The 142,826-nt window shown below is 43.0% G+C and overlaps 11 protein-coding genes across 24 annotated transcripts in view; 5 read left to right on the top strand and 6 right to left on the bottom strand.

Moving 5' to 3' along the window:
• Window positions 1–11,158, bottom strand: part of LOC121598505 (CTTNBP2 N-terminal-like protein) — a 28,402-nt gene extending 17,244 nt beyond the window's left edge. For 2 of the 5 annotated variants that reach the window (XR_006005579.1, XM_041925453.1), the window contains exons 1-8: window positions 10,959–11,158; window positions 9,406–9,965; window positions 7,466–8,304; window positions 6,621–6,832; window positions 5,699–5,803; window positions 5,217–5,419; window positions 2,459–3,197; window positions 1–2,323 (exon numbers count right to left, since the gene is read on the bottom strand). The exon at window positions 1–2,323 is cut by the window's left edge. Coding sequence is in view for 4 of the 5 variants with exons in the window: in XM_041925453.1 (XP_041781387.1) it covers window positions 2,118–2,323; window positions 2,459–3,197; window positions 5,217–5,419; window positions 5,699–5,803; window positions 6,621–6,832; window positions 7,466–8,304; window positions 9,406–9,531 (2,430 nt within the window). In the remaining variant the exon portion in view is untranslated. Of the gene's footprint in view, window positions 2,324–2,458; window positions 3,198–5,216; window positions 5,420–5,698; window positions 5,804–6,620; window positions 6,833–7,465; window positions 8,305–8,399; window positions 8,545–9,405; window positions 9,966–10,958 lie in introns of those variants that run through there. The other 3 variants (XM_041925457.1, XM_041925456.1, XM_041925454.1) reach the window with 3 other exon arrangements.
• A 154-nt stretch (window positions 11,159–11,312) lies between these two features.
• On the top strand, window positions 11,313–12,005 carry LOC121598518 (EKC/KEOPS complex subunit LAGE3). The gene is made up of 3 exons (XM_041925487.1): window positions 11,313–11,418; window positions 11,498–11,682; window positions 11,747–12,005. The coding sequence occupies exons 2-3, from the start codon at window positions 11,603–11,605 to the stop codon at window positions 12,003–12,005; spliced, it is 339 nt and encodes a 112-aa protein (XP_041781421.1). The 5' UTR covers window positions 11,313–11,418; window positions 11,498–11,602.
• Window positions 12,006–12,015: 10 nt separating this feature from the next.
• LOC121598516 lies at window positions 12,016–12,667 on the top strand. Its single transcript, XM_041925483.1, has one exon. The coding sequence runs from the start codon at window positions 12,016–12,018 to the stop codon at window positions 12,607–12,609; it is 594 nt and encodes a 197-aa protein (XP_041781417.1). The 3' UTR covers window positions 12,610–12,667.
• Window positions 12,668–12,677: 10 nt separating this feature from the next.
• Window positions 12,678–15,000, bottom strand: LOC121598506 (nucleolar GTP-binding protein 2). Its single transcript, XM_041925458.1, has one exon. It carries the CDS (start codon window positions 14,828–14,830, stop codon window positions 12,752–12,754), a length of 2,079 nt encoding a protein of 692 aa, XP_041781392.1. The 5' UTR covers window positions 14,831–15,000; the 3' UTR covers window positions 12,678–12,751.
• Window positions 15,001–16,116: 1,116 nt separating this feature from the next.
• LOC121599902 (graves disease carrier protein homolog) lies at window positions 16,117–28,222 on the top strand. Of its 9 annotated transcripts, none has more exons than XM_041928037.1 (7): window positions 16,117–16,270; window positions 17,620–17,809; window positions 20,525–20,751; window positions 20,833–21,027; window positions 22,256–22,412; window positions 22,512–22,654; window positions 27,083–28,222. In XM_041928037.1, the coding sequence occupies exons 2-7, from the start codon at window positions 17,737–17,739 to the stop codon at window positions 27,257–27,259; spliced, it is 972 nt and encodes a 323-aa protein (XP_041783971.1). In that variant the 5' UTR covers window positions 16,117–16,270; window positions 17,620–17,736; the 3' UTR covers window positions 27,260–28,222. The 9 variants fall into 9 exon arrangements, with proteins under 9 accessions (XP_041783971.1, XP_041783972.1, XP_041783968.1 ...); XM_041928038.1 differs by having other exon boundaries at window positions 17,615–17,809; XM_041928034.1 differs by having other exon boundaries at window positions 16,117–16,448.
• A 2,848-nt stretch (window positions 28,223–31,070) lies between these two features.
• LOC121599901 lies at window positions 31,071–56,648 on the bottom strand. The gene is made up of 7 exons (XM_041928029.1): window positions 55,581–56,648; window positions 46,029–47,824; window positions 45,580–45,924; window positions 36,762–36,950; window positions 33,932–34,587; window positions 31,555–31,792; window positions 31,071–31,468 (listed from the first exon to the last, which is right to left on the bottom strand). The coding sequence occupies exons 2-7, from the start codon at window positions 47,744–47,746 to the stop codon at window positions 31,408–31,410; spliced, it is 3,207 nt and encodes a 1,068-aa protein (XP_041783963.1). The 5' UTR covers window positions 47,747–47,824; window positions 55,581–56,648; the 3' UTR covers window positions 31,071–31,407.
• A 3,974-nt stretch (window positions 56,649–60,622) lies between these two features.
• Window positions 60,623–62,856, top strand: LOC121599904 (ryncolin-1-like). The gene is made up of 6 exons (XM_041928040.1): window positions 60,623–60,844; window positions 60,919–60,972; window positions 61,045–61,106; window positions 61,200–61,238; window positions 61,297–61,819; window positions 61,898–62,856. Exons 1-6 carry the CDS (start codon window positions 60,720–60,722, stop codon window positions 62,019–62,021), a joined length of 927 nt encoding a protein of 308 aa, XP_041783974.1. The 5' UTR covers window positions 60,623–60,719; the 3' UTR covers window positions 62,022–62,856.
• Window positions 62,857–64,497: 1,641 nt separating this feature from the next.
• On the bottom strand, window positions 64,498–141,272 carry LOC121599900 (ras-related protein Rap1). Of its 2 annotated transcripts, none has more exons than XM_041928028.1 (8): window positions 141,191–141,272; window positions 138,533–138,798; window positions 108,232–108,285; window positions 75,820–76,001; window positions 71,400–71,622; window positions 67,681–67,878; window positions 65,243–65,335; window positions 64,498–65,171 (listed from the first exon to the last, which is right to left on the bottom strand). In XM_041928028.1, exons 4-8 carry the CDS (start codon window positions 75,906–75,908, stop codon window positions 64,938–64,940), a joined length of 837 nt encoding a protein of 278 aa, XP_041783962.1. In that variant the 5' UTR covers window positions 75,909–76,001; window positions 108,232–108,285; window positions 138,533–138,798; window positions 141,191–141,272; the 3' UTR covers window positions 64,498–64,937. The 2 variants fall into 2 exon arrangements, with proteins under 2 accessions (XP_041783962.1, XP_041783961.1); XM_041928027.1 differs by having other exon boundaries at window positions 141,149–141,245.
• On the top strand, window positions 83,458–88,182 carry LOC121599019. The gene is made up of 6 exons (XM_041926489.1): window positions 83,458–84,836; window positions 85,179–85,633; window positions 85,838–85,850; window positions 86,045–86,141; window positions 86,218–87,416; window positions 87,487–88,182. The coding sequence occupies exons 1-6, from the start codon at window positions 83,580–83,582 to the stop codon at window positions 87,901–87,903; spliced, it is 3,438 nt and encodes a 1,145-aa protein (XP_041782423.1). The 5' UTR covers window positions 83,458–83,579; the 3' UTR covers window positions 87,904–88,182.
• Window positions 88,595–90,532, bottom strand: LOC121599899 (alkaline phosphatase-like). Its single transcript, XM_041928026.1, has 4 exons — window positions 90,444–90,532; window positions 90,300–90,341; window positions 89,049–90,226; window positions 88,595–88,978 (listed from the first exon to the last, which is right to left on the bottom strand). The coding sequence occupies exons 1-4, from the start codon at window positions 90,514–90,516 to the stop codon at window positions 88,634–88,636; spliced, it is 1,638 nt and encodes a 545-aa protein (XP_041783960.1). The 5' UTR covers window positions 90,517–90,532; the 3' UTR covers window positions 88,595–88,633.
• LOC121599898 (alkaline phosphatase-like) lies at window positions 91,112–92,958 on the bottom strand. The gene is made up of 3 exons (XM_041928025.1): window positions 92,787–92,958; window positions 91,524–92,698; window positions 91,112–91,447 (listed from the first exon to the last, which is right to left on the bottom strand). The coding sequence occupies exons 1-3, from the start codon at window positions 92,941–92,943 to the stop codon at window positions 91,112–91,114; spliced, it is 1,668 nt and encodes a 555-aa protein (XP_041783959.1). The 5' UTR covers window positions 92,944–92,958.
• Window positions 141,273–142,826: the final 1,554 nt, after the last annotated feature.

Here is a 142,826-nt window from a genome sequence, read left to right as displayed (position 1 = left end):
ACAATAGAGCTTTTACAAGTATGGTGCGGAAACATTGGTTTACAATTTTCCACACGGCAAGACTAAATGTCACCTAGTAATAGGGACGATTGTACCAAGACGTCACAACTAACTGTGGCAATTTATCCAACTTCCGACAGCGTCTCACGCTGCAGCTATCAAAAAGGACACTACCTTCAAGAGGAGAGTCCCAGAGTCCCAGTACATGTACTACTGCATAGTGCTCTTGTGGCGACGTCTCTTTTGTTAGCTCTGTCCACGGTGATGATACGAAATCCGTCTACAACTACATGTCAAACAGTAGCAAGACATCACAACTAACTGTGGCGTCATGCGTAAAGTTCTCGATGAAACAGTCGTCGAAATATCACAAGGTTTAGAAAGATTTATGGTGTGACAAAATGACCCCTTGAAATAGAAACGATTATAACAAGACGTCACAATTAACTGTAGCGCCATGCATAAAGTCCTATTTAATGCTATAGTAGCTTTAATCCTATTCAAGAATATGGAAGATAAGTACTAGAAGGCTTGGAAATATGCATTCTGCCAGGTTTATAAACTTAATCAGATAGTTGAAAAGAATACAGAGCCTTCGGACAGGATTTTCTACACGATTCACCGCATTTTCATCTGGAATCTGGCTGATATAACAAAGTGCAGTAGAGTATAGCACTCAGTGTTTAACATCTTCCGTGTTTACATCAATCTCAATCCTCATATTTATATTACGCATATTCATAGTTAAACAGTTCATAACCTATGCTCGTTAAGAAAGTTAGAAATTATGAATTATGATTATTAATTATGAAAGTTGTCTATGTGATTCAGCGCAATGTAAATCTCACTTCCAACAAAGCTTTCGTCCCATCGATATTTCAATTTCGTGCGGCAGCGGTAGCCCAAAAAGAAGATAACTCCAGGAAGAGACCTGATGCCATTCTAGGGGATATAACTGCACAGCGGAGAAATCGGTAGCCTTACTCAGTGGTGAAAAGCATCGTGCGCGTGGTGTGTGCTATCCTCAAACGCAACAAATACCAGCAAATACGCATACTTGCAAATCAACAAAGCCGCAAAAATCATCCGTCTACTGGTACAGCTAAAGAGAGTGCACCACCACTTTCTAGCATGCCGTCGTCTGCACCCAGCAGTTCCAGCGGATCAGATAAGTAAGATATAGACTTCTAAGTCATCTGGAAAAATTTGAATCATGCTCCAACACTTTCTGGAAGATTGCAAACGTCTGCAGGACGAAACCATATACCAGTTTCCCCCTTTTTAGATAATGGACAAAACGGGTTGCACACCCGTGCAATCATTATTCAGTATTACTGTGCAACCACAGTAATAACTGTGAAATTGATACGATACGATGATACGAAGCAAACCGGTTGTAGCACCCGAATGATAAGTAAGTAAATAGTAGTAGCTCGTAACAATCAATACTCAACTAGGTCAACGCATTTTAACTGGTCGATTAGAGTGAATGTAGGTAAAACAGTACACATAGTAGTACTGTGTTCTTGGTTAGGAATCTTATATACTTATTTATAACTTTGAGTTGTGTTTTGTTTGATTATTGGTCAAATGCACCAGCGAGTGTGTAAAATCAAAATAACCGTGTGATGTAATAACAATTAAAAATAATATAATCAATAAATAAGAATAGCCACACACAATACAGGTATGCTACTATGGGCAAAGATAAAAACGAAGTGATGCTACTAATAAAATCCTTTTTTGTTATAAAACAAAAATATTGTCAAAATAGATGTGCTACCGATAAAAACGCACGGTACTGGTAGAAGGTACAGTGTAAGGGACTAACGTTACAAATCAAAAGCACCACTTTTAAAAGGCAAATAGAATAAAAATCACATCACCAACATTCGCTAGATGCATGGGTTTGTGGGTTAGTAGTATGTGTGATGTGGCCGCGTACAAGACGTGCGCTTGCACGTTACTCCTTAACAATAGCTAGAGCGACATCCTACGTACCAGCGCGTGTGTATGTATATGGCACGATACAATATCTTTACCGTTGCTGTGTCCCAAGGCTGCGCGGATCAATGTAGTCGTTGAACAGGACGGCCACACCACCCCGATTGGCCGTTTTACACTATCCCACCCTCGCAACCGAGGTTGGTGGTGGTCAATACTTCGGATGGCCCACCGGTGGCGGCTGATGGTACGGATGGGGCAGATGCGGCTGCCGTCGCAAAACCTTGCTGCTGTTGGGTAGCGCCGCCACCGGTTGCTGTGGCGGGGGCGGCTGTGGCCGCTGCTGGAGCGTTGGTGGAGGCCCCACCGGTACCGGCAACTGTAGGTGGGGAGGGGGAGGAAAAAGCGAACAAGCATTAGTGATTGGTGTGCTTTCCTTGCCTCCCCTGCGCGAGACGAGGCAGCAGCTGCTACTGCCGAAGTCTCGTGCTGGTGTGCAAAACTCCGAACGAACCATGAGCAAGATGGGAAACGTGATGCGGATGATGCGTGTAGAGCGGCGGTACGGGATGAGTATGATGTTGCTGTTGCTGCTGCAGTAAGGCGTTTGGCGCACTGGCGGCATTATTACTATTATTGGTGCTGCTGGGAGGGGTGGTGGTGGTGTTGGTAGTGTTTATGTTCATGGCGGTAGTGATAGCTGTGCCAGTGGTGGTGTTGTGGGATGGTGGACATGGCTGTTGCGCACTAGTGTTGCTGTTAATAATGCTGCCGCTGCTGCTTGCTACACTGTTACTACTACTGGTGGCGGACGAGCTGTTGCTGCTGCTGCTGCTGCTGCTGTTACAGGCGGTGCTGCTACTGAGTGCGTTACTGCCGCCGATACTACTGCTGACGGGACTAACAGGGGTAGTGGTGCTGCTGTTGATCGAACCGGTGCTACTACCACTGCTGCTGCTGCTACTGCTGCTGCTGCCGCCACTATTGCTGAGAAAGGGTATGCGGGAAGAGACGGCACCCGCTGCCACGGCAGCGACAGCCGACACGCCGGACAGCTTCGGCGGTATCTGCGGCTTGTTGGGCGGGATCGGTGGCGGTACGCCGCGCCCCCCGACCGGCAGTATTATTGTCTTCTTGATGGTTGCCGTCGAGCCGGACATTGGACTTCCTGCCGCTGCTGTTGCTGCTGATCCGCCGCCGCCGCCGATCGCCGTTGTGGCCGCCTTACGCACGCCCGCCGCACTCGCCGCCATCTGTTGCCGGAGCCGGGGATGGTTCCATGGATGGGCAGAAGAGTTGGGTTCGAACGTTATAAAGGTGGATGTGCAGAAAACAAGTTCGTTGGTGAAATTTTTACTTTTTTTTTCAATTCCGTTTTGGTTTTGTTTCTTTTCGTGTGTTAAAAAAGGGAGGGTGGATGGTGTAAGTGTGTTGCTGTTTGCTTGAAATTACATTCGGCAGGGTTAGTCGGTCGCATTACACATCGCCTGTGTGTCGTTTGCTGCCCGTTACAGCGGGAACAGTTTGGTACCCATGTAAAAACAATCCTCCCTAATGTTAGTTAAATGGCTATTGCTTTTCATTGGAACATAAAACAATAAACGCTACTCCAAAAACAAACACCTACAGTGCGGTACAACGCGCCAAACTAAACATGTACAATAAGATGGGGGAAGCCCAACATAACTATAAAATTCTAGTGTAAGATCAAAATCAACTAAAGCAACGTGTTCCCTTTTTTATCGTAATTTATATCGTCACTTCTAATTAACACACATCATCCAATATTTATTACTCTATTACGCGCATAGTAGGCACGACATTCCTTTCTTTAGTCTTTCTATGTACACTTTCCCCGTTGGTTAATTTTTTGTTGTGAAAACATTTAACTTATTTTAGAAGAACATTTGTACACTGTACAAACAGCACAAAATGGCGAAGGAAATTGTTTTTTTACAGTAAAATTAAATACAACCTGTAGCATATCATTTATTAAACATTTTGTGTTGAAAAAAACTAACATTGAAACTCAAATTGCAAACAATAACAAATTCCCCCGTTCAATTCACTGCAGCGATTAGTATTGGCCGCGCGCAAAGCAGGTAAAAGCATTATTTGCATTTGGAACGCATTTGTTGCAGCAAACAGCAATTTTCAATCCGCGTATTGTTTTTTTTTTTTTTTTTTTTGACACAATTAACAGTTAACGATTGATTTTGCATTGGAGTGGAGTTGAATTTTGTTTAATATATAGGAAGGAAAACAAAATGAGAAAAATAAAATTAGCTAATTAGAAAAGGGGTTAAACGCCTGTTTTTGTGCGTTTCGCTATCGGTAATAATGATCGTATACTTAGCAGCTAGATGAGGAGAGAAACTAAATCAGTGGTGTATACAAAATTAAAAACTGTACTGTTCAAACTCAAAGTGAGTAGAAAGGAGGTGTCGTCATACAGAACATTTAGCGATCAAGGTTTTATAAACACAAAACCAGGATCGACGGCAGTTGTCAAATGCGACAAATGTTCCTGGTATACGGGTATGATAAATAAATTGTTTTCGTTTTACAAATATTTGTATAGCTCTAAAAACTTGTATTTTGCATCTACACTTTATAAATCGGTATTTTCAACGTGATATTGCGGCTACTGTCTGTATACAAATACTAAGAAGACACCTCCTCTATATTCCACCTTGGTTCAAACTATGAAAAAATGGCGTATGAAAAAAGATAGTTAAATTATAAAACAAAAACCTATCAGCAATTAAAACCTGTGATTCTTCTTTAAAATGCTATTAGTAATTCAATTAGCCAACGAAACGGAATAATAAGACTAGTGTCTTTGAAGCCAATGTGAAAACCAAAACACAACAAACTAAGTTTGATCAAACAAAGCATAAACAAGAAGCGGCGGGCGCAAAGCAAAAAGAGGGAAAATACCTATTGATTGCATCAACTCGGCAGACATGCGTTTGGCAAAACGGAATCACCCAACAAATCATTTTCCCCTCCTTTATTTCCGCGATGCAATGATGAAAAACAATGAAAACCCAAAACCAAACCAGAAAACAAGAAAGGAAACAAACACACAAAAACAAAACAAAACAAAACAGGAAAAAAAAACTCATATCTAATACAGGCACAAATAGTACGGTGAGAACATGATTGATTGTTTTGATCGGGGAATAAGGGTTACATATACACTGTGTGGCGGTATGAAAACGCAGCGTCGTGCGTGCGAGCTACTTCGCGCAGGCTGTACGATGACTTACCTTTCCGGCCGGTGTGTTGGCGTAGGTGTCCGGTGACGCGCCGGCTGGTACGGGAGGCGTGGTGCCAATTGCTCCTGCCGCTACACCGGCTCCAGCTGCCGGAGCAGCTGCACCGACCAAGGGGGGCGAGGTGACGGAAAGTTGCGAAATGGCCGTCTGTCGGATTAGTTGCCCCGGTGAGACCGAGCGAGCGATTCCGGTTGCTAAAAGGAAAGCGAATGCAAAAAAAAGATGTCAGTAATGTTGTTGTCGTCAGCACACCGCATGCGTCACAATTCGCAAAACTAAGTTAAACAAGCTAAAACATTTGGCAACACATATAAGCAACAAACACACACAAGCAAATTTAAAAATAAATAGATATTAATTCAGAAAATACAGTCTCCGGAAATGAGCCACAAAAACAAAACAATGAGCTTCGTCATTTAAAAATACACACACAAACAAACAGACAAACATTGGCAGTAGGTAAAACACTTTACTTGGTGCGGTAACAGGAACGCTCGATACGGTTGCGGTCGGCTGGACAACTTTCGTCGCCATGCTACTAATCATTTGCCCCGGTATACCTATCGATCCTGAAGTGACTGTGAAAGAGCATAGAACAGGACCGGATAGTGATTTTTTTTAAACTACAATATTTCCAAGAACACTTGAAACGATTCGAAGAATATGAGCAACAGTATCGCATTTTGTTATATCTAAAAATCCAAAACGGGAAATGCTTCCTGATCAAATATCAAGGATATTTAAGAATTAGTGGTGAGAACTCGGAATCGGACCTACCCGAATACGATCCCTTTTTTGGAACCGAAATCGGAACCGAATTCGGAACCGAATCCGGAACAGATTCCGTATTTGACTCCAGATCGGAAATCGATTCAGGAATCGAAATTGGCTCCGGAATCTGAATCGAAATCGGAATCAGAATTGACCCCAGAATTCAAATTAGCTCCGCAATCTTTCGGAAGCGAAATGAGTACATTTGGATTCTATGCGACTATCTACACATTGTAACAGTGGAGCCAAACACCTATTCTTATGGAGATGCCGAAACCAACTTTGATTTCGAATCCAATTCTAATTTCGGAGCCAATTCCGACTCAGGAAACGATTCTGATTCCGAAAATGATTTCGATTCCGGAACCTATTCCGATTCCGGAACCGATTCCGATTCCGGAACCGATTCCGATTCCAGAGCCAATTCCGGAACCGATTCCGATTCCGGAACCGATTTCGATTCCAGAGCCAATTCCGATTCCGGAGCCAATACCGATTCCGGAAACTGAATCTGGACCTACTCTTCGGAATCGATTCCAGAAAACTTCGAAGCTATCCGTAATCGATTCCGACGAATACTTCATTTTTCCCATCACTATCTCCCCCTATCTTTAAGAAACTTACCAGCCGCTCCCAGCGAGGATGGACTTCCCGCAGCACCGACGGAGGGTACGCCACCAGGTCCAGCGCCACCGATCGATGGCCGGGACGGTACGAGCCCGCCCGGTTTGGTGGGTAGCTGCGGCGCTACAAGCGGATGCCGTATACCGGTTTGCTTGCGGAGCAATTCAATTTCCGCCTTTAGCTGCTGTATTTCTACCTCTTGTTCCTTTACCCTGCGAGAAGAGAAGAGCGGTGAAGCACGTTATAGAATTGAAAATGGAACTACAATACAATAATACAATTGTTAACCTATTTCATGACAGAGCGTTTGTTGGAAGCGTTTCAAGCCCTCGATAAGAGGTGTGCACGTGCCAACAGTGCGGAAGCCCCTCCAAGCCATCATCTCCAGGAAGGTCAGTAGAATCTCTTTTATCTCTACACAAACTCTTATCACAGACACACACGTTCCGCATGTTCCTGATAAGCATGCAGGGAACTGAACATTATCACCAGCGATGCAGCAAAGTTATTAAAGTAAATTTACGAAAGAACAACCACCACCGCACAACAGCACTGTATCGAAGGAACTGCGGAAATGCCAATGACAGCTACACGCGGGAAACGGAGAGGCGTCCCTTGCTAAATGACAAGCTGCACCCTGGCGCCCTCTTGTATGCAACGATCAGAACACGCACACCCGATCATGGACAAACGTTCTTGACAGCTTCCACACTGGGTTCTATCTGTGTTCGCAAAACATGATGCCCAATGTGCGCACAATGTGTGTTCACGCCGCTCGCCGCAACATAGGAACATAAACCCTTCCCCAGGGGAAAAAAACAAAAAAGAAACCTTTGCTCACATACCGTTTCTCCTCCTTGGCCAGGCTTTGGTGCAGCAGCTTCCGCTCCAGCTCGAACTGCTGCGCCTGCTTCTCCAGCTCCGCCTCCATCCGGAGCGACTTTTTGCTCTCCTCCTCCAGCCCCTCCGCGATCGTGTCGACCCGCTGCTTCTCCTCGGACAGTATTTGCGCCAGGTCTTCGCTCCGCTTCCGCTCCTCGATGTACTTGATGATGATCTTCTTGCGCTCCGCCAGCAGCAGCAGCACGATCTGCTTCTGCCGGTTCTTCTCCGCCTCGAACTGCTCCTGCACCTTCTTCAGCTCGACCTCCAGCACCTTGTGCTGGTCCTTCTCGTGGTCCAGCTCCTGCTTGAGGCGCGACCGCTCGATCTCCAGCCCGTACGTAATGTCGTCGCCCTGGGCGGTCGTGTGCTCGTGCTTGCGCCGCTCGTCGTACAGCTCCTGCACGACGCGCTTGTGCCGCTCCTCCGCGTCCTTCAGCGCCTCGATCATCTTGGCCTGCGCCTGGCGCTGCTGCATCACGAGTGCGGCGAGCGAATCCATCTGCTCGCGCACCCCCGTCCGCTGGTCGCTCATCAGCCGCATCTCGTGCTCGGAATGGGCCGCCTGAAATGAGGACTGGCGGCTCGCGATGTTGCCGCTTGCCGCGAGCTGGTCGCGGAACAGGGCCGCGTGCGGATCGTTCAGGTTCGGCGGCTTGCTGTACCGCGGCGCCGTCAGCAGCTGTTTGATCTTTTCCGTCTTGAGCACGGCAATCACGACGTCGCGTGCCTGCAGCTCGCCCTCGAGATAGCTGAGCAGCTTCAGCAGGTCCGCTTTGCTAAAGTCCATCTTGGGGTTGCGCTAAAAAACAAAAACAAATGAAAACCAACGGGAAAAATAGAATAAGTAAAGCAGACGGACGATATTGGAGAACAAAAGTAAAGAGAGGTCGTCACCTGGACGTTTCGTTAGTTTGCAGAATGTCTTGATTTTTCTGTTGGAAAATCATCGTCATCTGTTCCTGGCAGTCTTCTCTCCAATAAAATCCAATAAGACGGATATTTTGAGCGTTTCATGAGACAAAAAAAACTCCACCGGTAACTGGAAAAGCCACCAAAAAGGGCAACCGGTCAATCACACCATCGTGTCGGTCGGCAAACATCCGTCCGTCGATTCCACCCTCTACCCCATGCGCCTGCACTTCGTCTTCGGCAAGCAACACGGGCACATATCGCATGTCATTCTTGTTCTAGCACCGCTCGCACGCCATCACCTTCCTTCCCTTTCGGGGCAAGGGGAATGATGATGATGATGATTTTCGCTCAGCATGTCTGTGGTGCCTTCTCTCCCACCCCATACTCCGGGCGTGTAAGTGCGTGTGTGTGTGTGTGTGTGTGTGTGTGTGTGTGTGTGTGTGTGTGTGTGTGTGTGTGTGTGTGTGTGTGCAGGACGAGGACAGTTGCACGCTCGCTGGGCACACTTTGGCAAACTTCAACCATTTCTCCGTGTGCACCTAGCCTCTCTTTCTAGCGCGCGTACCACACCACGCACTCTTGGATGATGGTGTGGAGCGAGACGCAAAGGCGATGGGGCGCAAATATTGATTTTTTCCAGTACAGGCTGTTTTCCCCGAGCGACGACACTATTCGTGCAAGGGGACCGCGGAGAGTCCGCGTAAGTCGCGGTTTTCAAACGAAATACATCACATGTACATTTGTGTTGTTTTGGGGCACGACATTAATTATATAATACGATGAACTCTACCAGTATGATCCACAAATTATAAAAATTTGGAAAAACGCACATCTTTGAATCTTTTCTTACGTGCTTCTTGCATGCGTCGCATGGACCACATGTGTTACAGCAAGAAGTTAAAGCGATTCATCCAAATTTCAATCTTTCCGCTGCCCTGAGGAAGTGCTACCCCGTCTCCCTTTTACTCAACCACCCCTCTCCACTCACCTTCAGCGTATCGCTCGTCTGCTTGATGGCGGCCAGGTCGGCCTCGGTGAACTTGACCGAACCCTTCGGTTTGTCCGGTGCGGCCGACTCGCCGTCGCCGCTCGAGCTGGTGCCCACCTCCGCCATCGTTTGCCGACAGAGCCGTACCCGGGTGCCCAGTGTGCCGCCGTGCGCTGTACGGATGGAGACTGTGTGGAGTGCCACACAGCCACCGCCCGGTTTTACCGTGTGACGAAAAGAAAAAACCGAGGGAATAGCCCTACCGTCGCCCCGGGAGCAGCAGTGCCACCCACCCACCAAGCACTCCGGGAGATTCTAGTTGCGGACGGTTAAGGCTTGGGCGTGTGTGTATGGTTACTTTGATCCCGGCAGACTTGAGAGGCGTGTGTTGGGTAATGCCCGTGTGCTCTTCTCGCCAGCAATCGATCGGCGGTTCGTAGCTTCACTTTTCTGTATTTATCCTGGCAGATGGTTTTGCGGTGAATTGCTCCTCACGCGAACAGACACTGTGATGCCAGGGATCAACTACACTTTCGCGTGAGTGTCACGACACGATGACTCTATTAGTGGGATGAAGCAAAAAAAAAAAAGCTACCCTTCAGCAACTCCCTGTCCAGAGCAGCAGCTGTCCCGTGTGCCAAACCCGTGTGTGATGTGTTTGAGCAGTGTGTTTTCTTCCTCCTCCAAGAATACTGTCTAACACCGACACTAACACACACAAACACACACCCAGAGGGAGATTTTACACGTTGTGTTTTTCACACTTCTCGCACGCTCTTCGTTCTTTTTCTATCGCTCGCTCGCTCGCACGCTTCTTTTTTCTCCTTTCTCTGTGTGTGAAGGTCGCGAAGACTGACGAATGATGATGGTGATGATGGCGATGATCCGATTACCGCACACAACACCCAATATCAGCCATGAACTCTTGGCCTGCACCCCGCCTTCCTCCGCTTGCTTTCTTCTTTTCAGTGCGCGTCCAGGAACAGACACACACAATGGGCATCAGTGTGTGCGTGTGTGTGTGTGTGGTTGTGTGCGTGTGTAAGCTGCCCTGTAGATAAATGCACCAAGAACGAGGTGTAAGCAGAAGGTGCAATCATCGGTGCAGGTAGGAGAATAGACACAACACACACACACACTTCGACTCTACCCGCAAGGGAAGGATGCTGTCATTCTTCCCCCGTTGATGATGTTGATGACGATGCTCAGTTGCTGAACACACACACACAAGGAAGGAGCGATGATGCACTATGGACTATGGATTAGAGCGCATAGAACGCAACAAAGAGCCAGCTACTGCTTCTTCTTCCCTCACTTCTCTCTTCGGCTTTCGATTGCTTTCTTTGCCGTGATAAAACTTGTCTAAACATCGCGTCGTACTGTACGACTTGCACACACATACACACAGCAGACAGCGGGGGCAGGGGTGATTCTTGGGCGCATCACCATCACCATCATCATCATCATCATCACACCGAGATGGTGACGTTCTTCTCTTGTTGTTCCAGCTTCACTCCGCACAACTATTTCGATCGATGTTGCTTAACAATTACTTTTAAAATTCCTTCACACGGCTGATTCACCACTTCAATGGGATACGCCGGGAAACACACAAACAAACACACACAGCGGGCCCTTTCCCGAGGAAAAAGCTGCCGATTTTACTCCGCTTCCACGACCAACCCACAAGCGTTTGCAGAACAGACACAGGCGAGAGCCCGCAGCAAGCTGCACGACGATGTTGAGTGATGAAACACAGTGGGCGAACCCGCAAGGTCATGTGCGATGACATTTTATGGAGAAAATATTTGGTTTTAATTTTAATCTGTTTTATGTTAATTTTAATAATTTTGATGTTTATTCATTTCGTACAAAAATATGCATTTTTTCTGTCATACCTTTTACAATCTTTGAAATAACGGATGTAAACATCTGGAGTTCTGCGCACGCGGACATGAAGCACGATACAAGCACAGTGTGCAAGATATACTTTGGATAAACAATAGTTGCGAGGTAAAATACACACTAAAAACCCCTCAAAAGCACACTTAAATCACGTGAAATGAAAAAAATAATAATTCCATTCAAATAGCTTCACAAACAAACTTCAAATTCCGGCCACCATTCAGCAAATGGGCGGATTCTTCCTTTGGCTGATGTGTGCTTGACAGAATGTAAACAAACTGCACCCCGGTTCATGTGTGGTTATCAAGATCACGACTTCGAAGCGAAAAAGTCCCCCCCTCGAAACATGTGTGCTGCTGCAAATATTGAAGTGTAAGGAATTCTTTTACCAATATTCTTCCATAATCACTCACCACCCTATGGTAACCGATTTCAGCTCCATCAAGATTCCCTTTCCCACGAAGCGCGAGGCGGAAATAGCGTACGATGTGCTGCGGGTAGACAGCGAGCCGAAGCGTAGTTTCGTCCACAAAACGATCACACTGGAGGAGAACCATCTGCTGCTGCGGCTGGGCGGCGAGCAGGCGAAAAACGTGCGCGTCGGCGTCACCTCCTTCTGCGAGCTGCTGCTCCTGTGCTGCGAAACGCTCGACCAGTTCGGTCCGCCGAAGTCGGACCGGTACGAACATTACTAGATACCGGACCATGCCGGAACACACGCCCGCACCGACGCCGGGCCGGGCGATCTACGGCTTCGCGCTCTATCTGCTCTTCCAGACGCTCTTCCTGCTGTACGTGCTGTGGGCGTTCGTGCCGACCGTCTGGTTCGACCGGCTCGGGCTGACCTACCTGCCGGACAAATACTTTGCGCTCTTCGTGCCGATCCTTGCCCTGGTCGCCGTGACGCTGTTTGCGTTTCTCGTCTACCCTTCGCTCGGGCTCGCCATGATGCCGGACGTGGACGAGCGGACGACTGTGGCGGACGGCAACAGTATCGTGCGCTGCGAGTTCCGCTTTCCGGACGGGTTGTGCTGCCAGCAGCGGGTGGAAACACCGCTCGACCGGGGGTGGAACGTGAGGCGGCACTGCGCGAAACACAGCACGCGGCAGGGAGCGGTGGAAACGCAGCGCACGATGCGTGTGGCCAACTTTTGCGACTGCCCGTACGAGGGCCAGTGTTTGCTGCGGAAAGATCCCGAGTATTTGCCGACGCTGCGAAGCAAAGATCCGATACCGGCGGTTAGTGACCTCAGCCTGTCCCAGGTCAGTCGAACGTTGTACCATCGAAGAGGAAGATGAGGAAGAGCAATAGAAGCGCGTTTTTTCTTCTGAATTTATATAAAATGTAAAATATGTGTGTACATGTGTTCACTTTAAACTAAACTTTTATTATCAATCGCGCGGGTTGAGTTTGGGAAGAACATTAACAGTAAGAACCACCTCAATCGTCCATCTTTGCCTTCTTGTTCCGGTTGCGGTTCTTGACGTTGTGTGTTTCGTAGAAGTTGCTGCCAATCTTTTTCCGCTTGCCGGCACGCTCGATCGCCCGCTTCTGCTTGGAGGTAAGCTTGGCCGCCTTCTTGCCGCTCGTTTCCGGCTGCTCCTCAGTCTGCTGCTTGGCTGGCGCGACATCTTCCGCCGGTTTCTGTTTCTTCTTCGTAAGCTCGCCCTTCTCCTTGGCGCTGCGATGCACCACCCTGCCCTGCTGCTCGTCGTACTCATCCTCCGAGTAGAAATCGCTAATGCCGGACGAATCTTCATCCTCCTCGCCGGCCTCCTTCGCCGCCTTCTTCCGGTTCGCTCGCTTCGCCTTCGCCTCCGCCTTCTTCTCCTCCTTCAGCTTCTCCAGCAGCTCCAGATCGATCTTGTCGATTTCGCGCACGTCCTCGCTTTCAAACTCCAGGTTGACCTTGATCTTGCGGAAGTCCTGTATCTGGAACAGCTCGCGGCCCTTCTTGACCGTGTCCGGGATGGTCGGCGTTGCCGTCACGCCCGAGTACGTGCTCTTCTGGTCCTCGTCCGGCTGAAGTGTTCGGTTCAGCGCGTCCGCCTCCTCGTCGACAACGGCTTCCTGCTGCTGCTGCTGCTCGTGGAACGATTTCGGCACCTCGAACCCTTCCGGTGCCACGTAGAACGGGAGCCGGCCGCGCTGCCAATCGTTCAGTATCATCTTCGCCACCGTCTGCACGTCCGGCTCGCCCTTCTTCAGCAGTTTGCCCGTCTTGCGCGCAATCTGCTCGAGGAAATCGATATGGTCCGTCCACTCGGTCACGCCGTACGTCTTCACCACGTACTCCTTGCGGATGCGCTTCAGCACCTCCTCGATGTAGTCCTCCGGGTTGTTGACCAGCTCGACCCGCACCACCGCCTTCAGCACCTTCTCCGTGTCGGTTTCCGCGGTCGGGTAGACGACGCCCGGGCAGTCGATCAGGAAGATGCGCTTCATCAGCGTGATGTACTGCCACACCTTCGTTTCGCCCGCGATCGGTGCCACCTTGCACACCTTCTTGCTGCGCAGCGCGTTGATGACGGACGACTTGCCCACGTTCGGGTAGCCGATGAAGCCGACGCTGATCTGCTTCTTGTCCACGTGCAGCTTGCCGATCTGGCGCAGCAGATTGATCAGCGCACCCTTGCCGAACGGGTGCGTGAGCGAGGCGTGGAACGCGATCGTCGGGTACTCCTTGCTCAGTATCGCGACCCAGCGCTGCGTCACCCAGATCGGCACCAGGTCGACCTTGTTCAGCACGAAGAACAGATGCTTGTGCGGTTTCTCCTTGCGCAGGAACGTCTCGATGTACTTCGAGCGCGTGCCCATCGGGTCGCGCGCATCCAGCACCTGCAGCAGCACGTCCGCCGAGTCCACCACCTTGTGCAGCTCGTTCCAGATGCGCTTGCTGCCGCCGGCGGCGAAAATGTACTCCCGCACCGCATCCTTCACCCCGCCGTCGTCCCGCTCGATGTCGTGATCCTTCGACTCGTCGTACTGCTCCGCCGACTCTTCCGCCGTGCGCGTCAGGTCCTCCAGATCGCGCACCTTCAGCGTCGGCCGCTTGCGCAGCTTCTTCTTGCCGAACGTCGTGTCGTAGCTTTCCGTGTCGAGCAGATGCACCCGCTGGTAGCGGGCCGACTCGTTCAGCAGCGTGATCGGCAGGTTGGTCGGCTTCATGATCACCTTGTACGGGTCCTTCACCGCCTTGCCCATCTCTTCCTGGAACTTCTGCAGCGACTTTTGCGAGATGACGCGCGAGTTGGCGAACCACTTGGGGGACGGTTCGACGCGCGCCACCGTACCGCTGCTGACCCACCCCTGGAACGGGGCGGGCGTCACGATCTTACCCCGGCGGTCCCGCTTCGCCTTAAAGTTCCGGTACATCTGCAGCCGCTTGATGGTGGCCTTCGTACGCGGCTTGGCCACCCCCTTCAGGCCCTCGGTGGACCGGTCCGGGTTCATCGAGTGGGTCGACTTGTTCATCGACATCTTCCGGGGCGGCCCCGGCCGGGAGCTCACTTTCGGCATGTTGGCTCACAGTTTTTCGGGGCGGTGTGAAAAACTGAGGAGAGGGAAAACCACTACGGTGCCGAAAAAACCGCAACGAGAAGTTGGCAATTTACACGACGCAAATAAAAACAGACACCGCAACACGCGGCTCGTCGTACAAATACGATGACGGATCGGCTCGGCTTGACAGACGGCACGTTTTGTAATTGTTTGACGTTTCAGCATGGCATACAGTAGTTGCCAAACCAAGAGCGTTACGGAGAATCAAATTTATACAAAACAGAGCTATTATTGTATTTTTTTCTTTTAAAACCATTAAAAATTTACCGTTGATACAGCGCGACATTCCGATAGGAATCGATCGATATTTGAGTTTGTAGGTGTCAGATTAGTTATGGGCGGGTTGATTCGAACCTACCTGGTCGAAGCCATCCAAACGTGACCCGGAGCGCTCTTGGATAGTAATTTTGGTTCCAGTAGATTTAGTAAGTTTGCCGAACCATATGCGACTCCGAACCGTGTGCGACTCCGAACCGTGAGTCCAATAGGTTCAGTAGATTCTGTGGGTTTAGATGAGGGTTTAGAGGTTTGGTGGGTGCATACGAATTCGGTAAGTGCAGGTAGGTAGATAGCGAAAGTGATGAATCTTCTTCTTCTTCTTCTTCTTCTTCTTCTTCTTCTTCTTCTTCTTCTTCTTCTTCTTCTTCTTCTTCTTCTTCTTCTTCTTCTTCTTATTCTTCTTATGATTCTTATTCTTCTTCTTCTTCTTCTTATGATTCTTATTCTTCTTCTTCTTCTTCTTCTTCTTGGCTTTCAGTGATAAAAAAACGATGAACTGAACCTACTGAACCTATTGAACTTGTATGATCCTATTGAACTTGTATGAGCCTAATGAACCTATTCAACTGCTATGAACCTATCGAACTCGTATAAACCAATTGAACTCGTTGCTCCCACGGGTCGAAATTGCATATGCTTTATATGAACCTACTAAACTCGTTGCACACATGAGCCGGAATCGATTCTGGCCTATCTGCACCCGAGTCCATCGAACCATTAGTGGATTCAGATGACCCATCACTATGTTAGATAGTCCACCAGATCTCCCCCAGAAAATGCTTGTATAAAAATTTACCATGAGATACGTTCAGTACCGGTTCTACGAATAACATTTTAGAGACTTTTCTCATCAGCACCAACTCCGACCTTGGTTCCAAAACTAGTCCAAATATCATCCAAAATTACACCACCTTCTGCAACTTTTTTGGGCGGAGCTGTACCGCGAACCTGACAGTGACCAGCTGTCATTCCACAGCGGCCGTTGTTTACATTCGACTCCCACCGCTTGCGCCCGCAGAAAAAAAGACCTGTTTACGACCGGAACGTGGACGGTCCAATCCCAATCGGCCACTATTTGTTGCCAGCAGCTCGCCGAGGAGTGACACGCGCCCGGTTGCGGTCAGTTGTGCGATCCGATCCGACCCCCTTCGTAGTGCGTGTGACGCGGCCTACCTACATTGGAATTCGAACCAATCGACCCCCCGCCGTCGCCGTCGCCGCCGCCTTTCTACCATCCACTGCAGCCCGGCTTCAGTGGCACACCAGGGGAATCGTCGAAAGCGGGCCGCCGTCGTGTGTGCGTCAAGGTGAAAGAATCCAGCCACACACAGCGATCGGGATCAAGGTTTGGGGAGAGAGGGTTTGTGTGTGTGTCCGTGTGGTGCGCGGTTTAAACAAACTTTCTCCTCTCTGTGTGAAAATCTCTCGTGGGCGCGCTAGTGTGTGTGTTTGTATGAATAATCTGTTTTGGTGCAACATTCAGTGAGTTTCATTGATCATTTATTTTTCATCACCCACCCCCTTTTTGTTTCGGTGGGGATGACATTTCTTGTTCACCCCCTTTTTTTCGCTGGGAAAGACGCTTAGTTCACCAAAAATTCCGAAAAACCGGCTCCGGCGGGTGTGCTTTTGCGTATTTTTGCGACGTGTCCGCGCGCTCCCGACCGGACGGCCGGGTCATTTTGGTGACGCAGATGCGCCGGGGGGTTACGGCAGACTGCCCGCGTGCGTGATAAGTGGTGCGTCGTCGTGGTATTGTTTCCCTCCCCCAGTGGTGTAATCACGACGATGGTGGTGTAGCCGCCGGGGTTCAATGTACAACCTCCGCACCATCTCCACCTCGCAGCAGCAGCAGCACCACGAGTTCTGCTACAATTCGATTGATCGATCGATCGTGTGCGCGTTTGTCCTGATTTGTGTGCCAGTTTGCCAGTTTCCCGCTTTGCCCTGCTTCGGCAATTTGCTCATCATTTGACCGTTATTTGTTTCAGCGATTCGTTCGTACAGTTAGGAACCTGCGGGCGTGTGAATGTGTGTATGTGCATTGATAAGAGAAAGTATCCGATGAAGAAGCGCATTCGGTGTGCTTCTTTCTTTTTCGTTTCGTGCAAAACGGTAGAAAAAACATTCCGTGGCCTACTGGTGCCGTGGGGCTACGCATAAATACGCGCTACCTCAATTTGTTGTTTCCCCTTTTTCACCCCTGTTTCGTGTGTTTGTGTGTGTGTGCGAGTAGAATTGTGTGCGATATCGTGGCTTATGTTTTGTTCCGGTGCAGTTCCGCTAAGCCTTCTCCCCCCACTCCCCTCCCCGATATCTGCACACGACACCGACACGGTGTTAGCAAACAATCATAAACAGTGTGGCGTGTTGTTTGTGTGCATCTATGTGTGTGTGAAGATGCATTAATGTGTGTGTTTTCAATGTGTTTGCTTATGTGTGTGTTTTTCTCCCCCTTCTTAGCGCAGTTTCCAGCCGAGAAAAAGTGTGCCTTTTGTGGGGAGTGGAAAATTGAAAAGTGATTTTTATAGGAAAAAGTGAAAAAAAAAACACACACACAGCTTTCAGCATCAACTACCACCACCATGGCCTCAGTAACAGCGACCGAGCAGTCCAGGAAGAATGTTGAGTTTATCTTCAAAAATCTTCTAGCTGGAGGTAAGTAAGAGTTTTTAAGCTTTCAGTGTTTTTTGTCTTGTTTTTTTTTATATTATTTCCTATTTTTGCTTTTAAATAAAAGCCGTTTCCTTTATACAACACTCTTAAATGGACTTATTTATCATTTAAATATGTTTAAGCATTTTTTTGTTTCATCAATTGTATAATTTTTGACCTATTCTAGTTTAACAGTTTAACTACAGTAATTTTTTTATCTATTCCTTTTTATTATATTCCTTTTTTTGTATTTTTCTAATGACAATTTGATTAATTTTGTACGCCAGTTTTTTAAGACAATAATAAAAATATTGTTTCATAAATAAGTTTCAAAGTAATCATAAGAAATCAGAAAGCAGATTTATAAATGATAATCAATATCAGATTGCTAAAATTTAAGTTACATTCATGAAAAACAAACATCGAATTTAATAAGTTGTTCTGTCGTAGTAAAACTTAACGAAATAAAACGAATCAAACAAGTGTTAAAGTTTTGGTAATATTTCCACACAAGAGGAAATGTAAACATAACAAAATTACAGCTCGAAATGCATGCAATCGTTTTAGAAATTGATTTTGTCAGTTGTTCAACAACATTCATTGAATGCTTGTGAACAATTTAATCGCTTTTGGGTAATTTCCTTATACTGCATCCTAGTCCGAGGAGATTTTTGTGTTTTATAGGCCTAAAAGGATATTAGTCTTTTTTTGTTTAATTATTTTTGATTTTGACATTCGGTACAGTTATATAATATATTTCAAAGCAAATTAACACAACAACATTTCTTTCAATATTTTTTTTAAACAAATAATATTTCAATCTCGGACATCAATTGGAACAAATTAAAAAATGCTGTTTCAAATTTATGAGAAAAGAACATTCAACGCTTAAGATTTTATGCAACGTTTTCATTGCAAAAATTGCTCCTTATTTTACCGGTACTAAAAACGGTAATACAATGTAGTTTCGGGTCTTAAACTTAATTTAATATTTCTTTTTTATTAGTCTTTTTAGTCTTTTTTAAGTATTTTGATATTTGTTTTTATTTGTTTGTTGTTTTATTTGTTTTTATTTACTACCTCTGATAAAAGTAATAATATGTTAATTTAGTATATATGTTTTCTTCTATCATTATTTTATGAAAATTTAAAACTTTGGACCGTAGCAAACAGATGATAAACGGAGATTGAAGAATAATAAAAGAAAAATACAACCTAAAAAATGGTTTATGACAACCATATTTATCAAATACAGGGTTTTCCAGGTCTCGAAAGTATGTATAGGCCGGCAGGACCGCGTAGGACGTTACGCCAAATAGAAGAAGAAGAAGAAGAAATAGAAGAAGGGTTTTCAAGGGTTTTTCATAGTTGTGGGACACTTCCTTGACTCTTTCTTCGGTAAAATGAACTTAATGTAATGGGAAGTGTCACAGCTATGGGAACTCCTGGAATACCCTGTAATGAAAACTATTACAACTATCTATCGCAGATGAAAAAAAAAATAGAATTAAAAATTGGATACAAGAATCACTTTGAAAAATTGACTTCCATTTAACCATTATCTAATGTACCAGTAAATGATTTGTCCATAAAATGGCTTTAAATCGTAAATTCTTTTAATATGAAATTGGAAAACGCACAAAAGTTTAATAGTAATTTTGTTTGACCTCGTCGGTGCGATTTTTGGGGTGTAGCTGCAGCAAAGCGCTTAAGCCTGCCTGCAACAACGCGCCAGCAGGTAATAATAACGCCAAAGGAAGGAAGGGAGGGGAAGAGTAGGGCCGTCATATTTACAGTCGTTTCTTTCCCGATGCGTGTGTGTGTGTGTGTGTTTCCCTACTACTAAACCACCATTGCCAAACAATACAGCCAACTTTGATTTCATCTTTTCACACATCTTCCTCCAGCGTGACCTTACTTTGTACACGAATCTTTGGTTTTTTTTTCGTGGCTATTTTGTTCCCTTTCTTTCCTCTTCCCTTTCCTTCACACGAAGGAACGTTTGTACTGTTGCATGCATTTACAACCTTGTCACTTTCCATTTCGACGTTTTAATTTGTCGTTTTGTCGGCACTTGGCTGTGACTGCTGCTGTTTACTCATCTGTGTTTTATTGGCTGTAAACGGGTTTTTCTTGACCAAATCGCTGCGTGTACTTTGCACGCTGTAATTGTTCGGCCGTGCCGCGGAGTGTGTGCCCTGGTCTTGGTCAGTCTGCTTAAGCGTGCGATGCTGTGGATTTCACTGCTCAATTGTAGCTCAATTTTTAAATGCATTTAAAAACGATTGCATGAGATTTATGAGATGAATGAGATTCATTTATTTCATTACTTCTTCTTCTTCTTTGGCTCAACAACCGATGCCGGTCAAGGCCTGCCAACACACTTGTGGGGTTGGCTTTCAGTGACTTATTGATTTCCCCCCATAGCAGGATAGTCAGTCCTACATATGGCGGCACGGTCTATTTGGGGCTTGAACCCATGACGGGCATGTTGTTAAGTCGTACGAGTTGACGACTGTACCATGAGACCGGCTTATTTCATTACTACACCATTGGAATTTATCAAACCTTAAAGGTGTAAAATGGCTTTGTTTTGTTTAGCTATATGTCACACAACATGATTAGCATTCCGTAGCATCTTCCACCAGCGAAACCAGACAGTCTTTTAAAGTCTAATCATGCAATCATGTCCCCCGCCCTGCTTCTCGCCCTTTTCAGGTGTGGCCGGCATGTGCTCGAAGACGGCCGTCGCGCCACTCGATCGCATCAAGATCCTGCTGCAGGCCCACTCGATCCACTACAAGCATCTCGGCGTGTTTAGCGGGCTGAAGCACATCGTCAAGAAGGAGTCGTTCTTCGCCCTGTACAAGGGCAACGGGGCCCAGATGGTACGGATATTTCCGTACGCCGCCACCCAGTTCACCGCATTCGAGGTGTACAAAAAGGTGAGTCGATGAAACACCGGGGATGAACGCACCCATTTCATTTGTTGTAATTGCATATTACACTTCCCTTATTGCAAACAGTATCTGGGCAAAGCGTTAGGCACGAACCTGCCGATCAAGCACGCGGACAAATTTATTGCCGGTGCGGCCGCAGGCGTGACGGCAGTCACCTTGACGTATCCACTGGACACGATAAGAGCGCGGCTTGCCTTCCAGGTTACCGGCGAGCATCGGTACAACGGTATTGTGCATACAGCCGTGAGCATCTTCCGGACGGTAAGTATGATATAATGCACTCACAGAAGTCATTTAAAAATCGAATATTAGACGAATATTTAATAATTTTTTTTAAGTTTAGAAATCTTGAAAAGCTATGTGTAAAGCTATTTCACAGCTAGAAAATTTAAAAACATGATAGAAAAAAGGCAAACATATAATAAATCCTTTTTGAATGTTATGACTGAACTCTAAAAATAATATAAATAAGTCAAAATTAAACATTGAATTTGATAGTAACAAGGAGATACAATAATAGCATTAAATAGCAGAATGAAAAAGTTACAATCGAAATGAAAAATGAAATTTGAAAAAGAATGAGAAAATGATAAAAAATCAATCAAAAGTAATATTTAACATACATTTAATATATCTCAGGTGTTCCCTGAGATGCGCGATACCTTCTACAGGGGTTTTCAGGGGTTCGCATACTTGTGGGATAGTTTTATGATTCTTTTTTTACACCAAATCAACTTTTCTGAAAGGAATTATACTTTATGGCACCCTTTTTATACAAATCCAAAAGGGAATTCTAAGGAGCTTATCTAAACAGGGTATCATCGAATCCAATTCCCTTTACATAAAGTTCATTTTCCATAAGAAAGAGTCACAGCTATGAGAACCCCTGAAAACCCCTGTATATGCGGATTCGGAGATACGCGGTTTTAGATAAGCTATTTAAAAAAATATTAATAATAGAAAAATGAGGAAAAATAAAATAAATCCCTTTAGAATGTTATAAATGAACTACAAAAAAAGCATCAATGAGATCAAATTTAACATTAAATTTGACAAAAAAAAGAAATACAATAATAGCATTGAGTACAAAATAACAATTGGAATGAAAAATGAAAAACGAATAATAATTCTTACTAAAAAGAATAGGAAAATGATAAAAATATTCATTAAAAGGTAAAAATACAGTTAAATATAATGTAAAACATAAAGTAACTGACACATGAACATTAAATTAAATAGGAAAAAAGAAATTTAAAATGAAAAGAAGAAAAAAACTATAATTGCAAACAAACAAACCCTCGAAAAACAAAAGAATAATTAACAAGATAAACATTGATTCAGCCTCACAATTGCATATAGAGCGCTTGAACTAGATGATGAGTCAAAATACTAAACAAAAATGATTAATTATCAATTCATATTTATTATAAATGATTAATGTGTGATTATGTTTCAAATGTTTGCTTTTTCAACATTTCCCCAAACCCAGGAAGGTGGACTGCGCGCCCTTTACCGTGGTTTCGTGCCGACACTGATGGGCATGGTACCGTACGCTGGCTTTTCGTTCTACTGCTTCGAGATGCTCAAGTTTGTCTGCATGAAGTACGCACCGGGCATTACGTGTAAAAAGTGCGACAGAAACACAGGTAAGCGGGTGGCAGGCTTATTGATAAATAAATGGATGATAACAACACAAATAACGCTTTTGTATCGCATTGTTTGCTAAACTCTCGCTGTCTCTCCAGGCGGGCTAGTACTTTGCGTGCCGGCAAAGTTACTGTGCGGTGGATTTGCCGGTGCGGTCGCACAATCGTTCTCCTACCCGCTGGACGTCACCCGAAGGCGGATGCAGCTGGCAATGATGAACCCGGAAACGGCTAAATTTGGGTAAGAAATCTCGCACTGCGATCCTGTACGCGTAGATAGCAATAATGCGGCAGTTGACAACGAGCGATATCTTCTGCATGCCATCGCCTTCCATCGCTTACCATTGCTTCATTCATGTTGCACACTGTTAGCTAATCGGTGTGTGGTGGTGGTACATCGGTACATCGGTGTCGAAGTGTTGACCTCCAAAGGGACCAGCTTTGGTGGATGATGGGTCGTCCAGGGTGTGCGATAGCGTCGAACAATTGTTCCTTTCCGTTGTGGCAGCGTGAATAGAGGGAGAGTGAGAGAGAGAGATAGAGAGAGAGAGAGAGAGAGAGAGAGAGAGAGAGAGAGAGAGAGAGAGAGCGCGCTCGCCGTGTCGCATATTTGCATATTTGCAATTGCATAACAAATGATGCTTGCCGTTGACCACACATCTCCCCAAGAAGAGGATCTTCCTCTTCAAGGAAAGTTGCTTGGAGGTTTTTGTATCGCTTATCGATTATCGTTGACTTCTAAAGGGGGAATCGAGACCGAAAATGTATAACGCTTCACACTTCGGGTGTTGCGAGGTGAGCCGGTATCGTGAAACGGGTTTTGTTTCTCGTTTTGCGGTGACACGTGCGATGACACACACGCACACATATTGCTGGCGGACACAACTTTCTCACCAAACATGCCAACAAGTGCCACGCGGTCTCAGGCAAAAGGGAAGCGCTGTCGTTTGAGAATAGAGCGGCGGGTGTGATAGGAGCAGGCTGCTGGCTCCGTTGTGTCCAACCTCCTGTACCGGTTCCCAGTCGTGTGAGCATTCATTTGAGACAGTGCTGTCAAACTCCAAAGGGCTGTGAGCATTAAATTTTCTTTTGCAATCAGTTCTGTTCATTTGTTTATAAATCGGATGTCTTGTTGAAATTAATTATCGGCAGAATCGGTCCTAAAACTGTAGATGAACATATAATAATGATTTATTTAAATTTAAATTTTATTTAAATTTTTACACATTCATTATTATTAACTTTAAAAAGCATCAAATTATTGCTGAACGCCGCCGACATCCCTGACCTATTTTAGTTCACCTGCTGACACGCAGCAAAGATCCCCTCGGATCGGCCGTGTTGTGGACGATGCGGATGTGTCACCCATCGTGACATTCATTCGAAAGGCATTCGGGGAGCGTAATACGAAGGCAGCTTTAGGCAGACGATTACGCAATGCCAATTTTAAAAGACAGATTTTACGAATTCCACAAAGAGGAGCATTCCCCCCTTGCATTCACGGCACGGTGCCTTGTGCCGCAGCAGCCCAGGTGTGTACGAAATAGTAGAGCTCTTTCCCTTCCCGAGCCCAAAACTGCGGCTGCTAATGGGTGTTTGGAGCTTTTGCAAACGATCGATTTCGGTGCCGAGGTGTACACACGGCTAAAACAGTCTGCCCGTCCGGATGTGTAGATATCATTATTTCTCCATTTACGACTCTTTACCCTTCCAAAAGCCGTCGATCGGCGGCTCAACTTTTCGATCGTTTTAGCCGCTCCGTTGATAACTTGTTTGGGGTTTTTTGTTTTTATTTTATTTTTTATTTTTGGCGCAAAACGTTCACAAGACGGAAGGAATTTCCTGGCCTGGCTTTATTTGCTGCCGGTTGCTTTAAGTTGAAGAATGAAGGGTAGAGGCAGACGAAGGAATGAGTACAGCCAAACAGGTTGGATGGTGTATTATCTTTCCTTCTTACTTCACACCGCGGTGGAGTGTGCAGGTGGTTGATATATATATTTTTTTGTACATAAACGATGCTGATGAAGTAACTTTTACAGAAAAGGTGAGGGTTAAACGAACGTTAGCACTTTTTAGTGGCAATTAACTTGATTTTTATGATCGTTCTGAGCTTTACTAATTCACGATCGTTTCGTATAATTAAAAGAAGCGTGTTAATTGGTTGATGCTATCGATTAGTTTGTTGCTGATAGCGTAGGCAGCTTATTCTATTTTTATTGAAAAAAACTTCTTACGCATGCCTTTTAAATCATGCCCAACATTTCGAATTAGCACGCGGGCGACTTGTTGACTTGGAATTGTATTTTCCCAGGCTTAATTTACGCAAACCTGCACGTCATGCCACAACCGCTGGATAGCGGGAGGAACAAAACTGTCTTGCAAGGTGTAGAACGAGACTAATGACGCAATTCGCTTCGGGTGATTTTCCTTTGCGCTGCTCGTCGCATCATCCATCACGCAGCAAAACATCCCTGCGCGGAAGGTTCATCCAACAACATCAGCCACAGCTTTTCATCAGCACTACCTGTTTCTTAATCGTTGTACAATAATTAAAGCTTGGGCCCAATGGGCCAGCACAAAAAAAAAAAAAAAAGCAAAACGCTCATTAGTGTTCGGTGTCCATCATCCTCCCTTACAAAGCGAAAAGTGCTGCTTATGCAATGGTCATTGTGAGGTTTTTTTTTTCTTTTGGATTTCATTTTTTTTTTTTGCTCCGCGTTTCGTCACAATACACAATTCACTTTCGATCTACTTACTAATTCTACTTTATCTATTTTTCCTTACTCTCGCTACCGATGACACGCTCTGGTGATGGACACGATTACTTCTTCGTACGATTCTGTTTCTGTTGCGCTTCTTCATCTCACACTGACACTTATTTGGTCGATTGTACAATAACGGCATGATGCTGTATCGATGGAAAAAATGCGACACCAAACAAAAAAACCTCCTCCTGTCCGTCGTTTAACAACGTCGACTGCACCAACTGTGGCTGTGCAACGTTAATTACCGCACGCGCGCATTCGGTACTACTTTCTCCCGCGGCATTCCACCCGCGATATGCGATGGCTGCTGCCGTTTGTTACCTCGATTTATGGGGTCTGGTTTTTTTTTTTGGATCGTCGTCCTCTGTATAACTTTTCCTCGTGAGCGATAAAACCCCGCACCTGGCTTATCGTTTGTTAATGGGGGTTATTTCTAATTGAATTACATTACGCCCTCCGCCCGCCCGGTGTTCGGTTCGGTGCGCGGTGGTTAACTCTGCCTAATAACTCAATTGTGCCGCCCTCCTCTCCGTTTCTCACCGCGTTCTGACTTGTGGGTGCAACTGTGGATCGATTAACAAACCGATCGTCCAAACCAATGCGTCTACTAACAACGCGTCGACACAAACGCTCTGCGGTACGGCAACATAACACAGGAGGTGGGTATATACCTGCGTGCTGCAACCGTTTTCTCATTCTCTGCACGCTTTGCATGTGTTTGTCTTCCGCGTTTGTCCGTTTCCGTCTTTGTTGTGTGCTGTCTGCGTGATCATGCGATCATGTTCCCAACAGTTGACGCAGATTGGTTCTTAAGCTGTAGATACGGCTAGTGAAGTGATGGACGTCGCATTATTAAGTAATATTTTGTTTGTAAAAACGTGTTTATATGTAGTATTTTTGCATGAGCTGTAGAAACGATAAAAATATTGATTCGTTTTACATCAAATTCGGCCTTGTAGCTTAATGCTACACAAAAAGAATTTTAATTCATAATATCAAACAAAACCTGTAGTCTTGTTACCAAATGTTCAAGGACTTTTAGACCTTTTTCCCATCCTGTGTTTAGCTTATTTCGTGTATGTGTGTGTGATTTTCAATTGATCTTATGATTGTTCTGTGCTTTACATTCATTTGTTCCGTGTTCAATTTTCACTTTCAATCGATTGATCATGTGAAAATGATTAGAAGCTTGCTTAATTTAAAATATAAACCAATTTATTTCTTATCTAAACTTATAACGTCTCTTCCTTAAACACATTGATAACAATATTAAATAAAATACCTAATACCGAAAGATCATCTGCCTAGCAGGGGGGGTTCGGCCTGCGGTCCGCCTATCTGTGCCAGATCAAAGGTAATGCGGTTGAACTTTATAGGGCAGTAAAACCGGCTTGATAAAGCTCTGGTGGTCATTCCCATTGAGGTCATTCGTCTTGTGGCATTCGATCGACCCCAAATGATGAGAGGGCGATGCTGATGATGTAAAACGATTCAATGAAATGCAAACGCTTTTCAGTGATAGCTTCCATAAATTAGGCGCGCGAAGTAAATTAAGACTAATGCTAATGCCCATCATTTCATAACATAGTGGGACGTCGTGAGAGTCCCGATGCATTTGTATGAAAATTAATCGTTTAAGCGGTTGAAGCTAAAGTTAGTTTTATTTTAAAACAAATTATATGAATCATTAATTTTTGAATTGAATTAAAATCATAGTTTTAGATATTGTATTTAGCTCTTTACGAGATCGTAACACTAATGTTTATTAATGGATATGTAGTGCATTTAGTGAACCGTTTAGTTTGTGATTTATGTGTGTCTTAAGCATCACAAAAATGCTGACCAATTTTTAATATTTTCCTTCCTTCTTCCCCCCTTTTCCCCTTCACCCTCTTTTTCACCTTTAGCATGGGCATGTGGAAAACGCTATCGATTATCTACAACGAAAACGGCATCATGCGGGGCCTTTACCGGGGGATGTCGATCAACTATCTGCGCGCCATACCGATGGTGGCCGTGTCCTTCTCGACCTACGAGGTGTTAAAGCAGGCGCTTAAGCTCGACACGGGCATGAAGATATAATGACAAGCCGGTAGAGGAAGCTTCATAGCGTCGTTTGCTAGTAAGTGCGCGTTACGAGGGCGGGGTCGATTTTTGTTATGCTTAGTTAATCTGTTTATTTTGAGTTTAGTCTATTTTATGTTTCTTTTGACAATTTTCATTACTTTTGACACCATAACAACACATCTTCCCTCTCTCTCTATATACATGTAGCTAATTTTTCGTTCATTTCATGTGTAAGAAGGTATCTATCTTGTTTTGTTTTGTAGAAGTAGAAGCTAAAATCGTGACAAGGTGGAAACGGCGCGATCGTACACTGCTTCACTAAGCTATCCAGGAGTACAGGGGTTCCTTAAGAGATATTTATTTCTATAGCTTTTACAACTGCACAGAGCTACCATTGTCCTGTAAAAAAACAAAAGCAGAAATGGTCTTAGAAGTTAAACTTTCTATCACCAAGTTTTTATTTCATTTTGTTGTCAGGGTTTGTAGGGGAGAAAAACATGCATCACACCTATGACGTTTGTGCTTTTAGTACAACAAATGACATGAACAGTCACCGTGACACAGAATCAATGTGGAAGTATTAATGTTTAAGCAAGGTTTCCGTACTTAAGCTTAAGTAAGGAGAGGCAAAGGCAAGCGTTTCTTGAACCATTATTCGCAACAAAAAAAGGAAAAGAAATAACAGTGTTTTAAGGATAGCGTTGATTGTCGTGACTATGAGGTGGGAAAGGAAAAAGGACCTGCACACACAATTCTGTTGCTTTACGCATTAGGTGAAATAATGATTGTCAAATTAGTAGAGTATACTTAGCGGCTAATGATGTGGCTAAAGAAGCGAGCGATGGTAAAAAAAGGGAAAACGGGGCGGTTTTTTTTTAAAGCGCTAAACAGCGGCCGCCATCTTCCCTACTCTTATGACTGCGGACAAACGGAACACACGAAACGTAAATAAAGATGATGACATATTTTGTTACAATACTATATAAATGGTAACGTTCGGCCATTACAGATGGACAGGTCCATTGCGGAAAGAAAAACGAAAATAATATTGTACAACGCGCGCGTACAATGCTGTAAATAACTGGTTGCATTTGTTCTTTATTGGTTGCACTATCTTTTTGTAGTTTGTTATTACACAATATACGGGGCGGTACAGCTTTTTTAAATAGTTGGGAAGGAAATGGTGGGGGCCCGGGGTTGCTTTCCTATAAGTCTGCATCTTGCATTTGAAGGCGCTGTGTCTGTAATGGTGAGTTTGACAATTTTGCTTTCGCACACGTAAATATATCTTATGTTTGTTTTTTGTTCTGTATTTTCTGTACTTTTCTCTTACGCATTGCTGCTGTATTTCTACCAAACCAGGCGATTAGGGAACGATGCTAGTAGTAGCGCTGCTGTAACACGGCCATTTTTATATGTTTGTATCTCTTTTTGCCCCGGTTTTGGGGGAAGTAACACATTCAACAATCATACTACACAATACCGTTTCAGTGCGTTTAAGATGGTTTCTTTTTAAAACGGGTTTTCACCCACCCATTATCCCCCCCACATTATCTCGAAACTCTGCAGTACGCGAGGACAGCAGCGTACGTGTGTGTGTTGTTTTGTAGTTTGCATTGATTTTTTATATTGTTCCGTTCCGATTTTTGTCCAACAAAAGCATTGTTACCAGGGGGTTTCTTCTCTCCTGTCTAAGTTATTTAGAATATGTAAAGGATTTTCCTTCCATGACACCTTTATTCCTTTATTAGACTAGTTTTCCTTTATTTTAGAACAACAGTTGAACAGAGCTGACTAGAGAGCGCCTTTTGGTTGTCGCTTATCGGCCCCCTATGGCATGGATTGCACACGAATGGTTTATATATAGTTTGCACAGGTGTTATTGTATAAAGTTTTTGTGTATCTTTGTAACTTTATTCTCATTTTAAAAAATAATGAAATAGTCGTTAAAATTTTAATTCCATTTTTGTAAAAAAAACAATACTCATCAAATCGCCATTCTTTTCTCGTCAAATATTCGTACAAATTATTTCTATCGCTTGTGGTTGGAATATAAGCAGAAAAACCCTTTAATAAGCGTCATTCTGGTCAAATAAGCGTCAAATACTGGTTGCGTTAAAAAAACATAATGCTAAATTAATCTTCAAATCTTCGATAACTGAAAACTCTGTATTTTGCAAGTCACTTTCGAATGTAAACGTTGTTTTTCAACACCGTGCAAGAAATTATTCCACATCACTCTGATATTTCATTTCCATAAGAATAAAGGGGTTTTCCAATTCAGTTTCGAATGTAAACGTTGTTATTCACTGCATCCAAAATGTTTTTCAACAGCTGTCAAATGGTTTATTTGTTTCAAAATGAAATTTCAGTTTCAACACATAACAAAGAGCTGTCAAACTCAATCCAGCTTGAGACGTGTTGTAAATCATGCTGTAGATTTTAAAAATTATGATGATGGAAATGAATTGTCAGATCGATGTGAAACAACATTTTGCATGTGGTGAATAACAATATTTACATTCGAAACTGACTTGAAAACCTTGTAATACAGGGTTTTCCAATTCACATTCAAATGTGGACATCATTATTCACCGCCTGAAAAATGTTTTTCAACAGCTGTCACATATTGTACTGACATCACTATAAAATTTCAGTTCTTACACATGATTTTCAACACATCACAAAGAACTGTCAAACTCAATCCAGCTTGAGACGTGTTGAAAATCATGTGGAATAACTGAAACTTTATTGTGATGCCAATACAACATTTGAAAGCTGTTGAAAAACTTCTTGAAGGTGGTAAATAATGAAGTTCACATTCGAAAGTGGAACTTGGAAAACCTTGTAATTTATATTTCCTTCAGCATGATTACCAACATTTCATGAGTATATTTCTATCGTTTTTTCACCGGGATTTGAAGCCTGACTTCATCACCCGTTGACCGTTGAAGTGTTGAAAATCATGCTGAAGAATTTCAAAAAATATTATTATAGAATTGAAATATCAGAGTGATGTGGAATAATATATTGCACGTGGTGAAAAATAATGTTTTCGAATTCGAAAATGACTTGGAAAACCCTGTAACATAGTAACATGTACACTGATGCACATCTATATATCCTTTATATGAGTGATAAGCAGCAGTAGCTTGGGCTAGCCCTGCTCGTTCTAAACCCCTTTGTAAATATTCAAACACTCTCAAAACTCTCCTCCCAACCAACCAACTGGGTGATTAGAACTGACCCTGACCTCTGATCGAAACCGATTCGATTTTTACCCTTCTTTCCTTATGTCTACTTATGCGCTCCCCCGGTTCCGGTTTCAACATTATTGCGCCCAACATACATGAAACGTACACCTAAAAACGGGAATCAACAACAATGCTCTTGGTTGGTGGAGGAGGCTTCGCAGAGACAGTCGGCACGCGCACTCGTGTGCTCGTGTGCGGGGTTGAGTGGGATAAAAGGGCTTACTGCAAACATCGATATCAAAAATAGGACACGGCTGTTGTACGGTTCTAATCGAAAACACAGTGCAAACGACAGAGTATCCGTCCATGACCAGTGGTGTTTCTAGCAGACGTTTTCTAGTACGTTCAACAAGGTGACTAGAGTGTTTTTGTTTCTGTTTTCCACTTTGGAGGATTACGTTTGAAGGAATTACACACAAAATGTAATACACACTACACTACAACAATTATTTGTGTTTTTCTTTCGCATCGGTTTTGCGGAAATACAGTCGGTTCTAGAGGCGTTTCAATTCTTCTGCAACGTGGTTGCTCTTGCTGTTTGTGATCGGTGTGCTTATGTTAGTTGAGTTTCGTTTTCTCATCTCACCGTTTCATTTGTCTTCCTTATCAAGCTCTCCCTTAACAGCAATCCTTTCTGAAGCACATTTTCCTCCATTACGCTCGCCATTACACTGATTCGTCTCCATCGATCCGCCGTCCGCGTGTGTAATAATCAATCACTCGTTTTCCCTGTATCACAACGGGCTAAGCTTTACCTTTGCTCCGTTTGCCCACTGCACTGGCGCTGTTTGATTCATCTTTGCTCAATTTCATCCAGTTGAAGCTTCATCTCCGTGCTTTCTGCCAATCGTAGCTAGCTTTCCTTGACCTTGCGGATCGCTCATCGCTGAACCTGCCGGCGACCGTTTTTTATGAGTTCCATGCCATGACGACCTTCTTGAACGGCACGAAGACACCGTGCAGTGGTTCGCTGTGTTTGTTGGCGCGGGGAGAGAAGAGAGCACAAAATTTAAATTGGTTTCCATTGCCCCACACCACCCCACCGGGTACACATACCAGTCGAAGAATCGCTTCCCATCGATGGTACCGTCGCAGTCGCCCAAATTGTTCGGCAACTGCAGCCCGACGAAGGTAGTGTCCTCGGCAGCTTCCGTGCCGGCCACCGGTCCAATGTACCGCACCCGGCCAACGATGACGCGCCCGTTCGGCGAGATGACCTTTGCCAGGTGGCCCGGCTTAAGACATTTGGGGGTTTTTGGCAAAAATGGCAGCGCCTGCTTGGAGGGAATGTAGTCTGGAACGGAGAGACAAAGAGAGAGAGAGAGAGAGAATCGTTTAGGACACAGTGTGGTAGAGTGTAGCAGTTAAAGGAGTGAAAGTGAAGCAACGATAAGGATGATAAATGATATTTGGGCAGAGGATCATTGCGAGCTTCTAAGGTGTGCTGCTGGATGTTTAATGGCTTCGGCACAGCTTCGCTTTTATTAACTTGAAAGCTTTTCCACAGCGGAGAAAGGAGGTGTCGTGCAATCCTTTATTCATATTAACAACCGTTTGTGTAACCCTTGTGTCTCATGAGAAATGCTCCTTCATTCTCGCACCACTTACCGGTACGAAAGGCTCGCAGTTATTAGCTCATTTAATGGTTTGGTGGATCCTTTACCTGCTGGTCTGTTGGCTTGCCATACTTGCGATACTTTTTGCTTTTGTTTTGACGACAGAATGACCGTGACCCAACTCCAGGAAGCCAGGTCCGTTTCGATGAAACTCGAATGAAACGTTTTAGCATCTATTAGGGATAACTGTTTGTTTTGTCTGGCAAAACCAAATTTCCTGTGCATTTTATAGTTTCCGGTACTCCCATTACGGTCTAGTGCAAGGGAATAAATCTGCCTGACACGGGAGACAATTTCAACGTAATTTACATGTAACGCGAAGAGAACATTTCCATCGAAGGTACTAAGTTTCAGTTATATGAGATAGTAAGCTACATCTAGAAAATGAAATTTAAAAATTATTCCGTAAAAATGCTACCATTCAATGCTGAATTTGAATTTGTTTTTTTTTAATATAACTCCAATCAATACGTGCAGTGCCATAAGGTCCTTGGAGTGATAGCAACACCACGATCTGATTAATAAATTGTTGAAGATGACTTGGAGATAACTGAAACGCTAATTAATTAACACAATTTTCTATTTTTTTACCGCAATTTTAGGCATGTAGGTACTGAGAAATGAACAAGTTTTGTAAAGATTTTTAATTGTATTGCTGTGAAAACCTTGCATTCATTTAAGCAATACGGCAAAGCCCTGAATAAAAAAAAACCTTGCATCCTTCTAAATAACTGCTAAAAACAGCTTAACATTACAGAAAAAGAAAGGTTGCTTTGCAGCCGGCTCGATCATCTATTCTCTATGGGTTGCCAAAGATTGAAGATCTTGAAATACTTGAGGGAGAAATTTTAGAAGAAAAAATGCTTTCATTTTCTGATATATAATTGCTAAAACTACGGCTGTTCAAGGTGCTAATAAAGCTAGAACAGTCTTTCCACAAGCTACGCGAATTCGTGATACGCATTTTTAAATCGATAAAAATACATAAATGTCCCAATATTCTACACGAATCGTCGTAACATCAAGGAAACAAAGCAAAGCCTGTTCCAGAATATGTTTTGTGGAATAGCAATTGTGATTCCTATTCAAAAAAAATATTGGTGAAACTAGGCCTGGCTTTCGCTAGGCTTCGATGGATGACATATCCATTAAGTTATCCAGATTTTTAATATCCATATCCAATGACAAATTAGATTGAAGCCAAAGAGCAGATCACAACGGCATAAAATACCTGATTCCTATTGGAGAAAGTGAACGAAGCATTACTGTTTGAGTAGAATGGTCCATGCTGTATGTCTGAACAAATGAGACACCCTGATCTGTAAACGAAGTGCTTATTATAGAGATTATTCCAATAATTCGCAAAAAAATTTGGTGAAACTAGGCTTGGCTTTCGCTAGGCTTCGATGGATGACATATCCATTAAGTTATCCAGATTTTTAATATCCATATCCAATGACAAATTAGATTGAAGCCAAAGAGCAGATCACAACGGCATAAAATACCTGATTCCTATTGGAGAAAGTGAACGAAGCATTACTGTTTGAGTAGAATGGTCCATGCTGTATGTTTGAACAAATGAGACCCCCTGATCTGTAAACGAAGTGCTTATTATAGAGATTATGATTCCCAATGACAAAAACTTTCCGAGCGAATGTACTGCAATTCATATCATAAATATTAAAGACGATCTCATTACCGAACACAAACCCTCCCAATACACATCCACTTGACATGCACAGCAACTTGCTTTATGCACAAGTAAGCTATAATTGCTAGCCCTTATCACTATTGCTTCGCTCGTTCGTTCAACTTACCTCTCTGAATGTCATTCTCCGAGCAGCGGCGGTGCTTGGCCGTGGGATGATGCACCGACGGATGGGCACCGGCGTGCCCACCACCACCACCAACATGTCCGTGGAAGGTCACGTGCGGCACCAGACCAGCGGTGGCCGGCGGTGGCACACCGACGTCAAGCTGTCCAAGCGAATCCTCCATCCCGAGCATGTTGCCTCCCTCGAGCGAGCGGCGCAGAAACTCTTCCGCCTCCTCGAGCAAGCTGTCGGTGGAGCCGCCCGAATCGCCATGGATGCGGTAGAGCGAGGGGCCACCGTACCGCCGCGGACAGTTGCAATCGTGCCGCAGGTCGGGCAGCGAACCGCGAATCTTGTGCACCGGCTGCTCCTGGAAGGTGACGCGCGGCGTGTAGTGCATGCTTTCCGACGGTCTGAGCGCCGTGTTCTGGTGCGTCTGCCGGCAGATGGCACAGCGCATCGAGGGCACGCTGCGCGAACGGTGGTGCTTGCTGAGCGTGGAGTAGCGCGACCCGGCCGAGTAGCTTTTCGACGAGTCGAACGAATCGCCCCGGTTCGTCCAGAGCGCGTCCGTTTGGGTGGTTTGCGTGGCGATGCTGCTCTCGTTGACCGTCCACTGGGAAACGCCGGGCGAGGTCATGCTAAAGCTCGGCGGGATGCTACCATTGGTTCATTGGTGTGGGTTTGTTTCGCGGGGATGTCACGTGGAGGGAGCCGTGGAAAACAGAATAGAAGAAAAATCTCACATTACTAATTAGCTAGCAGCCGTGGGATTATAGAACGGAAGGGCCGACTGTCCGTGGGATGGTACACCCGGGACAACAATAAATCATGCCCGGAACTCTGGACGGGGGAGGTGGTCCGAGAATGAAAATAAGGTGAGGTCGGTTGGAATGAGTTTCTCTACTATCACACGCTGCAAAGTTTGTTCTGGTTTGGGCGTCGCGTGGAAAGCGAGCTGTATAAAGTACACGCTTCGCATAGCTAATTAATGTTCGTTGCGCAAAGTTCAAACTGGACGCATGAACGACGATTGCCGAAGAGTTCAAAGGAGTGAAAGGACGAGTTGACGAAAACATCAGAGCCAATGTAACTGCACACGTGACTTAGCTTTTCAAGACTTCGGAAATATCGTTTTTTGTAGATCTCTTTTTTCGCAGTCATTTAGTGGCCATTTAAATGTATTACTACTGGCTAGGTATGGAAATATCGATCGGGTAGATATTTGTGTCTGATATTTGATAGCAATACAGTATAAAAGCGAAAATGATACTATTAACATATTATGGATCAAAAATAACCAATAAAAATATCACAAAACTCAAACATGCAATAATATGTATAAAAACTAAAAAAAATGACCTTATTGCTAGAGTAAAGAAAAATGATCATCTTAAATAATTCGATTAGTTCCGAGCGTTTCCAGTAGATGGTGCTATCTTAGTAACCAACAGATGAAAAGATAGTAACGGGTTACTAAGATATTTTTTTGTATTAAACAATTAAACACTTAAACAATTACCAAAACAACAAAAACGACATGAAATGCCTCAATTGGAAAACTGGACAAATCAAGCTTCAGTTCAATGAAGTTTTTTTTCGGTTTTCCGATTGAGGCACTGTATACATCTTCACGACAATACTCAACAAAATAGTAAATAAGACAAAAGGGCATCAAAGTGATAGATACATCTTATTTGTTTCTTACACTTAAGAAAGGTTTTCTGTTTCAAAACAAGCCTGAGTTTTACAGAGAAATATTCAAATAAAGTGACAATATTTTGCTAAGGTTAGTAAGCTATCAACTTATTATTAGGGGCCTTTTAGACGGTATCAACGCAATCAGCAATGCAATCAGTAACGCCGAATTGCAACCCCTAAATTTATGTAATTATGATAACGCTTCTCCGATTTGTGTTCAATCAATAGCAATGCAACCGATCAGAACGCACTGCTAATTTAACAATTAAAAAGAGTGTTTTTGTGTGTTTGTATGAGTTTTGTGTGGCTATCGATTGGATAGGAGAAGCGTTATCAAAATTACATAAATTTAGGGGTTACAATTCGGCGTTACGGTGCTATCGTCTAAAGTCTAAAGCTTTTTACGATTGTAAAGCAATTTATACTAAAATGCCAATAAATGAAAAAAAACACAAAAAATTCATTCTTCAAAATTTAAGTTTAACTTAAATTTTATCACAACCTTTCTTAAAACATTTTGCAATCAATTGTCGATGATAATTATGATATTAATAAAAATGTACAAATTATGACAAAATTTTCGTAGACACATTCAAACGCTGTGAATTACAGAAGCAGATAATAAAATGATAATCATCGAAAAAAAAACAGAAAAGCTTGACGATGACTTTTGACTGACTTTCAGACGATTTCGTTCACCCAGACACCAACCAGAAAGATAAAAAAAACAAATGAACAAAGAGAATAAAAGCCAGATTTATCGAATATGCTATTAAAAGCTCAACTGCATCATAACACAACGCCAGACGATGCAAAAAAAATAATAAAACAAAACAACATTCTGCGCCTTAAAATGCGACTGGTGCGGCTCCATTACCAGCGCGTGTCTAGCCAGCCAGCCAGGAGACAGTTTTTTTTTGTTTTCATGGTGCGTATTCCATCTCGGCTCGACTAGCGCAACCGCTCAACAAGATGCTTCGGTCACTGCTCTGTGTACGCTGCGAAGACGGGGTGGCTTGTTTTTGTCGTCGCCAGTACGGGGCCAGGGTTTGACCAACGGCTTTACTACACTCTATGAGATTAACCAACAAAGCAGAGGAGGGAACTCCTCTTGCTGTGCGCTTTTCCGTACCCTTTGGTGGCTTCCGGTGTTCTTAGCAGGTTTCCCTTGCAGTAGTTGGGCGACCGGTTCGGGTCGCCGTTCTCGTCCTGCTGATGCTGGCAGAGGTGATCGGCCGAACGGGACAGCTCCGGGACCATGCTGGTAAAGTTAATATCGCTCAGCAGCACCCGGCGGGCTTCCTGCGTCTTATCCGACGGTCTGGTACCAAGGGTAGACGACGCCAATTTCCACGAGCATCGGGCGTGCGTGCAGCGGGAAGGTGGGAAAAAACGAACGAAAGATCAAAAGATACATCACGATTACCTTCTTGCTGCTCGTCTCGTGACGCTGAAATGGTTCGGCAGGGGCTTTCTGATGATTAATTCAACCGAGGAAAGGGATTAAAGCTTTCGTTGAATTTTAATTTCATTGTTTGTGTTTATTTGTAAGAGTGTAATTAGGAAAATGGAGGTATGTTTTTGTGGTAGAGCTATGTGTTGAGTATTGAATTTCGTTTGTGTTGTGTAAATTGTGCCTGGTATGCTAATCTCGATTTATCTAGAGTGAATATTATGCTCAAAATTGCTGTTAAATAAAATAAAACCTTTTAATTTTCAATACATCTAGGCAAACTCACAATTGCATACATCTAGGCGCGACAGTTTGAACGATATTCACGAAAATGTTAATTTCTTGATTCATACGGCAAACTTTTTTTTTTCAAAAATAGGTTTAAATAGTGGAAAAAATTTTACTTTTTGATGATACAGAAAAATTGTAATCCCTAAAAAGCTTGCTGAAAAATGAACCATTAAAACCCTGTCCCATGAACCGTACCGGGGCCCATCAGAACGTAACGCAAGGCGTAGAGGAAGCTGCTGCGCCATTTGTAACGTGTACACACCCGACGTGTCTGTGGGCCCGCGTTAGAGGATGGAACGTGTGGTTTAGACTGATTATGTGGCTTTTGTTTGTCAGCCCCGTCAGCGTGTTTGCTGGGAAGGATAGTTTCCCTACGTACGTTAACTTCATCCTTCCGCACGACGCTTTCGGCGTTAGCGTGTGCTGGTGTGACTTTGTGTGTGCCAACGGGCGACACTTTAATTGGCAGGAAGCTACTAACTGGCGTGAAAAGAAACATCACCCTTAAAAGAAAAAAAAAACCTCGTAAACATAAGAGCAAACACACACGTTTATTGTATTTACCACGAACGAGATAAAGACATTATGCGGCCACCCAGGGTGAAATCCAGGGTGGTGGAGGTTTTGATAGAGTTTTCTACCGCACATTTGCTGTTCGCCAGTGTCCTTGGAAGAGAGCGTAAGAAGGCGCTAGGAGCGTTTCACAGCAAACAATTAAGATTTTAAAGTCAAATGCAAGATAGTGAACGGTGCCAGCCAGGACGTTTCGTACACGCTCGCTTGTCGGGCTGCAAAGCGGGAGCGGATATTTTCGACATCCCGGGGTGGAAGATGGTGTTTGCGAAATGTGCTAAAGTCACGCCAAGTCGTCGAGCCTTCCCCCTCCCTAACAGTAGCAAAAAGCCCATTCGACCGAAGACGCTCGGACCAGTCAACAGCCAACGCAGCAGGAATGCCGACAGTATGAGCAACATACTCATACACTCGTTGTTCGCTTGCACGAAAGCCACCAACGGGCGCGGGGCGAACCAAGCACCATTGCATGGAATGACAATTGAAAAGTGCTGATGTCGGTGATAATCCTTTCACAGGAATAGAACGCTAAAAGTGCTCGGAAAGTGTGGTTGTTCCGTCAGCTTCCCGTTGTTTGGCTGGCAGGGCATTGTGGTGGGACTGGCGGGAGCAAAACATGCCATAACAAGAGCAGAAGGACCTGTTAGCCACTTTGGTAGAGGCTGTAAATTCATGTGTGGAAGCGTCTGGGCTGGCTGTGTCGCTCCTTACGTTATGAAGCAGGAAACGGCATATTTACGGAGAAATGAGCCATACAAACAGATGTTGCGAAGATTTTAGAATAAAATTATCGATAAAAATAATGTATTGTATGGCTGTGGCATCGAATGATGTAAATATATTTCTAAGAATGTTAATCTCATTTCTAAAAGGTTTTGTACGTTTATATTGCATTATGGAGCTTTTTCCGTCCAGTCTGGGTTGGATTGTGAGAACTATGCTGAGCGCCTAAAGGTATGCATTATCACGAATTTTTGGTTTTATAATTTTGGTCTTGCATATGATTGATTATTTTATGCGTTATAAAATCATGTTTTTCTCTCTTTAAAAGAATAAGACTCTTTTAAAATAAAACAGAAACATCTCCAGAAGCTCAGTAAACCAAGTGCAACGAAAGTGTGCATTTGAGGTAAACATTCTTTTTAAGCCTTTAACTCCTTCCCAGTGTTGTCTGTGCAGTGCTCGTGCAAGGGGAACGGGTTTTCATAGTTTTGCCTGAGCAATGCGCAAAGCAGTGGACCGGCTGTTCCAATAGAATTCTTTTAGAAATATCTCGTTTGCTCTACATCCTTCGCTTTGCACGCTTCAATGTATTTGCCTGTAATGCGTATGTATGGGTTATCTGTGTATGTTCAATATAAAGGCTAAACAACCGTTATTTTCAACAATTTGTAACAGTTTTGCTAATTTCAAATAAATTTGAAGATATAGTCCCATACTTCAAAATTCCACCATCATTAAAAAATATTTCTTAAGTTGTTTAAATTGATTCGATTTAAATTGACCAATTAGAAATTCTCAATACATCAGATTCTTTATAGTTTATTTCTATGAGTTGAAATTAAGTGTGATCTAAAAAACCATCTCTTTTTTTTGGTTTTGTGTTTTGTTTATCGAGCGCCCAAATCTATGCAATGATGTTAGAGTTGTACTTTGTCGTACCAAAACCTACAATTTTCGTCATGTACAATTGCTCCCTGGCGTTTCCATCGACGCCTAAAGATATGCAAGTTAGAAATTGTTGCATCAATTTTGCCTTAGAGCTACTTAAAAATGAATAAAAATATTTATAATATTCCGATCCACTTGATTCTAATGATGCACTTACTTTGTATTGGCATTAAATTAAGATCTTAAGCTGAGTATTTTCATATCAAACCGTTTCATGATAGAACGGTACAATTTCAACGAAGAAAACCGTTGCAATATGCTTTAGAAAAAAGGGTTTAATCTTTCTTATAAAGCGACCGTATAATCCATCCTTCTGGTGTGTATGTTTAATTCATTTCGGATGCTTCGCATAATGCTACCCGACACGACATCCTCAAGCCATGGCATAGCGATTAAAAAAAACTACATTTAAAGCCAAAATGCTACCAAAAACGTTCTGTGAACCACTTTGGCTTACATGATGATGTCTTTCCAGTCCGTTTTTCTTTAAATCAAGCTTTCTCGCTTCCCGATACAATTTTCTGTCACCGCATTCGGCGAACCGAAAACCAACTGTACAGTTTTTCCCCCACAATGTAAACGCATCAAATAAACCACTTTCGTATTCGGATCGCGTCACCTCGCTCTGCACGCTAGCAAAACAACTATTTTCTCGCGCAAACAAAGCTGCCGGCGATTCAACTGCAAAATGCTGGCCGACAGACAGCAAAGGGGCGCTCGGTACGCTTTGTGTGGATTGTGTGGCGGACGTAATAAATAAAATTTGGCACACAGTGTTACCACTATCCCCTTTGTCCATCCGACTGCCGGGCGGACTGGAAGGCATACAATGAGGTCCTTGCTTTTTCCATCAAACAAACAGCATCCCCCCGGCCAGTCATCAACCGGTTGAATGGTTTGCCGGGGGTTTGTCCCCCCAAAAGGCATTCAGCTACAGTCACCATGACCTTGTGGCCTTGTGGGGAAGGTGAACGTTAAATGTGTGTGTGTGTCAGTCGACTGTAGTCGTGGGATTTTCTTGTCATTTTGAAGGGGATTTTAATCAGCCACGGTCTCACGGTCGGCGATCTGTCAAGTGGTAGGAAGGAACTTTTCACATGAATCAAACATACGGATTTGAGTTGGACAAGGAACACATGGCTCACTGGAAAATGATTATTGGGAAGCAGTGGGCTTCGTCTTAATCGTTTACCCACACTGTTTGTTGTTCTATCCTTTGAACCAAACTCAATTATCCCCCCCAAAAAAAAAGAAGAACCCCATTCCACTAATCCTAGTGGGTTTTTGTTTGTTCCTCAGAAAACTAAGTGGTTCCAGGGATGTTGGAGCTACAAAACGTTCTCTAAAACCCACGCATGAAACAACTCTTTTTGATACTTCTCTTGAAGTTGGTATCGGAAACCGTTTGCACACACAGCACAGCAAACAAAAACCATTGCGGCATGGCAACATTTGCGAGTAGCAAATTATATTACATGGAAGGGCAAATAGGACATTGAAATTTTATCCTAGGTACGAAAAATGCTCGTTATCCGTTCGATTACCCAACTTGATTGGAGTGTCGTATTAAAAACGTGAACCGTACTTAACATTATCAAACCTTTCTGACCTTCCGCAGCTTTTGGTGCGCTGCACCAGGAGCAACAGGTTGCGGCATGGCGTTGGGTCAAGTTGATTTCCATGTTTATCGATCAAAGTTTTATTATTTTTGAACAAGGAAATGAAACTATCTTCGGCAACAATTTTGATATTATAAATGGAATACCTTAGGGGAAATGATTTATACAATTAAATATTAAAATCAACTATACTTAATGAAATTCATGCCAAAATCTACAAACCAACCTTGTTATAATAAAGTTCATACTTAAACTAATTGTTAACGTTATCAACTGCTAAAGCATGAAGAACTCATTCAATCTATCCAGCTTGAAGAATAAATACACAAAAAAGAAACCCAAAACCTCCGAACAGAGCTGAACATCGAGAGTCTCTATTATCCGATTACTGCTTATCCTGTTTTGAGGTGGGTTCTAATCGAATTGCCGAAGAAAATGATAATTAGTAACGGTAGAGCAGATTGGAAGCTACCAAGAAATGATTGGGTAGGACGGTCTATTAAATAAAAAACCTTAATGCAGTTAGTCGTACGGCTCAATGTTGGCTGTGGCTGATGGATTGAAAACTTTTTTATTAAATTAAAATAATTCGGTAAGCATCATTTGTTGGCAATTAAAAATAGAATATATTTTTTGAAACAAAAACTACCTTCGCTTTATATTAGCAATAAAATATCGTCCATAAAATTGGAAACGTTGGAACGATTTATCCACACGCCTGCAAAATAGATGAGCTTTTCTGTGCCAGCATTCTTGCATGCGAAACCCCACCCCTCCCCCCCCTCCCCCCCACCAGCACGTATCACATTTTCTTTTCGCAGCGATATTTACACACTACAAATCCTGCCGCACCGTGATGAAAATGTATCCTTTTCTTCGAATCATATCAATTTTCATGAACAACTTGCACGCTCCATAGCGCTCCATCCAAATCTTCGAAAATTGCTAACCGTGAGCTCAGCAGAACCGGTAAGTGGAAGAAGGGAGAGGAGAAAGTGGAAAATATGTTGTTCCGAAACCTAGCAATTCCAATATCTCAATCCTTGCAATTTCGTTTGATGAAGAAATTCAACAACGGGGAGCAAAAACAAAAAAACCTTCGTTTCTACGGAGACACGAGCAAAAGTGCTACAGTGTATAGTCGGGTTTTGTAGCGGCGTTCGACATCATTTAAATATATTATCCGCTCGTACGTGCGTTTCTACTCCTTTTGTCTTTTTTATAGGGAATAAAAAACAGTTTCCTGATCTCTATTATTTGTCACTGTTTTGCGCCAACGATCGTGCACGACGGCTAGATGTGGATAACGTTGGCCAGCGATCAATACTCCCCGACAGCGTGCATCGTGGGCAGCGCAGATAAAGCGATATCAATTTCCTGTCAGAGCTGAAAAGTTTGCTTTCCCCCTCTTGCTTCCACACCATGAGAGACAGTACAAACAAAGTTGCATGCAAACAAAGTTGGAAGAAGGAAGGAACATGAATCCAATTTCTAGAACGGCGGTGAGCTTTCTTCGATCTTGAAAGTGAGCTGCAATTAAAGCATGGTAAGTATCCTGACGTAAGTATCCTTCTGCGAAGTATCAACAGATTACTCTGTTGTCGTTTAGTGTCGTCAAAATGGATTGATATATTTGAATTCTTCCACGCTCAATGGGGCGTATCTTTTCGCCTATTAGAAATCTGGCAGTCAGTGTGTAGTTTTTCTTATAGTGTAGGTGTACCAATTGTGGCTACAGCACCAATTATGGCTACAACAAACACTATTTTTGCTCTAAAACTCTCTATTTACTTTCTAAAACCTCGGAAGAATTTTTCATTTCAATTATGAACATTTTAACACATTTGTGCTTCATCAGTTTCGTACTGCTCACTTCCGTTCATTAAATATCACCCTTTTAAATTGTGTTGCTAAGATTGTTGGTATCTCTTACCATTTTGCTAAGAGCAGCCCTGTAGGATATTAGCGATTTTCAAGCACCTAACCATAATTTTATCTTTAAACCATCATGTTGGTGCAAAATATTAGATATTGAAGTACACATCAAATTCTACCAAAATTTCATCGAAAATATACATTTTTCTCTCTGTCCATAGTTGGTACAACTAACCTTCGGTGTATCGCACAACTACCCATGGTATCGTAGTACACCTTGGATGCTTTGTTGACAATTGTCGTTTTAGTCGTAGCGCGTAGTTTACAAGTGAACAACTCGGGTTTCTCGTTGTTACTTTCGCAATATAAAGAGTTATTTTGTGTTTTAAGCATCATTTATTTGTAAAGTGTTCGAATCAGTAATTAGTGGAATGTAATCGAATCAGTTTCACCAAAATAATGCAATCTTGAATGACTTTCACACGAAGAAGTGAAATCTGAAGCCGCTCGTGTCGCTTTATTGCCAAATGCGCTCTTGTTCTTCCCTGATCAATAGTGCTAGTCTTGACCGGAAGTATCTTGGTATCTTAGAAGATAGTTGAACTATGGCTACGATTCTTCATTTAAACAAATTCAAACATACCACCTATTCTTGTATTTGTGATTGATTTGTGCTATTCTTCGTAACGCGCTGAAACGATAGCTGGCGTCGGTATAGCTTCCAGGTGATATAAAGTGTGTCCAAGCACGGTGTCATCAGAAAGATGTAAGAATGTAAAATGTGTGAAGGATTATCCCCATCAATTGTGCGATTAATTGAGCGTGGATATCAATATGGATAGGAATCAATAAAAACGGATACTTGAAAATGTTAATTTTACATATCTAATGGTGGTTGCATACTCATATTGCCCGCAGTGAACTTACTAATACTTGATTTAAGTTAAAACAATGTCACAAAGTAATGTTTGGTGTAAATATCCACGAGTTTTAGCATACACCCACAATTGGTACAGTTATGGCGAATTGTTAGGAACACTATAGCCATAATTAGTACATTGAGATGCGCTTTTGAATTGAATTTGTCGAGTATTTTGGAAAATAAAGAGTGATAATAAAAAAATACCCTCGTGTTCCACACAGTGTAGACTACAAGAAACATAAAGACTTTTGTCCTTTTTATCAGTATTTATTTTTACAAGGGTAAAATCAGTATATTGATGACATATCATAGCTATAATTGGTAAATTTACCCTAGATACAAATAAAGTGTCATTCATATATTACGTAACGCTCACTTACTGGGGAAGAGTTCCTTCGAGCATTCCGATTTGTTACAAGTGGGAGGAGGAGAGTGCACATCTTTGCTGAGTAACTCTCAGAAAGATATTTGAAATCCCCATTATAGTAATAAAATACATTCAAATTTTCTGGTAGTAGGAACTCTTGGATGATAGTATAATTATCAGTACAATATTAATTGAATGATAACGAAGGCCACATGATTCCTTTGCCTAACCATACATTTGCTAAACAAATTGAACTAAACTTTAATCATAAAAAGACTGGAGATTTGTATAGAAATCATTAAATATGGTAAACCAGTTCTTCAAACCTACCATAAAACAATATTTTAAGTTTTTGCTGACGCACTACAAAATAACATCTACCATCAAAGCATCGCCAGGCGTAGATGTTCATGTTTCTTGTAAAACCCACCATCCTTCCACAATCGATCGATTTCGAGCAGCATCTCCCAACGCATCGCCTGCACGTGGCAGCTTACGTAAGTCGCCCTGAAAGCAGGGATGGATTGGTTTTTCCGATGCACACTCGGGCGAGATAGGCAAGCGAAAAAGCGACAGCGAAAAAAACAGCCTTCTCCCAGCCCTTTTGCTCCGTTCGTTAATAAGCAGCAGGCAATTTCCGCTTCCCACGCTTCCCCGCCAAGACCGCAGCGAAGGCGGAGGTCACAGCGGCTGTCGCCCACCCTTGCAAAACCCACCCGTGCCACTACGGCTATGGAACGATTCGATACGGACGAAATAATACGTATCGATAAGTCAGCATCAACGTGAATATCCCCTCCAGACGACCAGGGAGATGGTAAATGGTTTTGACGGTAATGACAGGCACGAAGCCACAGCCCAGGCAGGCGTCTGCCTAATGACGGTAAAAGCTTGAAGAACCATGGCCTACTACTAATTTACAAGACGCTACGGGTTTGGGCGCCTGTGAGATAGGCAATCGTTGCTACATACGGCGGAATGGTATCAAATAGCAATATTTCCAATAGAGTTTTATGCTTATGGGAATGTGTTCGGGTGTTTGTTAGTTGTTTGTGTCGAGTTGTTCTGTGTGTTTTTTTCCAATTCCCACTGCCGACTCGCTCGCACAGTGGGGAAAAAGGCTTCAAATCTAATAAGCAATGCAGCTCAAACCGCTCTCTCGCATGGTGTTTTGCTTACCTGAGTGGGAATTTACCTTTCCCACCGGGTGGCGGTGGTACGAACTTCGAGGGCAGTGTGTACAGCCCCGGCACGTACTCCGCCCCGGTCAGATGCGTCTCAGAGCGCCACTGCTGGGCCAGGGCGGAGATGTCGGTCTGTGCCGCCCGGGAACGCTTTACCTCGTCCCCGGTCGCTCCCCGGACGCCACTTTCGGCCGCTATCACGGTGCGCAGCGTTTTCCCCGGCGGCAGATACTGGTGCGGTGAGTAGGTGCGCGGCGAGCGGGAAAACTTCACCGCCAGCGGGCTCCGATTGGTGCCGCCAGCTCCCGCCGCCATACGGCTGCCCGGGTGAATGATGGGTCTTGGGCACAAAGAAACGGGCAAAGCAAAAGGGACAAACTTAATTTCAGCTCAAAAAGGGATTAATCAGCATCGCGCATCCCCGGCGATGGGGCGCGGTCTTACCGGTAGGCGGGAGGGTTGGGGCAGGTATTGCGCCGTCCCATCTCCAAAATGTTCTCCTCGGTGATGCCACACTTGGAGATGTCCGTCTCGATCAGCACGTTGTAGTTGGTCCAGCGGCGCCCGAGTGCACCGGCCGCCGCCAGCGGATTCGTGCCGGCCACATCGAAACTGTCGCCCTGCTTGCCCTCCTCGTCGCCCTGGCTGCGGGCGGTACGAGCCACCCCGCACGCGACTAGGGAATTCCCGGACGCTCCGTACTCCACGCTCGACTCCTTCTCCAGGCTGGATGACTTTGTGCTAAAGTCGAGGCTTTTCTTCATGTTGTCCAGGCTCAGCGAGTCCTGGCTCTCGAGGCTCTTGCCCTTCTCCAGCTCGTACCCGTCCGCCACCTCGCTGTCACTGCGCTCCAGCGAGCTCAGCTTTTCCTGATCCGACGCCAAATTGGTGAAGCTCACCAGCACGGGCGTGCCGGACTGGCCGGTCTCGTGCCACGGTTCGTAGTCCGATATCGACACCAGATCCTCCTGCGTAATGTCCTTCGCATTGTCGTCGGACGAAAAGATCAGCTCGATGTCGTCCACCTCTTCCTGCGTTTCCGACTCGCTCTTCTTCATCCGCCGGCGGGGATCGCCGGACAGGGTGTAGCTGCCGGTAATCGGTCCCGTGCCGTGCAGTTCACCCTCCGCCTGGCTGGGCGCATCCTCCGCAAACACTGAGTTGTCTCCCTCCGAGATGGAAGCGTTCGATTGCCGATCCGTGTCGACGTGCAGGTTCTCCGACGAGACCTGCTTTATGCTGATCGCCTCCGAGCTCTTGCTCACGCTCAGCTTCTCCTCGTTCACCACACTGACGCGCAAGCTCTCCACACCGTCCGACTTGAGGACTTGCTCGCGTACCGTCACCTCATCGTCCACTCCACGCTCCTCCGGTTCGCCAATCGTTTTCTCCTCTTCGTCTTCCTCCTCCACTGGTGCAGATTCTGGTGCTGCTGGGTCCTCTGGAGTCTGTGGCTCTTCCCTCGGACATTCGGAACTCTCCGCCTCAGAGCTGCTCCCGTCCATATTGATGTTGGAAGATACCTTAATCTTTACGTCAATCCGCGATGCCATCGCGGAGTGTGGGCCAACCCCTGGATGTGAAACTATCTGTATGTCGGGCACTACGGACACTTTCTGATGTGCCGAACTGGTACCATCTTTAATAGGCGTCTTTTTCGTCCTAACGGAGTCTTCTACTTCCGCCTTGCTCTCCTCCCTACCCACCGTCACCGGACTGGAGTCTTCGTGCTCCGGCGGTTGAGGTTTTACTTTTCGTTTCTTTAGCTTTTTGCACTTTTTATCCTCCAACGTACTCGGTACGTCTTCGCATGATTCACGCGCCGGCAGATGCCTGGCCTGGTAGCCCGATGTGGACGGTGTGACTTCGGTGCTTCCGCTCGTTTGCTGCTTCCGTGGGCCGTCCGCAACCTCGGCACCCTTGAACCCACCGGCACTGACGGTTCTGCCCTGCTCTACCGTTTCCCGTACGCTTATCTGCTGCCGCAGCTGATCCACTTCGCGGCGTGATTCCTCGAGCGCGGTACGCAGCGAGACGACCGTTTCGTGCAGCGCCCGTACCGTGTCGAACGGACGGACGTAGGACTGTAGCTCCGACGAGCTGGAATCACTGTACGGGCAGTACGCGACCCGGCCATACTGTTGGCGGCCGGTACGCTCCATCTGGGCGCTCGGGTGTCGCTCGCAGGGGGCAGGTAAGTCGCTGCAATGATTTATTCATGACGGCCGCACTGATGAATGCTGTGGTGGGAGGGGGTGAAGAAAAAAGAGAAACGTAAAAGGCGCATTAATGAGAGTGGCATAATGGATGTTAAAGATCTGCTAGGCTCTTCCAGTGTCACTTGCGAAAGGTAGTGAAATGTACACTCCAGAGGATGAGGCAGTATTAGTCGGATAATTGAAAAATAAACGATGAACGATAAGAAGTAGATAAACTGACCAAATTGGCTGCAGCTTGAGAATCTATTTATGCATGGCAATAGGAAGATGATTTCCATTATCATCAGCTCAAACTGAGGAATTTATGTTTTACAATCTTCTTACGATACACGGCCTTGGAGGTTAGTTAGGACTACATTAAGCGTTCTGTTTGCAGTTACAACAAAGTATCTGTTAGATATTCTGAAAATATAAGAAAGAGCATTGTGTCCTGTACTCAACTTGTTTCAAAAGTCATTGCGGCAAGCTACAATTCCAAGAGTTGCATGTCGTCATGACGTACTTACATAAAAATGTTCCAAAATAGACAGATACCAAAATTCAGATCTGATCTTTGATGCAATGCATTAAGAAATGGCTCTTTATGACACACTTCTGTCTTCGTGTAAGATCTGTATATCCGTAATACAGTATGAATTCACGCTGAAGCGTAATATTGCGATAGATGTTGTAAAATTTATGTTTGATTGAAATTGATGTATAGGTATATCATACAGATGGATTTGAAAGCATCGTGTGATTCTGTTAGTTACCCAATGCTCTTAGCCGTTGACATACAGGTTGATACTAAAGTGGAAGTTATAAAGTGGATAGAATTATTTCATTATAACCGCAAATTGGTGAAATCCCAGCCCTAAGTCTGCTTATGTATGCTGACTAAATTAAAATCTTTATCGCGGGAAACAGTGTCGATGACTCCCATAAAATGTAAGAGTCATACAATGCCTTTAGTATTTGGTGTGCACCTTAGTTCTTGATGCTTAATACAACCTCAATTATAAAAAGAGTTTTGTAACTTAAAGATCTGCCACTGACAATTAATAGCTGGCACGAAGAAATGAAATTCGAAACTTACATGACCCTGACACCAAACTTGACACATTATCTTGCATTTCCTGACCTCTACAAACCTGTGATAGATAATCAATAGTTAATCGAAGGCTAGGCTTCATAATGGGAAATTCCAAACAACTTTGTGATCCAATGTTCCTTTAACCTATTAAGATAATGCAATTTTGTGACTTTGACTTCTCATTCAGTTGTTTGGAGGAAAACACTGGTGTCAGTGTAGAGAGTCTTCTTCTTCTTCTTTGGCACAACAACCGCTGTCGGTCAAGGCCTGCCAAGTACCCACTAGTGAAGTGAGCTTGGTTTTTAGTGACATATTGTTACCATAGTAGGATAGTCAGTCCTACGTATGGGGGCACTGTCTATTCGGGACTTGAACCCATGACGGGCATTTTGTTACGTCGTACGAGTTGACGACTATACCACCAGACCGGCAACAGTGTAGAGAGTAGGTTCATCAAATAGTCTGACAATCTGCAGTGGTTTAGTCATGCTCATTATTTAAATTCCTGAATCATCTGTAGTATTCTTCTAGTTGTAGCACCTGTACAGTATATGAATACAGGAACCCTCTCTTATTTGACACCTGTCTAATTCGAAAAACCTCTCTTATTTGAACATTTTCCATAGTCCCTTCATTTCCAGTACATGTTTGTCCCTCTAATTTGGAAAACCTCTGAAATCTGTATCCCTCTTATTTGTGTATGGTGTTGCCATGGTTATTGAAAGATGTATGCTCAAATTAGCGATTCTGTTCGCAGTTTCCTATAGCAACAGAACTAAATGTTCTATCTCTTTCTTGTTTGAATCGACCTTTCATTTGCTTTCAACCTCTGTAATTTGAAAACCCCTCTTATTCGACAGTCCCATCGCCTCTCAAATAAGTTAGAGTTGACTTTGTTGAATTCCTTTAAACGCTTCCTTTGATCGCTTAAATAGTTTTCCATCCAAGATGTTGAACTATTGCCTAAATCTGCAGAAGGTTTAGTTCGATATGGTTTAATATCACTTTGTGGCCGTAATTTTTCTAAAAATGATATTAAAACGGCTGTTGGAATTGTAAAATATTTACCACAATAGAAATTAGATTGTGTGGAGTCCCAAATGTTAAATAAATGACAATACAACAAATGATAAATAATATAGATTGTGAAATCTTCCCACTTGCGATGAACTAATCATCGCTGTAGCAACGTAACGAGCAAAAGCGAAGATCATTAGCCACCACCGTCTGCGAACGATAATTTATGGCGTCTGTTATAAAGGCTCCCATGTCCATGTGCGAAAAACATGCAATGGTTCAGCCATTCATTCAATGTTTGTTCTACTGCGCAAGACTCGCACATTCCGGTTTCTCCTTCGCAAACGATACACCACATCGCTTAGCGACAAAATTGGTTTAAAAGCTCTACCCTGCACAATCCTGTAATGCGCGCTGTTCGATACAAAAGCGTCAAAGCGGCGATACAAGGTGCTCAGCAGGATTTTTGTTTGTACATATTCCTACGGATTCTCTAGCAGAGACCACCGACATTACCATTTCGATTCGTCTATCCTGTCGGCTGCCGTGTAACTCCGTCACTATAGATACCGAAAAGAGAATTGCAAAGTTCAGTGCTTTGTGTGTAAGGTTTTATTTAAAATAACCTTTTTTCACACGGCCAGTAACGCTTCGTCCAATTAGTTTCGTTTTCAATGCAATTGCCCGGCACACGTCGTTAGCGGTGGCAGGTGGTAAGTTCAGCACGAAAGGGATTCACCATTTCCACATTCAAACCAATGACCGTTCCACGTTTCTCGCCGTGGAAAAGACTCATTTAAATAATGGGTAAAGTTTCACCGGGTTTCGATTGCTGCGTGGTCGTATTGAAAGTGTGCAAGTTTTGTGTGCAATAATTATTGGCGGGTAAAGGTCGCGGGGTCGCTACATTTTATGCACAGTTGTGAAGGTCCCACAATATACACAACCAACGATGTGATATGATGGTTTTACACCGAGCTTGATTCCGGGGTTGGGAACTTTTAATCATCCATCTAATAACATTGCTGCTTCCTGTGGGCTTACCGTTTAGCAAGCTGGCATTTCCCCCCCGGGTGGTTTTTTTTCTCCATACGCCCCACTTGATTTGAACGGAACGCAAAACTTTCGAGGTTCCACACGAGCATCCTTCGCTATAATTGCTTCTCATGGTGGAGTCCTTAACCCAATAAAACTAGCGTACTTTGTGGGCAAGGATTTTTCACAATAAATGATCCATCCATGTGTATGTTTAGTAGTAGTAGTAGTAGTAGTAGTAGTAGTGAACGTGATTTTATGCTACTTTTTACACTGGAGACACTGAAGAATACAGTAAAGTAACGTTATAATGCACAGGTTTACGAAGATGAGAGAATCCGTCACGTGTTGTGCTTTATGCGAAGTGCGGCAGATCTATGCGCATGGCTTGGGTTTTGTTACGGATATTTATGAGGACAGTTTGCTCGCGTGTTAATGCCCGGTAGCATTGACTTTCAACGAAGCAAATCGATAAAAGCTTTGCAGTACATTAATAGCACGAGAAAAAAAACAAACCTTGGAATACGTTAAGGTGTCTCCTATAACCCTGTAATTCTTAAACTTGTTTTGACACTTTTGTAAATACATACGAATATCTTAAACAGAAGTTGCGTTCATCAGCAATCCGGCGCCATGTGTGATGATCCGCGTCGGATTATATACAACATGAAAACAAAGTTTCTCCATTTGCAGAGTGAACCATACGGGCCATAGCGCACGGATTTGTTTTCTTTCAACAGACTGAGAATCCTACGCTGGGCAATGTTCCAACTTTGGATTTCGCGGTATGAATGTGGTTGGACAGAAAGGCTACAAAAAAAAACGCACAGCAAAACCAACCCGAACCGTGCACCGATATGAATGAACGAGCTCATATATCTATTCTGCACTGGAGCTGTTTGCCCCATCGACAACTTTGCCGGGGAACGTAAGGCTTTTTTTTTTGCTGTATTTTGTTGCTCCAACCGCCCTCTTGTAGAAGCGTTCCACTTTTGTTTGGCAGAAGACCGACTGGCAACGCACACAAGTCGTTGTGTGCCTCAATTAAAACGACCACATTTCGTGGAAACGCAATACATTCCAGGGAAATGATAATTTAGCCACGTTGTCAAGTATGCCCCGTTGCAAACTGATTTTCTTACATAATTACTAGGCGAAAGACTTCGTAAGGTTGCGGTCGAGAGGGCTCTTGATTTGATGCACAGCAGTACTATCTGGCTGGGGCAACGACAACTCGGCTCATTATGTATGTCTCCGGATGAGTGGGAAAAGCTCACTTTACAACTCATACCAAGAAATGCTTAGAAATGTTAGGTTAGAATTTAAACATTTTTAATGGAAATAGAAAGCTGAATTCATACTCCCTCCACGGTATGAGGTTTCAGTATGTTCCTGTGCAGCATCCCATCGATCGAAAATTTACTCGTTTAGGCAGAAAATATTGATTGATGATTGTGTTCATGAGAACCTTCAGCCCATTTGTAGATTCATTATTCCAAGAATTGCCATTGAATACAACCATTTCTGTTAACTGGTAGATCAATATAAATGTCATAATGTATTTTAAGAAATATCATTAGTGGAATCATTGTGGAAATCAGTGGAAATATCGTTAGAAATATCATTACCTTATAACTAAAGCTCTGAAAAGTATGCTGATAACATTTTACATCAAATTTGTGCAACCGATTTAATTGAATCAACTGACATGGAACCCATTAGCACAGAACGGTTCAAACCTGTCGAATCTATCCCGAAAACTGCCATCAAACGAAAGTCAAACAGCAGTCGGCAACATCTTCTTCATATGCTTAAACAAAAGATGGTGCTGAAAGGGATGAATAAGTTATCGTGCTACCATCAAACTGTGCTGCTGCAGCGCTTCAGACCCTTTTTCACATGCATACATACTCTCAGCGACACACACGCAAACTGTGCACGTCGTTCATTAAATATTTGGCTAGTTTGGTAAGTGCTTTATGTGCAGTTCCCACGAGTCGGTTCCTGCTGCTAAATAGGTATACCAGAAGTCAGAAGTCTCATTAATTTATTACTGTTTTACTTATAAGAAAAAAAAACTGTAAGATGCTATTAGTTGAAAAATAAGTATAGTTTTCTTACTGTAGAAACTGTAACTAAACGAATAGTACATATTTTTTTTATTCCGTAGATACGATTAGACCCATAATTGCAAAAAACTTTAGTAAATTAATTACATTTACATTTAAACGTTGGAACAACTTCCTAGCGCTGAGTAGTCTGAAGTAGACCCCACTAAAACTAAAATATTAATTGACGATCTATCTCTGAAACCAAATTGGAATTACCTCCAACTTGAAGCGAGTCCTTATAACTTTGTGGAAATAGTGTGAATGAGCCGTGGCATATTTACTGGCCAAAACTAAATGATAAGGTAGTGCTTAGAGAGACAAATTTACCGACGATTCACATGAGTAGGCGATCGTTTTAGTTTAACCTTTCCTGTGGCTATGAAATTGTAATTCCATGATTTGTTATTGATTTTTTTTTTTAATTTAATTTAATTCAAGTTTATTTGTGCCGAATTTTGATAGAAAGCTTGGCTATCGTTTCGAAACACCTTTATTGTAGGTATTTTTTTAAGACTTTTCTTTACATTTTTGTTGATTATGTTTGGGCAATCCGTGTTGTTGAAATACATACGAAACGTGTACAACTTTTTTCCGACACTACATGATTGCCATAAATCGACAAAAAGTTATTTGAAACTCTCATTAGTGGGATACAAAGACGATTCTATTAAAAAAATGTAGCAAAAATATAGTTGCTTGTTGCATCATGAAAAAATAATGTTAATTTCACCATTCAAGGAGAACAAAATTCCTTGTAAGTACAACTCCCTGAATTTACCATTTTTATAAATAAACAGATTTGACGAATGCTGATTTGCGTAAAGAAAGATTTGTAATGCAAATGTGTAATGTAGATTTGAATGGTGAACTGCGCAGCCAGGTAAACCTCTGAGAAAGATTCTAAATGTGTCAATCAAAACATAAGAAGCTTCTTCAAACAGCAACCAAAAAAAACTCATGATTAATTCAAATCCAATCGTCGTTGCGGAGGGTGGGCGATAAAAATGGATAAGAGCAAAAAAATCTTACAAATGAAGTTTGTCTGTAAAATACCCTCGCATTTGAAAGAAATGCTCGTTGCTTGAATCAATAATCCAGAAAATTGCGTGTAACCTTGACACTACGCCCAGAGCTCTCAGTATCACTCACCCACACGCACACATGCTCCAAACAACCACAAATTAAAAGCTTCCCCATATTCGCACACCGAGCGAGCGCTTATCACCCATTTCCTCTTTGACCACAATGCAGCCGGGATGCAATTCCTTCGACCAAAGATCAATAAGGCAACGTTGCACCGTTTCATCGTTCAACGATGTGGCAAAGGTCAGCCACGGGGCACTGGTGCAAAGACAGCACTGGGCTTAAGATATAATTCCCCGCAGACTGTCGACGCTTCTCGACACACGCTGTATGAGTATATGTGTGTGTCGACCAACTGCGTATACGTTTCGCTTCAAAGTCATAGACGGATGGAACAGAACGAAAATAGTAACAAAGCATTGGTGAGGTGGAACACCGTGAAGGAAACGGCTCCACGACAAGCACTTTGGATGATGGGGCCAGCAGGTACGGTCGTGGTGGCACGGTCGCTTTCAATCAAGCTATAAATAACGACCTCTCACGGTGGGGTGGGGAGAAAGTGCAACATAGGGCTACTAACACACCGGATGCGGAACGTGCCCGTCCGTGGCCGTTCCACTTACGACGAGTGTAGAATAAGCTTGTTCCGTCCAGTGAAAACCCCCTGTTAATGGCAGTGAAAATTCAATGAGCATAGTGTGTTATCGCAACTATCAGCATTGATTAATCATTGCGACGTGTCAAACGATTATGGGTTTGTGATTTCTGCTGCCGAGAGCCGATCGAAATAAATATTAGTTTTCAATTAAAACCTTGTGAATTCATTCAGCGCAGAAAATGTGAAGATTTAAAATTAGCTGTATTTTATTTAGAGATCATACTTAATTTATTCTTTACTAAAGTGCCAATTTGGCTTTAGGTGTGTATTAATCAGCATATATTTTAATTGATTTTGAAAGGAATTTTAAACTTTTTTTTAAATTGTTTTCGCTGCTATGCCGAGTTTCGTTTCAAACGTCATCAAAAAGATAACTTCACAGAGCTGATCAAACATCAACTAACGGGCAAAAATAAAGTATTAAGCTGTGAACCACTTTCAGTTTTGCAAATTTTCAAGTAAAAAAATGTCATTTGAAATGATTTGAACATGATATAGAATAATGTTTCTTTTTATGGTCAAATTGGTAAAAAATCAACAAATCTTAATCAATGCATGCTGTTACAATTTCATCGACAAACAACGACGTGGACCCATGTTTACTGTCGTGTTGGTACAACGCATTCAACACGACATCAAATTGCTTCGTTTGCATTTCCAACCCCGTCGGGTCGGGAAAGCTTTCCGCATGTTCCGGTGGGCAGATGACCCGGACCTGGACAACAACAATCAATCATAATAATGGGTTTGACCTTACTTTCTCCTTCCCCCTTCTCCCCCACCCACCCACGCATCACTTACATTGCGTTGCATAAACTCCCGTTGCTGCCAGGCGCACTGATGTTCGTTGAATCCTGCTACGCTGATGCACTCTCGGTAGAACGAAAAGCGCAACCATGCACTGGCGATGTCGTTGCCCAGGAACTACTCTCTTGCAAGCGCGAATGGAACTTGTGGTGCAATGATAGATGAAGCTCGCCTTCTCGGTCAGCACAACACAGCCACAACGATTCGAGCAATGTTCATTTTGCGATGCAAACGAACTGCTGGCGAACTAATAATTTTGGCAGCTTCAGCCGTCTAGTTCGCTGCGTTTGCGCCTGTTCAGCAATGTGCATGTCCATCGCCAGCTGGCGTGGGGGGCGTGTGACATCTCAGTACAGGCGAGTCATCTCCCGACGCACAGACAAACGCGAACACTAAGCTGGCTGTCTTTCTACGAGCTAATTATTGCTCCAAAGGGCGAGCATACCACCTGTAGTTCCAGTAGCTTGGAGCTTTGCTTTACATTCAATCACAAGCACACTTTCTCACTCACTCTCACACTCTCACATGTGCCCTCTTTCTCTCTCTGCATGTCTTCTCAATCCATAAACAGCTCGTGGATTAACAGCTAATTGAATTAATTGTCCCAGGGGACGAAAGCGATCGCGAAAATGGTGGAATGGTCATTACGGTAGATAATGAACTGCGCTCTATTCTACGTCTGCGGCACCAACACGACCATAAAGAGCATCTCACGGGAATTCGTTATTCGGAATGCACTTTGCTCAAATTTCAGCCCACCAAAACCACATACCCACACAACCACATGCAAACATCTACACGACTTGGAAGAGGAATTTAATCTTTCACCGGACACATTACAGCGCAATACACCTTTTTCATTCACGGTTGAATTAATATCCCCTCCTGTACCTTATCCAGGGCTGGGATGGGGAAGAATAGTACACTTGCACAGTGTGCAGGAAAGTGAAAAAAGCTACACACTAACAAGCTTTTCCACTGGAAACGTGTGCGCTAATAACAGCGACTGCCTGCCAGTTGCTCGTGCGGTTCGACTCATACTGGACTCTGATGTAACTCAGGCTCTGGTTGTTCGCACGTAGTAATGTTTTGATCCGCACTCCCCCCGCAAGAGATAGTGGTACAGGAAAAGAGAGAGAGCGTGAACCTTCGGAGGCTCCTACTGTTGCTCCATATCCAAAGCGTAATGGACAGAGTGAGTTGCTGAGAAAACTCCTGCAGAGAGACACTTTTGTTATGTACAATCGAACATTAGCTTTTCCTTGCAGGGATTTTCTGCCCATATTTAGGTGCCATGTTGCGAAAACACATTGCGAGGCATTTCAGAATTAACTGACATTCGTTTGACAATCAAGCTTTGGTGGATTTGTACAAATGCCATTACTAACCTCGCATTCTGAACTTTGTGCTACAAATATTATACAATAATATATATTATACCGTCAAAAAATAATCCTAAATACCCTGCATCACCTGCGGATGCGCTGTTTCGCTGGCAATATGTGGTAGGGTAGAACTTGTGCCAACAGACGGTAGATGGTGCTGAAGGACAAATTGCATGAAAATTTTGAATTTGAAAATACGACAAACATAAACCATATTAATGAATCTTATTATCACACAGAAGATGGCCTTTAGATGCTCATCCAAGAACTAAAGGCCGGGCTACATTGATCGTACTCGCAAGTGTAATTTTTATATTCACTAGCGCATCTGGCGGCGACCAGCGCAAGCTAGATGTGGCTATAATTTAAGTGCCAAAATTATTCATACTTGGTGTCTCATCAAGTTTCAACCAGGCTACCTGTTTGCCGTAGGAAATGTTGATAAACGTCCATAAATTGCAACAAAGTAGGCCGTTAATTGTTGTTGGTGGATAAATCGTCATTCATACAAAGCGCTGGGCAACATTTTTCCCCATCTTCCAATCTCTATCCATCATTGGGTAAAATTATAGCCTCCTCGACCCAAAACGTTTTTTGACAGATAAATTATGTCAGCATCTAGCTTCAACCCGCCGCCGCTAGATGGCGTACGCGTTCACAAAAATTACACTACGGAGTACGATCAATGTAGCCCGGCCTTAAAGGCCGGGCTACATTGATCGCACTCCATAGTGTAATTTTGATTTTCAGTAGCGCATCTGGCGGCGGCTGGTGGAAGCTTTTTTTGGTCGTCGGGGGAATGGTCGTGTTGGATCTCAAAATTAAGTAGTTTTTCTATCGTTTTTTGTTGCGAAAACTGCTGAAATACTTGTACAACATATTTATCTATCAATTGCAAACCTTTTCCAGTCCAGTTTAAGTAAAAAAAACATGGAAAATAACATATTTTTTGAAGCGGCTCCAAATTGTTTGGCAAAATGCTTCGGTCAGCCGCCGCCAGATGCGCTAGTGAAAATCAAAATTACACTACGGAGTACGATCAATGTAGCCCGGCCTTAAAGCTTCGAAAATGTAGGAAAGAATACGAAAAGAATTATGATTTTGTTAAGGCCGGGCTACATTGATCGTACTCCGTACTGTAATTTTGATTTTCACTAGCGCATCTGGCGGCGGCTGGTGGAAGCTTTTTTTGGTCATCGAGGGAATGGTCGTGCCGGATCTCAAAATTAAGTAGTTTTTTCATCGTTTTTTGAGGCGAAAATGGCTGAAATACTTGCACAACATGTTTATGTATCAATTACAAAGCTTTCTCAGTCCAGTTAAAGTGAAAAACATGGAAAAATAACATATTTTCTGGAACGGCTCCAAATTGTTTGGCAAAATGCTTCGGTCAGCCGCCGCCAGATGCGCTAGTGAATATAAAAATTACACCACGGAGTATGATCAATGTAGCCCGGCCTTTACATACCATCTCTTCATAGACTTCAAAGCCGCATACGATAGCATAGCCAGGGTAAAACTGTACGACGCTATGAGCTCATTTGGAATCCCGGCCAAACTGATAAGGCTAGTTAGAATGACTATGACCAACGTCACATGCCAGGTGAGGGTGGATGGAAAACTCTCAGGACCTTTTGCTACCACCAAAGGTCTGCGCCAGGGAGACGGGCTTGCCTGTCTCCTATTCAACCTGGCACTAGAGAGGGCCATCCGTGACTCGAGGGTGGTGACTATGGGAACCATCTTCTATAAGTCAACCTAGATCCTGGCAGACGCTGATGATATAAACATCATTGGTTTGCGGCTCTCCTATGTAGCAGAAGCCTACCAAGGGATCGAGCAGGCGGCAGAGAGCCTCGGATTGCAGATAAACGAGGCAAAGACCAAACTGATGGTGGCAACATCAGCGAACCTACCAATAAATAATCAGAATCTACGTAGGCGTGACGTGCAGATAGGTGAACGCACTTTTGAAATCGTCCCAGAATTCACCTATGTGGGGTCAAAGGTCAGCAACGACAATAGCATGGAAGCTGAGTGGGGCGCAAGGATGCTGGCTGCCAACCGGTCATTCTACAGCCTGAAAAAGCAGTTCACCTCAAAGAACCTGTCGCGACGGACGAAGCTGGTACTATACAGTACCTATATAGTTCCGGTACTCACATTAGCCTCTGAGACATGGACACTGTCCAAATCTGACTAAACACTCTTAGCCGCGTTCGAGAGGAAGATGCTCAGAAGGATAATTGGCCCCGTATGTGTGGAAGGACAATGGAGGAGCCGCTATAATGACGAGCTATACGAGATGTACGGCGACCTCACTGTCGTACAGCGTATCAAGCTCGCCAGGCTCCGGTGGGCTGGCCATGTTGTACGCATGGAAACGGACGACCCAGCCCGTAAAGTCTTTTTAGCCCGTCCACAAGGACAGAGGAGGCGTGGTAGGCCCATATAGAGGTGGCAAGATGGCGTGGAAGCGTCGGCCATTAAGGCCGGGATAACGGACTGGCAGATGAAGGCGCGAGACCGTGAGCGGTTTCGTACACTCCTGAGGCAGGTTGTAGCGCAAAGCGGTTGTAGCGCCGGATAAGTAAGTAAGTATGATTTTGTTAAATAGAGCTAGTGTCCTTTTATAAGTTGTAGCTTCCTACGCGGACATGCCGCGTTTTACAGGCGTTTAAGTCTTATTTTCAGCACCAAGTAGCCAGATAGTCCTTCCCTTATATGGAGGAACGGCTCATAAGAGGCTTTAGTCCATGATGGGCATGTTATTAGGTCGTACGAGTTGACGACTGTACTACGGGACCGCCCGATTAGTATATATTGTATATTATTCAATTGTAATCTACTTCGCATACAGAGACAGTCTTCTTGTTGGAAAAAGTAGATAAATTGTAACAAACGTAAGAAAATCGATTCAAAGAAGCTGTTCGAAAATGGGTATTAATAGTAATAATTATTAGTTATTATTATAGCTAGGCGTAGCTTTGGTTTTCTATTCTGTCTATTTAGTAGCCCTATTATTCCCTGCTGCTTCCACCGACCACAAATAGACTGAATCATAAAAAAATCAGCTTCAAGCTGGTTGTTATAGTCTTATCGGTAACGGTCGTTTTGCTGTTTTAACTTGTTCAGCAAAAATATCAAAACCTCAGTCTGATCTACATCGACAGATCAGTACACATAGGTACCATTTGCTATGGAATCTACTCTAGTATCGATGGTAGTTCGACAGCCATAGGGCATTCAACGTAATCTTCAATTTGTCCTTGATGTACTTGAATCTTGGAACCATTCGTGACCCGAACATGCACCTGCTCAGCAATATAACAAATTCACCACACGTCACCTTCTGCTCGATTCCTGGTAATACATGTACTCGTGGAAATGAAATAGCAGATGGACTAAGCAATGCAGAGCCACACCCTCACATCAATTTCCAGTGAAAATGTTCAATTTTTCTCCATATCACTAGCCTACATAAATAACTTTAACACCAGGTACATGCAAACCAATTACATTTTAAATACTTGCCGATAATTTCAGCGCCTAACTTTATGTACAGATTCAAAGTCAGAAGAACTCGTACGTTGTAGACGTTGATCCCGTCAGTGCTTGATAAACACACAGTCGCAACAAGAAACGGCTTCCATGGTATTTGTGTATTCGGCGCTCACAGTCCGGGTGTAATCATCACTGCTAGCGCTGCACGATCGGGTGCCAATCCGCGCCAGACGCTTGTGTAACGATGATCGGAGCAGTGCTAACCCTCATATGCTGTCACCTTGTGCTGTGCTGTTCGCCCGTCCGTGCGAACGACACGGCAAGCGAAACAGAACCCTTCCAGGGGTTGAAAACAAACCTCATGTTCCAGTAAGTAGTAGGTCCTGCGAACCCCAACACGCCAACATAAATTATGGCCAATAATTTATTCCCATTCGTACAAGGGTGCTGAAACGGTTGGACGAGATTGATCAGCGCATAAGCCATCTGGAGCGAAGGTAGGTGAAAGTCGCCATTACACCAAGCTGCGCTGCGTTTATTTATCGGTTTTAATTCCTCCAAAAAACAAGGATACAGAGCAATCATCACGTTGCCACCGCAATCATCACGGACAAACTCGAAGGAATCAGTGGTAAAGAAGAAAAAAATCCCCCGCCCAACTCCTAACCCAGTTCGAGGTCGTACAGTTCCACTGACTTACCCGTGCGTGTGCTTCACTTTACAGATAAGCTCGAGCGCATCAACAAAACAATACGTCAAAATGGTAAATCTTGCCCCTAGCCAGTGCTCACTAGCTAAATCATTTCCCTTTGGTTTTGCAGTCGGCACCTACTACGGTTCCTGCCACGAAGCACCGGCCATGCTAAGCGACGTGTACACGATCAAACCACCCGCCTCGAGCGTAGCACCGTTTCGTGTGTACTGCGAGCAGGGCTACCGCAAGGGTGGCTGGATAGTGCTGAGCCGCCGGTTCGACGGTTCGCTCAACTTCACCCGTGACTGGATCGACTATCGGGATGGATTCGGATCGCCCGAGGGCGAGTACTGGCTGGGGCTCGAGAAGATGCACCGCATCACCAGCTCGGACTACTTTCAGCTGCTGGTACACCTAAAGGACTACGACGGCACGGTCAAGACGGCACTGTACGATGAGTTCGAGATCGGTAATGAAAGTACCGGGTATCGGTTGCATCTTGGGCCGTTTGTGGAAGGTGCGGCCAAAGATTCACTGCGGGCTAGCGCGGGGATGAAGTTTTCGACACCGGATCGGGATAATGATGAGCATCCGGGGTGCTGCGCGTCGTACTACGCTAGTGGCTGGTGGTACCGGAACTGTATGAACGCGTAAGTATGCTTGTACAAGTTCATCAAAGTGGAACCAGTTTTTGTGCTTTTTTTAACACAGACACACCTTCGTTTTAGTAATCTGAATGGGCTCTATCGCCGGTCCGATCAGCACAATGCGACAATGAACTGGTTCGGCTTCCGGGACGACCTTCAGGGATTGAAGGAGGCTACGATGATGATAAGGGAGGTTTCTTCCTAGCCGTGGCCTTCAGCCGCCCCTCGGCCAGTGACTGCACACTTCACACTGAACTGTTGGAAAAGAATATTGAACTAACCTTTTTTCCCGGCATCGCTGAAGCCATGTTGATTGCACTTCTATTTCTATTTCTAGCAGGTAAAGTAGATTATTGCGACTGTCACTCAGCCTTGGCTAAGAAATCACTCATCACAAGAGGACACGTGTCATACGGAGATGTTATTGAACCTCAATTTATTGGCTTTTCCCCACACTTACACTACAATTAATTGCACAAGCATAATTTTAACATGCTAAAAACACACAAAAAAAGCTCATTATAAGGAAAAAAAACCCTATAAATGTACGAAAAATCACTTTTTTCCACCTTAATCACACCTGACCACCAATGGAGCGAGCACACGTTCGTCCTGCCGTGTGGCTGACAGCGGTCACACACAGAATGAAGCACGCTAGCGACCGTTGCTAGGACGACCGGCCACGCACACATTACACCGCGTGGCGTGCAAACGTACCTGGCAACGCGTAAACATAAACAAACCACTTGCTCCCAATCATGAAGTGTGGAAGCGTTCATAGGGGAAAACACACAGAACAACTATTGCCGGTCGGTTTGCCGACCGTAAGGCAGTTTTGCTAACTTTCTTCGTGTCCTATCATCAGCAGTAAATGAAGGATTTAGGTTAGCACATTTAACCCTTGACGTTTAATATCAGTGGCTTTTTTGTTGGACAAGTAGTTCCGACTTTTCAGTAAATGAATCGGTTTATGTGTAATTATTTGTAATTAATATTGTAAGCCTAATTATGTTTAATAAATATACTAAGGTTCTATGTGATATTTGAAGGGCACTGAAGGGTTATACGGTCTAAAAAGAGAAAAGTCTTTCAACACCATAGTAAGTAGCGAAGTAACGAAGCGAATTCAATAATTCCCATTACAGTTGATCAAACAATATTTACATACCTGGTTAGTGCGGTAACGCGGCCGGAGCACGTTTTGTCACGGTTGCGGCATGCTTTGTTACTTGTTCGATGGCGAAATGGTGGTGGGAGGCGAATCAAATGGGAACGATTTATTATAAATTATATCGCTTTTACAAGCTATTAGTTCCAGATTTCAAAATTATTTTTCAATTTGAAAATTTGAGCAAAATTATTAAAAAGTCTCAAATAATGTAATAATTTTTGATTTAGAATAACATTCATCCAGCTTGTTACACTTTACCAGTTACCAGGGTTAAATTTATTTACTTTCAACTTGAATAATTCTAGCAATATATTCCTGCACACAGGCGATCTTCGCTTCAAACTTCAGCTGCTTCCAGTGTATCAATGGTTTGATTTGTTTTCGTATAACTACACACTGTAATAATGTTTTGTTTTCTGCTTCTTCTTCTTCTCCTATGTTTGTTTGCGGTAAGCTAATCTATTCGTCTCCAGGACTTTTTTCCTCCCACTGTTTATTTCTTATGCTTTTCCTTTGCAATTACATACAGATTATGTCATCTTCAAGTTTTATACACCTGTTAGCAAATTATTTTGGCGATTTATGTGTAGCGTGTTCTAGGGTAAATGTAACAGTAACGTCAATTTTGGTATTTGTTTTGTTTTTTTTTTCTTTGATGATTGTTTGCGGAATGAATAATGTTTGCAAAAATCTTTCCCTTTTAGTTAGTTTTTCCTTCTCTCAACTGCTCGTGTTTATAACGCTAGAAAATGGTGTTTGATGTTTTATTTATATTTTGATTTTTGGCTTTTCCTAATATATTTTTCTCCAGACCACTAATCACGCCTTGCTGTAGGTAGTTTTGAGCGAAATTAAGGTAAATAAAATAAAGGGATAGTGTGACTGCTAGAGAGTGAATTATTAAATATATTTGAATTATTCTATTAGTGAGGTCGTGAAGGCGATGAAATCGTTCGTGATAGACTGAGTGATACTTGAAGCATTGGCCAGATTGCGAGCGGTGAAGAAGTTTCCGCGAAGTGAGTAGATTGGTTTTCTTTCGTATTTATTATCAAAACACTAATACACACACACACATACATACATACGTACACATTAACACTCACGCACATGAAATGGACTCGATGAGTTTTGGTACGATAATCGGCATGAGCGCCACCTTGCCAATCTTGTTACTGTTACTTGGTGGATCGAACGGTATGAAAATGGTTTTACATTCCAGCATGTGGAATTTAGTGATCTACAAACCAAAACAGCAGTGTAACCTACACCTGCGTAACTTATCTAATGCCTTCAAGCATTTGTGTGCTGAAGCATCCTGTCAGTTTTAAGTTTTACTCCGTGCAGTATATGCAAATGGGCGCCAGCGTATTGTTTCGTTCTACCGCATGTGAGATGCCTTGATTGCTCGTACCGCGCTCTACTACTGAAAACCTCCATCAATCGTTTCCTTTTATTACCCGTATTTTTCCACTTCGATACTTTACACAGTGTTGTCTTTTTTTTTTTAACGAACGAAACCGACACCGGTTTAAAATTATTAACATCACACAATCCTTTACTAAGTAAATACACTGATTTGATAGAGTGTGCCTGGGTCGAGCCTGGTCGTGAAAAGTGAATTGAAATGGGGCATTGATTGGTGAAAATATCTCACTGACGATCGAGTAAGGGGGTACGTTTGAAACACGTTTAAATATTCATATCTTACACGCCAACACACATCCAACGTTTCGAGAACAATGCTCTTTAGCGGGGTCTCGATTCCTTACCGTTTTATAGATCGCTACAAAACCCCAACCATTGCATCAGTTTTCCATCACGCCGTACGGGTAACGAAGAATATATATATGTCCATTAATGTGTCCATAGCACGGCCACAGGTAGGGTAGATGATGTAGCAGACATGGAGTAGAGAAAACGGGATGGCAAGGCTGGCGTAAAACCGCATTAGGAAAGAATGCACGAGTTGCGTTTGCCGCCGAGACTTTTGTCCTGTATCTGCTGTAGGTGCTGCAGCTGGGCAACGGATGGAACGTGAACGCTGGGCGATGCTTGCGGGGTGGCCGGTGCACCGGTACTGCCCGTGCTGGCCTGCTGCGGCAACGACTGGCGCCTTCGCCGTCGCAGGGCCGGGCTAAGGTTGTAGGTTATTTTAGCCTGCACTAGAAGCTCCTTAAATATCTGCAAATGGAGGAAGGAATATAACTAAGATTGGTAAATGAACAAGCGTATATGATTATTTTGTTTAATACCTGTGTAACATTACGGTTCAGCTTGGCTGATGCTTCGACGAAACCATTCTCCCAATCTACCGTTACCATCGATTCGGTTGTGTCACGTGCTACCTGTTGAATGGAAGAGAGCAAACATTTGAACGATGAAATATTTCACGATGAAATGTTGCAACGGTTTATTTTGGTTTCGTTGCGGGAAGGTAACGCCACCGTAACGCTAACCAGGTAATGGAAGTTGTTTCCATTATCGTTTGGAATGTTTTCTTTTTAAATATTTTTAAAATATTTTCAAAGCATCAGCGTCATACACAAAAAAAATCAAATATTTATTTCACTATTTACTATGTTTCAGTTTTGATCTTGTATTGTAACAAATCTTGTAACAAATTATTTGTAATCAACTAACTTGATGTTAATACTGCTATATGTATTTAATGTCTTTTCCTTCCCTTGCACATTTTTTTGCAACACTCTAATCCTTACAAAACAAATTATCAGAACAAAAGATCTGTTGGCGCAAGTACACTGCTATCACGCTATCACTCTCTTACGCATGACTGACTGTTAAGCTGTGTAACGTTCTTTGTTCCAAAATGACGAGCTTATCATGTCTCCCTCAAAGCAAATACAGTGGAGCGCCGTTTATCCGGGCTTCTCGGGACTTTAACTCGCCCGGATAAGCGAATAACACGGATAATGAGTCAAATGATATATTTTATCATCAATTCCTGATTAGGAAAATTTTCTTATTTTCTGATAAAAATAACACAGTTTTTATTAACTTCATGTTTTTCCAATGAGAATTTTTGAAATTTGCCTTGAATTATCGTGTCTTTTGTTATGACAATGTACTCTTATAACCGCTTTTTCAAATATCCTCCTCATAACACAATGTCACCTTTGTATTTAACTGTCATTTCTCAGCCTCACGGATAAACGGAAAGCCGGATAAAAGGTGCCCGGATAAACGGCGCTCCACTGTATGATGTTGCAGGCATGTTTGGATAATATGTACCTAATTAAGTTGTTTTTCGCAAATAAAAGTGTCTAAAACGATCGAAAATATTATTTAACGTGCAGCTTTATTACAAATTCACTACAGCACCATGCCCTTGCAGTAAAGTAAATGAGAACTTGGTTAGCAAATAAATTCATTATCTTTCAATAATGTACCACTGCATGAGCTAGAATGAACGTTGCTAGGAAAATGAAAATCTTCTACAACCATGTACTCCCACATACACATACACACACACAAACGCACAGCTTGTGGAAAGTTTTTCGCTTAAAACTTTTCTATCATACACGACGGATGTGTCCGCTGTAAAGAGACAGGAAGCTCGGAAGCAGCCCGACTGTGAACGGACACTTACACTCACTGTGTGCAGGATAAAAGTCATGTCCATCGTGAGGCGGAAAAGAAGGTGACGCATAGCACGAAGGTGCACATGCTCATACGGCATTAATGCGAGTCATGTTCAAGTCTGCTAAGCAGTTGGGTAATGGGAGCAGCATTAGCTACATAATAGCGCTAGATTGTTGTACAAATCGTTTGCGTGACTAAATTTACGCATCATAATTGAGTGACTTTTAATAGTGTTGCGGAAAGCATGGAAGGTGAAGCACAAAGTGTGTGATTTATTGCAATTTCACAGAGTGTCGATCTGTTTCTGCAGCTGTTAGTGAACAAGCTCTTTGTTTTAGGGATTATTCATTCGTAGATTTGAGTAATCATTGTTTTTAATCATTCATTTGTCATAAAAATATCCTCAACATCAGTACACAAGCACCCAAACAAAACGACTAATCTCAACATCGTCTCGCCAACTGTTCTGTTCACTAAGCCTCTATACGATACTTCACATCCTACTGGTGAATTGAATTGAGTGTCTCGCCTTCAACCACTTTGTGCAAAACGCCGCTCATTCGTAAGCGTAATCGTGTGCATTCATGGCACTTATTCAAAGCGCTGCATACCCGTTTCCTTTATGCGGTAAGTCTTCCTCGTTTGTTTTCGCATTCCATTGCCATTGTTTTGGCGAATCATCGTGCGAACGCCGCGGCTTGTCCTACGCGTTCAATTCGTTCGTGCGATGTTAGTGAGATGTAAACTATCGGCGTGTACGATGAGACGGTTTGGAAGAACAGAAATGGTTTAATATTGTTTTCCTCGAAATTCCTTCCGCATTCCACAAGTCGTAAAATGAATCGCGATTCCCCGTCAAGCGCGAAGTGAACATATCCATTACAAGGGAAAGGCAAATTTGGTCACACTGATAGCCAGTGCAGGGCTTTCCTCTATTTTTAACCCATTCACCCGTTGCAGATGACTCTGTAGCTGTAAATCCCCGTAAAATTAACGTTTTGCAGCTTTATTTTACACCAGCTTCATTCAATCATTTCAAGCGCCCGGAGCTGTAAATAGACATCGATATCGATAGGACCGGTACACGTACCTGCCGCAGATCTTCGTCCTCATCGCTCAGGTCCGTCTTGTTGCCGACGACCACAATCGGTACCGCGGTCGTAGATTTAATCTCGTGGATTTGCTCGCGTATCGCTTTCACTTCCTCGAACGTGATACTGTCCGTGACGTCGTACACCAGGATGAATGCATCCGCCGACGAGATGGAAAGGGCCCGCATTGCTGGGAACTACGAAAAAATGAAGAATAAGAAGAGAAAAAATATATGAGAAAAAGCGGAAGTGTACTTCCAATGCAGCTGCTCCGATATGTTAACGATTGCGCATAGACACACGGGCACTCGCACGGGAAGGATTCTGAAAAGGCTCGCCGGCACTAACCAAGGACAAAAATAGTTAACGAGGTTACGGCGCGGCAGCAGCTTTTGCAGCAGTTGCATCGGTGAACAGACAGAGCGTGGGAAAGTTTCACGCGTAATTGGATTTCAACTTTGGCGCATATGGATTGATTAATCTTCCCTTTGCGTGCGTCACTTGCAGTGTAATGGAGTTGGATGCGTGTGGAGTGTTGAGCAAACTGCACTTTCATAAATTGCAGCGACAAAAAAAAATGCAATGAAGGGAGGTTGGGGCAGGACTGAGTTAAAATTCTAAATTTAATCATTTGTGTAGTTTGAATTAATTAGCATTTTCCTGTTGTTTTTTTTATAAATCCCGTCGTGTCAAATCATAATTTACAGGTTGATAGTTGTTACACAATGAATGTAACGCTTGAATATTACTACGGCGCTGTGATCATGTCTATACTACTCTATACTACTATAAATATGTCAAAAATAGCCTTGACGTGTATAACTCTTGATATAAATTGTTAATTTTTTTTACATTTAACAACATTTACGAGATTAACAACTAATGCTCGTAACATTTTTAGTATTCCAAACACAGCAAATTCGAACACTGCATAGAAAACCTGAGCTAAAAAGTTTGGAGACTGTTTTACCATCATTTGTATTTGATTGTAAGAGTCCAGTTATTTGACGCCTAAATTTATGCAATCATCGTTTGTATGTGATTGTAAGAGAGTCTTGATATTTGACGCCTAAATTTATGCATATATCATATCTTTGCTATGCGTGTTAAAGTATTGTGTTAAAAAGGGTTGAGATTTTAATCTACTTTAATTATTCTTTGTTTAAAAAAAACTGAAACACCTCTCTAAGCTTAAATGTATGTCTGTCCATGTGCAACTTCTAGCCTTCTTCATCGGGGTGAACAAACTAGACGGCTGCATCCGATATGGCAGTGAAGCAAACATACGAACTGGATGAAACAGGACACACTTCCATCTCTTTCCGGTCCAACAGGTGGACCGACAGGTGACTTCCAGCTTCGGCAGCATGAGACGTCCCTTACTTTCTTCCCCAACACATGATAGACACACGCGTATACGAAACACGATCAACAAACGATTAAGGTGGGTTAGATTAAAGTTAAATTTTTAATGGCTTTCCCAAAAACCAGCAAAACGGACACAAATGGTCTTGGATGATGATGTCCTAAGCCAGACCAGGGTGGGCAGTGTTTGGCGTCACACGGTGCGTCCCAAACGATACGTCCTTTGTTTGGAGACATAATTTGGGTTTCGCAAATTACATCACACCTTTTTGCCACCCTTATTAGCTATTCTGTGAGCGATTTGTTATGAAAGGATCGTAGGGATAGTGAACGACTCATTTAGCTTCTCGTTCCCTTAGCTGCAGGCGTCTTTAGTCTTTCTCTGTTTTTTTATTCTCCTTTTTTGCTTTGTTTGCGAGCAGATGGGGCCTTGGGCCATGGCGTTTGATTAGATCGAGCTTAGCTTTGGTGCTTTTTGGTGCTTTGCCACTCACATAAACGAACACACAAAGTCAAACCTAACAGGGATCACAAGTTGAGCTTTAAAGGCATGGGGCTATGTCTCTATGCTTCCGAGTTCGTTGACAAGAAAGCAGCAGAACAGCGCTGAAAACTTCACTATATTTAGCAACACGCTTTGACGTGCTATGTTAACAAAAAAGAGGTAAAGCTGTACATAAAACATGAAAAGCGTGAGACACTGTGTAAGTTGGTCAAACACTACAGGGTCAGTCGGCAGAACATCAAAACTGGCAAAGGCATCAAACCGGAAAAGGAAAGTTCATCACTCCATCGCGAGCCGTCACCTCTTGACCAGCACCAGGCACACGTAAACCCACCCACCCAAGGTCGCACCGGAGTGAGTTGGATGTACAAATATTGGTTTGTTGCTATTCTGGGCGAGTTTTCTGGCAACGAGCGCTTTTTTTTGCGCTGTTACTGCTGCTCTTCCTTTGCTGATCGTAGGTTCTGGTAGGTTCGTTAGCTCGATGGAAGGACAGTGCACCGTTGTTCGTTAGCATATACTGGAGCGCACTGTATCGCTGGACCCATGGTTAGGACCTTTCAACGTGTACGACAATCACTCATGCTTGCGAAATTTACTTAGCTTGTGTGTTTTCGTCTTCCACACGGGGTTTGGTTTTTTTGGACGTGTGAAAATTTGACATGTTGCTTACAGCTGCTCTTGCAAAAAGCTTAGATATACCTTTTTTTGGGAACCAACGGTTTACACGGTGTGAACATTGAAATTCTTGTCAGTAAGGTACGATAAGAAAAGTAAGACTAGTAAATTTTGAGATTGCTGTATTTCATTACGGATTTATATATATTATTTTAAGTTGAACATACTCCAAGGAGACCAAAACTGAACCAGCGAGAAAAGCCGATCTAATGCATGACTTATCTAAAGGTAATGATGAAATTAGGAAGTTAGAATTACAATTTAGAATTAAGTTCAGAGACGAAAAAGAATAAACGGTCTCTTTCGTCAGCAAACCACCAATCTCGAAGATCTCATTATATTATCCTAAGTGTCATTTTTGGGCCGCTGTTTGCGCATCCTAGATTTATTTGAAACATTTCATAGTTTGTTAAGCTGATGTGTCCTTAATGGTCTATTCTGGTAATCGATGTAATTAATGTATGGAATAGGTAGCTAAGCCCTTGAGTAGGCATTTTCCGTTCAACAACCGAAAGGCATTTGATTTTGGCGTCTGGGTCAAATGTCAGGCGCTTGACCATGTGATGGATACGAGTGAGTAGAGATAAGAATAAACAAATTTTATTATTTACCAACCTCCGTTCACTGTGCACTCTTTATTATGTCTGCACTTTTGAAATAGCTACTTCATTAATAGCTACTTCATTACTAATAAAACAAAATTTACTAATTTTAATAGCGAAGTACAACTAATCAATATTTTAATTGCGAAGCAATCATTTCAAGCGCAAAGTGGAGCGTAGTAGAAAATAATTATTTCCTTCGGGGCCCTTGTCTCGGGAATTTATTTTAATGAAGCTTCACAAACCGTGGCTCTCAATTTCGTTTACCGTTTCGATGGCTTCCCCAGTATCAGTCTCGACAACTTTGATAGTAAAAAAAATATGGCTGCGTATGCTATCAATGTTGGCATTAGTCAAACATCAAAAGCATCTAAAAGGGACACGCACCCGAGGGAAATCCATCCGTCCAGTAACGAATGGTTGATCTGGGCCAGAGGAAAGCACTGATTGCCGTTCGTGCGATGTCCAGGAAGTGTGATTGAGTGAGTTTGTATACATGTGTGTGTGTGTTAAGCTTTACATATTTGCATAACACTTGGGTGTGCTCTTGAGCGTACAGCGCACCTACCTCGTACGATCCAGAAGTGTCCAGTATGTCGAGCGTCAGATTTACGCCACCGACCGAGAAGTGTCCATGGTGCATCTCCTCAACCGTGCGTTTGTACTTGGGCGAAAAGCTGCTGTACAGGAACTGCGTGATGAGTGAGCTTTTGCCCACCTTGGCCGCGCCCATCATGACGATCTTGTGCCGAACGTTGGAGTTTATAGAGTTTTCATCGTTTTTCAGTGGCCTGAAAGGGTGGAAAAATGTTGAGCAGATAGGTTTTAATGTTAGATTCTAAGAAAGTTACAAAAAAATTGAAATTAATCGCTGCAAATGCTCAAGGTAGATGGAGAGAAATGATGAAAACAGAATTATAATAATTTTACTCACAACACGTGTTTTGGACAATCTAAAATATTGATAAGCAAACAGTTAACTTTGCATCATTATTTAAATCATTAAAAGCAGTTTTGAAGGGTTAAACAGTCGACAAGATCTGTATACCTGATATAGAGGTCTTCATCTCATGACAGTTGGAAGAATTGAATATGCAACTTTAAATAATTCACAGATGCAAAGACAGCACAGAAGTTGGTGTCAATACAATCTATGTATGTTAGCTGACAATTGAAAGAAAACAGGGGCTCAGGGAAAAAGCAAAGTAAAGAAAGCAGGTTGAAATCTATTGAACTGCTCGGTAGGAGGCTATGAAAATTTAAGTAGTGTTACAATCTCTTGAATTGCTGTGAATACTCGTTAACAACAGAAGCTAAAGCATTTCTGCTGCGTATGCAAACAGTACTGAGTATTTCATTAGCTGCATACGAAAGTTTCCACTCATTGAACTCGGAGGCAACTACTGCTTCGGAAAAAAGCAGATAATGTATTTAAATTCGTACGGTTTGATGAATAATTTATTAACTGCCAATCAAGAGATCGTTGTTGTTTAGCGTCATAGTAGTTCCGATTAATTTTCCATCGAACTTTGACTTTGAAGTTCCCTGTAAACGTATGCTACATTGCATTGACAGTTCCGGGATCGCTCACACATGACGCACATACATGAAAGAGTCACAAGAGTCGAGTGGGATTCAGCGGCACAGTAAAACAATGCATCGTCAACGACTGTCGAGTGCCATCGATACAGAGACAAAGTGGTGCGTTTGAATTGTTTACCAGCATGGCAGCGTGGGAGTCAATTATGCATGTTTCCACTTATGCTGCACAAAAGTACGTTGTTATGCGGAACATGCACTGTGTCATGTTTCATCTCACGACAAGTGTTTTGCGCTACAGTATCATTTTGTACATGCTGGAATTAAGTGCTTAACTGGGGTGAATGTTCCATGTCAACTTTTAAGTTCAACATAGTTTTTAAGCATTATAAAAATAGTCAATTTGTCATGGATACTGCATACCTGCTAGGCGTTTTGCCAAAGGAAGCGCAGGTTTAGCTTACAAATCTTATTGTGTGTTTCTAAAAGCTCTGCCAGAGTTTCGCCTCATAGTGACAAAAAAGCTCATAAAAATAATCTTGAAAAACAACCTTCAAACACATCCCCATCAAACAGTGACAAAACAAGCAAAAATAAAGCGAATCACCGTTAACGCCATACGTTCCGCTCGACCGATTAGCATAAATAAAAGCTTGAGTGATATTCTTACTTCATTCCTCCGGTTCGACACCATCTGCGGTGTCGGATGATTGCATGCCACCGCACCAAACACCATAATAAAAACCGTTCCCAAAAACACACGCACACGCAAAGAAAACATACAAAAAAAAATCGAATCGTTTTCTAAGGAAGAATAAATAAATTTCGATTCGCTTCGCACGGATGATGGTGTTTTTGAGGGGTGAGGGGGGGGGGGGTTGGAAAGCACTCCGGTACCGGTGCCAGAGCATCTTGCGCCCGTGCGGATGGGAAGATTAATTTACGAAGAGTAAATGAATCCCTGGACAAGAAACGGCCCATTGGGGAAGGAAAATGTCAATAAGAAATACCTTCCCATCACCTGGCCATTGGCTGCTATATCTGCAGAGAGCGAGAGACTGGGAGAAAGAGAGCCAAGAGAGATGAAACTGCTCCGGATGACTGCATCAAGTGCCTTGAGGTTCGCTTTTTTGTTCGCAGTTGTTGCCCACGAAAACACGTTCTCTCTACGGCATCCTTCCTAGACCCTGCGGCAACCAGCGCCAGTTTCGCGCGAATGTTTCGAACGTCCACCACCGTCCACCAGGGCAGCGCGAATGACGAAGCGATTTTTCATCTCTCTTCCCAACAGAAATTCCCCGAAAGGCCACGGAATCGCGGGTGGCGAGAGCGGATACGAAGTGCTTTCTTCGCATTTGGCGTATCTATATCTCCCGGCTCGCTTTTCTTCCCAAGGCAGCAGCAACATTGCAGCACGCGGCTGTACGCAATCATCCCCAGGGCAGTAGCATTCCTGGCGCTGCTCCGGTTTGTCATTGTGCGGTAATAAAAATCACTCTAATGGCAATCAAAGCAAAGTGGAAACCAAATTCTTTCATAAATTGCTTGCGGGCGACGCATACACACGGCTATGGGTTTTTTTTTTTTCGGGCGCAATCATATTGAGCTGGATTCGGAAGCAGAAAAAGGAACAAAATGACTGGAAAAGAAGTGGGTTCTTTTGGTTAGAAATTGTTTAAATTATTTGGTTGGTCGATGAATTGATGGAAAGCACATTGAGAGAGTTTTTTTTAATAAAGATCTGTTAAGGTTCAAGGATGTAATGGAGAAAAGTAATAAAAACCATTCCCGAGTGTTATTCATATTCTTCTGATTCAGCGGAATGACTATAGCTCATCTAAGCACGCCTAAGACGCTTATAGACTTAGTTATGACTGTAGACTATGACTAATTGGTGAATCCATAACAAGGTCCATCATTATCGGGTCGTCTAGTAGTTGCCTACTTATGGCATGATGCCGCCTCCAACCATTTCTCCATGTGGTTTGTTGAAAGGAAAACTAAAGAGTAAAGAAGATCATTTTAATGGAGCACAATTTTCAACCAACATTACTTTAACCACTAGCGTCCGATGACAGCAAGGACGGTAAACATCGCCACTATAAACAATCGTGATACCTGAGAAGGTAGGCGTTACCGCAAGAGATCGTTAGAAGACAATCAGGATAATAGGTAATAGATACGTATTAGTGAGGGCTTCAAATGAATAAATATCCGCTATGTCTGTTTAAAGGCAACAATGTTTGAGTCCTACGATATTTACACTTCAGTTTCGAAAATCCACTTCAAGTTGCACGAGCACGCAAGAGCGGATATTAAAAGAGCTCTAATGAGGCTTGTGCGGCTTCAAGTGCTGAGGTTATTTAAAGCAATTCCTTTGATTTGTGTAGGTTAAATTGTGCCTACAAGAAGCGGTCGGTGTAGGACTCATGATGATAACAGTCTCTTACAGTAAGAAAAAAGAGCAACAAAATTAGCATGGTTCTGCTTCAATGTCTGTTCAGCATTATGACCTTTAATTGGGGTCCATTTTTTAGGCTAGCGCCCAACACGCGAGAGGTACGGACGGCAAAGAAGATTTATTACTTTGGGTAATTTTAACACCTCCAAAGCCAGCATCTGAACTGATCCATATGGCCTCATGCTCTTTAAGGACAAATGTACCAACGACTCAGTTTAATCTTCTTCTGTAACTCGTCCCTCCCTCATCTGTTAATCTTTGCAGCGCCACCAGATCACCGCAGATCGGCAGGAGAAGAATGCCGAACCCATACAAACTTTCGACCTGATGGGTAAATCCTTATTTCTCTCTCTCGCTCTATCTCTCTCTCTCTCTCTCTCTCTCTCTCTCTCTCTTTCTCTCTCTCTCTCTCTCTCTCTCTCTCTGCTAGATGTCGCATAAAATGTCAGTGATCTGATAAGTCTCACCACCCAGTCGCCCTCATCCCCATTATATCCCCAGCATTGAAACATTGAAAAAGTGCTATAAATTGTGAAACTTTTCCGACGATAATCTAGGCAATGATTCATGTTTGGAATGTGTTTTTTTATCCTTCCTTCCTACTCTGCAATCATTATGCTTCGTGTCTAGAGTTGGTTGGTAATTTTGGATTCTTTGCGTTGCGTGCTTTTTTCGCTCCTTGTTTTCAAGCATAGACATTTTGCTAGCGCAGGCCATCCATCTAGATCATTTTTATCCCTTTTCCGCACAAAGCTTTCGGGGATTGGTTCTTGGTTTTTGGAAGGATTCATATTCCCCCTGTTTCCCCATTTCCAAAATTAGTCTCTTTAGGACCGACAGGGAGAAGTACTGAAAGGAAAGATGACTTGACCCTGATTTATTGCAAACTAGAACTACAGCTCCAACGATTTACATTGATTGCCCGAGTCAAGTGCGGGCAGGCTTGAAGACGGGAAACGGTACAGTGAAAACAGATTCTTGTACTTACTTTTCTCTCTTTGGTCGCTCTTCAGTCGAGTCATCCTTCATAAACGACGGCTGTAGGCTGAACCGCCGCCGAAGATGTCTACCTTTCATGGTGGGCTTTAGTCAAACCAGATGGACCGACTATGGATATTCAACACCCCGCCGCTTTGCTGCTTCTAACTTGATAACTTGTCCTGAAATAACCTGAAATGTCAGAAGAAACATAGAAGCAGGATTAAGAAACAGAGAATTTATCTAGAGCGACTATAAAAAGTAAAATAAAAACTAGCTAATGCAATAAGACTTAAGACACAAGTTGCTAGAGTAAAATACCAACGACCTTTACGTTCTGCCCATCGTAGCGCTAGCGAAAACGTTAATATTCATTGCACGTCTACGTCTTGGGGTTTGCACCGTGGAATAATGTTTATCAAATGACTTCTTCCGAGCTTCGGCAGGTCATGGTCCGGGGTCAGCTGGTCCGTTTCGACCACTGGAGTGCGAAAGTTGATGGGAAACTAATTACTAATCTGCCGCACCGTCGTTTGGGAAACAGCGTTTGATTCGGTACGCTTAAGAATGTAGAACGATTTAATGTGATTAATGCGATAGAAATTAAAGTGCTCGTAGCTTAAAGTCCAGGCGTTGGTTGGTTGGTGTAATGGCGAATAAGGACATGCAAAGGTTACGAAAGGTTAGGTTCTTTGCCTAGCTTAACCGTTGAGCTGGAACCAGAGTAATCTTTTTGGAATACCAGTATTCTGTCACTAAAATCAATGAATAAGTAAGGATGCCAATATATGAGCCTTATTTTATTGAGTGGAGTCATGCAATTCTTCTATTATTTGTATTATGTAGAATTAAGTAAGTTCGGATTAAATCAAATTAACTTTTCAATTCAAGATCGTGTCTCCTCTTTTGTCCCTTTTAACCTGTATAGTCAGACAAATGACAGGCCAAGACCGCGAAGCGATGGATAGTAGTCATTACATATCCGGTACATGGTACGATTCTTTCAATATTTACTTTGATTTACTTTCAATGATACTTTGTGATAATTTCTTACACTTCTTATAGTTTTCGAGCAACAGCAACATGATCTCCAACGATATGTTTACATTATATGGCAATCGGTTGAAGTTTAAACCACCGACAAACCGACGTGACACTTGCGTTACAAAACTGTCCCACACGAAAGTACTGCCATTTGCAATGAAGGCGTTCATTTTTGTCAAACAGAGCTCCTGTTCGCGGCTGCTTAGATGGAAACTACTTTTCAGAGTACAAATGGCGGAGGAAGTGTTAGGCAAGATTTTATGAAAATAATTAGACAAACAACTCAGAATCATTTGATGGGTTTTCAAATCAATAAAAATGATGTGAAAAGTGGATAGAATATTCTTCATTTGAAGTAGGGGAGAAAAACAAAAAGGGGTTTTAGCAGTTTCTCCTCTGTGTCAGTGTAGTAAGCGAATCATTATAGGGATGGCGCTAGTGTTTAACGTATTTTTATTTGAAATAAGGAGACAACTTTTGAAGCTCATTTTTATCGAAGTGTCACGTCGGTTTATCGGTGTTTAAACCATGTTATTCATTTACTATGTTATTAACAATGCTACGTTATAGCTGTAGAATGTACCGGAGTATTTCCTATCCTAATTGTTGTATTTTGTATGATCGGTATGTATAGCAGCTATGCTACAGCGTATTGCAAAATGCTCTTTTAGGTCAATTATTTCTATGCTAGAAACAGTTTGATATACGGCCGTATCGGGGTGGTCGTTCGTTCCCGGGAACGTTCGCCACGATGCTTATTTTCACTCATTTCATAGCCCTCTATGATCAAAAATTAGAAAACCGTCTAGGTTTTGTTCTGCCCAATCTAGTGGTACAACCCTGTCCACTCATCAGCGACGAACGACCACCCCGATACGGCCGATAATTATATTTTTCCATTGATCCATTGCATGCCAGTTGACCAATTACCTCCATTAACTTTAACACCTACCCAATAACCCTTCACGTTAAATTTTTCCTTGATTGACGCTCAACGCCACTGTTTGGGACGAACATGGAGATCATTTAGCGAATTTAATTTACTACGAACAATTACTGGCTTAGCTAGACTAATACGGTGGTGGACCATTGCAGCACATCCTTTCGGCAATTGCCTAGATTGGGTACAACATTGTAGCAGAGCTTTTAAGGGACCGAATGAACAGTTGCATTTATGCATTGAAGCATTCCATTTGGCGTTTGGTATTATTTTCTTCTCATTATTGTAATAATGGTTTAATTGCATTTAATAAGCTAGTCCCTTTCTCTCTCCCTCTCTCTATATATATATTTCTTTCTCTCTTTCTATTTCTCTCTCTCTCTCTGTCTCTCTCTATGTCTCTCTCTCTCTTATGTAATAGTCTTTTCTATTCACATAATACAAAGTAAGTGTTGCAAAATTAATTACTACGAACAAACACCTATTCTTGAAATGCATCCACAACTGTAGTTCGTGCACGGTTTGCAATGCAACCACTCCTGTTGCATAACTAAACGCACAACAACGTGCTGCAGCGAGATTACATGCAAAGTGTGATAAGCCCCACACCGGTCCAACGCTTACATGCAATTGCGTGAACTGCATTCGTGTACCGCGGTTAGACAAAACATTCCTGCAACAAACATCCACGGTACCCCCTGCATCCACCCACTGCCATCCAATCAGAAAGTGATTTGTTGCGCGTGCGGCTCAATTTGTACGAAACGATGCTCCAGTCGCCCCAGCCCTTACCTTCACCCACCTCCACGCTAATCGAGTTCATCAAGCTGTCGTACATTAATTGTAAGTAATATTGCTCATTCCCTGGTGTTGTGCTTTGCATGCAGGCTAGCTGGAGTGGGGGTTGATGGGTGGGGAAATTTCATTACAACTTCGATCGCTACCGTCCTGGGCTGGGTTGTGCGTTGTATCGTACCATTTGCTCAAAGGATGCTCAGGATGGAGATGCACAAAAAAAAAAAGAAATACTCCCGGCTCAGGACAGGACACTTTCTCCGGCTTTCAATTATGCACGCTATTAAATTCTCATCACTGGCATTCCGCATTCCGGTGGATGTGCGCTCATTTTCAAATTAGCATTCCACCCGATCCGTGTAAAGCAGCGCGTCTTGCGCATCCATCACGCTACCACGCATGCATAAAGCATTTGCGAAACATCATGCCGGTATGTAGCAAATGTCACACAGATTACAGCAGTAGCGCGTTGTAAGTGCATTGCACAATGAGTATTCTTTTTTCGTCTCGTTTCAGCTGCAGAATTTACCATTCCATTTACATTCCTAGACACGCTAGCATGACAACGTGGCCCCCGGGTCTTGAACATGAAAGCCGACATCCCATTTGCTGCCGTACGGTTTCCGAAACCCTCAGTGACACGGGTCGGGGTTTTCCTGCAAACCGCAATCAAATCGTACAATTGCACACCCTTCTACCGATTCCGCATCGATCGAGACGCACCCTAACGGTGCTGTGATGAACGGGCCCGCGAAGCAATTTCCACCGCAAGGGCATCGCAAACAAAAATGAAGCAACCTGCCGCCCCCCGAATATCAATTTCCTGTCGATAATTGATTTTTTTCTTCCTGGATCTTTCGCCATCATTCCATTGGTGAGTAGCAAAAAAAAAAAAACATCTCGTTTGGAAAGAAAATCGAAAACCACCAGCCAACCTACCTACAGACGGGTGACCTTTCAACTGCGCGCCAGAAAGGACATCTTCTCGAACAGACGGTTCACGAGAAGATACAGCGAGAGAACAAAAAAACAACACGCCCGTTCGCAAAGGTAATGGGGCGGCGATGTGGTGCCGGAGGCAAGAAATGAATTATTTGCTGAATTTTAATTAGCAGCACCGTCAAAAGGGCCGACTGATGATGAGTTGGGGTTGGGAATTTTTCGCCACTACCGCCGTCAGCGGATGACAACGAGGTGGGACCCGTATCGGCTCGCTCGGCAATGGACGGCTGGACGGCTGGCTTCACGAATCAGCATCGAACGGACAGTTGAAGGAATTTCGTAATAATTAATTTATGATGCCTGTCGTTTGATTCCACCGGTTAGCGGTGGAGCGGGTGGAGCGCTTCTCTTCCCGGACTGGATGGAGCACGCTAATAAGGTGGACACAGCAGCACACGGTAAATACAGGCGGAGGCATTTCACTTATTATCGTGAACGCTATTTATAACCAGAAAACTCAATGACAGTTTAGCGAGGTTGTTTGCGTGTTTTAAATTGTTTCAGTTTGAGTTGCATTGTGGTTCGAGCGAGTTTTAGTAAGGGAGATGAAACGATCGACAATTTTTGGAAAGAAGAAGAAAAGGTTATTTATTCAAATGGACAGATTTTAAACAAAAGATTTCAATAAAGGAATTAGACACAATTGATTTGTTATTGACTTTTAAACTAAATCTCTTAAAATTGTTGTTCTTGTTGAATTATCCATCGTGGACAGTGCAATACAATATACATCATAGTATCGTGGTCCAACCGTTAAAAATAGTAAGAACAAAATCTCGGGTCAAAGGTCAGCACCGACAAGAGCACGGAAACTGAGCAGCGCGCAAGGACTGATCATTTTATAGCCTGAGGAAGTAATTCTGCTCAAAGACGACTTGTCGCGTCAGACGAAGTTGGGGCTTTGTCGTACTTCTCTTAGGTACCATGCCTACAAGAACAGATAGGGGTGGTGAGAGACCCAAGGTGCTCACCATTAAGGCTCGGTTCATGGATTGACAGGCCGTGCCTTCGAAAGCGTAAGTGAATTCGGACACACCTCTACTAGATCAATACTGAGAAGCGGTTTGTAGTGCTAGATAAATAAGTAAGTCGGAAATTAAAACCACACCTCAACAGCACAGTTTCCTTTATGGAATATTGAGGATAATTAATCCTGTTAAACGGTCCATCACGGTCCAATCACAGACTCCAAGTATTACCGACACATAGGCGCAACAAACGGAGTATAGTATTGAATAATGATCAGGTCTTTTAATCCCGATTGACCAAATAGTCTTTATTACGGTTAAGTTATGATGTCAGATCACTCTTGCACTTTTTAACAGATCAAAATTAAATTATTTTTTTTTAAATCACTTTTGGTTCATTCAAAATAATAGTTAACCAGGAGAGGTGGTCAATTCGGCGTTCTGGCTAAAACACAAAAAAAGCTTTTCGACGCTAATCATTAGATGTGATGACAATTGTGGGCAAGGCACACTGCACATTACATCTTGGATACTGCTCCAATAACGCAAAGACTAAAACGGAGTCATCAATTGCCAAGCCCAAGATCATGAAATAACTAGAAACATATTCAACAATATTAAACGGTATGAATTAATAGGTAATGAACACTGACCGTGAAGCCGAGATGTTTTAACTATCTCTTTTAGTATACATACGGTAATCGTTTAAGGTATTTCATTCCACCTTAACCCACGTAGTTACAATTTTATTGCTCATACGTACACATCTTAGTTGTCCCGATCCACTGATCAGGGACCAGAGGACTGACACTCTTCACGCATACATCATCAGTTCAGATTGAAATCATATAAATACCGTCAACATAAATGTCCAAATAAACTCGTAGTAGTTTTTGATCCTATATTCCCATGCTCTTGGAAAATCGTTCTCTTAGAATAACAATCTGTATAATCTATATGGTTGTCGACGTTGAATGTAGTTGTCCTTCAGTCAGGAGCTCGCGGACAGCATACATTTACCACAACATTGGAGCAACAAAATTTTACTTGAAAAGATACCTCGAACAGAAGATTACAAAAAATATTCACACCAATTATATTTAATCATTCCAGCATTAAGTAGCGTAATTAAGCGCTTTGTCTATTGCGTTGTAAGTAATTTGTTCACTTCCGTCCTTTAATTAGCATCTTTATACTTTCAAACTGTCCCTCCTAACCCGGACGTGCGGATGGTACGTTAGATAGAAGATAGAAATTAGTCTCATCACCCTTCCAGGCACAGTTCCTTCGGTTTCGATCACTGTAAACCGTGTTCGTAAAATCTAAACCGATACCGACCAACCAAATTATCATACTAAGCGTAAGGCTTCCGCCATCTTAACAAAGCATCCACCAATAGCAGCAGTAGCAGCAGCACTCCCAACATAGAATGGGGTTAAACACCCTCCGACCGTCCGGACCAGTCAATCGGTCGGGCTGTACGCTGGTGCCCGCAAACTAACCGCAAGAAGTCAAGCTTAGGCTTTGGGGAGGGGGCAGCATTTCATTTTTCCCTCCCATTCGGCCCAACAAAAGGCAACAATGGTTCCAAACCGTCGTGCCCGTGATACCGGGGAAAAATAGAAAACTTTCACCCGATGGAAGATGATTAAGATATCTACAGTGCCATTGTGGTTTTGGTGGTGTTTGCAAGCGAGCAGATTGGGGTAAGGTAAGGCAGAAGCAAAGGGCGCGGGAGGGGGGTCGCTTTTTGAAAGTTTATCCCTAAGATACCCTTCGCTGTCGCTGGGCGTTAGAACGGAACGTTAGATGTGACCAACGGAGTGGAGCTGCTCTCGTTGGCTCTGGTGGTGGTTTTCCCTGAAAGGGTTTTCAGCAGGAACCCGATCCTACCATTTTTCAACTAGCTGTCAGTAACGGTTTGTGTGATTAATGAACGGTTGTTGATGGTGTTATCGGCCCTGAATGGGAGCTTTTCGACTTTCGGAAATCCACCGGAACTCATTGTCAGCTGACATCATGCGAAGGGTTCTAAACTTTGAACGAACGTTGTGCTGCTGTGATGTGATCGGAGTGGAGCATTGATTTTTTCTTAATGCATCGGTTTGATTTTTATTTTTATTTCTCTACACGCACCTAATCACAGAAAACTGGAGCTACAAATAGATAAGCAAGGCACCACATTCTTCTTTACACATATGTCTATTTCAGCAATATCCTGGCGCCATTGTGCCGAGACAATTAGGATTCCCATTGGACTAGCTTCGATTTTGGCGATAAAAGATAATTAATCGACACGTATCGCTAGTAGTCAGCATGAGCTTGTCACTTCCGCACACAATCACACTGCAGAGCGTGACAAACGTCCAATTCCAAGCTGTGGCGTTTGGTGCCACTAAACGCCACTTGAACGATTCTCACGTGAACCTAATCACCGTCCGGATGCCTTCACCTCGTGCGTTTTGTGTGATCGTCTGCCGGTATCTTGGACGAGTCGCGGAAGCTAGACACACAAGCCTATGCACACGCCGATAGGCAGCACGTTTTGCGTAGCAAAGACCCACACGTGGTAATCACGCCGATGGATGTGCAATGGACGATGGTCGAGCAAATTTGATCACAAGCAGCAGTCAAAAGGACAGCTGCACGGGTGAAATCAAGATTAGCAAAATTGCTGCCATTTGATTGATGTTGCACATTGTAGAATGGAGCGGGTAAATAGGTATGTAAGAGGGGAGGGGGGGGGGGCAATGGAAGCACTCGCTGGTTAGCTGGTTAACAATGGGTTTATTCTTTTTAAACCCTTACATTTAATTGTAAGTGGATAACCTTTGAACAATTACCGATCGATAACCCTTTGATAAGCTTGTTCAGCTGCAGCCGATTGAGTTTATTGATAGGGGTGACCGTTTTGAAAACTAAGCCCAGTGCACCACCGCACGCCCTAGAGTTCATATCGGTGGCGTAAATCGCAGCACCGTTTTATAGCAGCTGTCTTTAATCACATTTTCAGCCGTAAAAATGATCAACCCGGTGAGATGTGCAGTGTTTTTGTTGATAGCGCTGAGTGCAATCAGCCTCTCCGCAAGGGGAGAGAGCACTCCAAGGGAACCAGGTCAACAGCATCCCCGTTCAGATCGGCGAGTCTTCCAGAGCGTCCCAATATACGATAAGCAGGAGGAGGAATCGGAATATTGGCGTACGGTAGCACAGCGTTCGTTGCAGCATCAGGCGGCCCATCCGAAGAGCGAACGCAAAGCAAAGAATGTGGTGTACTTCATCGGTGATGGCATGGGACTTTCGACGGTCGCCGCCGCCAGAATGTATCTGGGCAACGAAAACATGTACCTTTCGTTCGAAAAGTTCCCGTACTTTGGTCTCGCCAAGACGTACTGCGTCAATCGCCAGGTGGCCGATTCGGCCTGCACCGCCACCGCCTACCTTTCGGGGGTGAAGATCAACTACGGCATGCTGAATGTGGCGGCCAGCGTGAAACGGTCCAGCTGCGAGTACGATCGCAATGCGACCGAGTTTAAGGGACTGCTCGAGTGGGCACAGCAGGCAGGGAAAGCGACGGGAATCGTAACGACAACCCGCATAACGCATGCCACCCCGGGCGGTACGTACGCTAGCAGCGCTGATCGTAACTGGGAAGATGATACCGAGGTGAATAACGATTGTCCGACGACACGGCAGGAGGACAAACCGGTCGATATTGCTACCCAGCTCGTTTATGGTGCCGTCGGGAAGAACCTCAAAGTGGCGCTCGGTTGTGGGCGGCGTCATTTTATTCCTGCCGACGTGAAGGATGAGGACGGCAAGGCGGGCAAGCGCTCCGATGGTGTGAACCTGATCGAGGCGTGGAAGGAGGTGCATGCCGACATGGGTGAGGCACGGTACGTGTCGGACAAGAAGAGCCTGCTGGAGGCGGCCAAGAGCAAGCAGCTGGACTATCTGCTGGGACTGTTCGACAGTAGCCACTGTTTGTACAATCTGGAGATCGACGATCAGAAGCTGGGTGAGGTGAAACCGAAGCTGACGGATATGGTAGACGCGGCACTGTCCATGCTGGAGGACAGCAAGCAAGGCTACGTGCTGTTTGTGGAAGGTGGACTGATCGATACGGCGCATCACTCGAACCGACCGCGTCTTTCGCTAGAGGAAACGAAAGAGTTTCACAAAGCGATCGAACTGGCCCGCACCCGAACGAGCGAGGAGGATACGCTGATCGTGGTGTCGTCGGACCATAGCCACACGCTGATGTACAATGGATATCCGGTAGGTATTGTGTGGGAGCTTTTGAGCGCACACGGGGTGGGTACAATGATCTTGTGGGAACTGGTTTGTTCACAACAATATCTCCAAGGGCATCAGTGGTTGATGATTTATTAGCCTACCGCTTTGGACAATTGCTGGGTATATCAGTGCCCAAGCAACATTGTAAACTGCATCGATAAGTGTTTTATAACCAATGCAGTCTGTTTTATGATCTTTCGCATAGTTCAATAACTGGAATGCGACTGCAGAAAACAATGCCCCACTCGTGTTACCTGGCAACTTTGTACGTGATCGTGTACTAATACAAATCTCCCGTATGTTCTATCCATTTCCATTCTGCAGACCCGTGGCAACGACATACTGGGCATCGGGGACATCAGCGATAAGGATGGTCTACCGTACACCACGCTCAGCTACGCCAACGGTGAAGGGTTCTACCAGACGTACGCCGATGGCAACCCGTCCAAGCGGCTCGACGTAGCCGGGTACGACTTTAGCGACTATCGACAGCGCTATCTGGCCACCGTGCCACTATCATCGGAGACGCACGGTGGCGAAGACGTCGGCGTGTATGCTAGCGGCCCCGGTGCCCATCTGTTCGGTGGCAGCACGGAGCAAAACGTGATACCGCTGCTGATAGCGTACGCCGCCAACATTGGCGATGAGTTCGGGTGGGTGACGAGCACCGTACCGGACGATGACAATGCTGCCAGCCTGCAGTCGATGTCGCAGCTTCTGCCCATGTGTCTGGCGGTGGTTTGTGCATTCGCCCGGCAGCTGTACCGGGTGGTGCTGGAGTAGCTGGGTTTATCATTATTCCGCACCACCTGACGGGTGGTTAGTACTCCAAAGGTCGTACTAACAATGAAATCGGATCTTGACGGCAGTCTTCCTGGTGTGTTTATTGCTCGCAGTCCCAGGGTCGCTTATTGTATTATCAAACAATTTAGGGTTTGTGTGTGAGTTTTTTTTTGTTCTGCGTAATTCTCTATTCCGATGAGGCCCATCGAGAATGTAATCGCCTACACCATAGACTGTATCTGATCCTCTGCCCGAGTGTGGCATTTATCTCTGACAGTTTGAGCTTGATAACGCTTGCGTTTCTTTGAAATAAACCAATCGCCTTATGAGAGGACAGCTAAACGAATCTGTAGTGCTTGTGTGTTTCATTCAGTTGACGGTTGATTGTGCAGAGAGCAGGGTCGTAGACCAGAGATTCACACACGATGCGGGACCTTGCGCGGTACTTTGCCTGTTTTTTGGCATTTGCTCTCACGGCTGGTGAGCTTGTAACTGTCCCTGGAGGTAAGTGGCTTCAAACTGTTGCTTAAATCTGCACCAGTATCACGCTTTTTTGTGCTCTTATTTTACATCTTTGAAGCTCGTGAGCCTGATGGTCACTCCAGACGCGGTAAGGATGGTTCGTTCAAATCCGGTGCGGCTTCTTCCCGCTCGCAAACCCCCCAGGTGCAAGGCTTCCAGGAACGTGAACTTGAAACCGACTACTGGCTCGAGCAGGCTCAACAAACGCTCGCCCAGAAATTGGCCACCCCGCACAACACGAACCACGCCAAGAACGTGATCTTCTTCATCGGCGATGGTATGTCCTCGCAAACGGTGGCCGCCACGCGCATGTACCTTGGCAACGAGGCCAACTTCCTATCGTTCGAGAACTTCAAGGACCTCGGCTCGGTGCGCACGTATTGCGTCAACCGACAGGTGTCAGATTCGTCCTGCACTGCTACCGCCTACCTGTCCGGGGTGAAGATCAACTACGGCATGGTAAATATTGCGGCCTCCGTTGACCGGTACGCCTGCGAGTACGATCGCAATGCGTCCGATTTCGACGGGCTGCTCAAGTGGGCACAGGATGCGGGCAAGAGTACGGGCATCGTCACGACCACGAAGATTACACACGCAACACCGGCCGGAGCGTACGCGAGCAGTGCAAACCGGTACTGGGAGAATGACGTCGAGGTAGCATCGTCCGATTGTGATCCGGCCCGTGTGGACGATATCGCCGAGCAGCTGGTGGATAAAGAGGTGGCCCAGCGGTTCAACGTGGTGCTGGGAGGTGGTCGAGGTAATCTCCTCCCGAAGGAAACGATGGATGAGGAAGGTAAGCCTGGCTACCGCCAAGATGGTAAGAACTTGATCGAACAGTGGAAACAAACGCACGAGACGATGGGACGCTCCCAGTACGTGTGGAACCGGGAGCAGCTGATGTCGGTCGACACTGCCAACACGGACTATTTGCTCGGGCTGTTCGAGAGCGGTCACATGAAGTACAATCTCGAGCTGAAGGATAATAGTGAGGCGAGCCGAACGGAACCGACCCTGGAGGATATGACGCGGAAGGCGATCGAGCTGCTGCAGCGGAACAAGAATGGGTACGTGCTGTTCGTGGAAGGAGGCCTGATCGATGTAGCTCACCACGAAACCTGGGCTCGGTTGGCGCTGGACGAAACGGCCGAAATGGCGAAGGCTATCGATACGGCGCGCAAAATGACCAGCGAACAGGATACGTTGATTGTCGTTAGCTCGGATCATTCCCACACGATGACGTACAATGGATATCCGGTAGGTCGAACAGTTTGCATGAGACACGAGGATCATTCGGTAATAATCGCCCTCTTTTTTACTCCTTTAGAAACGTGGCAACGACATCCTCGGACTCGGTGACATCAGTGATGAGGACCTGCTGCCCTATACTACCCTCAGTTACGCCAACGGGCTGTCATACTACTCGACCTACACCGAGGAAAACCATGCCATCCGAGCGGATCCTTCAAACTACGATTACAAGCAGACGGATATGCGCTACATGGCAATGGTACCGATGGATGCGGAAACGCACGGTGGTGATGATGTTGGAGTTTGGGCGTCGGGTCCAATGTCGCACCTGTTCCGGGGCGTTTACGAACAGAACACCATCCCGTACCTGATCTCGTACATCGCCCAGATCGGTGACTACTACGAAGAGTCCGACTCTGGCGCCGGCCAACCATTAGCCGCGTGCCTGTCACTCCTTCTAGGCTGTTCCATTGCCGTGCTGATGAGGCGATAATTAATCCACCTGTCGTATTGGTAACAATGATCGGCCATCTGTCAACGAAGGGGGGGTTACCATTTGATCGATGTAACACAACGACGTAACGTAGCGCCCGCACAGAAGCGTTCGACCAGTGGGCGAATTCTTTTAGATTACGCCCGATAAGGGGGACCACCGGCTTATCAGAAGTGTTGGGGTTTTTAATTGTAAATAGTTGTCTAGGCGTAGGTGTACCGCGTGGCTCAAGGCTCTTGAAGAAGTGAATAAATATATATCAATTATTGATACCCTTAATCGTACCAATCGTCTTAACAGGTGTTATCAGATCGTTTGCGTTCGATTGGGTTGTTGCATTAGTACTCTGTGTACCCTAGAGTGAGTAATTCTCACACTTTACAATCCCAATCCCAAAACCCAAACAAAGTACGGCATCACTCCGTGGTGGATAATTCATTGTTCACTTATCGCTTGCTCTTTACAGCGATTTTACTGCAATCTACCGATCTCGGGTAAATCTTGCTGACATTTTTACGATACTACGTCGTACTTTCGTCATTCACGAAAACAGAATACACAAATCAATACTCCGCGCATGCCCGCTGTCAGCTTTAAGTGATCGATTAATGGCGAACGGCCCCCTGCCGAGTTGAGGTACACTCGGAAATGGATTTACTTTCCTGCGTCATTGTAAAGCACCGAAATGAAGTCCAATTTACATACTACAATACTTTATTAAGTAACGATCCTAATTCTCCGGACATGCTTTTAACCCATTGCCGATGCAGGCGGCGTACGCCATCATGTGCGGTATGACGTTCTGCTCGTACGACCCGGTGAATAGATGCGCCCAAGGTCCCGAAGCATAGACAGCCACATCTTCACCACCGTGCGTTTCCAGCTCAACCGGCAGCATGGCCGGGAATCGGAAGTCATCCGCGCCGGCATCTTCCATTTCACGCACATTCGCACGGGTTCCCTTCGCTTCGTCCACGTGTTTGTAGAACCCAAGCCCATTGGCGTAGCTGATCGTCATGTACGGTATGCCATCCTTTCCGGTGCCTGCCGGGCCGAAAATATCCTGTCCTCGGCTCTGTTAACGAGATAAAACATTACGATGAGGAAATAATGCCCCTTCCATTTGTTGCTGTCCATCTGCTTACCGGATAACCCGAAAAGCTGACACTGTGCGAATGGTCCGATGTGACCACAATCAGCGTATCTTCTTCGCTGAACTTCTTCCGCGCCAGCTCGATCGCTTTCGCAAACTCCACCGTTTCGTCGATCGCATACCGGGCCTGATTGTCGTGATGTCCATGATCGATACGCCCTCCCTCGACAAACAGGAAGAACCCATCTGGATTTGTGCTAAGTATGTCCGTCGCCTTATCCACCATCTCGGACAGCGTCGGTTCCTCGTCAAGATTCTTGTGCACGCGGTCCAGATTGTACACACAATGGCTAGGCTCAAACATTCCCAGCAATCGGTCCGTTCGGTGCGGATCCACCGCCATCAGGTCCGATCGTTTCCACACAAACGTACGGTTCTGCCCAACGGGTCCATTCTTCAACCACTCATTGATCAAATGTCTACCGTCCGAGCGATACCCACCCCGACCCGTCTCGTAGTCCTGGTGAATCTCCCGGTCCATAAACTCACGACGCCCACCGCCTAAAATAACCCTCAACCGTGGTGCCGTCTCACCGTACACCAGCTGCTCCGCAATGTCGTCCACCTCGTTCGGGCTGCAGCCGTCCATCTGGACCCAATAGTCGTCCTCCCAATCGCGGAACGCAATGTGTGCGTACATGCCGGACGGGGAAGCATGCGTGACACGGGTCGTCGTCACGATGCCCGCGTCCTTGCCCGCATCCATCGCCCACTGCCCAATCGAGGACGTGTGCGTGGTACGGTTCCGGGCCGCATTGCAGTCACGCACCGGCACGTGCGCATTCACACCGATCGTTTCGTAATTGCCCTTCACACCGGTCAGATAGGCGGTGGCTGTGCAGGCCGAATCGGCCACCTGATAGTTCACGCAGTACGTCTTCGACATGCCAATGAACGGGAACTCTTCGAAGGAGAGTGGTTTCTCTTCACCGCCCGCATAGACTCGCGCCATCGCCACGGTGGAGATGGACATCCCGTCCCCAAGGAACATGATCACATTCTTCGCAACGTTGGTGTTTTCCTTCTTTGCTAGCAACTTTTCGACTGTTGCCTTTGCCTGATTACGCCAATATTCGATCGTTTGCTCCTGTTCGGCATTTTTGCTCTTGGGAAGGCCCGGTTTGTTTTCATCCGGCAATCGAGGATGATGCCGTTTGTCACTGTCGTAGTCTAGACAAGATCACCACACAAAAGAAATAGTATATTAAAGAACAAACATAATTTAAAATACTGCAACTATTACCATCTGGCAATCGAGGATGCTGTACTTTGTCGTTGTCGTATTCTAAACGAAAAAAGAATAGATCACACAATAACAATAATATCAAAAGATTCGTCTAAGATCATTTGCAGTGATCAAATTTATTCGACAAAACTAATTTATTACCATCACTTAACGATGGGTGCGCAACGCCGAGCGCGATGGTTACTATCAGCACAATTCCCACGGTTCGGTACATCTTGAACACTGTCTGACTGTTCGCGAGCAACTGGTGCGAGCTATATTCGTCAACCAAACGTTAACCAGCGACTTGAGCCGCTCTTGAGTGTACTTGAACTGCGCTATTGGATGGTTTTAAGATAATGGAGCCGTTCAGCTGATCGTGATGTACCCGTGATGGCAGATAATAGGAACCGTGCGCGCCCCAGCTTGTAATCACATGAACAAGCTGACATTATCTCATCTACCTTCTTGCCCTGACGCATCTCGCCCCAGACACTGGTATTGTTACATTTTGATTTTTATTGCTTGTAACATGGGATGATAAAAATTTGGGTATAGATTATTCTACTTCTTGCTTTTCTGGTGATATTCCTACACCAACAATCACCATTATACTGGGGCGGAAGAATAAAGCGACCGCGTGGAACACTTCAACACGTGCTGCTGGGTTTCAACGCTTCCGCAAACGAAGCCTTGGCACGTGCAGCAAACGATAATAATACTCATTACATTAAGAGTATTTCTTGCATTTGTTTCCTGGCGAAACTATTCGAACATTAGCTGTAGCAAGTAAAACTATATACATTTCACAACTCAACACACTCTGCCACTCAATCGCATGCCTTCATGCCACGACCGATGCACGATGCGTACGCCATCATGTGTGGAAGGACGTTCTGTTCGTAAGATCCCGTGAACAGATGAGACCACGGACCGGACGCGTACACGGCCACATCTTCGCCACCGTGCGTCTCCGAGTCCTTCGGCAGCATGGCCGGGAAGACAAAGTTCGACTTGGAAGTGTCCATCTGCCGAACATCCAGCCTAACACCGGCATCGACATCCACATGCTTCTTGTAGCCCGGTCCATTGGCGTAGCTGATCGTCATGTAAGGGAGACCGTCTTTGCCCGTGCCGGCCGTACTGTAGACGTCCTTTCCGCGGCTCTATTGACAGGTCACAAAAAGAGATAGTACATTAAACACATGCTTCTACCGCACTTAAAATCCTTTGCTCTCTTACCGCATATCCTGCAAAGCTGACACTGTGCGAATGGTCCGATGTAACCACAATCAGTGTATCTTCTTCGCTGAACTTCTTCCGCGCCAGCTCGATCGCCTTCGCAAACTCCACCGTTTCGTCCAGCGCATACTTTGCACGGTTGTCGTGGTGAGCGTGATCGATGCGACCTCCCTCCACAAACAGGAAGAACCCATCTGGATTTGTGCGAAGAATGTCCGTCGCCTTATCCACCATCTCGGCCAGCGTCGGTTCTTCGTCCAATTGTTTCTCCACCTTGTCCAAGTTGTAGGCACAATGTCCAGGCTCAAACATCCCAAGCAACCGGTCCGTTCGGTGCGGATCCACCGCCATCAGGTCCGACCGTTTCCAAACGAATGTACGGTTCTCTCCAACGGGTCCATTCCGAAGCCACTCATTGATCAAGTTCCTACCGTCCGAGCGATATCCTCCCTTGCCCGTCTCGTAATCTTGGTCCAGATTTTGATCCATAAACTCGCGACGCCCACCGCCCAGAATTACCCTCAATTTTGGTGCCGTCTCACCGTATACCAGCTGCTCCGCAATGTCGTCCACGAGGGCCGGATCACATCCATCATCCTTTACGTACTTGTCATTCTCCCAATCGCGGAACGCCGTATGCGCATACATACCGGCCGGTGATGCGTGTGTCACACGTGCCGTCGTCACGATGCCCGCGTCCTTTCCAGCGTCGATTGCCCACTGGCCGATCGAGGATGTGTGCGTGGATCGATTCAAGCCAGCCACACAGTCAGCGACCTGCACGTGCGCATTCACGCCAATCGTATCCATATTGCCCTTCACACCGGTCAGGTAGGCGGTGGCCGTACAGGCCGAGTCCGGTACCTGGTAGTCGACGCAGTACGTCTTTGCCATGCCAACGTACGGGAACTCTTCGAAGTATAGTGGCTTTTCCTCACCACCCGCATGGATTCGGGCCAGCGCAACAGTGGCGATCGACATTCCATCACCCAGAAACATGATGACGTTCTTAGCGATGTTGGTGTTTTCCTTCCGCTTTACATGCTTTTCCACGGTTGCCTTTGCCTGATTGCGCCAGTACTCGATCGTTTGCTCCTGTTCGGCGTTTCTTGCCACCTTGATCGGTTCCACTTCGTCCGGCAGCCTTGGGTGATATCGTTTATCACTGTCATAGTCTTTAGAATTGAGATATTTTAATTATACATTTTAGTTATTATGATACAAAACTGTTAAACGTTCAACTCTCTAGCCAGTCTTCCTTACCATCGTTCAGCGAGGCTGACGCTACGAAATGAAACAATAGAATAACGCAAAGACTTTGCACTGCTGTACGCATTTTGGGGCCCGTATGATTCCGCACTACTCCGGCACTATACTCGACGGCCAGCAGTCGACTGGTGGTCCAGGCAATTTTAGACATTCCTGTTATATTACCCCAATTCAGCTTACATACACATGCATACAGCTACCTGATTGGCTCTGATAAACACTGATCACGAGCCAATCTATCCCTGAGCACGTTCCTGCTGGTCATCCTTAGGGTGTGAGATGAAGGTTTGTTTGTTTGGTTTTTTTCGCCTTCTGAAAGGCACGCGAATTTATCGCCAAACCAATTGTTAGGAAAAGGCGCAGTGCGTTGTCTAAAACGTGTTCACGTTATCATTCCATTCGCGGCCGCCCAGATTAACAGCATGGCCATGCTGACGTCATGAAATTAAACGAAATAAACTGTAATCGGTTGGACAAGGCTTTGGCAATTAAATTTTAATGTCAGATAATACCGTCTAGCAAATGATGTATTGATATGCAACAGGCGCATTGGTTAGTGAATAGTCAATAGCAAGAACAGCAAGAATAGCAAAGGTAAATCCGCATTCTAGTAGCCATTCAAAGTTCATTGATATTTATCTGGAATTGGGGAGATACTCTCTCCAAAAAGGATTTTTTGAGTGATTTTGAATGATGCATTAATTTATTGTTTTCACCTGTCAAGATTTTGAAAACAAAACCTTAGCTCCAATCTTGAGCCATCCTTCAGACCTTCAGTAGTATCATTGTTTTGATCATTGTTCAAACTTCAATTCAAATGATCTAAAATGGAGTAAAATTCAAAATCGTATCGAAACAACTAAGTGTAGCACCGCCTTAATCTAAAGTATATCTTCTGTTTTAACATTATTCCTACTCTTAGCAGCTAGAAGTTGGTATAGGTGAATGTGACGATGTACGGTTGATACGTTTCAGATATCTAGAAGATAATGGGCTAAGGAAAAATCTAGATAGTTTGTGTCTGCACAGAAGTTTCATTTGATTAGCGCAGCAATTTCTATGATTCCTTAAAAAAAAAACGAATAAAATCGCCCAATGGAATTCCAAGATGAAGGAAATTATTAAACAGACTCATTGGCACGTATCCTTCAACACTTCTATTCTCTCTCATAATGTCTGAAGTCATGTGTTTTGTATAATGCGGTTGTCGAAAGTTTTTTCCGAACAATTAAAGAATCAAAACCATCTCACCATTCGGCTCTACGTCTGTTTCGGAAGATTGAAGGAAAACGGCTTCTGGCTTGGATGTCGAAAGACGTAGCATTAAAAAATGGAGAAATTTTTAGAACAGGATGCTAAAGTTGCAACTACTGCGTCATACCGATTCTTAGAAAATTGGTGTACAGAATGTAGCTTCTTTTTCTGAGTAAATTTGCCATACTTTTCATTTTGTATGTCTCCAGATCTCATCATCTACGCTTCTATTTATTTACTGCTAAACATGCTGGAGCCAGTTATGATATCAAATTCAATTTTGACATCGGAATAAGCTCGCCAACAGTTCTGTAAACTGTGATGGAATTAATTTTTGGGCATAGGTGGACGTACGACTTATCAAATGACCGGAATCAGTTTCAAGAGAACGGTTATCATCAGTTTAAAGATTGGGAAACTATCGGTATCAATTTAAGATTGGGAAACTGTAGACCCGTCTCCTCGTATAAGTTTTGGTTATCCGGTAGCGTGGTAATGAATAAAGTCTCGAAATCCAGTATAAGCCGGTATGTTGGCGTAGGACGTTACGAAAAAAATAGAAGTAAAAGGTATCGATTTAAAGTCTAGGAATGGATAAATATCAGTTTTATGATCTCAATAGGATTTATTCCAGCATTGAATAGTTTTTTTGTAAGTTACTGTATCGGCACTTGTAAAAGTTTCTAATCAGTTTTTGCACCAGTAAAGGTTCAAAATATGTTCCAGTATTGGTACGGAATTAGTTTCTTTGCCCAATAACCTGTTTGAGTAATAAGACTTAATATTGGATATGACTTTTGGAACTAGAAATGTTGTTGAAATAGTTGGAAGACTTGTGTTAAGGTGAATTAAATTCTTGAATCAGTTCTCGGTATAAGCTCAAACACTGGCATTCACTCAACATCTGTTTCCAACCCAGGGTAGCTTGAAGTTCAGTTCGTGCTGGACAGTAAATTCCTCATTAGTTCCAAAGCTAAGTTCTAAGCTAATCAATGAAACTATGCACATTAGCGTAACTGCAAATGGAGTTCTTGCAACTCTCTTAAAACCAACATCATACTTCACTTATGTGATCTTCAAACACACACACAAAGCAATTTTAAAATAAAATTAAACGGCTAGCAAAGATGTGCGTAATTGCACGATGTTTCACAGTTTCAACTCACTCCTAAGAAGAATAAAAACGATATGAACCAATATGAAGAAGATAATTTCCTTTTCATCCCACAGTTAAAGGAAGACCAAACAGCTTAATACACAAAGTTTTTAAACGCACTGTAAGCCGCAGTAAATGTAAAACCTTCTAATTTTAGAGCCAACAATCGGATCAAATGAAATTACGTGCAATAAGGCTCAAACTGATAAAAAAAACTGTTTTCCACAGGTAATATTTTCCTTTCCTAGATCCTTGCATTCCCCACACCCTTTTCCTTTTAACCTCAAACCCGAATGAGGTTGCTGCCATCGTTTGCCGCTGGAAAGCTTGTTTGATTCGGGAAAACGCGTACGTCGGCCGTTTGGGCCAAGTAAATAACATTATCTTAAAAGGGAAAACTTTACACCAATCTCCATAAGCAACGATGTTTGCTTTAACAATGGCATAGAAGGTGGTTGGAAGGTGGTGGGATGATGTTAGGCCCAAGAATTGGGGGGGGAGACTAACCAGCACAAATATTTGTTTTGAAAGCCGCTCAAAAAGCAGCTTTCTGGTGATGTGGTAGAGGGCAGAAAAAGAGAGTGAGTTTTTAAAGCATTTTATTGCGCCGTTTCAATGCGTTTCCGGGTTGAAACCACATGAGCCACCAAAGCCAAAGACAATTACGCTGAAAATGAGATCTAATCCCAGGAAATTGTTATATTTTATTTTACTTTTCATGTAGGATTTTTAGTTAATCCCTTTCATTCTGAAAGGCTATTAAAGTAAGTCATTTTCACACTAAACATCATTATTTTTAACTTCTATGGAATAATGGAAAAAAAACAATATATTTAATTTAATTGAATAACATTTCCCTACCTAGCAAAAGGCCATCAATCAACACGGATGATAAACTTCGATACAGTATGTTGTGACGCTCACGCACCCATACAGTAACCACTTCAAAGGTGTACCTGTTGTTCGTTAAAAACACTTCATCTCCAACCGGCTACTGTTGACAGCACGGCCATGATCAGCACCGTACATGGTGCCGCCCTTTAATCTCATCATTACGCGTTGGCGTGTTTGGGTAGAAGGATCCGGAAAAATAAACATTTCCCGGATCATGGTGCCTCCCTTCGACAAAGAAGCACCAACGAAACACCCTTTCTCCCGAAATGGTGCCAAATTTTCCAACCCGACCAAAAAGTGAGCAAACTCCAAGAAACACTTCTGTCCCGTAATCCCATACCGGAGTGTGCCTGAGCAAGGTGTAACCGGTAAGATTGCTTTTTCAGTTTTTTGGAGAAATCTTGTTTTTTTGCTTCCCTTTCACTCCTTCCTCCAGAAAGCTCGTTCGTATGGTTGCCGTATATATGTGTGTAGGTGCTTCCAATTTATACGGTCGTGTTGAGTTGTGGTCGAATGTAGCTGTGCTTTTTTTGCGTTCTCTTCTCTTGGGAGCAAGCACCACGATGATGTTTTGTTATGCCCGACCCTCACTGCACTCCATTCCACCGCGGCTCACGATCATCAAGTTTGCCGTGTCATGGGGCGACATTGTCATGGCGCTGTTTTGGGAAGTTGGCAGTCGCCGAGTGGCTTAATTTAATCTATTAGACAAACCTGTGGTGGTACCGCTGGAGGTTCGTGCTTTTGCTTTCCGCGCTTCGGGCTGCTCGCCTTACACTCCCTTGTGGTGAATAGGGATGTTGCTGTCAACGAGGCGACCACACCAACCGAGCAACCAAGGTGCTGGTGCCGACTTTCGCCGAATTTTGTGCGCTGGGACCCGCCCGTCTACTCGCCTTTTTTTTGTTTGTTTGGTGAATACTCTCTCATTACCTTGATACAAATTGAATTATCGTGTATTATTGAAAACGATCAGCAGCAGTGGCGGTGTAAGAAAGCTTCTGTTTGCTCGGTTGTAAGTCGGGAAGGTGTGGGTTGGGAGCGTTTGAAGCATATTTCCCGCCAGATGGGTTTTATAATTCATGACCTACTTCTACGAAGCGCATGCCGTTGCTGGCGGCAGCTTTACGGTTTTTACACCTGTGCGAGAAAAATAAAGCAAAAAGTCACACTTCAAACTCCCCTCACGAGAAGCAAAAATAAGCTGCTCCTTTTAAATAAACATCTCTTTACTAATTAAAGGCAATAAATCAAACAATGGTAGCCTGCTTTATTTTAGCCCCAACCGATAGCGAAATGATTTCCGCTTCGCATTCATTCCTGAGGTCCCGGTGCTAAATATTTCATCCTAATAATAGTAATAAATTAGCATTTCATTTACGATGCTCATCCGACGCAACGGGGCATACCGGCCGATTTTTGCTACTGCAGAATTAATTAAATTTTCACACAGCACAGTGGGAGGGGCTGCGCGGTGGTTTTGGTTGAAAATGGTATTTGCATTGATTGCGCGCAGTTTAAATTATTGTTTAAGTTCTTGTTGTTTCTTTAAATTATGTATTTTTCATTACATTCATTGAACCCACTCATCACTGTTTTTTTTTTAAGATTTTTTAAAGAGAAATAAATTAATCTGTAGAAACCTCGTTTTAAAGAGCCTAATTGTGTGTAATTGATGTTAACCTTTGCATTTCTTGGTACATTTGTTTTGCTTCAGAGTTCCAAAGTGGAAATCATCGATTGATGCTGCTGGCATTTAGAAACTTGTCGAAATCATCATTAAAAAGTACTTTAATTCAACTTTTATTCAGTAACATCCACGGCTTACAGACTTTTGTGACGTTATAAACACCGACAAACCGACGTGACACTGGTGTTACAAAAGTGTCCCACACGAAAGTACTGTCATTTACCAGTGAGGCGAACACTTCTGTCAAAGTAAGCTCTGTTCACTGCTGCTTCGATGTAAACAACTTTTCTGAATACAAATTGCGAAGGAAGTGTGAGGCGCGATTTTGTGAGAATTATTGGACAAAACACCCATGAGAATCATTTTATATGTTTCTAAATCAATGCAAAAGATGTGAAAAGTACATAAAACAATACGCATTAGAATTTGCGAAGAAAAACAAAAAGGGGATTTAGCAGTTTCTTCTCTGTGTCAGTGTAGTAAGCGAATCATTATAGAGATGGCGCTAGTGTTTAACGTATTTTCATTTGAAATAAGGAGACAACTTTTGAAGCTCATTTTGTTCGAAGTGTCACGTCGGTTTGTCGGTGTTATAAAGTGCCTAATACGTATGATTGATGTGTGCGTCATACTTTTTACAACGTTTCCGTCCCTCATCAATACAACATTTTAGTTTATTTAAATGTTACATCCTATTCCCGAATTGCTCAGTTCCCAAAACATCAGCATGGCTCAAATATTAGAGTTTTGAGTCCTAAATACATTTGATAAATGCATATTACTGTAAAAATGAAGTACTTCATTCCATTAAATTATTTTCTTAGTTCTCTAATACGCATCGTGGAACAAATATGAAATGTATGTCTCCTTGACGATTCTAAAGACCGGGGGACACTGTCCGTACTCGCTAGTGTAATTTCGATTTTCGTCCGAATTTAGGAAAAAATATGGAAAAATAACATGTTTTCTGAAGCGGCTCCAAATTGTTTTCCAAAATGGTTCGATCAGCCGCCACCAGATGCGCTAGTGAAAATCGAAACTACACTAGCGAGTACGGGCAATGTCCCCCTGCCTTAAAATTTAAACAGAAAGCGATTTATTTTGCATTTGACAATTCTTAGAGCATAATTGTACCGATTTAGTACATTTGGTTAGTCTCCGAATTGAGAACCGCATAAGTTGGGAACATATTGTATAGTGGAATTATAACTTACTCTGTGAAAAAAAAACTTGCTATCTTGTGCACAAGTAACTATGAAGAAACAATTTTTTGGTAACATTTTGTATTTCTCAAGTCGAAGTTTCTTCAAACATTCACTTGCATATTCATATCGTAGGCGTTATTGCTTAAAGGCATTCCTCGCATAACATGAAAACAAACAAAAAGTGAACATCTACTCTGCATCCCTCCGAGGTGAACCAGCCCTAAGCCAAACCTTACCCCGCAGCCCACGCCAAAACTCAACCTCCCGCAACAAAACAACAAAGACGCCCGAAGCCCATTAGCAGCCCATTGCAATTACAAACCATAATGCAATCATGCAAATTACACAAGTGCACTTACGGGTCATCAGGATGCAGCAACACAAACGGGCAAAGAAAGAGCGGGCGAGCAGGAGGGAGTGAGAGAGAAAGCTAGGGGAGGCATTGTTTTCCTTGCGCTTTCTAAACAGTGCGGAATCTTCAGGTTCCGCAACCGTGCCGTGCATAAGCAAGCATTCCTTGCTTTTGCTGCCTTGCTTTTGCAGCTGTCGCCTGGCTGTGGATGACCAGCGGCACGCTGCTGCTTCGGCATTTGGCCAGTGTGCTTTTGGCTCGAGCCCTTGCCGCCGTATGATGCTAATTGTAAATGCTAGCTCCATTGCCCAGAGAGATCCCGGAACAATGCCAAACTGCTGGAAAACTATTTTACTATTAGTGGGGCAGAGGGTAAAGGGTTCGGCTTCTTGAGAGTTTGATTGAAGATGGGCTTAAACTAACACAATGCATGAAAGGCATCCTAAAGCGTGGTGCCTCAATGAATCAGGTTTTTGATAGTATTAGCATCAGTTTTCAGGTCAGATTTTGCTTTCCTCTTTAGCTTCTAACCGATGTGACCCGCATGTTTGGAAAGCTGCAACGATTTGTGTCGTATTTTAATTCCAAAGCTCTTTTTTAAAATAGTTCAAAGACAAATTTTTTTTTAATAAGACTTTTAAGCCAGAAGCTTGCTGTTGCATACAAATAAAACTGGCATATTAAATTACATAACTTTTGGCGCTTTAAAGTAACAAACCCAATGCTGCAAATAATTCAGAATATACGGCTTAAAGTATGCAATTTGTCTCACAACAGTGCAAATGAAGATCCTAAAACCAGACACGTTACATTATTGTACTTTTGATGCTGTGTATTTTAAATAAATGGTATTTATTTAAAGCAAGTGAGAAGCAGCCGTTAGCTAAATATTGACGCTTATAAACAAATACCATACAAACACTTATAAGCTGTTATTGTGAACACCGTCGCACATTATGGCTCGCTCAATTAAGAATAGCCCTCTGACATTGAGCTGTCCTTTGACTTTCTGAAATGATGCTAACTATAATTAAACGCGCTCAGCCGTGCGTTTCGTGTACAAATCGTGCTGAAAGTAAGCACAACAACGTCACCATCCTACACATTCCCACACGTATGGGGACGAGCTGGCACGCCATGGAATGCCATGCGCCATCCTGTCACTAGAAAGCTGTCTAGGAACTAATGTGCCTCGCTGCCTCTCGCAAACCATGGTTGCTTTTAATCCAGGTGTTTGCTGTATGTAAGTGCCAGAACACGCAGAACAAACTGTACGGACTGACTTATTCAATCACATCGCCATACACACACACACTCTCTCTTGTTCTCTTCCCTTTTTGGCGTATGAGCTCAGCCATCTCACGGGAGGAAAGAACACTTCAATCCCAAAACAGGCCCCAGGTGTATCGGAAAACACGGGACGGCTCGTCACCGCCGGCAGTGGTTTCCCGGCGGTACGATGCTCTTGATGGTTCTTCGGTTTTGTTCCATGGCACCTGTACCTGGCTGTATGTTAGCAGCAGCACGACGACTGCCAGCAGCAGCCGCAATCAACTCACGACTGTGTGAGTGTTTCTGTGTGTGTGTGTGTGCTTGCAAAGTAGCGAATGAATTAGAACGGTAATGAAAATAACTGTACGTCTATACACAGCCAGCTTGTCTGTAAATGGTGGGCAGTCGACGTTACATCGTACGGGCAGGCTCGACCATAATCCGTCCCCCTCCGCAGCCTTTGATCTTGCGTGAGTGCATGCGTGTAACGTTCTTCGGAGGCAGCTGTCATCGGCGTCGGTACAATGTCACTCAAACGGGGCGAGAATCGTTGTGCTCCACCTACGCAGGCAGCATACAGCACGGAATGGAAAATATGAATATTGCTTGCTGGTGCCGTTACACACAAAAACACACACACTCACACACACATTTTACGACGAAGCCCGAGAGGAAGACATGTCAGATGAAACTGTTACCTGCATGTGCCACGGATGCGACATTTCAAATTGACTGACAAAGGCGTAATGAAAATAGCAGCGACGGAATTACTCGGTTAAGTTACATGCGAAATTTTACTGGAGGTTCGTAAAACGAATTGAGCGGATGTAGAGGAATGTCGCGATATGAAGGTATCGAGCAATTCTGACTCCATAAAGCTTGAATAACGCTTCGTTACATGAGGTAACATGGCTCGAAAAGAGTAGTCAACTTTAAACTAAACACGTTCATAATTATTATCATCTCTTTATCGGATGCATCGTGCAATCGATGTAGTGGGGCGCCTAGAGCTATGCAATATTTGAGTTTCTTTTTTTTAACACTTTAAGCGCCGTGTCATATAAATTCGCATGACGGTTTTGCTCACCGTTCAGCTTGGCATCTGACGCTCAGTGATACTCTTGAGAACGAATAAGGTAGGAAAGAAAGAACGAGAACGACATGTGCTACGTCGCTTATCGCAATGGAACAAAAGAGTGATAACAATGGCACAAGAAACTGTCGCTCTCATCGCTCTCTTGCCTTGCGCTACGTACTCACTCGAAAAACTGTGACGTCAGGCCAGCGTTCAAAGTGTTAAAGACAATTTATTTAATAAATCTCAAAAAATATATTTTTTATATTTACTTTTTTAATTTTGTGCCTTATTTTCACTCGGATTTAGCAATAAAATTCATATATTTTCTTACCTTATCCTAAGCTCGCAATTAAAAACTCATCTTCATAATCATTTGCATATATTTAGGCGCTATGAATTGTTAACAACCAAGGTGACATTTTCAAGCTCAAAAATCGGACTTCCTGTCTAATTCCTATTAAGTGGACCCTTGAACATGCCTTATAGTGCTTCATGTTAGGCGATAAAATCCTTTTAAATGGTTTCGACTCAGATAATAACACACCAATACACAAGTTCTAGTGTTTCGAGCACTAATCATCTAGAAATGGAATAAAAATGTAGAACTAATGTCACAAAGCTGGCAATTTTATTAAACCATTTTACAAAGACGTCGTTGTAGTAAATACTTATCTTACTGTTAGTTTACTACAACAACCTAAATTGATTCTGGCGTCTTATTTGATAACTTTTCCTGGCCATTTGATTCAATGCTCCACTTAATCAGGAAGTATTTGAGATATTATGTCCGGTGCATGGAGCATAAACTCGTGACGGGCATGTGCTAAGGGAAGCTTGAAATCTGAAAAAACCCTGAATCTATCTTCAAAAAGACGCTTATGTAATTTTCATAATCCAAAAATGCTATTAGTTATGTGCTAAGTCTTCTCTTCCTATAAACGCCTTCACAATCTTTACGCTCATCTTTCGTATTAATTTGTGTATTTAAAACTTTTTAGCTTCCCCCCTCCCCTCTCTCCTTTCACCGTTTGCTTAAGCAAAACACACAAAAAGTGAGATGAGTCCGCAACTAGCGAAACCGCCGTCGGTTGAGGTGGTAAGTTTTAAATTAAATTACGCCAAACTTCCACGCCACCCAATCTTGAAGGATTTACCACCGGTACCATCCTTCGGGCACGGTGTACACACCAGTGCTCTTTTGCCAGCCACGCTGCTTGCAGTGCGGGCTGCACTTGAGCGTTGATTAAATATCGAGCTCATAGTTTGAATTTTAATCAAGCGCTACAAGATAACCAGTAAAACTTCACCCACCGCGCGTGAAGGATCCGTCAATACGTAGTCGGGCTTCGTTTTGGCCTGCCGCCTACCCTTTACTGTGTGGCCCACCCAAATGGTGGTGTGTTCGGGGTTTCTGAGTGCAAGTAATTCTTCCCGGTACGGTGTGCACTTTCCTTGCTGGCTGCTATTACGCTGAACCAGATACTTTTCTCTTGCAGGCTGCTCCACGGACGGACGAGCAGAGTGGATGAAAACCACTCCACGGATAAACACGAACCCTATTGCTACCTTCGTTTCATTGTATGGAAAGGTCGGTACGCTGTTGTTACTGAACATCCAAGACAAACAAAACCGATCGATCGTAAGCAGATTATTGGACTGGGTGAACAAACTGTGTTGAAAATATTTTTTCCTTTTCCTGGCCCACTTACCGGTGCAACCGTTGCATCTCCTGTTTCAACATGAGGTATTCACTATGAACCAAAGTGACAAGTGAAATGATTACACTTTGGTATAATCATTGCACAATGGATAGAAGGCGGGACAAAACTATTGGAATTAAAATTTGAGATTAAAAACGTGCATTCTTATGACATTTATCATTTAAAGTACTGAAGATATTTGCACATATGGAAAGGACATTTGATACATTTTGTTTAAAAATTGACTCTACAAAATTCAAACAAATATTTAAATTTTTGTACTACGATGTACTGGGCGGCTCCATTGTTGAATAACTAGCAAATAATCAGCAAATTAAAACCTAATCAAATAATCGTTCACGAAGTCTAGATAGGAATCGATCTCATACTACACAGAATTGCTAATAATCATTATTTGTTCAATAACCTACACAAATGAACTTAGTACATCAATTCACAAGAAAACCCTTTAATATATAAGTACATAAGAACGAAGATTTTGTCACAGCCTTTCCTTTTAAATGCCCATTATGAGTTGGAAAAATTGTAACAAAAACAGAACATTTTCTTGTTACAACAGATAATGTTCTTCTTCCAAACGCCACGCCAACCGCTGCACTAAACGAAACGATTGACAGTACCGCGTTATTCTCATCCTTCAATCGAAATTAAGTGTACAGGAAACCACACCATCTCCCTCTCGGAACGTTCGCACAGTGTTGCTCCTTTCCATTGCCAGCCAAACAAATAGCGGCAGTCAATTTGGAGGGCTGAGCAATTCCCCAAAAACGATGGCCACCCGAGAGCAGATTCATAAATTATTCCCGACCCGATTTTACCACCGGACGGGACATCGGACCGGTAGCGGATGCGATCGTAAACTTTCGTTCTGGGTGCGGTACCACGGAAAGCGAGACACCCGAGCGAAAGGTAGATAATTGTACACGTAACATCACGCCAAACGGGGCTTTCACGGGGGCAGGACGCTACCGACCGGTAAGACGCACACGGTACTTTATATTAATTGTCCCGGTAATCTTCACCGATCTGTGCCGAAGCTGTTTACGAGCAGTTGCAGCCGAGGTGATGGGCGGGTGCCGAAAATTATTCACCTCCCGCCAGCCACTCCCGACGGCCGGAGGATGGTCAGATCCGGCCGTGGATCGTTAAAACGCTAATTGCGCTATCAGTTGTGCTATTGTGAGCGGGGATTTCATTAGGGATGCTCCAGCCGTAGCGATAATTACGATAAGAAGCATAATTTAGCGTTTTATGATAAATCTTGAGGGTGGGGTAGAGATCACTTTGCTACAGGACGTTGCTGTTGGGTAGGCGTCGTAAACATAAGCGAATAGTTTGATTGGGCAGGAGGTAGGTTTACGAAAATGCGAATATTAATCATTTACTATCAATTTATCGCAGGAATTGATTGGCTTAATCATTAAAAGTAGGAAAATTGCATATAACTCGCATAACTCATATCATTTTGCTCATATACTCCAGTAAAAAAATGCTTTTTCTTTTTTTGTTTATAGCCCCAAAGGAGTGTTCTTAACCCCTAGATCTTTGAGATACCTTTGCATGATATGAATATGTTAAGTCTGACCTTGATATTATTAATCCATTCATAATGTCGTTGGTTTAATATTCAGTCTTCGAAGACTAATTTAGTTTTGAGGATTGGTCCCTTGATAAAATCGTTCTACCGTACGACTTAAAAACTTGCCCACCATGGTTCCAAATCTCGAGTGGACTGAACCCACCGTTGGAATCGTTGGGCTGAACCTATTGGCATGCGTAAACCAATTAACTGAATCTGGCTCTGATTCATTCGAGACTAAATGAATTAGACCCATACCAACTATATCAAGTAAAATTTCTAATTTGAAGCGTGTTATCTCTAGTGATTTGAAACAAAGAATAATCACATACGCATTCATGTGACAGGAAAAAAATACACCTTGCTTTGAGATGTTTTTAATGCCTGCAGTAAAATATGTGACAGAATTTAAACGGTTTGGTGATGAGTAACTTTTAAATAACTGTAGGTTTTTATCATTTCTTACAAGGAAAGGCTCATTTTAGTATAAAATATGAGTAAACATTACTAGGAGAAAATTGATGATAATAATAATGATGAACACTTGAAAATCTGTAAATTATTATTATTCGGTTAAAACCCGTCACCATAAAACATGTCAAAAATGAAGCTGTGTAATCTTGCAATTATTATAACTATATGGAAAACGACCGATAAAGGACGCATTAATGTCAACATGCTATTGATAGAATGTTTCTAGATGAATAATTTCAAAAATGTTGCTTCACTTTGTGTAAAGTAATCATCATAGTAAATTTCATGACATTTTACAACTAGAATTCATCACTCTTTATATTCCCGTCTAAAGCTTATATGGTCATCACATTTCATTTAATCATCGCAGCAAAAACGCACCGCATTAAAACGAGTCCACTCAAGAAAGACGACAGGCTCATCAAAACCTAATGATTAATAAACTATCTTTATTGATTTCCTATTTGCGCTCCCTGCAAACAACGCTCTCTACACGTACACGCATCCTGCCAAGGGGGAAACAAAAGTCCATCATTTTGATGACTCGACTCGAATCCCTGCTCTCCCTGCTAGCGAATAATCCCTGATCCCGGGGCCAAATTTATGGGCCAATCAATGCTGGTGCAATATGATTTTCTACGATATCACACTTCCCTCCAGCAGACAGATGGTTTGAAACGTTGTTCCCCAGTCCGCTCTCCTTTTATTCCCCTTCCTTACTACTTCCCTTTGGATGCAATATACATTTCATCGCAGCGGAAAATGTTATTTATTTTCCGCTTATGAATCAGCACCCCTTCGGCAGCCCGTTTTAATATCGTGACGCGAACACTTTCACCAATCATCGGCACTCGCGTATGCGCGCCTTGATGTCGGCAGCGGCACCACCACGAGAAGGAGGACAGCACGGCAAAGCGCAATCAAAAATGTAGCCATAATAAATCGCATTTTTTTCTGCACACGCCACATGCCGGCGGTCGTAGTAAATCGTTATCACTAGTGGTAGCGTATCGGGCTTATCAGAACACATTCTTATTTTTTTACAACGGCGTCTTAGAAAACAGGATGCAACACACGGCGCGGTGAAGGTGGAGAGGTATTTATTACACACTTTCAGCTGAAGGATAAGGAACGACTTTAACGAATTTAAGTTAGCATGCTCATGGTGAGCTTAGGAGAGACTGAGATACTGATGATATCATCATCTTGCGAGAGTGCTATTACAAAAAAGAAGCAACATTCATTTCGCCAATAATCTACCACGCTCTCTGTTGTTCATTTTCATTCCTCTCAGCCTCTCTCTCTTTCATTCACGATCGTAAAGCTCTTGGTGCTTGCTGGCGAATGGTACGCAAGCTTCCCACGACCTGCTAAAGCAGCTGGTAACTGGCGCAAGAGTTACAGCATTAATTAGCGCCCTTAGTCTAAACAGTTGTTGCAGCAGGAGAAGATTTCATGGGCAGGGGACCAGTACGGGAGGGGCACTTGGTTTGGAAAATAGGTAAAGTTTCACGCCAGCAAAAGGATGTTGGTTTCCCGGTCATTAACCAAGCGTTTGTTGTGTGCGGGATAATTCGCAAAGTTTTGTAATATCTTACACACAAAAAAAAAGACAAACGCCGGCCTTAGCTTCCATCCGGGGCAGCGGCCACTCTTTGCTTAGCCCTTTAATGGTTAGTAATTTGTACTAGCATGCGATGGACTTAATTTTTTAAATTTCCTGCATAGGAACTTAAATAAAGGCTACTTTCGACATGTTTTTCTTCTATTCTTTAATGAAGAACCACTTACGAAGAAAGTATTTGGAGCCATTGAGAAACGTCTTGAAAGTATAAATTACATTTCTAGTTAGAATTGAGTGTGTTCTGTTTGCTTTTCTTTCCACCTTTATTTGTGTACCTATTGCATACATTTAGGCGCTCAGATATATTATGATCATACCAGAAAGCTAAAAACATATAATTTCCAATGCGTACTGCTCGTCAAAAACGCTCAGATGCTGCTTTAAGTAATCCACAGCATTCCCTCTACCACAAAGCCAATTCGATAAGAATGGAACATGAAATATTTATACCCAATGGATCATTTCGTCACAAACACCTTCTTTTGCACAAACAGCAAAAGCTGCTGCTGTCTCGCTGGAGATATTTCACATCAAAATCAAGCCCGAGCCAAATGAAGCAATCCTCGGTGGAATTTCTCTCTGCGAACAAATCTCGACAAATATGCTGCTCAATGAAAGGGATGAGTCGACCAGGGACGAAGATAATCAACGAAAAACCCCCATTCATATCCGTACAATCTCAGTCACGGTTCGTGTACATGAATTATGATTCCGAATGGATACATTAGCCGATTCGGTATGCTTTACTGTGGACTAGAACTCTCCAATTAGTGGGAAGCTAGTCGATGAGTAATGAATGTCATAATTAATACCCGATGGAGCATTATTCGAACTAAGCGATGTTTATTAGTTCCGGCATACCATTGACCAGGACGCGTTGGTTGAATATTTCGGTGCAAAAATTGCACAATCTAGAAGTGCGTTTCAGAGCTGATTAGTAATTAATTCGGGATATAAATTTTGTTAAAATGTTTGACAATTAGCTATACATCTAAGCATTTTAAAAGTGATAATGTAAGTTAAAATCTGCTAGCATTGTGTGAGCCTTCCTTTTCCAATGGCTTATAATTCAAATTATTATACAATTTTGTCTTTTTCAAACCCTATGATTAAAAATTTTAGCCTTAATTTAGCGCTTACCTTCTAGTTTTTTTTCTTTCCAGACACGTTTTCACCAGCTGTTGGTCGCTATTCCTGTAAAAAAATGCAACATAAATGATGGGAGGTATTAATAATGGTGGCGCAGCAATAACCGATAGCGCTGAATCAAGGTGTCGGAAACCCGATATCAGCAATAAAATATGATAGCCAAAGTCATTTACAACCATTAGCGGTGGCTACCACTACTGCATCGACCAAGCTAGCCCCCAAGCCCCCGGGCTTTGGCGTGAAGCGACCCGTCTGTACCCATTTGTGTGCTACCATTCGTCTTGTGTGCACCACAAATCGATGGTTGGTTGTGTGAACGATGTGAACGAGAGAGAGAGAGAGAGAGAGAGGAGCAGCAACTGTACCACAATTCATCCATCCCGTGTTGTGATCGATCAAAAACAACCAGCACTTGCCTACCAACTGTATCGAAACTATTCTGACGCTAAGCTGATCGATACAACCGATCGAGTAGAATGGCATCGGGTGCCACTACTACCGGTCACTGGCGGAACAAGCAACGCAATCGGGCGCAACTGCAACATCATCTTTATCAAACGGTAACCATAAATCATCGGTAAAGTGCAGTGGGTGTGCTGTAATCAATACCGTTGGTTTAGTGGGGTTTCTTGGAATTGTGGAGCAAAATGCAGCTCGCTCGGTCTCGTTCCGCACAACTCGTAGTAAATACGCCACAAGCAGTCACGTGGGAGCTTATTACGAAGAAAGTCAACCATGGACGCGCAGTTAGTAAGGTATGATTCTCGTGATGTTGAACCTTGCCATCAACGATCAAGGATACTATTTCATGCGAACTGGGCGATGGCCTTTGTACTTTGCTACTTATTTTTGCTGAAAAATAAAACATCTCTTGGCCAGGATTTTTGTTTCATAGCATCGTCTGCGCGACAGAAAATGTCTCGCAATATAAAGCATTCAGGAATTACTCAGCTTTTAGCACATAATTAGCTTCTATAGGCAGTATTGCCTGTGCTACTAGTAGTAGTTGGAAGAGTAGAAATAACAGCAATCCCATAGAGCACTTCTATTGTATAGTTCCAGCTTTTGGCATACAGTACAAGTTTACATTTGAATTGAGTCCAGTATCTCCTCTTGGTAATAGGTGCGTGGTCTATCATGACGAAATACTATTTTATAGAGACTTCGCGCTTATTTTCCTGCTTATTTCTGTCTCAATATTAATGGTTGGAGAACGTTTGTTTATTAAACAACAACGTTCGTTATTTTAAGTGTTCTTCCCACTATAACGCATTGTTTTCTTCTTTTTGACCAGCGTATGGATTTGTTAACTTTTGACTAATTACATGTGTTCACTGCTTCACGCTTATTTATTAACATGATTTTAAATATTCAAACATGTATTGCTAATAAAAGGGTAATTTCCGTTTCAAGTTGGTAGGCTGAAATTTCAGCCTGTCAGTTGTTTGCATTGTATAGCAGTTTTCGAGCAGCTATCTAAGTGGGTATAATATACAGGAGGGCTTATCTCAAGGTGTATACATTTAGATGACTGATTTTTATCGCTTCTGCTTTCGAATGAAGACTTTAAGAGTGTTTTGTGTATTCGTCAAGCCTCCAGAAAGCTTGTTTGAACAAAAGTTTTCACCCATCCTGTCAAAAAGAGATTTTCAAATTTGGTAATAAAAAAACATGCTATGAGATCACCTGGACTACATACACTTTGATTCTAAATTCCATCTCGAGATCTCTTTAATGCACCTTGGGATAAATGTACACACCACCTTGTTTTGCCATTTTTCTAGCAGTTACTCGAATCTAATTCTAGCTTTGTGGCTAAAATAATCTGGATTGAAAATTGCAGGCTAATTTTGTGTGTGGTTTTGTATGGAGTGTTTACATGATTTCAGCCTCCAATTGTCAAACTCCATACAAAAAACTGACTAGAATCGTGAAGGGCCCCAATATTAATACCGGAGGTATCTAAAAGTGTAAAAGTGTCGCTGTGCGTTGTGCTCTAACTTTAGCACTCCAATGCGGATTTTAATTCATTTAGAATAGCAACATTTTTGCAGTGTGATTCAGATTGAAAACTTTCAGAAACTTTCAGAGATTCAGAAAACTTTAAATGCAATAATATTATCAAACATGTTATTTTCAATAAAACGATTCAATGGATTTACTATCCTACCCCATTAAAACCATCTATTTTTTCGCACAACATACCCAGCGACGTTAATACATGAAAAATGAATACATTCCTTCATTCTTTTCTTTGCATGTTCTTTACATTCCGGTTCGGTAAATCTGTCGTGCAATGCAAAAAAAAAATACCAGACCGCACCAGACCGCACCGGACACCGGGGTATCCATAAATTACAAACCGAAACACGATTCCTGCTCCAATCGCACATCCTCCAAATACGCAACCCGGGGGGGGGGGGGGGTGTTCGGATCGTTTGCTACGCGGCGCCCATTTCTTCGTCGTGACCCAACATCCCCGCAGTAAGTCAGGTCGCTTTACTTATACGCCAAACGACATTAAAGTTCAAACCGTGCCATTTTAAATGTGGCTTTAGTATATTGGTATGGGGTGCCATCCATATATCCTGCCCGCTAACTGACACCATTACGGCCACCGGAAAGCTATCGTCATCACATTCGATTCGAAAAGAGCTCGAGAGAAAAGCTCGTAATACGCACGTACGACAACGGTCATAGAGAATGGTCCTGCTTTAGTTTTTTTTTTTTTGGGTCCTAAAGTGCCATATTGTTCCAAAGCGTAGCGTGTATAACGTGCGTAACAAATGTGTGTTTGTGTGTGAGACAGATTTTTGTCATTTCAATTCCGAACCAGATGCGTATAACGATGCTGGCTCTCGCTAGCCACCAGATGGATGATGAGTTAAACTTTACCCAGAATATGCGGAATCCCATTTTCCAGGCGTTTTTTCCCCCAAACTCCATTCTCCAAGAATCTACCTCTACTACCAGTTTTTTCTACTTCTCCATTGCTAATGCTATTTCCACCAAAACCCTCACCTCCCTCGCGCGGCCGGGAACCATGTCAGCGATGGGTTGACATGAAAAATACGTTACAATCACTCTTCTGCGTTAAGCAAAACTGGAACTTGCAGCGCGAAATGGGTTTCCATTTATCAGTTTCCAGCTTCGGTGCGCACCATGCCGGTGGTGACCTTGGGCTGGTTTTATTTCTCACACAGCAATCCCTTTTGAGCAGTGTCACCCGAAATGCACACCGGGCTCACGGGCGTAGGGAAATTGTCAACGGTAGTTGGTTGTAGTTTTTATTTGGGCAGAACCAACCAAAAAAAAAACAGTCATACACAAACTGCCATCACAATTCCCATTTGCATCCGAAGCGTACTTCGACTTTCGATGGCTTCCCCATTCTCCAGGCCCTGAACAGGGGATCAAGTTGACGCCACCCCGGATGTACACACAAACAGACAGACATGCACATGCATTTCGATCCCAATTCTCATCAGAGCGTAACGTGAGCATACCTATTTAAACTATTTCCACACGTCTCGAAGTGCTTTTCTCGTAAAACCATGCACCCGGCAGCGCGATGTCACAACACCCGGGGTGTACCGTGGGTGAACTAAACAACACTCCATTTGTCGAACGAAAACTTCCATCCTCAGCGGAGTTTTCCAAACCCCCGCAACAACGGTAACTGTCAGCCCAGTCCTTACGCCCCACAACTTACACCTTACGCTCGAAGCTTCCCCATTAACCTCAATGGTAGGGAGGATTGTTTTCGTTGTTGTTTTTCCAGTGCCAACCCACCCCGAAAGTCGTTTGCTGCGGAGAAGATACCCGCTCAATTATAGCGATGCAGCGTGCAGGCTATACTTTTTTGCTGCACTGCCAACCGAAACTGAACCGAATGCGGTCGGTTCCCTTGCCTTTCGTGATAGTGCCAAGTTAAAAAGCTGGTAATTTGTGAGTTTGATATTCCTCCCAACAATAACAACAACAACAACAACAACAACCATCCACCTCCACAACCAGCTGCATTTAACGTTCTGTACACGCACGGTGTACCTTCGTTACGCTTGGGGCGCTGCCTTTCCCTGACCGAGTTTGGGAAAAGGGTTCTTCTGTTTTTCACTTTGTTTTGCATCGCATACGAATTGGAGCTTAAGAAGTAGCAGCAGCAGCAGCAGTAGTAGCAGTAGCATGTAGTTAGACCCTCGCCATAGGGGATAGATGATACCGGAGTGGTTTCAAAGAACCACACAACACACACACACGTACGGGCGCGAGCATTTCAGGGAACCAGAAGGGTACGCGCACACACACGTGTGGGGCGTGTGTTTGTTTCATCCCGTCTAAAGGGAATCATGCTCATGCATATTAATACGGTGCCTCGGCGATCGCTTCGGTGCGCTGCGGGATCTAGCATCATTCTTTTTTTCCGCTAACATGTTTCAACAGGTTTCCGCTGTCATAACAGTGACCGTTATGCTGGCGTAAAGTAAACCCGAATATCATTAAACCTGATTCGATCTTTGCCTTTAGATGAGCTTTCGCTACGATGTGCAATAAGTGAAGCTTTTAATGGAAGTGTTTAAGAACCTTACAATTTAACTCTTTAAAATAAAGGCATTTTAAAACAAGAAGTTTGGTTCTTAAAGTCTTGATAATCATTTATCCTAAAAAATCGTAGGAAAGCGCCACAAGTACTTAAATTGGAAAGGTGCACAATGCGTTTGAATGCTTTCCTTGAGGAAACTATTTTATGCTATAAATTGAGTTAATAAACGCACAGTAAGAATAACAAAACAACAGTGATTTATCCTAATGTCTTCTAAATATTGGTTAAAGTATGAACAATAGCTAAAGTTAAAGATAAAGATTTTTGTTTTATTTTAGATATGCAAACATGTGTTGCTTAATTAATCAGCGTATTCTAATTCGCATAAGCGCCTAAATGTATACTTTGACATTGTTATGCTAACATAGATACCTGTCTTGCCTCTTTTAAGCGCCTAAGGGTATAGTTTGAGCTGTTTAAGCTTTCCTAATGACCTTTTAAACAAACTATTAATCATACTATAAAAAGTAGAAAAACCAACTACTCAAATGGTGAATCTTAACCATAAGGTGTGTTTTAACCTTAAGAAAAACACTTATAATAATCTCAATTCCAAATTAGGTACCATAACGATTTCACCTCTAAATAAACTACCTCTGGCCATCATAAAAGATCACCAAAACGTGACAGATTTTCGTGCAGCGTTTGCCATTACGCGCCAGTTCCTGCTTAGCTTTATGATATGTGAACTAAAAACTTCTACCCTTTCGCTAGATCCGCTGAAGCTAAAGCGGCACTGGGAAAACTTTTATGTGCTTCCTTCGTTTTATTCCACTGCGACAATTATCCAATCGCATGTGTGCAATTGCCGGAATGCCAAGATGGCACCATTAGCGCTAATGGGTTTCTGGTGAAAGCGTTGCTCATCAAACTTGTCGCGTTTCGCCGTTCTGGAGCCCCCTCTCGGCGAGAACTTTTACCACCGAAGCTAGTTAAACATGCAAGAACGTTAGCCTTCAATACGCTATCGCCCGTAAAACAGGTCCGTAAAAGTGAACATAAAAATAGTGTAATGTACAGTTTTTCACGATAAAACGATAAGACAACATCATCCGCACTGGTAGAACTGGATGAAGAGCTTTCTCAGGAATGCTCGTTTACTGGCGACTCGTAAGTGATGATGTATTTAAAGACTATTATTCTGAGAAAGCTGAAATGTTTTATCATTCTCTGGACAGCAGCGTGTGCGCGTGTGTGCAGGATTGAAAGGTGCTTTTCCTGTTGAGATACAGTACATCCATCAAAAAAGGTATGTAGTAGCGTAGGCAGCAACGCAGTGGAACACATTCTAAATATTTTTGAGAAAAAACCCATCTTTCTGCAGAAATTTCCTGTCGTGAGGTGTGTTGTGGAATTTTGTACAGGTAAAGCTTTTCATCGTTTATCATCAACATCCAGCATTCCTAGTATTCGGTTGAAACTGTCTGCTCCTATTTGTCGATTACTCTATATTTCTCTGTAGAACGTAACCTCTAATCCAGTGTTTTGTTACGAGATATGTTTGATGTACTTTTGCTCGTATAATATGATTATAGTATTCATACAAACTGTCCGAAATTCAAACATCAACTATTTAACTTAAACAGTCTTTAAAACGAGCATACCCGCTGCTTCATGCTTTGGCTTCTCATTGAGCAGCGTTCGGCGTCTTGGCTTAATCCATGCTAAAAATAACTTTTCTAATAAGTTTACACTCCGTCAAACCGTTCAAGAGGAAACCATTCGCCTGCTCCATTTACTCGGTACATGGCGAATAATTTAATAAACCACATCGTCGTTCGTACCCTTCCTTCCTCTTCGAATCGGTGCCGTCCTTCGTTCGGATAAAGATTAGTTTTTAGCAGCTCATAAAAGTATTCCCTGTACCAGCTCCACCGTACCTGATACCATAAAACTTATCACACACACACACACGATGACGAGCCTTCGAGGTAAGTTTAGCTCTTGGCGAGCATAATAAATGTCGACAACCTGTGAGCAGTACTGGGTTGTGCGCTCCTAATGGATCGTTTCACGTTTCCACGTTCGGTACTGATCTAAGATCTTGTGCCAAAAGGAGCGGTAAAGCGAGCGCCGAAGTGACGGCCAACTTCATGCTTTCATACGTCTGAAAAGGGGAGAGTATACGGTTTTGCGCGCGAGTGTGTGTGTGTGCAGAAACCACACGTCATTTCATTTTTGCCTGCAGCAACCTTCTGCAGTTTTCCACAAACGACTAAACTATATGCACATATCGCAGCTGGTGGTTTGCTTATGCTGGGAGAAATAAACCTCCTCCAAACAACGCAATGAAGGTTACGCTTTTGTGCTTTAGTAAGCAGGAGTATAAAACTGTTTGTCGGAAACCTGTTATGTTGCTTATCTTATCCATTAATTTTTCTTACTTTTCTTTTAACTAGTTCTATGGTCGTTACATATGGTCGTGTATTTAATAATCAATTTACAACTCATACCATCTAACGTGCTCACCATGGCAACTGCAAACGATAAGTTTCTCCCTGTTCGCAGAACAAAGATACTCGTGAAAGTGATAATTAAAACAATGTAATTTTGAAAATTCTTCTTAATTTGCACAACAATCATTCTTTTCCTATACCTGTCTCAGCCACTAAAGTATTTGGCTATCTGTGACTGAATAATATGCCCATATTGGTAGGAGAAGCTCAGTCCATGTAACAGTAGGGATAAACACCAAAACGCCTAAATGTATACATTTTTTTATCCATTCATTATTGAGGCGATAAAGCCACTTTTTAATAACTCTTCTTTTATTTTGAAAGGTGCAACATAGTATTTAAGATTTCATAACTGACATTTATTTCAATATTCTACTGGGTTCTGTTAGTTGAATGAACAAGAAAACAATATCTTATTGAAGAGCGCTAGTTATTTGATTATTTGTACACATATTTTTATCTGACTGAGTTTATGCTCTTTTGTGTATTATTTTAGATCTGACACCCTATTAGTTGTAAAATTTTCTTTGTGAAACAATTCCTGTTTGCAATAACCTAAGTTCAACAAAAGTTTCACATTTAAGAAATTAAATGTAATTTTCAAACATCCCATTTTCTTTCTATCAAAACAAGCTTAAAGATGATGCAAAGTTATCAGCTTGCATACCTTTAGGCGAATGATGAGGCCATCAAGGTGATACGTTTATTTATGTGTCAAAAAATTCTTGTGAGTAATGGCATCAATCAATCGAAATTCTCTGTAATGAATAAACTTTAGCTTTTTCCTGAAGCACAATTACTGTAAATACTCATCTTGCTGAAAAGTAATGTTAACATGTTTCCCTTTATGCCATCACGTTCCGCTTGCAGTCTGGGTTTTCCCTTTGACAAAATAAAACGAATTTAAAAACGAAATTGGCTTGTAATGTAAATTATTTTAACCTTCGTCCATCGCGCTCTCCACACACAGCTGTCACGCAGCTGCCACAGCAGGGGTAATATCATTCAATTATCCTGTTACTAAAGCTCGCCCGTACGGACACACCAACTTTGCCCCGAACCACAAGGGTTCGTCGTAAATGTCGATGATTTTACCTTATCAGCAGTTAATAAATTGTTCCTCCGTTCGTTCCCATCCATCGGGGCGGCCAGTACGGCCCACTGCTCAGTGCCCAGTACACGTGGATATCACTGGCGCTGGCCGGCGTCGATAAAAATCAGGACAGGAAAACATGTGAGGAGGAAAAGTTTCCCATTTCCTCCTGTCTTTCGTACCAAGCGTGTACACATACATGCAGGACGCTGGATGTGGTAGATGAGATTTTTTGTTGTAATTTGATTTGCAACTTTTTTTTTAGTTGTGCTCCTACTCTTTTCCTGCCTCGTGCCTATGGTGGGTGTGCACAGGCTGTACGTTGATAATGGTATGACATACTTCTCCCGAACCAAACGCTCGCTGTAATTTGATCTAGTTTGTTTGGTTTTATTGTTTTACATGATGGGGACAACTTTTTACTCGAGAAACCTACCGCCCATACATACGCATGCAGGTACGTACACATTTGAATAATAGGTGGTTTATATATTTTTCCAGCTGAACAAATACCGAGTTTTACCACACAGACGTCTGAATGAATCAGTCAACCGACCGCGCTAGTGGCTTCATTCAACAGGGCCCACGCACGTACGCTTTGCAATTCGAATAAGCTGCTCAGGATAATGTAAACCGTACCATATGCCTCCCGTCCCGTCCATTTAATCCCACCGCTACCCACTTATCAATGAGAGCACGCGAACCCAGCCAGCCAGTGCGTGGGAGTGTAAAGCATTCCACGCTGGTGGCCATCGTTCCAACCTTTGCTGGACGCTTGAGATAGAGAATTTGTTTCGACATGCTATTTCGCTTTTTATTCGCCATTTTATTGGAGCTCAATCGTGACCGATGGTTCTGCTGGAAAGGCTAAATTTAATTGTAACCAACCGGAACATACTCACCTCTAACCAACGATTCGGTTGAAGCTTTCCATTGCCATGGTGGTGTCCTTTTGGTTTGGCTGGAAGGTTTTTTTCCCCCACAAATTCTATTTTGAAACATTTCCACCAAATAAAATGTTGCCCAAAGGTTACACTAAAGGTACACCGTATGAATTCTTGCTTTAAGTAAGATCACTACTTCAAAGCCCTCACACGGCAAGAGGATAAAGCGTGCAAAGGCCCCCAAAACTCGGTCCCGAACCGTCCATCAACCGTGTTCGGAAAAAGTTGGTTCCGTATTTGCTTGAAATGGCTGATTTTGAAAGCTGGCCGTCCCTTTTTTTTATTCAGATGTTTTATCTACTTTCTATCTAGTTTTCCCTCATTTCTCATCGCCTTTTTTTGTTCTTGTTTTTTTTTTTTTTGCACAGCTTCTGGGTTGTTTGACAAACAATTCATTTTTCCTTTCCCAAACAGCATGTTTCCTTTTTGACCCGTGAAGATTTGATAACCGATTTCTGTCCCTACTTTTCTGAAACACTCAACGACTGGGACAGTTGCTGACGACAAGGGCAGACGACCGATGGGATGGGTGTTTATCTACAGATTGAAGAAGCACTTGACAACTCAATTTACAGGCTCAAGGATGGTCTGTTTTGTTGCGAGTTGGTATTTACTGTTGGGAATATTCGGGGAATTTATTTAAATCAAAATGGAATGTATACCTTCGGAAGCGGGTATTTCTAGGCATATGCAAAGTTTTTAAAAAATCGCTAGTGGTAAATATTATTTTTATTTGTCTTACATGCAGCTTTTGATGCTGCCATAAGTCTCTTCTAAATAAAGAAATAATTTTGATCAATTGTAGTTACTAAGCTCTCAGACTCAAAATGATGCTTTTTCCATATAGTTTCAGAAAACGAAGCTAATGAAGCAGAAATAGATTCATAAACTTGAAGGTTTATTCGATAGAGAAAATTGACTTAACATGCCATAGACGGCAAGAAGAAAGCTTTATCTAATATTGAGTTATAAGTAACATGTAGCAAGTAACAATGATCATTATGAGTTATTGTGATGATCATTACGATAATGACATAAAATGTGACTGAGTTGTGTCTTGTAAAAATTCTCTCGAGACTATTGATTTATTCTGTTGATGTTTTTAATGTGTTTTTTCTTTGATGTTTCACGTAGAGTTGGGTAAATCTGATTCAGATTCTTGAATCTGAATGAATTTTTGAAATGATTCAATCAATCTCAATCTCGGTTGCACAGATTCATGGATCTCCAAATATTCATGAATCTACAGAGATCAAAGAATCATGAATCTTAATAGATTCACGAATCTCAAGGAATTCATAAATCTCCAAAAAATCGAGCTTGAGCTTCTTATTACTATTCTTCTTGGCGTAACAACCTACGTGATCATGCCAGCCTGTACATGTTTTCAAGCCTTCTTGGGAAGTACCACGTAGCCGTATAGTTAGTTTTGCTACGGGGAGACGGTTCATGCGAGGCTTGAACCCACGACGGACATGTTCCCTGGAGATATCTGAATTTAAATGGATTCATTAATCTTTCGAGATTCATGAATCCTTGAAGATTCATGGCTCTTTTGGGATTCATTAATCCTTGAAGATTTATGGATCTTTTGGGATTCGTGTATCTTTTAAGAGTCGATTCGAGATTCGAATCACTCTTTACTGAAGATTCTTATTAATGAATCTCAACGAAAGATTCATTAAACCCAACGCTACTTTCATGCCCACTGTAGGACCTGTTTCGTACTGCGTAGGACTTACTGGTACGGGTTTGGGTTATCAAAAAAACTGATAGTAAACCCCCTAAATGGTAAAGGCTGCTGCACCAAATAGGAAGCAGTATGATAGCAATTGTACAAAATATAATTAGTTCCCAAACATTCGTGGAATCTACTAAAATATTTAAAACCTCTATTTTATATTTGAGTTACAAAACGAAGCAAAAACATAAAAAATAGCGCCGAACATATTGAAAGTGTTTTGTTATGCTTTGGTAGCGTTTTTTTTTATTCCGCCAGTTTGTTTGTGCATAAACTTTTCGACTCGTCTTACGAGTTTTTTAATCCAATTTCCTTGCAACTTTTCGCTCTTGTACCCATCTCTTTTCATCCCTCACGTATTCCTAACGTTGATGTCGATGGGTCGTTAAATCATTCAAACTTCTTATCATATGGTTATAACAATCGAATTTAAACCCTGTTGCATGGCTACGTGCCTTTAAAAGCCGGATTAATGGTAGCTTAACGAAAAGCTTTTGTTGGATTTTGGGTTAACATTAATATTTCGAATATGAATTCAAATAAGAAAACACATATGAATTAGAAGGAACTAAACCATAGGATAAAACTACTTGACTAATTTGGACTGCATGAAATGAACTGCTCGAACTACAAGAATGAACTTTGTAATGAATTATGTAATGAACTACGGGACAAACGAATACACAGTTGCAAACAGACCGGCGATTAAGGTGCATTCCTCTTATCAAATTTATACTAAGGTAATATCACAATCCAGCACTTTAGTGAGTATATTTCACAGCTTTATTGGCATCGAATTTCAGAATGCCGTCTTCATTTGGTTGTGACATGCCACCCATATCCAAGTCAGCAAAACAAAAATCGAGTTTGGACATCATGAGTTAAATGCCAAGAGTCTTTGTTGCTAAAGTCCTCCGTCCTCTGTGGTTATTAGCGAATGAGCAATCAAGTTATACAGCAAACCACTTGCATAACACTTTATTCAATCTACCAGTAACAGCTTCGTAACATTCATTTCAAACACTTACCTTTCAACCCTATCATTTACCTACGATCGGTGATTAAGCGATATCCAATCAATAGCCATAAACGAGCACTGCTCAGCATAGCGGCACTTTCATCCTTTTCCCAGCTAGCATTCTCTCTTGCTGCCGAAATTCTCAACATAAACACCAATCACTCGCTTTGCCGTTTCAATCCAAACTCTAATCCACCTTCCCGTAGTGCCAGCACCCAGACAAAGTGAAAATCAATGCATTCAATTGCGGAAAGCCCCTGCTCCTTGCCCATCAATTGGGGGATGATTGTAAGTTGTGAATGTGTTTTACATTGCAACGACAGAAAAGTGAGCTCCAGAGCGAGAACAACAGAAAAGCAAACTTTCATCCGTACTCCGTACTGTTTGCTCCGGGCTGGAACGCTGCATCGTACAATGTTTCGGATTGATGAGAAACAGCAACAGCAAACAAAAAAAAAGGAGTAAAGCTTCGGGTACGCTTCCATCCTAACCCGGCGCACATTGTAATCGGACATGGATGGAAGTGGTGCAAGCAAAAAAAACACACACACACACACACCCACCACTACCCTGAGTTCAGTTAATGCCAACCTGTTTTGCCATATTGCTACGGGCGAGTCAGACCACCCCCTTACTTTGGGACACGGCGAGTTACAGGCGATCACTCTCCTACTCGCTCGCTCCTTCACGATGTTCCCCCTAGAGGCACTCACACCCGGCTCCTTCCCTACCTCTGGCAGGCGGCATTCGTAAGCAGATGATAAAAATCGTACCAAATCGTAAGGTGTGGTGGGAAAGTCGATTCCGGTTCAAATAGGATAAACATTGGGCTCGATTGTGTTGCCCCTTGATATTACACAGGCGGCACCGCAAATCCTTTCTTTCGTTTTCGTTCCTCTGCTGTTCCTTTTGTGGCTTGATTTTGTGTGTGTGTGTGTGTGCTGGGAGTGGCGCCGTTGTGACCTTGGTGCCGGTGTTTTCTTTACCCATATTTTTTTCCATTTTGCTTGTTCTCTCGCTCGAACCCCTTCGTGTAACGAGATGCCTACACCTGCTGGAAAACACCTAAACGCTTGCACTTTTCACATTTTCCAGCGCCCCGAGCAGTGGAAGCTCATGAAGCTTACCTCGATGTAAACGATATCCGTTTTCTGAGCGGCTCACCGTGCGATCGGTGACCTGGCCGATTGGTGGTAAGGCTGGCAGACACAGAGGTGGATTGGAGAACAAGCGCCAAGGAGCAGCAGCAGCAGCAGAAGAGGATTGGTTCACTTTCGATCGAGGCGTGGGCCTGCCTCGGGGTCGGGTTACGCTCGATGATTCGCTCACTTCCCACGGCGATGCCACAAACCACCGTACGCAAAAGTGCGTGGATGGTAAAAGCTGGCAAGCAAGGTTTCGGTGTGCGTGTCTCTGCCTGTAGATACTACGGGGGAGCTCTCTTAAAACCGCTCTATTTAGCTTTTTGCACACGCACACTGTGCAAAACATCCCCTTACCATGATCCCTTTCACATGGCTGCTCTTTCTCTCTCGCTCTCACACACACGCACACAACCTTTCTCGCTTTATTATGAAGATTTATTCAACACGAATAATAGTGAATTTATTGCCACTTGACCAAAGGAGGTCGACAAGCATTAGAACTCGATACGTGGGCTGGGTATGCGGTTTAGTGCTGTTAGTGCTGCCGCTTGCGAGCACTGTTGTTGAAGCGGCTGTGTTTGAAAAGTAATCCAATTCCTCCAAAACCACATTAATTTAGCAGGGTTTAAGAAGAAATGGTTGCTGGAAAGCTCCACACCCTGTGCCATGTGGTTGAGAAACGGCAAGAAGCGTTTGTGGTTTAATGATCATTTCACTTCTATAGAGCAATGGCACATTTGGCGCAAGAGCTTTCTCGCAACTAACAATTCGACATGTAGCTGTGGGGTAAGACCTACCAAGAAAATTATTGCCAAACTTTTTGTTTTAATTGACAATTTTTTTAAATTGATTTAATTTTCTATACACCAAGGATAATTTATGCAAGAAGCGTTAAACATTGAATGAAAATATTGGTTGAACCCAAGCCATTCGGCAAGATTTTTACGATCAAGAGCTTTGCGACCAAGAACTTTGCGACCAAGCATTTTGCGACCAAGAACTTTGCTTCCAAGAATTCTTCGACCAAGATTTTTGCGACCAGGAACTTTGCGACCATGAACTTTGCGACCAAGAGATTTGCGACCAGGAACTTTGCTACCAAAAACTTTGCGACCAAGAACTTTGCGTCCAAGCATTTTGCGACCAGAAATTTTGCGACCAGGAACTTTGCGACCAAGAACACTGCGACAAAGAATATTGCGACCAGAAACTTTGCGACCAAGAACTTTGTGACCAAGGATTTAGCGACCAAGAACTTTGTGAACAAGATGTTTTCGACCAGAAACTTTGCAACTAGGATTTTTGAGACAAAGAACTTTGCGAAAAGGAACTTTGCGACAAAGAACATTGCGAACAAAAATTTTGCGACTAACAATCTTTTTAGGCCAACAATAAATCAACAGATGTTTTCTATTTGATAATTTAACAGCCAAAGAAAATGAAAAAATACAGCATTTTCATATTTTCATTACACATTTTTTTAAAAGCATACAGCACATTTTTCTGTCAATTTGTTACACATAAAAACTAGCTAGAGCATGAAAACGTTGTCCCTAACTTCAGAATATAAAATAAGCCGTATTTTTGTTCTTCCATACAGAATGTTTTTCGAGAATAGTTTGTCAGAATGCAATACTAACTATCCTCTGCATTGCAAACTACGCAGATTGTTATGATTTATTTTGCATCTCGGTACAAAAATAAACATACACAGTGGTACAGCGTGTACGCCAAGAAAGAATAACTTCGCTGTTCAAACATTGAAAAAAAAAATGGAACGCCATAGAATGTATGCACATGAATGCACAATGAATGCCACAGCCCGACCGTGTCAATAAACCGATATGCAAAGCTGTGAATGTACGATAGCTTTATTTTCATGAATAAATTCTTCCTTGCCCATGTTTGCAAAGGGAACACAGACGCACACCTACGCCAATATCACTAACACTCTCCACCACATATCAAACAATCTCCTCCCCCCCCCCCCCATCGCAAGATTGTCTTTTCTATTGCAGCAAGGGAAACAAGCATATGCAATTCCGCATATGCTATTACTGGTATGAAAAACAATCGATGTTTTGGTGTATTCAAATGTGCTGCTTCGCTCTACGGCATCTATCGACGCTAGAGCCACAGCACTCACTCAACAAACAGGTGTGTGCACTCAGCCTTCGGTCGGTCGGTCGTTTTTCTCAATCACACTCTTCAAAGCCAGGCACACACACACACACACACACCAGGCCGTTTTGTTTTGCCTTATGCCTGCGCGCTGGGTGAACAAAAACAGGCCCGGCAAAATTCCCACGCTCGATGGTGTGCACACGGTGATGTGCAAATTATGCACAGCACCTTCACACAAAGCACCATGCGCCTCCTCCACCAGGCCAGGCACGTGAAGCACCAGGCTTCTCCATCGCACTTTGCAGCACAGGAAGAGTACCAACGGCGCAAGACAGCATCGACGCTAGGTTTGGCACGTCTTTGTGTGTCTGCATCGTTTGCATCGTCTTCATCCTGCACTTCACTCCAAGCGTGTTGATAATGCTTTCATCACCATTGTACAAATTACGCTGGCGCGTAAAAGTTCAAAGCCACGGCGGCAGGCAGGCCGTTGTTTGTTAATTTGCCGTTTAAGGGAAACGCTCTTGCTGTCAAGCACAGGGACAGACGTCCAAGAGCATTCCCAATATCTGCGGCAAATTTGTCCGCCCTGCCGATGGCAAGCGAGAACACAAAGCTCAAACATGTCTGTGTCATATCAACTTCACGGCTGCCACAGTCGAGGGTCATTTACATTTACCTTTTTTTTTTCGTATGATCCACCCCAATGTGCACAGCGCGTTCAAGAAGACATTTTTTTTTTCTTTTCCGATTTTGTTTTTTTGGTTACATTCTTTCGGATGTCTGTGGCAACAAGGACAGACAAAAATGGGCTACCGTCTAAGCGATCCGGGGCAGCGGAGTGTTTGCAAATAACACTTCACGTTGTTTAAGTGGCAATTCAAAACACCCGTTTCGTTTGATGGTTATCAGCCGAGAAGGGGAAGCGAAAAGTCGCTTTGAGCTTTGAGTTTGAGTGAGCGAAAAAAAAAGGAAAAAACACACACACTGAGCGGGCACCAAACAGTGGGGACAAAAGTTTCATCCCCTTGGCATGGCTGGAAACGATTGTTTCCAAAGTATGCTTGAGCTATTCTTTCCTCAATTTTGGCAAAAGTTTCAACAGTTTCAAACACCGATTAGGAAGTTTTATGAAGCGAAACCAGCTGGTCCAAAGATTTATATACTGCAGTACAGTAGAACGCTCTGCATGTTTACATGTAGCTATAAACTAGTTTGCGCGTGAAAAATCATCATAGTTACTCAACCATGCAGTAATACAGCATGTCTCCACTTTCTAAAGCTTCACACTGATTTGAACAGTATCAAAAGAAGGCATCCTTCATTCCGGATCAACAACACTCGGCAGCGGTAAGATTATCCATTGACATTTAATGGAACTAATCATCATACTTTTGTACGTGCGCTGCCACGGCAAAGCGGAACAAAGGCGAGACAGAGCTATGAGGGCGAACATAAGAAGCATAAATGAACAAAAAAAACCCCATCTCACTCCCCAAAGTCCCCAGCTCGATCGCTCTCCGAAACGAATGTAGATAATCCTCTCGGTTGCGAATGTATCAGCCATCCGTGCCGTGAAAAAAAACGGGGGATTTCTGCCCGATTTCGCCTTCCTCCGCCTTTACCTTTGCACCACACCGTCACTACTCTAATCCTTCTATTCATCGTGCTCGTGCTTTTACGGTGCTCGCCTAACCGTCTTCGGTGCACCAGCTGCGAGAAGCAGCAGAATTTATGCGTACGTTGTACCCCGAACCGACGCAATCACACGACGCAAGAAAAATACAACATCGGCACGTAATCAACACCCGGGCGCCCTATCAACACAATCCAACAATCCCGTCCCAGGGTGCAGATTACCGGCTGCACGTCATCATTGTCGACGGTGTTGTTTTCTTCCCCTCTTCTTTTCGTCCATTTTTTCGTCCTCTTTCTCTCTCTTTCTGCGTATGTCAAACACCACCAATGTATCACGCTTTTGTGGCCCGTGAGTCGTGATTTTGCCTATTGTTGAACGATTATGATCATTCCGTGCAGGGTGCGCGGTGAAGTCACTCCGTGAAAATAAATCATGCCACTATCATGTACAGTGGGGAGCGGTTGAGTTGTGTTTAAAGTTGTGTGCAACCTTGCCATTAAAAATAGCACAAAAAATGTATTTTTCCTAAATAATCACCACAAAAAGCTCACATTGGATTTAGAATTTGGAAAAAAGGAAATTAGTTCCAAAAATAATTTATTTCAAAAGAATATTAAAAACTCATTCAGTCGTTGTCGTGCATAGTTTGCCTGCATAGATATGGTTTGTATTTTGCATCGTCAAGCATGTTAGTAAAGACCTATTCCTTTGGATTATGATCACACACAGTACAGGCTGTATAACAAGCAATTTTCAACATGGAAAAACGATTTTGGCATTTCATTGAAATACATATAAAATTATAATAAAATGTTGATGTACATACAGATAAATGCAAGGACTTATCCTTCGATGTCCTTTTTTAGATCCCTAGCTCAGGGCTAAGCCTTTGCAGCGGTCAAAGAGAATATAGATGATGAAGTGGGTGGAGGGAGGAAAAAATATCAAGTTATGATTACTTTGCCTTACTATGTGTGTAATAATGGTAAACGTTTGGGTTCTGTTAAAAAATCGTTCTCGAGGTTTTTTGTGTCGCTTTTGTTTAGTCGGATCAGTTTTGAACCATCATTCACGAAATTAAAAACAACTCATAAAACCTTCAATAAAAGTTATGGAAAAAAAACTTGTTTTAAATCTTCAAAAAATGTAGGGGAAGGTAGGTAAAGACGGACACATTAAGGGAAATGGTAAAAATCTAGGAATATATAAGTGCAACGATCATGAATCATGATCATGTGCATACATTATCTTACACTCATGTTTTATCAGAAAATGTGTTGAGACTTTTAAGTTTCCATCGATTTTTGCATTGTTTTTCATGAATGAAAAACATGATTTTTTTCGTGCAGTTTTGAAATGCTCGGGAAAGACTGATGTGGGAAAGATGGACACCATGAAGGGTAAGATAGACACCTATACAAAAACGTTGGAAATTGAGGAAGTTGAGGAAGTATTTTAACATATCCTTTTGCTTTCCACATCATGGTACGTACATAAACCAATTCTAGGCCAGTTGCAACGACGGTTCAATCAGCCATGAAATTAGAAATTGTAAGCGGCGCTTGCAATTTATCGTAGAATGCAGCATCTAAAGCACTATTGAAATATCACGCACTAACAGCAGCCGTTGCTCCATCCTACAGAACAACAGTCTAGAACTTTCTTTTAGGAAATTACTCCGCGAAAAGTCCATGACCCCAGTATTTTCATAGCTCCCGAAACCCGTTATTTAAGGAATTTGAAGAAATTAATTCATCATCAATTGATGTACGAAGTAAAATAAATCAATAAAATGTCCATCCAAATGTCCAAATCAATGGTGTCCATCTTTCCCTACGACAAAGTGTTCGTCTTTCACGCTTTGGTGTCATGTTTAAACCACCAGAAAACAATATTTTGTGTTGCTTTCATTCTCGTTCTTTCGCCAGTTTTTTCATTAATGATTACGACAACTCATTCATGAAATAAAACTTCCGGAGATAAAACAAGGAAATATCCACATGGGATTTTATTTGTTTTGTTCGAAAATTTATTTTGTTCGTGGATTTTACCAATTTTGCATACATTATGTCAAAAATGTTCTCAAATGTGTTGTTTTACTTTAAGTTAGGATGCTGCATTTTTGTTTTTTTTCGAAAATTACCTTTTTCATGTATTTATGAGAAGTGTCCGTCTTACCCGCAGTGTCCGTCTTTACCTACCTTTCCCTATCCCCGTGTAACCTTTCTAAACCATGTTTTTTGTTTGTTTTTTTCAGATGATTTTTAGATGCATTAGTTAGTAAAAAATGTGCTTTCAACGTTTTTTATATCTATGATACGAGCTTAAATTAGTTTTTAAATAAATTATGCAATAATGGTAAAAAATGAAAAAATATACAAAGCTGTGAAATAGCATTGATACTGTTTGTATCTATTTCAAGGTCCTTGAAAGAGAACAGGTCGAAGCGCTTAGAGTAAATTGACAGAAAGCCATGGGAAAATTTGACAGTTAAAGTGAACATTGTTTATGTTTAGCGATGGACGTTGCTATGGAGTGAATGAGAGTTTTGTTCAGCATTTCACATTCAATTCCTGTTAGAATATTTGAATAATTAGAATCCAAATAGAATATTACATGACTGATACAATCCAAGGATCTCATTTATCATTCGTAGCCAGGTTATAAGTAAATGACGGTATGCATATTGTACCAGTGTGTATCGATTGGATGTTTCATTTTACTCTCAGTGTTCAATTGAAAGTAAAAAGGACTTCTTTAACACAGTTGAACATGTTAAACATTTCGTTTTTCCAGCAGGACCGTTGCAAACGGTAGTGGTTTGTGGTCACGGAATGGCAAACAATGAAAAAGGTTATCAATGTTTCTGAATACAGAGTAGACTGCAATTACTTCTCCTTTATTGTCCAGAAGTGATTGACCGCAAGAAATTTAACCAATATAACCTTCCTAATAGTAAATTCGTCCACTTTTCCGCGTTAACTATTAGCCGTTTGTTTGTAAACACTTTTTAATGAAACTGTCAAAAACGAGCTGAAAATGGCAACCTAGCAACGGGCTTTGCATCGACCTGTTCTCCTTAATAGATCTTGATCTATTTCTTCCGGATTTGCGTAGATTGCAAAAAAACGACTGCCCATATAGTTATGGTAGGCGATGTTTTTATACATAGATCAAAAACTTCTAGTGGAATACTAAAATTCTAAGTCACTAAAATGTTTGATTATTTTCGAAATTTATTATCACCATAAAGCTTGCGACAACGTTTTTCTATGAAACTTTGCTTGTTGCCCAAAACTATGAACAAATTTCCTGCTATCCTCGTAAAAAGCTCATCACAAAATAAATAATTCACACGTCCACGCTGCATCACGCAAGGCACCGGACCGATTAGTGCCGATCATGCGTCCGCCCGGTCCGTCTGTCTGTCTGTCGCCGTCGATTTGGTCGACCACCGCAAAGGATGCCAGGCCCCAAATCCGGTTATCAAACAGAAATGGTTTTACTGTTCCACCAGTCAGCTTTCTGCCCTCCATCGACACCAACTGTGTGTGTGTGTCTGGATGTATAACCTGCAGCAGCTCGCCAGCAGGCGTTAATACAGCGAGTCCGTCGACGCTGGGCCAGGTTTACGCAACAGGTCTACCTAAGCCGGTCGGCCACGGCCACGGTTGTATGGCAAAGAAGCGCCTGAGTGCTTGGCAAAAACAACACTCGAACCGTGCGCGATCCGTTGCGTTCCAATGGTGCCTCAAAATGGTAAACGAAAAGTGTTCATGTGTATATGTGTGTGTGGAAAATGTGTACGTGCGAAAACAAGCAGTGACGCCCCAATCAGCGAGAAGATTACAGAGGCTGATCGGAGCAAAATTTCATTTGACATCAGTTGTCGCACTTGTTCGGGTGCGACGGGTTGGCCACCGAGCTCGACACCCGGCTGTCCATCGAAAGTGTATGGCGAGGGTTAGTTTTTTCTGGGTCTGATCAAGGATGCTTGAAAGTTCGCTCGCTTTGTTGCTCTGTTGTATTTATCCTTTTGTTCTCCACAGCTCTCTCTCACACTCTCTCTCTCTCTCTTTGCCCAATTTTCCAGCATGCATTAGCAGTGGACAGTGTGCACATGGCCATGTTTATGGCCAGTGTTCCGTAACGAATGGACACCGACAGTGAGCTTCATCCAGCTGTCAACGCGCGGGTGTCAACGACACGGGTAGAAAGTGACCGTACACCCAAAAGCAGCAAACAAAGACACAAACAGCGGCCAAATTGGATTGAAACTGGCAATGCCATGGGCAATACGATACAAGACAAATAAACAAATGTGTTTAATAAATGTGTTCCATTTTTTTTTTTCATATCATTTAACTACATAACGCAGGCAGTAACGCATACTACATCATTATACTAACGCAGGGAAACGTAAAGGTGGGCAAAAAGAATCACAAAATAATTGGCTCCCGCTGATCACCCGTCAGCTTTGTCCAGCGGGGGACCCACTTACAGTAAAGCTACTTACTTTATCCCGCCGTGAACCAATACTTCTAACCCCTTCGGTCGTTGTCTCTCTCTCACCGTTTGATCCACACAAAATAACGACCGAAACGGACCTGTGGACACAGCACAGCAGCGGGGTAAAAAAAACTGTCACAAAATGTTATGAAAATGCCAATAGCATTCCGCATTACGGCGAAAGTTGTCACCGAACAACTGACATGGAATGGCATTAGGTCATTGATTCTTCTCCCCCACACACACACACACACCGCTACGCGTAAGTTCTTACCGTCTCAGGATAAACAACCGCCGCTTATTGGAAATGCTTTCCGTTTGCCCGGCCAACAGTGTACCCAGTCAGGCGGAAATACTCTGACCTTTAGCAATTCCGGCAACCGGCAAAAAGTGCATACATGTATGATATTAGCCCGGTTTGCCGCTCGTCGGTTCATGGGTAAAAGGATCGGTGTCCTTTGCAGCTAGCAGCATGAGTAGGATGCAAGCAGGAGCACCACTGGTTAATGCACCAAACCCGTTCTGAAATGTCAAATCATACACTTTGTCTTTATTTTTCATTTCACAGAAGAGAGAGGAAGTATTTGTAAAGAAAATAGTATCACCCGGTACAATGAAACTTTTTTTTTTAGGAACATCAGTTTTATTAGTGTTGGAAGCTTTTGCTGCTAACACAAACATACCGCCAGATGCAAACCGGGCGTAGGTTTACTTTATCACAAATAAACTTTCCACACCATTAAGCTGTTGGAGCGATTCGGGGGCCTTTCCTGGTAAAGGGTCTTCACCATTTGCATATCGCTCGTGGAAGAAAATAGCGCCGAAAAATCGCAGCAAGATGGAGTCTAAATAAATTGCCACAATTTTCCCTGGAATCTCTTGCACACTCCTACCAAATGCTGTGTAATGTGAAATGGACATATTTGTTGTTTTTTTATTGCTCAGCAGTAAAGAAGTAAATTCCATTTTAAATCACAATTTTTTTTTGATGTTTAATTGTTTTACTATTTACTAAAATGTTTATAATTCGGGAGAATTAGCAGAATTACAGGGTTTTCCAGAGTTGCTTCTTTGACTCTTTTCTATTGGAAATGAACTTCATATGCTGGAAATTGGATTCTATGGCACGCTTTTTGAACAGGCTCCTTGGAAATTCTTATTGAATTAGTCCAACAAGGGTGCTATAGAATCCAATTCCTATTACATTAAGTTCATTTCGCATAAGAAAGATTCAATAAACCGCCTCACAGCTATGAGAACTCCTGGGAAAAATCCTGTATGGTTGGGTAATCCATGTCTTCCACACTGTTTTTCCCGAGCTTAACAAAACCAACAGAGACCCAAAATGGTTATAGTGTTTGCTAATATGATACTATGTTCACTTTGTAACGCATAAATACAACATTAAAATGCAGTCAAATTTTTAAGTTTAAATTTAACATAAAATTTAAAATTTAACACAAAAATATTTTTTTCATTAGTCTAATGATCACCAAACCAACGTGATTCAACGAAAGCTGGTGCTTGTTTTATATACTCTTGATGATTTGAAAAACTTGATAACAGCGATGCTAAATTGGGACTCACTGTCAAAAATTTGATCCTTTGAGACAATAATAGGTAGCTTAGAGGCAAAGTATAATGGCATCGACTGTAATTTACACTCGAATACGTTCTAAAAAGCGTCAGAATAAAAAACATACATCCACTGCATCCACAAAAGCTGTATCGTTTCTCGTGTTTCTGTTTAAATTTAGACTACACGACGTGAACAGAAAACTTTTTCCATCTCAGCACAAGACAATTGTTATTTTAGCAAACTTTCAATTAAAGCAAAACACACTCCAAAGTGATAAGCAGCAGCAGCAGCAAACCGAATTCTATGTTGCAATCCTTTCAAAACTGGCCCACAACTTTACCTTCCTTTGTGGCGTACTTCGTACTCGCGTGAAGATAACACTTCATTAAGAAGCATCATTGCCAAGCACATTGGATGGGCCCACGCACGAAACAGCCCCCACAGCCCGCGAAGAGCGTTATCTGACGGAGTAACGCAGCAACAACATGTCGTCCTACGCAAGCATGCAGGAGCAAAGCATCGCTTTTGCGCCACAGCCGGTAATTAATACTTGTCCTATGTCAATAAGAGGGGGAAAACACATATAAGCATGCAGCTCCGTTCCGTTCGCGCCAGGATGCGGGATGAACGCACACCTACCTTGAGAGCAACACAAAGGTGAGCTTTTCTTTGATGGTGCACGAAACGTGACGACGACGATAATTGGTAAACGATCACTTCATTTTCCACCTCCAGTGCTGGATCGGTTTTCTGCCTTCTTCCCGCCATTCAATTGCACCTGCTCTCTCTCTCTCTCTCTCTCTCTCTCTCTCTCTTTCTGTCCCATCTCATAGCCATACAATTGCTACCATTTGTCCGCCTTCTGGCGAATCTAGCGTGCGTACTTTGGCAATGATTAATGAAATTAATTCATCAATGATTGCGTACGCTTTCTTTTGTATCGCAAAATGATTGAGCCAATCCGGGGGGGGGGGAAGAAAGGTGCAAAACGAATCACCGGAACCGAATCACCTCCACGCTTTCCCCGTGACTCAGCGCCTGTGTCGGAATCGATGTATACACAGAAAGAGATAAATAAATGGAGATCCTTGCACCGGAAGATATATTTTTTGCTGTTACTGCTGCGCTAACATGCGAGAGAAAGCAGTATCATATTTCTGTGATGCCAAATTCATCATAAATCATTCTTTCATTAATCATCTGGAGGAAAGATGAATCGTGGTACGATTGCGAGGAGAAAATATTCATACCGCAGTGTTTTGATTTTCATCATCTGAGAAATAAAAACAATCCTAATGTTTTATTTTTCTAGTTTTTTCATACCTTTTTTGGTTATGCGCGTTCTATTTTCTGTACGAAATCAGTTGGCGGAAAAGATGTTACTGTTTTTTTTACTATTTGTATATTTTCTTATTTTAAGCAGAATTCGACTTGGATCATATTTCTAAAACATTTTACATTCACATATTTTGTTTTATGAGCATTTCCTGCATGTGACATAATTTTTTTTTTGTTCAGGAGTAACGGTCCAAAAAGGCCGTATTGCTTAAATATAATTTATATTTATAGTTATATAAATACTATGATTAATCATTATTCATACGCATCCTTGTTCAATGAACACAAGGATTATTTTGTATTTGAATTGTCTTTCCAAGAGTTTTATTTTTTCTTTATATTTATATTTATCTATCTATTATTATTGATCGATTTAAGGTCTAATAACCAATGCTTTATGATTGGTCTACAAAATACTTGAATATACTGACTTATCTCCTGGTGCAATATTCTAATAAAAGAATAAAAACTTGTTTTAATTTTTGGCAAATTTAAAAATTACCCATTCACAAGCGCCTAAATGTATGCAATGATATATTATATTATGTACTACTTTCAGTAATACGTGTTATTTATAAAATATTACATATAATCTTTTGGAAAGGCTTTTATGTCCATTGTTTGAAATAGTTTTGCTAACTCTGGTATACTGCGGTCAGTTTAGAGTGTGCCAGAAAGTAGAGGATAACGAGCGCCTAACTGTATGCAAATATATTTTGCGCTTTTCGATTTGTTCCGTGTTCAAAATGTGCAATATCATAGCTCAACATTTTACTATTTTTGAGGGGTTTTACGCTACGAACCAGCTGTTTTTTATGGTGTTAGACACTTGACCACTAAAATCGTGTTAAAATTAGCCTCATATTTTCAGGTTAGATTATTTCAGCCTGAATATAAGTAAACAAACACCGATTCGATGCAGGCACGATCAGGTAAGCTCATGAAATTCAATATGGTGAAAGGTAATTGTCAAATGGGTACAACAGGCATGAAGAATATTGTTCCAATGACAGAAAGAAAGTACAAAGAAATGTTATCGCATGTTCTTGATTTAGGGTTGTTTTTGAAAAAAAAAACATGGCAGCTTTACTAGCCTCGTTCAGCAAAGCAAAAATATGAAATAAATTATTCTGAGGACTCAATGAGATGAAATTCATCTTCAACTCCTTCATCAAACAAAAATCATTTCGTGAACAAGATGCAATATGAGGTTCACAATTGCTTAGCACCATTTTACCCACGATGATCGACGCTTAGCATCTTGTAACAACCGTCACCGAGATGCTCCTCCGCTAGAAGTGTTTCCCGCTTTTTGTTTCTATACGATAGCCAATATCATTTAGCATTTCTCACTTTCTGACAGCCTCAATGACTCACTGTCGAAAAGTCGCTTCGGAACATCTTACTTTCTTCCTTGCTGATTGCATTTTAAGCCATCCGACCGTAACATTCAGCAATGCAAAGTCCCTCCGGAGGGGAAGGGGCAAGAGCGGAGGTGTGAGGGGAGGGGCTGTGAGTGGGCTAGATGGGATGGCAAAGGTCGGCCGAATACAGAAAAAACGATGGCTGAGCTACATTATAGAATGGCGAGATGGTGAAGCAACAAAAACCAAAATCCTCAAACATGAAAACTCTTGCAACAGCGGGACTATGCCACAGAACAAGTGCCGGCTCTCTTACCGTGAGTAGGAACAAACGATGCGCATTGCCTTCAAGGGGTTTAAGATGGGTGGTAGGAGTGGCACCATACCACAGTTGCTGCTGCATTTGACAAACGGACGGAAATGAATGAACAATGGCTCGGTACGCGGCACGCAATGGCGCAAAGAAGCCCGGCAGCCCCCGAAGTTCATAATAAATAAATGTCATGCTTTCTTACCAGTCAACGTGTCACTTGCACCAGTACCTCCCTTTCCAAGCCAAGTTGGATGATGGGAAAGCAGGAGAGAGAGAGAGCAAGATATTCCTATCTAATAGTGAATTGCATACCAGGGCGAACCGAGCGTTGACCATATCGTGCTGTGCGCTTGTTGCTTGTTTTCCCCGTTCTCGGCGTCGCAGGCTGGCGAGAAAGAACACTTTCAGCTACGGCTAACCACAAAAGTGCACACTCTCCGTTTCCGACACCCACAAACACACACTTGATGAATGCAACAATGCAGTGAATGCAAATAGAGCAGCAAGAAAATGTGTGGTGTTGCCGCGAGGGTTGCGAAAAGTAGAAAGCAGAAAGAGAACACGCCCACCCGTTATGCGGGCTACCGTGCGCCCAATGCTGGCACCGTTGCTCCCAAACACCTATCTGTCCACCTGGTCCACCTTTCCGGCATTTCAGTTTTATGATGCTCCTCCCCACACTCACTCCTCCACTGGTGGTGGCACCCGCCGGGTCGGAAGCATTAAATTTGGCTTTTCTTTGCAATGATTATGTTTTATGTACTCGGGTTTGTGGGCTGCGGCAAACAAACACACTCTGCGCAGCAAACACGGGACTGCGTCCGGTCTATTACTCACTGTTAGCGCCTGCAGCAACAGCCCGGCGGGAAATGCGACGGCACCAGCAGCACCCGGCATGTAGCAAGCTGTAACAACGGCGCCACAACAACGATGACGATGTATGCTCGCGCGGAATTAGTTCTTTTCGCATTAAGATCGCGTCGCCCGGCAGTTGCCGTTGCCGGCGATGGGGCTGTATGGTACCGCCAAGCTTATATGTGCTTACGGTGCACAGTGCATAGTGCGCTGATTATCGTCCTTGTCCACGGTGTGTACTGCACGTTCGCGTGTAGCACACGCTTTATCTGCCAGGGCCGAGCGAATGTGACTCTTTTTTCTCTTCATCATCAACATACGATGGTCTGCGTGAAATTTTAAAATATTTCATTTACTACGCATATTGAACTGGAACTAGCAGCAAGTGTTTTTGTGTGTGTGAACTTTAGAGACAAATTTAAATGCTAATGCTCCCGTCCGAAGACTTTTGATCTGAGCTGCAACGCTCTATACTATAACAAACTGTTTTTCAATTTTCCGAGAATTGCACAATATGAATAAAACAACCGGCTAATAGTTTCAGAACAGAACCTGCATTCGTCACAAACACACACACACATCACTTGCATAGGTATGCTTGAAGCTCTATCCATGTTGCTGACAAGCAACGTCGTTAGCCAATGTCCAGCGGACTGGTCAAATGCATCGCATTTAATTCCTAGAAGCTCGCAAGGATTATTATCGGACACTTGCGTACCGTTTCTCGTAGGTTGCAATGATTAAACGGTCTTTGACTTGTTTGTACCCTCGTTATCATTCCGAGAAATGCTCACTCCGCACAAATGGAGCATACTTCCATTGCTCCAGCTTCCAACGCCCGGTCGCTAGTCCCGTTTTGCGGGTCGCAACATTGGATTAGGTTATGAGACTTTAACTTATTGGCAGCTTAATGTCTAACCCCGTTTTCCCCGGGCTGGGAAGATGGGTGTGGTTCTGAAAGTTGCTCACAAATGACGATGCATTGTCGTGGTCAAAGTCTATGGAATTATGGTACATCTCATGCTGTGGTTATCCGCGGGATGGATGATGGGAATTTATATTACAAATTAGCTATTTTAGATATTATTCTCTTCACTGGGCCAGACTGTTATTGCTTGGGGAGTTTTAATAGTTGTAATATGTTTACATAACTTAGTTTTACAATTTAATCGAGCATGATAATTCAATTACGAGGAGGTAATGGAGGTAAAGGTAACACCAAATCTACAAAATCCTTAACAGTTATTGGATTAGTTTGCTATTTACAAATGAATTCATTTTCAACGAGCAAGTTTAGGAACAGAATATTATGAAAATAAACTATGAAAATAAATTATAGAAACAACCCACGCAACCCAATATTCAATTCTTGCTACGGATGGACGATCCAGACTGGAAGTGATCTTGTGAGGACGGTTTAGGTATGCAACGGATCGTCCCTTCTTCATTTAAATTTAGTTAAAAAAAATATAGTGGTATAGGACATTAAGACGCCTATCGTGGTAATTACTGATGTTATAATTCTTGACTTTACTGATATTAGGGCCCTTTCCGTTTTAAGTTGGTCGGCTCAAATTTCAGCCTGTCAGCTGTTTGCATTGTATAGCAGTTTTCGAGCAGCTATCTAAGTGGGTATAATATACAGGTGGGCTTATCTCAAGGTGTATACATTTAGATGACTGATTTTTATCGCTTCTGCTTTCGAATGAAGACTTTAAGAGTGTTTTGTGTATTCGTCAAGCCTCCAGAAAGCTTGTTTGAACAAAAGTTTTCACCCATCCTGTCAAAAAGATATTTTCAAATTTTGTAATAAAAAAACATGCTATGAGATCACCTGGACTACATACACTTTGATTCTAGATTCCATCACCTAATCTCTTTAATGCACCTTGGGATAAATGTAAACAACACCGTGTTTTGCCATTTTTTCGAGCAGGTACTCGAATCTAATTCTAGCTTTGAGGTTAGAATAATCTAGGCTGGAAATTGCAGGTTAGTTTTGTGTGTGGTTTTGTATGGAGTCCTTACGTGATTTCCACCTCCAAACGTCAAACTCTATATAAAAAGCTGACTCGAATCGTGAAGGGCCCCATTATTAGTTTTTGCACTCTCTCATACAATAGCTAATTTCGTGGCTCAGTACAGTAGCTGTAAGAATTTTAGAAAATCAATAACGACAGAAAGCTAGCTATTGTTCGATACAATGTATTGATTTGGAGTTAATGGTTTGATGTAGCTACATTTCTATCAATTTTGAATTATATGTAACTAGAATCTGTTCCCAAGCTACGGTTGACGCCTTAAGCGAATTCATAGACACGGTTTACTGATAGTCCCTGTGTCAAATCGGCTCCTAGAATTGTTAAATGCAAAATAAATTGCTTTGCTTTCCCAAAAATTGAAATCGCTTAACAGTCTGAAATAAACGTATTTGCTGCAAAAACGTATTAAATATATAACTTATTGAAAAGTTGAAAATAAATAAAAAAATATTGAAAAGTAATAACATTCATCAAAAATACCTATTTATACAATGAATTTTGGTTGAAAAACGTATTACAGTAGATAGCCGTGTCGCTCTTCGTTACGATATTTGATCGGAGAATCAACTGGATAAAAGGAACTGGATTTACGCGGAAATCCGACTTAAAGGAACTGAATAATCAGTTCAAACAAGCTAGTTATCAAGTAACGACGTAAAATAAGCTATTGGAAGCAATTGGAATCACTTTTTATTCTAATATTATAAAGGTTTTGGGTTTTGGGATTATAAAGGTTTTGGGGGTATTTCTAAAGTGATGTGTTTAATGTACCAAGATTTCTTGCTTTTTTGAACGAAAACCACTGAAAATAAAGCCTTTGCTCGAAGCTACATGGAATTTTTCGTTTCTACTAAGCTCTAGGACATCCTGAACGCAGTACGTTCTATTTTGGAAACTTTTGATAAATAAAGTTCTAGATTTGATTGGTGTAATATGCAATTATATCCATGTGAGGTATATATTTTACTAGACATTTTACTGAAATCCTCGTAAAAAGATAGGCTTGACCGTGCAGGTTTATGGAATATTCCTTCGACCTTAATGTTATTTATTGCACTACCGCAGCTTTTTCAGCTCTTACAGATCCAGATATCCCGTATATTAATAAAACATCTAACCACTATGCAGTAAATGTAGACCTTTTAAACATCTACTACAAACTATTCTGCCTGATAATCCATCCCAATTCATATTCTCGTCGCGTTTAAATCACCTTCCTCATTATGCATTACATTTTTACAAGCATTACGGTATGTCTAGCACGGAAGCATTCCCCTTGCCCCGTCCGAACCGCTCCACCGTAACGGAGATTGATTTTATACAATGAAAGCTTCATCTAAATTTCACCTTCAAACACGCTCATCAAACAGAGCGTCCTGCCTGGCGCTACAAGTGTCCGCCGAAAATGAAAGAAGCCCACCCGACCTTCCTTTACAAATTCTATGCACGAAAGCGCAAAACTAATTATTTTCCACTCTTCGTTATCCCTGTTGCCCCAGCGGCTTCCACGCGGATTTCGTTCAACTTACCTCTCCGTACAAGAGATATCGTACCCGGATGAAACGCCACAGTCTCCAGCCCTTGATCGTTGCTCGAGGGAAGTGTTCGGACACTCGTTGCGGCAACCGACGAACGGTTGCAGGGAACCGTGAAGATATACTCGCACAATGGACACACTAAAACTTGGTCCTTCCACGGTACTCGGATTCTGTGGCGCTTCAGATTTTGTCGCTTTTGCCCACTTTTGATAATCACGCACAAATCACCAGCACTGGTTGAAATTCATCACAGCAAACTATGCACACCAATACACACAAACACACACACACACATTGAGACGCGGAAATTACGTGAGGAAATGAGGTCGCTAGCAACCCACCAGAAGACCCCCAAGGCACGCCACACAGCCCACGAACCGGTCTCTTTTTGTGTCTCCGCGCGGCACTCGGTACTTTGTTGTTCGGCAAAGTTGGTCCCCTCCCAATTCCCTACTCTCCTCCCCCCCCCCCCCAAACTGGCGGACAGGAGACTGTCCATGCCGCACCGTCAGTTGGATGGGGAAGCGGAAAACTTTCTTCTCTCCAAACAAGTGGAAACGGAACGTCCGGCTTTGTGCATCCGGTCCATCACTTGCTTTATGAGAACCTGTACAACTGGTTAATGACGAATCGCCCTGCCTGCCGGGGCTGGTTTGCGGGTGTGAAAAGGACATGCTGTGTTTGATACGTCCGTGCTTTAGACGAACGTTTTAGAAGTAAACGAATAAATCTTAACGCTTTTGTAGACGAAGGTTTTGAGCGAAAGTTAATAATGATTTTCGTCCCCTGCTTTTGCCACCCCTTGCTGCAGGGCGTACTTACCAAGCGTGTTCGATTGTTTCGATATCAATAGCTAATGCTCAAACCAAAATGTACGACATAACCGTACAACTTCCCTCATTCGGTTTTCTTGTTCAAAAGAAAGAATGCTTGCCTTTTTTAAAGTTTTTATGAAACAAATTGAAAATGAAAAAAATATGAACGTCTGTACAAAATAACTTTTAAAACATGAAGCAAACAAAACATCAGTAAAAGTAAAATAATATAAACCATTTAAAAACGAAACCCATAAAACGAACAGAAAACCTATTAGCATACTTTTAGGCGCTACAAATGTAACGACTAGCAACGAGCACCGTTTTGCATACTTGTAGGCGCTACTCTTCCTAAGCTTGAACGCACTGAAAAAGGATACAATTATACTGTAACTTCTCGTCGGAAATAAATTGTCCCCTTCCCAGCTAGCTAAAGATACCATTTGTTTGACTTCAAGAAAATGGCCGCCAACCAACAAGAACACTTTCGCCAAGAACAAGAAGGAAACGAACAGAAGAAAGAAAACGAAACCTTATCCCATCCTATCCTTTATCCTGCAGCTGGGACACACCACCTCCATCTGTTACCGCCAGCTGCAGCAGGCAAAAAAGTGGCAGAAAACGCCAAAGCTCGCGCACCCGCACGTTATTAAAATTCACTTTCCTTGCGCATTTATCACACACTTGGCCACCCTTCGGTGGCTTTCTTGGCCGCCGCCTACTGAATGGTGCTGGTGCGTAAAAACTAATTTCTTTTCAATCCTCTCGCATTTTTTTTCTGTCCCATCCCAAGACAGATGCGAGAAACTTTTGCAAAACGGGGTTTAGCAGCCAAACAACAGCAAAAAAAAAAGTGAGATTCAATCCAAGATTGTCACATTGATCTCGTGGCTGGGTTGACTTGTTTGGGGCTCTTCAATGCCGGCACAATAAAATGGATTGATTTTGGGGATTTCCCTTTTATGTTGGCTTTCGTACCCCGGTTTTGTACCCTTTGTACTAGGTGCCGGGAGGCTACACTCGCTCGTCAAACCAGATAATGATTTATGCTCTGCCAATAACTCACTACGGCTACCACAAAAGGTTTGCAGACCGTCTGCCATCCCTATCTTTGTAAATATGATGCGAGCGACAGAAAGTGCAAATAAAACAAAACTGAAATAGATTTTTATATCTGAAAGCTGTCTTTCAAAGGTATCCTAAAATACATTTTATAAATAAAAAAAAACGGCTGGCCGTGACGAAGCTTTTTGCTGCGTATAAGCCTCGTCCAAGAGTGGAAGTTCGTTTTATTCCCGCACACAGAGCACACGGTTTCCGGGAAGTGGTTGTAACATCCTGCACACGCCGCAGGCACCCGCAGGCGGGCGAGAAAAAACGGCGGTCCACGGTTATGAGATTAAGGTTAAGAATTGCCCCGAAGCGTCACAGTTAATCGCGTCACTGCGAATACGATCGGACCCGTGCGGTTGAAGGCGTACCGTACCACGCACTACGATGCACAGGCGGGGAGGGTGTAAAACCGCCACCACAAAACACCCACACTGAATCTTGCGCTTCTGTGTCCTTATCAAATCTTATCCAAAAAAACAAATGCACTTATTTACAGCCACACAAACACACACACACTGTCTCATTGCGCACAACCGTTGGCGCGTCTGCTGGAACAATAGAAGCGCTCCCTATCGCTAGGTCCTCGATCTGTGCGCGTCCACGACACGTACGTATATTGACGAGCGTTCCAGGAAGTGTGCCCCATCCCTTCGATGCTGTAGTAATTTTTTTCGCTTACTATTCGTTCAGCAAGCACCCAACCGCAACCAAAAACACTCACTGCGTGTGGCGCTAATGGCGGATCGTGTCAGCAGACCAGCCAGCTCGGTTGACAGCCCTGGAAAAACTGGTGTGTGCCATCCTGCCGGCACACTATCAGCGGTTCGGCCAAAGCACTCCTCGGAGGCTACTTTCACATTCCAGTGGATTTCCAGTGGGCGAGAAAGAGAGATCAGATGCGAGAGACACATGCAACACCCAGAGAGCGCGAGAGAGAGAGCAAACAGTTGTGCTCTCTCGTGAGCTTTCGTTATCGAAAAGCCGAGAAATACCGACCGCACTGGCTCACTTGTTGACAAAGTGGCAGGGCTCTGCACCAGCAGCACGTATAGTTTAGAAATTGATGTTGAGTAAAGAATCAACGTCGTTTTTAGTTAATCAAACGACCATTCTTTGGTATTGTGTTGCGCCCAAAAGGTATGCAAGACGTGTAACAGCTGTAGAGGGCTAATATTTTGATTGGCCTTTACACAGAACTCATTACTGAACAAGCGGCTCTCATTGAACTATAAACACAAGCCGTAAACACCAAATACAAAACAAATTATTAATGTATTAAATGAAGAAATCAATATTTGCATACTTTCAGGCGCTACTAGGTGCTTAAATTTTAAACCACGATAGAGATGCCAATCATTAATCTGGTTTATTTTTAAGCTTGAGTAAAAATGGTTCATGTAACTGGAAACTACAAAAAGATTGTTTTTTTAAAGAAATTTTATCAAAGCTTCACTGTGTTGGAACTTCAATTTGTTTGTCAAATAATCACAATTTACACATTATTTGTTCTCTGTCGCACCCACCGTGTGAGTAACTGAAAACCTTGCCACCAACTCCTGCCACCTACCACCACCCTCTAGTGACAAGATATTTCCAATACCGAAGAGCACCAATATCCTACAAATCTCTCTTGTGCGTAGGACCGAAGTGAGGCACCGTGACCTAGGCATACTATTTCCGCCCACTAATGGGACACGCACCGACACGGCTAATCGTTGTACAAATGGGAAAATGGGCGCTACAGCTACGGGAACGGGTCCGAGTTCGCGGGGTGGACTAGAGTGATCCATGTGTACCGGATTTGGAGACGGAATCCCTGCAAGCGTCCGTCTCGCATGCCATGCCTTGTTTTGCTTTCATCCAATTATTCCACTGCAATTTCTTGTTTTGTTATTAAAGCGCGGATTATTTTTTGCACACGTTCTGAACGTGGACGTGTGAATCGTTGCTGGGTTTGTGAGCGGTATACGGGTAGATTCAATATAGAATAATAATTAGAATGTGCTTTCAATGTCTAGCTGCATGAAATTGTACTGTCACCTGTATTGGCTGTACGGATCAGGCTGCAATTTAATTTCATAATCATGCGAAAGAGACCTAATAGACTCGGTTTTCTATTTATTCTCTGTCTTTATATGGTTTCATATGCATGATATTCTTTCTATTCGAATATTGGTTTACATAGAACTATTTGTACCTTAACCAGTGTCTCCATTAAAATTGCAGAAGTTAGAAAATATGACTTATTTTACTGTTTTAAATATTAAAAAAAAAAACTATATGCTCTAGTAACAGCCTTTTTGAGCAAAATGTTTGTGATGAGAAATGCTTTTGAATTATTTGTAGCTTTTTTATGA

This window comes from Anopheles merus, chromosome 3L (genome assembly GCF_017562075.2).
Source record: "Anopheles merus strain MAF chromosome 3L, AmerM5.1, whole genome shotgun sequence".
Lineage (NCBI taxonomy): Eukaryota > Metazoa > Arthropoda > Insecta > Diptera > Culicidae > Anopheles > Anopheles merus.
The sequence above is the reverse complement of the archived record's forward strand: the minus strand, read 5'-3'. Positions and strand labels throughout refer to the sequence as shown.

Bases quoted from the DNA above. Each gene is read 5' to 3' on its own strand.
- LOC121598518 (XM_041925487.1), top strand. From the start codon at position 11,603: ATGTGTGGTTATCAAGATCACGACTTCGAAGCGAAAAAGTCCCCCCCT. The intron at 11,683-11,746 runs GTAAGGAATTCT...AACCGATTTCAG, and splicing joins GCTGCTGCAAATATTGAAGT to CTCCATCAAGATTCCCTTTC.
- LOC121598516 (XM_041925483.1), top strand. From the start codon at position 12,016: ATGCCGGAACACACGCCCGCACCGACGCCGGGCCGGGCGATCTACGGC.
- LOC121598506 (XM_041925458.1), bottom strand. From the start codon at position 14,830: ATGCCGAAAGTGAGCTCCCGGCCGGGGCCGCCCCGGAAGATGTCGATG.
- LOC121599902 (XM_041928037.1), top strand. From the start codon at position 17,737: ATGGCCTCAGTAACAGCGACCGAGCAGTCCAGGAAGAATGTTGAGTTT. The intron at 17,810-20,524 runs GTAAGTAAGAGT...CGCCCTTTTCAG, and splicing joins CAAAAATCTTCTAGCTGGAG to GTGTGGCCGGCATGTGCTCG. The intron at 21,028-22,255 runs GTAAGTATGATA...CCCCAAACCCAG, and splicing joins CCGTGAGCATCTTCCGGACG to GAAGGTGGACTGCGCGCCCT.
- LOC121599901 (XM_041928029.1), bottom strand. From the start codon at position 47,746: ATGGAGCGTACCGGCCGCCAACAGTATGGCCGGGTCGCGTACTGCCCG. The intron at 34,588-36,761 runs GTACGGAAAAGC...AACCAATGGTAG, and splicing joins ACACCGGAAGCCACCAAAGG to CATCCCGCCGAGCTTTAGCA. The intron at 31,469-31,554 runs GTATGTGTACCC...CAACAAACACAG, and splicing joins GGGAAGCGATTCTTCGACTG to CGAACCACTGCACGGTGTCT.
- LOC121599904 (XM_041928040.1), top strand. From the start codon at position 60,720: ATGATCGGAGCAGTGCTAACCCTCATATGCTGTCACCTTGTGCTGTGC. The intron at 61,107-61,199 runs GTAAAGAAGAAA...TTCACTTTACAG, and splicing joins CAAACTCGAAGGAATCAGTG to ATAAGCTCGAGCGCATCAAC. The intron at 61,820-61,897 runs GTAAGTATGCTT...CCTTCGTTTTAG, and splicing joins TACCGGAACTGTATGAACGC to TAATCTGAATGGGCTCTATC.
- LOC121599900 (XM_041928028.1), bottom strand. From the start codon at position 75,908: ATGAAAGGTAGACATCTTCGGCGGCGGTTCAGCCTACAGCCGTCGTTT. The intron at 71,623-75,819 runs GTAAGTACAAGA...CCACCCTTTCAG, and splicing joins GAGCGACCAAAGAGAGAAAA to GCCACTGAAAAACGATGAAA. The intron at 65,336-67,680 runs GTACGTGTACCG...TCCATTCAACAG, and splicing joins AGGACGAAGATCTGCGGCAG to GTAGCACGTGACACAACCGA.
- LOC121599019 (XM_041926489.1), top strand. From the start codon at position 83,580: ATGATCAACCCGGTGAGATGTGCAGTGTTTTTGTTGATAGCGCTGAGT. The intron at 86,142-86,217 runs GTAAGTGGCTTC...ACATCTTTGAAG, and splicing joins GCTTGTAACTGTCCCTGGAG to CTCGTGAGCCTGATGGTCAC. The intron at 87,417-87,486 runs GTAGGTCGAACA...TTACTCCTTTAG, and splicing joins TGACGTACAATGGATATCCG to AAACGTGGCAACGACATCCT.
- LOC121599899 (XM_041928026.1), bottom strand. From the start codon at position 90,516: ATGTACCGAACCGTGGGAATTGTGCTGATAGTAACCATCGCGCTCGGC. The intron at 90,342-90,443 runs GTAATAAATTAG...TTTTTCGTTTAG, and splicing joins GCACCCATCGTTAAGTGATG to AATACGACAACGACAAAGTA. The intron at 88,979-89,048 runs GTAAGCAGATGG...TCTCGTTAACAG, and splicing joins TCAGCTTTTCGGGTTATCCG to AGCCGAGGACAGGATATTTT.
- LOC121599898 (XM_041928025.1), bottom strand. From the start codon at position 92,943: ATGTCTAAAATTGCCTGGACCACCAGTCGACTGCTGGCCGTCGAGTAT. The intron at 92,699-92,786 runs GTAAGGAAGACT...TCAATTCTAAAG, and splicing joins GTCAGCCTCGCTGAACGATG to ACTATGACAGTGATAAACGA. The intron at 91,448-91,523 runs GTAAGAGAGCAA...ACCTGTCAATAG, and splicing joins TCAGCTTTGCAGGATATGCG to AGCCGCGGAAAGGACGTCTA.